Genomic DNA, 144,179 nt, shown 5'->3' on the forward strand with positions numbered 1-144,179 from the left:
AATGGGTCCAACTAAAATTCAAAACTGACCCACAGGCAACTGATGTAGCCAATAGCATTATGATGTATCATAATGACTTCACGGTTTTGTCAGTAAAACCGACATGGATTGTGCAATAGCGTCAATAAATGTCACTTACCTAGTTATACCTTACATTTTTTTGCCACTTTTAGGGGCCCCCTTCCTTGCGGGGCCCCTTCCGGTTGGAGGGTACGGAGGGCGCTCGCTACGCCTCTGCTCCAGGCAGTCTTAAAATTAGAAAGAGTGTTCCCTTGCCCAGCATTTAACCTCCATATATTTGGCTGTAGAAGACTTTCTTTGGCAGAAACATAAAAGCTATTCAAATAATGTGTCCAGTGTGATGCAGTTGAATTTCCTGAAGCAGCACCAGTATCTGGTAGTTTTATTTGATAATGAACTTGAACAAAGGAATATTAAGGATTTATTTGACCCTGGAATTAGCCAACTATATCGGGAACTGCACCTGCTAGTGCCAGGACTGATTTTGGCCTATAATCTCACCAGACTTCAGTCCATAGATTTACCTGAATGTTCCTGAGAATTTTTATAGAGAATCAAGGACATAATGCAATAAATAAATGTGCCTGCTATACATGAATGACAGGCCACATCCCTTGTGATTAAGAATGAGACAAAAGCAACATGTATTTAATTCAAAAGGGTAAAACCAAAGAGTTCAGATCCAGATACAAACTCCAGATTCCCCAGAGTTTGTGTGTTTTGCTGTTTCTCGAAGTTTGCTCAGTTTTACTAAATTTTGATCCATAATACAGTATTGGAATAAATCCCTTAGATTGCTTTATTTGTTGTACATTTTGTAGTTTCTAGTGAAAAAAATATGAATAAATATGATATAAATGTGATGCAATTAAAAAGGATCTTTCTTTTTTAGATATTCTGTTCCCCATTACAACCAATAATATAACAAGGAAATATCCAATCCAGAGCAGAAGTGACTTAGGACCAACTTTCTGTCAAACTTCAGCATGCATTTTACTGGCCAAATATGTCTTACTTTTGTAGGCACAAACTATGTAGTACATACCATGGAAATATCACTCTACTGTTTACAGTCTTTCTAACTTGAATGGCTAATAAGTTTAGCACATTCATGTTGCAGGACAAATTAAGCCTGTCAGAGTGACTCTCACTTCTATATAATGGAAGTTCTAAACATTTAAGAGGAAATTTAGCTGTCAAAGTCAATTAGCTTGTTGAGGTGAGAGGAATCCCATGTTTCTTTGAAACCTTTCAGAGACTGCTATACCTGGTAGATGTAGACCTGTGTACTGTGAACGTTGCTTGGAAATGTATATACAAAAATACAAATTAGCCACTACAAATCAACATAAAGCGTAAAAGGAGACACACTTCTTTGCTCATAGCTAGCATTCATTCTCTCAGATGCTTGGCTGGCTTGCTCACATGTTCAGCTTCTAGCCAATGGACACAGGTGGGGTTGGGTAGAAATTTCCCCCCAGGTCAGATTGTCAGTGGTCTTCGGGGGTTTTGCCTTTCTCTGTAGCATGGAGTGTAGGTCACTTGCTGGGATTATCTGGATATGTCTCAATCAATTCCCTGCCATTCAGGGATCTTGGGCACTGGTGCATCTTGTTGTCTCTTAATCTGTGCCCGTGGCACGTCATACTTCAGTCTCCTGTAAGCTATAATATTTTGGTCTAATTTTGGTGGTTGTTCCCTTTAAGCAAACACTAGCTCTTTCTTATCAGCAGTTATGCATGTAACTGGTCTGGTGCATCCATAAAAGCAGGGGACCTTTCCTCATAGCACACAAACACAGAGCATTGTTTGGTTATATTTATCAGTGTCTTCAGAACCACTAACAATGAATCAGAGTTGCCTCCTTGGCTATCTCTTGCATACCCATTGTAAACATTTGATACATTAACAATGAAATGCTTTTACTGTTGGTTCCTAAATTATTTCACAATCATAACTCTCTAATATTTATTGCTGCATTCCCTCCTTGCCCCTTACACCAGCAAAACTGTTAAGTCAATGGGCATTTTACCTGAGTAAGTTCTTAGCAATAAATTAATAATAAAACAATACTTAGCACTTATGTAGCATCTTTTCTCCAAAGATATTAAAGTGCTTTGTGTATATGAGTAAATACACCTCTACCCCGATATAACGTTGTTCTTGAGAGCCAAAAAATCTTCCTGTGTTATAGGTGAAATCGCGTTATATCAAACTTGCTTTGATCTGCTGGAGTGCACAGCCCTGCCCCCCCCGGAGCGCTGCGTTACTGCGTTATATCCAAATTCGTGTTATATCAGGTCGCGTTATATCGGGGCAGAGGTGTATTATTTCTAGAGATAGTCAGAAAATAGTTTTGTTTTATTTACTGAGGAAAATTTTAAAAAAAATTGTATTGAAATCTGCCAAAAAAATAAACAATTTTAACTTTGTTTTCCTATCACAAAATATTGAAACTATTTGAGAAAAGCAGGCGCTGTCCATTAAAATGTTTGTTTCGTTGAAAACCCAATTTTCCATTGTAAAAAAGTATTGACTGAAATTTTTTCACCAGCCCTAATGAATTCCCTCCTTTACAGATGAGGAAACTAGAACTCAGATAGGTCAAGTGACTTACCTGAGATCACAGACCAAGCTAGAGGCAGAACGGGTATTAGAACCATGGGTCCAGCCTGCTTTTTATTTATTCTATCCATTAGACAGCACTGACTGTCGAGAACCACAGTATTTTAAATGGAGCACAGCTGGTAGTATTGTTTCTGCTTCTCATTGAAACTTTGATGAAAGCAGAAATTTCTCAATGCAAAATTTCCATCACTTTAAGATGAGAACATTTTCATTGCTTTAATGGCTAATGAGAATTTCTGTGGATAATGAGAATTTCCAGTTACATGATTATGGATTAAAGAAAAGGCTGGTGGGGATAAAAACCCTACAGTTTCAGGGCATAACTCAGCCTCCAATTTAGGAGGCCTTAGGAAGAAACTTACCCTTTGACTGGCTTATTCCATAATTACCCACTACAGAACTTTTTTAACTTTCCTCTGGAGAATCTTGAACTGGTCACTATCAGACACAGGCTACGGTACTAGATGGACCACTGGTTTGATTGCATATGTCTAATTCCCACAAGGGAATTTTCAATGAAAATATATATATTTACTGCCCATTCTTAGGGCTAGTTTCTTTACACTATCTTTTGCTTCTAACTGAGAATGCTAATGCAGTATCATGAAACATCACTCAAAGTGGCATCAATAATAGGGCCTGAATAAAGGGAGTTTGAAGTTACTCAGCTGGAACAGGGGATTTCCTACTGAATCCATCTCAGAGGAGGTGGGGAGGAGGGAGAAGCACTTCAGCAGAACTCTTTCATGCCAGGCCAGTTGCCATGCCAACAAATTGTTCTGATGTTGGAACATATCATTTCGGAAGTGTGGTTACTATAATAGCACAATGGCTATATCACTTTAGTCTCGGTGCTTAAAAATGACTATATATTTCTCTCCTCTGACAAGAATAATGACATCATGCATGGAGAAAGAATAACAATGCAAAGGAAACACCAATACTGTCTCCAAAACAGACAATAAAAACCTTGCATGAATGTCAAGATGCCTGCAATGAATTTGATATTGATGCAAATTGAGTGCCATACGCTTTGGCTATCGTGAGTCGGAAGGTATGGCAGGGCTGATGTGACATGACTAATATGCCTGCAATGTCATCCTGGATCTCTGCTTGCTATTTATGCACAGCTAGCTGCACAGATGTAGAATGTTTCCGAAAAGCAGAATCGCCACTGCTACTTAAACTGCTTCATTCCTGACGATATTAGATAGAGCTTTGTTTAAAATATGATGATTTTGCATTTTAACAGAAGTGACTGTCAATATGTAAGCTGGTCATAGTCAGAGATTTTCATCCTATAATGTTACTCTTTTTCAGCTTTTTATTCTTCACTGTTAGGTATGTAATTTTCTAAATTCCTTGTAACAACTTAGCTAGGAAGGAGGTGGATTTTCCATTGGTTAAAGCATTTAAATCAATACTCAGAGGGGTAGCCGTGTTAGTCTGGATCTGTAAAAGCAGCAAAGACATCTGTTAGTCTATAAGGTGCCACAGGATTCTTTGCTGCTTTTATAAAGCAATACTGGATATCTTTGTAAAATATATGCTCTAGCATAACCAGCCATTGTGAGCTTGAGGCAGGAATTACTGAGTGAAATTCTATGACCTGTCTTATGCAGAGGGTCAGGCAATATGACCATAATGGTCCCTTCTGGCCTTAAAAGTTATGAATCTCTATAAAAAATATTTATATTAAGATTCACTCTTGTCAACTGACCAAGTTCTGCATGCATGATTAGGCCAAAAGAAGCCAATTACCTGAAGTTCAAAGAGTCAATCTAAATTTCATACCTCAGGATAAAGTAATTTACAATGTGGAAGTGTTCATTATATTTATTTATTCCATGGAATAAGACATAGGTTTCAACAGCTACCACAACATCAAAAACAATGTGGAAGATTCTGATTTCACTTTCATCAATGTACATAGAAAGTAATTCTAGTGCTGGCAATGAAGCTATCTGGGATTTACATGTGTGTAAATGAGATGAGGATCTAGCCCAATATAATGCACAAAGTAGTATTCATAATACCTAATAGGCCTCATAGTGTTCTAACATAAAGGTGGAAAATATTTCAACCTAATGCAGGAATTACTGGAGGCAATCCTATGACTGGGGTCATGCAGGAGATCAGACTAGATGATCATAGCCGTCCCTTATGGCTCTAAAATCTATGCATCTATTAAGTTAAGACAAATGTTACAACTAATCAACTACTCAACTACTTTTACTCTACTGTAACCCAAAGCATTATTTTTGAAAAACTGGACTTGCAAGACATGTTTCTTTATGTTTTTTTATTATTGTAGTTCAGCATGACTGTGCTCTGGAATAATGACACACCAGCATCAGTCACTCAGCTTAATTTAGTATTGATTGTTATACGTCTGCCAAATCCTGAAATCCTTACTGACATTTTTATCAGACCTAACTCAGGTAAAACTCCAAATGAGTTAGGCCTGCGTAAGCAGCAAATAAAGACTTCAGGACTTGACCCAGTATAAGTGTGGTGATCATTAGGGTATGTGGTCTGTTTAGGTATGAGGTATGTGGGAACTAAAATATGTGGGTGGAAGTGGTATAGTGGTGTGAAACCTAAGGACTCTGTGAGGGCTATTGGGTTGCCAAGAGCCATCCAGAGTGTTGGTTCAAAAGTCAGCTGCAGGAAGAGGCCCTCAGAGGAGGGAGTGTAGAGACTTGCCAGCTGGAAGTGTTTTGGTCTGGACTGGTTGAAATTGCCAAGATAGCTCACTCCAGACTCCAGAGACTGGTCCATCAGGGATGAGCGTTCCTGGCTCCTGTGAGATCAGACTGGGAGAACATCAGACTCTGGGACTCATGAAAAGGAAACCTGAATAGGGGTATGAAATAAGATTTCCAGGGATTGAAGAGGACAGTTGACATTCCCAGATGACCCATACTGGAGTTCATTCATAGGTTTAAATTGTAAATAACAAGCTACATGTTGGTTAATTCAATCCAGAGTGTAGCTGTGGTGAATGGGGATTTCTGCAGCAGCCTTCAAAGAACACCTACCATACCTATCAGGGGACCCCCTGCTCCTGGAGAGGGTTCTTGGAACAAGGAAGCAGAGGGACAGGTGCCTTGAGGTAAAAATTCCAAATGAGAAGTTTGGTCGTGGCCACAGATATCCAAGGAAGGAAACTCAGGGTTGTGGGAAACCCTGGGTCATCACAGTATGTAACCAGAAAGTCAAGTTATATCTATAGTGGAGAAACATATGGTATGCTTGTCACTTACAGCCTGCAATAGCAACAGAGTGAATAATAACGGCTGACATACAGTATCTGCGTGGATAGATTTGAAAGTCTTAAAATGGAAAAAATTGTGTAACTCTTTTGTAGAGTATGAAATTATTATAATTGTGCAAATGTAAACAGGATACATGTCATATGTTTTTATTTAGGTCTTGGGCACAGTATATTTGGCGGAGTGTAGCTGTGAACCATGTGCGATGTGTGTTTTAGGCACTGAGATGCATGTATTGAAGCGGAAGCCTACAAAATAGACATTTAGAACCTATGGTAAAAAGATAACACCTGCTAACAATCCCAGTTATTGCAAAGTCAAACATCATGGTAAAGCCACCTAAAAACATCTATATTAACAGTTATAGATGATGTAGTGGTTGAACTTTTTTCTTGAATGAATAATAACAATTGTTAAATCTATTTGAGGTATTGAGTAATTTATAAGTAGTTAAAAATACAAACAAAGTGGTAATTTTGAAATTTACACATTCTTTGGTTCCCCAATATGCTTTTCATTACTGCACAGTGCCTTGAAGAATGGAATCAATAATGCTAATGTTTAGTCATGTGTAGTATAGATTGTTTACTGTACTTGATACAATGATTTGGATAAAGATCTTTGCACTGAAAAAGATTAATCTGTTTAAATAAAGACAACTCAGATCCGATCTTCCAGATGAGGTGTTAAGAGGGAACACATTTCTTTTCCCCTCCCCCGCAGAGTTAGTTCATAGTCAGAAATGTACCAGCACATACCTTTTAAAGTAATCATGATGAAGTCCCACACTAGAAGCTGTTCTGAGAGAAACCTGAATACTGGCTAACAAAGCTGGCTGACTATTACAAAAAAAATTGTGCATATTTTCATGAAATACATAAGAATGGCAGTACTCGGTCAGACCAAAGGTCCATCTAGCCCAGTATCCTGTCTACCAACAGTGGCCAGTGCCAGGTGCCCCAGAGGGAGTGAACCCAACAGGCAATGATCAAGTGATATCTCTCCTGCCATCCATCTCCACCCTCTCACAAACAGAGGCTAGGAATACCATTCCTTACCCATTCTGGCTAATAGTCATTAACGGACTTAACCTCCATGAATTTATCCAGTTCTCTTTTAAATGCTGTTATAGTCCTAACCTTGACTACCTCCTCAGGCAAGGAGTTCCACAGGTTGACTGTGCGCTGCGGCCCATTAATTTCATTTGGTGGCCCCTAGTTCTTGTATTATGGGAACAAGTAAATAACTTTTCCTTATTTACTTTCTCTATATCACTCATGATTTTATGTATCTCTATCATATCCCCCCTTAGTCTCCTCTTATCCAAGCTGAAAAGTCCTAGCCTCTTTAATCTCTCCGCGTATGGGACCCGTTCCAAACCCCTAATCATTTTAGTTGCCTTTCTCTGAACCTTTTCTAATGCCGGTATATCCTTCTGAGATGAGGAGACCATACCTATCTGCAGTATTCAAGATGTGGGCGTACCATGGATTTATAAAAGGGCAATAAGATACTCTCCGTCTTATTTTCTATCCCCTTTTTAATGATTCATAACATCCTGTTTGCTTTTTTGACCGCTGCCGCATACTGCGTGGACGTCCTCAGGGAATTATCCGGGATAACTCCAAGATCTTTTTCCTGATTCATTGTAGCTAAATTAGCCCCCATCATACTGTATGTACAGTTGGGGTTATTTCTTCCAATGTGCATTACTTCACATTTATCCACATTAAATTTCATTTGCCATTTTGTTGCCCAATCACTTAGCTTTGTGAGACTTTTTTGAAGTTCTTCACAATCTGCTTTGGTCTTAACTGTCTTGAGCAGTTTAGTAACATCTGCAAACTTTCCCACCTCACTGTTTACCCCTTTCTCTAGATCATTTATGAATAAGTTGAATAGGATTGGTCCTAGGACTGACCCTTGGGGGACACCACTTGTTACCCCTCTCCATTCTGAGAATTTACCATTTATTCCTACTCTTTGCCCAGCACTGACATAGACTTACCAGTCTGTAATTGCTGGGATCACCTCTAGAGCCTTTTTTAAATATTGGCATTACATTAATTATCTTCCAGTCATTGGATACAGAAGCCAATTTAAAGGACAGGTACAAACCATAGTTAATAGTTCTGCAACTTCACATGTGAGTTCTGTCAGAACTCTTGGGTGAATGCCATCTGGTCCCAGTGACTTGTTACTATTAAGTTTATCAATCAATTCCAAAATCTCTTCTAGTGAAACCTCAGTCTGTGACCATTCCTCCAATTTGTCTCCTACAAAAGCCAGCTCAGGTTTGGGAATCTACCTAACATCCTCAGCTGTGAAGACTGAAGCAAAGAATCCATTTAGTTCCTCCGCAATGACTTTATCATCTTTAAGCCCTCCTTTTGTATCTTGATCATCGAGGGACCCCACTGATTGTTTAGCAGGCTTCCTCCTTCTGACTTACTTAAAAAACATTTTATTACCTGTTGAGTTTTTGGCTACCTGTTCTTCAAACTCCTCTTTGGCTTTTCTTATTACATTTTTACACTTAATTAAGCAGTGTTTATGTTCCTTTCTATTTACCTCACTAGGATTTGATTTCCACTTTTTTAAAGTAGCAAGGTTAGTTTATAGATGGGATTATGTTATTCTTTAGACATAGATGGCTGCTAAAGCCTTTAAGGAAACATTCTGTGCTGACTTTAGCATGCTATTTGCCTAACCAGCCAACAGCTTATCCAGTCTGGCTGTCGTGAGAAGTCACTATATTCCTTGGCCTCCTCATAGTATATAGTCATTGCCATCATCATTCCTATCTCATTGCCCATCACCCTATTCATTTGGTGACATTTTAAATCTTTCCCATACATGTCTCCATTGACAGTATGGATTACCAAGGGCAACCAACTAGAGTCCACCCAGAGAAGGGTCAAAATAATAAAGAGAATAAGATGCACTAAAATTACTGAGGGCGATCAGGATTAATGCTTGAGAAGAAATAAAACTGTGAGTGGATGCACACCAATAGATTGGGACTTCCCTGAGGGATGATGGAAACACTTTAGAATAATGGCCCAATTATTTAATTCTGAATTCAGTGAAAATCCTATAAAAGTACTTAAAACATCTCCATTAACACCAAATGAGCTCATTGTGATTAATGGTATTAAAACAATTGCCAAAGAGTTTAGTAATGATTAAGTCTTTTATCTCAAGTAATAAATTTATAACATCCTAGAAATATTTCTAATAAAGCAGAAAAATAAAATTTTGTTTTATTTTTACTCTTCCTAATTGCTTTTCATCCCTCTCCTTCTCCCCACCAAATCAGCCCAAGTAATGTGTATGTTTTTACACCCTAATCTTAAAGGACGCACAAGAAATTACACAACAAATGTAGGTCCCTAAATTTAAGGTACATAAAGCCATATTTAGCCATTTAAATAAAATTAAGGTGATAGATCCCAAAACCAAAACCCCTGATGTCATTTAAAGGCTTCCCATTGACTTCAATGGGCATTGGATCCGGCCATAAACCCAGATTTAAGTACCAAGTTTTAGGGCACCAGTATTTGAAAATGTTGGCAAAAAATCCAGTGCTGCCATAGTTTCTTCCTCTCATGGGTTTCAAAAAGAGCATGGGGTGGGACTTTGAGAATTGCCCAAGATATGGATCAGATTCTGGCTGACCATGTATGGGTGTGTAAATGGATGAAGACAGCCTAAGGAGTCTTTGCATCTCTACATAGGAACCAGTCACAGTGTGTCTGGGGAGCAGAGTAATTCCAGGCTAGCCATTGTCCCCATCCCCAAAATGGGGTAAAGAGGGAATTGGGTTAGGTTATGGGCAGGGCCAAGACCCCGCCCCTTCCTCCTCCCCAGTCAGTAGAGCTTATTACGGGGGACCTACTGCAGCCATAAGGTTCGCTGTGTTGCCACTGCAGCCTACACTCCAACAGACCACCAAGGGGAATTTGCGTTGTCAGCGTAATACCTCTATACATATATACTGTCTCTCTCTTTCCCCACCCAGCATATGGGTGTGCCTTAAAGGTACAATCTCACACTAAATGTGTACTAAAAGCAAGTACAGCACTGCAAATGTAGACCCAGAAGACAATTTACTTTCCTCAGAAGGGACTCACTTTTTCTTCTCCCCAGAACTTAAGGAGAAAAATGAATTTCAAGGGCTCAGCCTTTCCCCATTGCAGAACTCAAGTAAACTCCAAGCATATTGGCTTCCTCTGATCTATCTCTCTGGTATCTCTAAGGTGCTTAACACTATGGTATTCAAGTGCCTCTTCTGAAAAGAAAATGTGACTGATACTTTATGTAAGAGGAGATTTTATTTGCACGAGACCTTAAAAACCAACAGCTCATCTGCTGTGTAAGGACATTAAAAATATGGAATTTCCTACAAGAAGGGGTTTTTATTGTCCCAAATTCACCATTGTTGTGCTCTATGTAGGTTGGTTGTTGCCCTGGTTGCATTTCAGTGGTGCTATGCAAACTCTGGTTAAAAGTTTTATTTTCCTTTAGGTTTGATAGGTATTACGTACATGTAAAATTGCTCTGAGATAACACCTGCAGTTCTTACTCACGTTTACCATGCCCTATTACCTGTCATAGAAGTAACAGGGCAATTTGTCTGAATAAGGACTGAGTGAAAACAGTCAAGACTTCATGATTTGCCCCTTATTATCATTCTGTAGCTGCATGCGGTACCGATATTGGGGGTGATATGCTGTGCCTTGTGCACAATGCCATAATGATCATTGTACAAAGAAACAAAAAATGCCATGGTATAATGACTGTAGCCTGCTTTTAGTGCATCTTCAAGCTGAAGGTGTAATTTCCAGCCTGTGTAACATACACGCATTAGCATTGATCAAGCAGGATGGGTGAGCCACTCCAAATAAGTACCTAGGGTCCTGCGACAGTGGAGATGTAATTTCCAGCTCAAAATGTAGATTCAGCCTTCTTGTTTATTCTGTCTGCGCAAGGCCAAATTGGGGCTAGTTCTTATGCAGCTGCAGGAGGACAGGTGCAAGCAGCATCACCCTCAGGCAGGAAGCATCAAAGTTGCATTCCTTACCCTCACCTAAGTGCAGGGATCTATGAACCATAGTTGTTTGCAGTCTTGTTCTAGCTGTTTTGGCCTCAGGATATGAGAGACAAGGTAGGTGAGGTGATATTTTTTATTGGACCAATTTCTGTTGGCAGAAGGGATGAGCTTTTGAGATTCACAAAGTTCTTCTTCGGGTCTGAGCAAGGTAACCTGAATGTCTGAGCTAAGCACAAGTTGGGACAAACTGTTAAACATAAACCAAGAGGTTCACATATGCTGTAGGAGACCATTTAAAATGAATTGGGCAGTTGAGGGTTAGACCACGTAAGTGCCCTACAGCATACGTGAACCCCTTAACGCTTAACCGTCTTGGTATTGGCCACTATGGGAGACAAGATGCTGGGCTAGATGGACCGTTCATCTGACCTAGTACCCTTTTATGCTTAACAATTAATCCTCACTTGCCCACTTCATTTTACAGGAAGCGTGAACCCCTTATGCTTAACAATCTGTCCTAACTTGTGTTTAGCTCAGCCAGACATGAAGAAGAGCTCTGTGAAGTTTGAAAGCTTGTCTCTTCTGCCAACAGAAGTTGGGCCAATAAAAGATACTATCTGACCTACCTTGTCTCTTTTGGGATATGAGTCACCCAAAAGGGATGAGGAGGAGGCAGAGTCATTGCCTTGCGCACTCTGCAGCAGCCAGCAGAGCTGATCAGCTGGAAAGCAGAGCACACGCTGCACCCTCCGAAGTAGTGACGTAGTGAGGATGGTGCCTAGTGATAAGGAGCCTTCTAGGAGTTTTTGTGTCTCAAACACAATGTCTTCAGCTCTGCCATTGGGGTAACACAACTCCACACTGCACCTAGACCCTGATCTAAAGTCTGCTGTAGTCAGTGGGTGTCTTTGGATCAGGCCACCAAGACAGAGCAGCATATAGTGATGCTCACAGAGTTTTCACGTGACACGAAGCTTTGATGTTAGTGCTTGTTGATCTCAGCAGTTTGGGGTCAGAAGTGCATTTGCCATTAGTTGTGCTCCTTGACATAGCCACCTGGAGTGTACTGGAGCAGACAGGAAAGAAGAATGTATTTGATTTGGTTTTCAAATAGGTGCATACTTGGTTCTTGGTGCATTTATAGCAGCAACTAATTAAATGTAATTTAAGAAAAATCATCAAACAATTTCTTTCTTCGAATTGAGTATTTTTTTAAAAGTAACAACAGACTTTACGTAACCAGTGGCTTTCCACTTTCTGACATTTCTTGTAGAACATGAAAGATATCTTGAAATTGTGTTTGTAAATGTGAAATTTCTTCAAATTTCACAGATTTTCCTCCTCAACCCACATTTTGCAAAATGTAGCCATTATTTGATGGCAGTTTGCATTTTAGTCATTGCAGTAACTTTCAAAATATTTCCATTTCCAAACACCTTGAAATTTCAGTAGTGAAAGGTGATTATTCTCCCTTCCTCCCCCAAATTTGGACTCAGGAGCAATGCTAAGTGCTTCATTATGGTTTTGTTCAAGAGCAATCCAGGTGTATTGTATTTGACCTACTTCTATGCTACAAAAGAACATAATGGAAGCCTGGGCGGCAAGTTATATACCCACGTGGTGCTCGGGCACCAGCAATATTCAGAGCCCAAGGACCCAGCTCCACCAATGTTTGGGGCTGGGTCTCCCCGCCGGCCCCACCTGCCCCTCCCATGCCTCCTGAGTGTCCCCCGGCCACCCTTGCTGGCCCCGTGCACGTCCCTGGGCCCCAGAAGGAGCAGAGCATCCCTGCTTCTTCTGTGCAGCTCCATGCTGCCTCCCTGCAGCAACTGCTGCCGCAGGGTCCTAGTGCCCCCCCGATTCGACTGCCAGGGCAGACTGACTCTGAGCCTGCCCTTCTACCTCAGACCCTTCCCTTTTCCGGTGGGACCTCCACCAGCACAGCCCCCCCGCCCCCCACCCCAGCTCACAGTCACCACTCCTGCCCCAGGCTGGGCAAGGAGGCAGCCCCATCCACCACCCCCAGTGAGGCTACAGTCAGGGGCAACAGCAGGGGAGGAGGCGCACGCAGCACCCCCTGGCACCCACCACGGGCGAGGCAAGGGAGATTCCTGGACCTGAGAGGGACCCTTGGAACACATACAGTGACAGTGGTGGGGGTGAGTGTGCTTCTGGGGGGAGCGGAAAAGGGGGGCTCCTTCCCCAGAGCTCACTGCTGCCAGCAGGGAAAGGGCTGGGGTGAGTCCTCCTCTCTGGCCCCTGTCCTGGAGCAGCCTGCCTACACCCCAAACTCATCCCCAGCCCTGCCCCACCCCAGAGCCCACAACCCAGCCAGAGCTTTCACTCTCCCCCACACCCTCAACCCTAGCCCTGAGCCCATCCAGCACCCCAAACCCCTCATCTCCAGCCTCAGCCATAACCCACACCCCAACCCTCTGCCCCAGCCCTGAGCCCCCTCCTGCATCATGAACCCCTCATCCCCAGCCCCACCCCACAGCCCTCACCCCACACCTCTGCCATAGCCCTGAGCCCCCTCCCACACTTTAAACCCAGCCCCACCCCTGCACCCCCTCTTCCCCAAACTCCCTCCCAGAGCCTGCATCCCTTCCCTCCACGCCCCCTCCCATCTCCAAACTCCCTCCCAGCCCCTGCATTCTGCACCCCTCCTGCACCCCAGACCTCCTCCCCCACCCAAATCCCTCCCAAAGCCTTGGGTAGGTGGGGGGCAGAGTTTTGGGGGGCAGAGTTCAGGGGGGGCGGGTTCGGAGCACCACCAAAATTTCTACAAACCTGCCACCCATGAATGGAAGTGACTAGCTTTTTCCTCCCATTTTTTTTGAATTGCTCTCCCCAATATACGCTCTCTCTCTCTCTAAGCTAGGGCCAGCACGTTGACCCCTGGGTCTTCAGAGTCGTATGCACTGCCTGTATGCACCCGTGTGGGCCTGCCCATTCAGAGCTCATTGCAGGATTGGGCCTAAAATCCAACAGTACACGTTCATACCCCTCCCCCATATATACTGCCTTCTGACAAGAGGCAACTGATGTTCTATATGTCTGAGCAAAAATGTTCAGCATCTGACAGGTGACATTAATGCCTAGGAATTGAGCAGCCCAATACTGTAGCCCTTACACCAGCAAAATTCTCAGTGACCGAATACTGCAGGATTTGACTGTACCTGTTTCTTCCCAATGAAAAGTAATAGTTCTTTGTTCTGTGTATTAGGACAAAAAATGAGAACAGTTCCATTCATTTGCACAAACTTCATGAACATTTAGTAAGCTGCAAGGGGGGTGATTATAAACCAATTAATAGGAAATAGCAACTAAGCTGCAAAGATGACATCATAGTTTATTAGAATTCTTTAAACACCTTAAACATATATCCAAACTCAATGGAGAATTTTCAATACTAAGTGCCAGTGAAAATCAGCTTTTCAGTTAGTATAAAATCAAATAACCACTTGACTTAACATAGGACTGTTTTACTTGTCTTTATAGAGACAGGGTCTAAATAAAGCCTCTCTCATAATTAGCTATGCTGAAACAACCTTGGGTGTCACATGGTGATGCATATGCTTTAGTGGATATGCATCCGGAGAGAAAGCTAACCAGAACCACAGGATATTTCAGACCTCTGGGGGAGGAAAGTGAGCAACGCTGCTGTGGAAAGTAGCTGGAAACAATCCAGCTTCCTCAGGCCAGTCAGTCATGAATATCCTGCCTTGGCCACAGAGGGCCTGTGGAGGAAGCAGGCTCACAACAATTGGGAAAGGTTTGTAACCACAGGAGTCAAATGAATGAGGCCAAGAGTCTGCCAAGTGATGCAATTCATGGAAAAAAAAAATCTGCAGCTCCTACACAGGAGCATTCATCATTCACTGTGACCTTCCTGGAATGTGCTGACAGACACAAAGCGTTTTGTATGACATTCTGCCAGTGAACTGGAATGACTGCTGTCTGCAGTATTGTTTTCTAGCAGCAGGACACCATCTTCTGGAGAGTGCATAGAATGGCTCAGCAGTTTCTTGCATGGCTTTGGACAGTCTGATGGTGTTTTTGAGAATGATGGGCCATCCCTTTGAAAATGCTTTCGAGAAAGATTTTCAAGGCTCAAATTAAAAGCAGTTGCTGTTTCAATTCAACACAAATGCCAAGTATTTTGAGTGTCAGAAAGGGATGTTAAAATGGAAGGTGGCTGCAATGGAGCTGGAAGAGAAGCTATCGTAGAGAGGGTAATGCAGAGAGAGATACCATGGTGATAAGCATAGTATAATGTCATGGGCAGATGGATGGCAAGAGAGGAAACACATCATAAAATGAGCAAGGTACATTCTGGCATCATTTGTAGTTTACTACTTGAAGGGGTGTGCAGCTCAGATTTAGTGTGCAGCAAACTACTCTGGGTGATTTAAGCTGGATTTTCAAAGGAGCCTAAGGGAGCTGGACCCCCAACTTCCTTAGGCTCCTTTGAAAATAATCTCAGCTTTAGTCTCTGTTCACATCGCAATTAAACAAAATCTGCCACTTCTCCACCTCAACCCCCAAGCATCCTCTGTGCACAGCTGCAAACTCTACACACTCCAGAACATGGACAGTGCTCCGCATGATACAAGCCTCCTAAAAATGGGCAGGGCCCTAGTCTCTCCCCCTGCTGCAATGGCCACCAGACCTGTGGAGGGCACAGCCTGCTGCACTGCCTAAGGGCTACTGCAGTATGTTCTTTTCTACTGTTTGCCTTGGAGCTCCAGGAGAATTTGGGTCTGATTCTCCCTGACCTTGTGCAGTGATTTGCCAAGTCACTGATAGCACTTTCCACTGCACAAGGTGCAAAGCAGCAGAGAACCACGTCCAGAGTATCCCTGAAGTACATGTCTGCAGAGAGACCCTTCAGTGGCCTGGCTCTGTACTGTCCCTGACACAGGCCTAGGTTTTGTAGGCACAGTCTGGCCCATAAACAGTAGATAAAGATGATGTGCACTCTTTGCCTTGTAAAGGTCAGTCATGTAACTAAGGGTGTGTCTATGCTGCAATTAAAAATCCATGGCTGGCCCTTGCCAGCTGACTCAGTGCTAGTGGGGCTCAGGCTAAGGGGCTGTTTAATTGCAGGGCAGACAGTCAGGCTCAGGCTGTGGGCCCAACTCTAGGACCCTGTGCAGTGGGAAGGTTCCAAAACTTGGGCTTAAGCCCCAACCCCATGAGCCTCAGTCAACTGGCATAGGCCAACTGTGGGGGTCTAATTGCAGGTAGACATACCTTAGGTCAACACAAGGCTGACTTATGTAACATACAGTAGAGTTGGGTTTATTCTCCCCTCTGCAGCGCTGCTCTTCCAAACTCTGGGGTGTCCCTAAAAATAATAATCCTCATATAGCTTTTTACATATCACCCTTGTGAGGTTGTGGGATATGCATTGTTCTTCTGCTAACTGGAAAACAGGGGTTATGAGATTTATCCAGAGTTACACAACAAGTCATCACAGGATTAGAACCTAGGTTTCAAGACTGCAAGATCCATGAATAATTCACTAGGAGGAAATAACAGATTTGTCACCCTCTTCATAAAAGAAAGACAGAAACAGCAAGAGGTTAACTTAATGAACAACTCATCCTTATGCCCTCACTCCATAATGATAGTTCTTGACACCTGGAACAGATTTTTCAGGGCTATTTTATCAAAGCCATTTCATAATGGGCAGTTCAGAAAAAGTGTGTGGCTACAGCTTTAACGATAGAGCAGTGAACAGCACGGCGGCAATATTTGTAGCTTTGTGTTCACTGAACCAGGCTAAAGCTCAGTCCAATGGAAAATATTTCTGTGGAAAAGCGTTTGGGTTTTTCACTCTGACTTTTATAAAACCAAAGTCTGCTTCATTTCTCACAGTACAGCTGTAACCTTAGGTCTCCTGTCCCTGCCACTCATTGTGGTCACTGGATTTTTCCCATGCCCCTTACTGACAGCAGCCTGCTTATTGGCAGTACCTTCTGGGAATATTCACCCTGGAGCCCCAAATCTTAGAGAATGTGACCCCAACTCTGTCACTCACCAGAGTGTCTGGGAATGGGCCACAGGAACTGACCCAATAATCACCCATATCCAAAAGTAGCCTAAAGAGAGCAAGTCATGTTTATTGGAAAATGGCAAGATAATCCAAGCAAACCAGTGGGTAAGCACTGAAAGGCCATCTCTAGGCTAAGATATGGAGAAAAGCCTTGCTAGACAGAGGAAAATTTGCAGTTACAGTCATTTAAGCTAGAGAATAAAATCCTTCTTTCCTGATGGCTCTGCAGTAGCTAATTTTTCTGAGACAATCAGAACTCGTACTCCAGTTATCAAAGATAAGAATTAACCTCCTGGTACATATTTAATGAAATATTGGGCCAGATCTTCAGCTGGTGTAAAACAGCTTAACTCCATTGATGGCAATTTGTGCCAATTCATGTCAACTGAGGATCTCACTCAGTATGTGTTGTGTTAAGGTTAATGCAATTGAATGCCCGTCTATTAGAGTAATTATTAGCTGCAGCAGTAGTTCAGTGCCCTAGATGTGTATGAAATAAAAGCTATCTGGCATTTCTATAGTCTCTTTTGTTCTGATGTAGCCCAAAGTGCTTTGCACCTACTACAACTACAGCCAGAGTTGTTTTACCCACCACTGAAATACAGATAACTAGTTATAGGGCTACATCCTCAGCTGGTGTAAATTAGAATAATTTCAATTCAGTAGAGCTATAGTGATTTAGGCTGAGGATCTGGCCCAGAAACCTGCAATACACACCTCAAGGTCCAGGTTATGGATATTAACAAGATTTATCAGGAAAGCAGGAGTATCACACCATAGTAATTAAATACAAACACTATTGCTGCCTTAGAAATAAAATCAAAGCTATTTGTTTCCAATATAATTGGCAATTTTTTTTGTTCTGTTATTGAAGGGACATGGAAAAGAGGATGTAGAATAGCTTTTAAGAAAGAAATATATTTCTTAAATATGTTAATGTATCTTGATAACTAACAAATTTTCAAAAGTTTTGGGGAGCCAAACTTGAGGCCTGATTTCATGAGAGTAGGCACTCAGCATTTCTGCACATCAGGCCTTATAAGAACATAAAAATGGCCATACTGGGTCAGACTAAAGGTCCATCCAGCCCAGTATCCTGTCCACCGACAGTGGCCAATGCCAGGTACCCCAGAGGGAGTGAACCTAACAAGTAATGATCAAGTGATCTCTCTCCTGCCATTCATCTCCACTCTCTGACAAACAGAGGCTAGGAACACCATTCCTTACCCATCCTGGCTAATAGCCATTAATGGACTTAACCTCCATGAATTTATCTAGTTCTCTTTTAAACTCTGTTATAGTCTTAGCCTTCACAACCTCCTCAGGCAAGGCGTTCCACAGGTTGACTGTGCGCTGTGTGAAGAAGAACTTCCTTTTATTTGTTTTAAACCTGCTGCCCATTAATTTCATTTGGTGGCCCCTAGTTCTTATATAATGGGAACAAGTAAATAACTTTTCCTTATCCACTTTCTCCACACCACTCATGATTTTATATACGTCTATCATATCCCCGCCTTAGTTTCCTCTTTTCCAAGCTGAAAAGTCCTAGCCTCTTTAATCTCTCCTCATATGGGACCCGTTCCAAAACCCTAATCATTTTAGTTGCCCTTTTCTGAACTTTTTGTAATGCCAGTATATCTTATTTTGAGATGAGGAGACCACATCTGTACGCAGTATTCAAGATGTGGGCGTACCATGAATTTTTATAAGGGCAATAAGATATTCTCCGTCTTATTATCTATCCCTTTTTTAATGATTCCTAACATCCTGTTTGCTTTTTTGACTGCTGCTGCACACTACGTGGACGTCTTCAGAGAACTATCCACAATGACTTCAAGAACTCTTTCCTGATTACTTGTAGCTAAATTAGCCCCCATCATATTGTATGTATAGTTGGGATTATTTTTTCCAATGTGCATTACTTTACATTTATCCACATTAAATTTTACTTGCCATTTTGTTGCCCAATCACTTAGGCCTGGTCTACACTTGGAGGAGGGGAGTAGCGGGGTGTCAATCTAAGTTACGCAACTTCAGCTACATGAATAAGGTAGCTGAAGTCAACGTACTTAGATCGACTTACCGTGGTGTCTTCACTGCGGTGAGTCAACTGCAGCTGCTCCTCTGTTGACTCTGCCTGTGCCCCTTGCCGAGCTGGAGTACAGGAGTCGATGGGAGAGCGCTCAGGGATCGATCGCTGCCCGCTGATCCAGCCAGTAGTGAAGACATACCCTTAGTTTTATAAGATCTTTTTGAAGTTCTTCACAGTCTGCTTTGGTCTTAACTATCTTGAGCAGTTTAGTATCATCTGCAAACTTTACCACCTCACTATTTACCCCTTTCTCCAGATCATTTATGAATAAGTTGAATAGGATTGGTCCTAAGACTGGCCCTTGGGGAACACCACTAGTTACCCCTCTCCATTCTGAAAATTTACCATTTATTCCTACTCTTTGTTCCCTGTCTTTTAACCAGCAACAAAGAGTCCTGTGGCACCTCCTTGACTGAACTAACCTCGTTATCTCCAGACTGATTCTTGCCTGCATATTCATACCTGCCTCTGGAAATTTCCATTACATGCATCTGACAAAGTGGGTATTCACCCACAAAAGCTTATGCTCCAATACATCTGTTAATTTTTAAGGAGCCACAGGACTATTTGTTTTTTACAGATCCAGACTAACACGGCTACCCCTGATACTTCTCTTTTAACCAGTTCTCAATCCATGAAAGGACCTTCCCTCTTATCCCATGATAACTTAATTTACGTAGCAGCCTTTGGTGATGGACCTTGTCAAAGGCTTTCTGGAAATCTAAGTACACTACATCCACTGGATCCCCCTTGTCCATGTTTCCTGATGCCTTCAAAGAACTCTAATAGATTAGTAAGACACGATTTCCCTTTACAGAAACCATGTTGACTTTTGCCCAACAAATTATGCTCTTCCATGTGTCTGACAATTTTTTTCTTTACTATTGTTTCAACTAATTTGCTCGGTACTGACATTAGATTTACCGGTCTGTAATTGCCGGGATCACCTCTAGAGCCCTTTTTAAATATTGGAGTTACATTAGCTATCTTCCAGTCATTGGGTACAGAAGCCGATTTAAAACCACAGTTAATATTTCCACAATTTCACATTAGAGTTCTTTCAGAACTCTTGAGTGAATGCCATCTGGTCCCAGTGACTTGTTACTGTTAAGTTTATCAATTAATTCCAAAGTCTCTTCTAGTGACACCTCAATCTGTGACCATTCCTCCAATTTGCCACCTACAAAAGCCGGCTCAGGTTTGGGAATCTCCCTAACATCCTCAGCCATGAAGACTGAAGCAAAGAATTCATTTAGTTTCTCCACAATGACTATAGTCTTTAAGTGCTCCTTTTGTATCTCAATCATCCAGGGGCCCCACCGGTTGTTTAGCAGGCTTCTTGCTTCTGATGTACTTAAAAAACATTTTGTTATTGCCTTTGGAGTTTTTGGCTAGCTGGTCTTCAAACTCCTTTTTGGCATTTCTTATTACATTTTTACACTTAATTTGGCAGTGTTTATGCTCCTTTCTATTTACCTCTCTAGGATTTGACTTCCACTTTTTAAAGATGCCTTTTTATCTCTCAATGCTTCTTTTACATGGTTGATAAGTCATGGTGGCTCTTTTTTAGTTCTTTTTTAGTTCTTTTACTCTTCCAAGACATCTTAGGTTGGGCACCCAAAATCATGAGACACTTTTGAAAATCTTGGGTCACTTTTGAAAATCTTGGTATATATTAATACAGAAAACATCCAATGAGCTGACCACCTTTGTATATAATCTTGTAAAAGCACAACAAAATGTTATAAAGCCCATAAGTGTGTCAAATTACAAGCTGATTGTAATGAGTTGCATTCATGTTGGATAAATAGTAAATAAGAATACCTTGCTCTCATATAGCACTCTTCATCAGCAGATCTCAAGGGAGGTAAACAATGTGTTATAACCTTAAATGCAGCAATATTGAGACACTCATTAAACAGTTCAGTAAGTGTAGATAGATCATCACAACAAAAGAGTCCATTGGACTGGCTATTACATGATCCTACATGTATTTTGGTAATGTTACAAGCTGATTTGCTCTCCATAATATATATATACTCAGCATGAAGCGTGTGTATTCCCATTTCATTCCCTTACAGTTCTAGGAGTAGAGCATGGACATTTCAAAGGGGAAAGGAGATTATTTTAGGTTGAGTCAGTCAAGTGAAAGCAGCAAAGAGTCCTGTGGCACCTTATAGACTAACAGACGTATTGGAGCATGAGCTTTCATGGGTGAATACCCACTTCGTCAGATGCATCCAACGAAGTGGGTATTCACCCACAAACGCACATGCTCCAATACGTCTGTTAGCCTATAAGGTACCACAGGACTCTTTGCTGCTTTTACAGATCCAGACTAATACGGCTACCGCTCTGATATCAGTCAAGTGAGTAACCATGAAAAGAGTTAATTAATATTCCAGGCAGTAGCTTCTTCTTTTTTAAATCAAAAAAGACTTGAAAGATTGTTTTTGTTTTCCTGCTTGCTTTTTATATTAGAAATTCAAGACCTGTCTAGCATAAAAGATTCTAAGACTGTCTTCACTACTTTTTTTTTTTAAGTGTCTTTTTTATCTCAGGATAACTGGAATGCTGGCTAGATCACTATAAAATCCTAATGAAGACAAGGCACCATAATTTTACCAAAAGATCAACCATAGGCAAGAGTACAGTGCTGACCTGACCTACCTACCTCTCAGTAAAAAGACAGAGCCTTCTCTCCACTAAGAGTTCACAGTGGGATAGCTAATAGGCATTAGTAATCTACCTATAAATAAACACAAAAAAGCCCACCATTTGGCCAGTGGAAACGTAACCTATGATGGTTGGAGCACTAGTGCAATAGTGACATCACAACAACCAAGTGTGTGAAGCTCAGCTATTAAGAGGGGAAGGGATATTTCGACAGAGGGCATGTTTACACTACAAAATTAAGTCAACTTACATTAATTTGACGTACAGCCACTACAGTAATTAAAGTGGTGTTTCATGTCCACAATAAGTTCCTTCTGTTGACAGTGCATGTCCCCACCAGGAGCACTTCTACCAACTTAACTGTGGGGCACTGAAAGCTGTAGCCCCCACCCCTGCCCTGGGCTCACACCTTGCCCGTATGGGGCTTCAGCTGTGAGCTCCATGTGGAGTTGATAGCTCAGGCTGTCCATTCTGGGGGGGCTCCAGCTTTGAGCCCCACACAGGGTTGACAGCTAACAGGCTATGTAAGTAATGCAGTGTCTACACAGACACTGTCTCACCTTTATTACATCGACCTAAGCACTACACTTCTCTCAGAGGTGAGTTATTGTCATTGTAATGGGAAACTTATACAGTTATGTCAACGTAAGATGCCTCATGTCAACCTAACTCTGTTGTGTAGACTAGGCCAGATAGTGCTAAAAATGCTTTGGTTTTGTTTCTTGTTGTTAACACTTATTTAACACCAATGAGTAATATTTTGATGGAAGCTTTTGCTCAAGGTTTAACATCCTCATGCTTTGAATGAAGGAGTTAAAAGTGCACAATAAACATCTTTGAGACCTCCAAAGGTCCTGCAATGAAACAGGGAGGGGCAGATTTCACATTCCTGATATTTCTAAGGCCTGGTACATACCCTTTTTGTTGTACAAGTATAACTACCTCATGCAGGGGTGTGATTTTTTTTTAACTGATACAATGTTACTGGTACAACTCCTAGTATGGATGTCATTATATCAGTGTAACTCATTCCCTTTCCTATATACAAATATGCTACTCTGGGAATAAGCACACTTATGCTGGCATACCTGCGTGCACACTATCGGGGAGCATACACCTTTAACTATCCTGGGACAACTTTTGTGTGTAGACAAGCCCTAAGGTAAAAAAACAAGCCATGAGTACAAACAACCTTTCAGGCCTTCTTCCTCCATAACACAGAAGCCGAAAAAGCAGCTAGGCCAGTTTTTATAATAGCCATTGTTAATCAAATGTAAAGGTTGTAACCAACTTTCATTTCAAAGCCTTATTTTTTACCACCTTTATAACTTTGAATTGAAAAAATGTTGGGTCCTAAAAATGAGTAGATTTACCCTGAAGGCAAAGGAGACAGTTTCTGGAAAGTTCTGAGAAAATTGGTCAAACTTTCTGAGTTGCAAGTAATGAAACAATTTCATCTTTTGTCTGAAGTTCTCTCTCTCAGTCTTGCTCAAAAATGGCTTATTACTATCCCTTCCGACTATCTATTCCAACTATTTTACTGTCTATGTGTGGAGCTAACAGGTTGTGATTAAGTAATATTATTAATGATTCTGTTGATAGTTTGGGGCTTGAACCTCCTCTTATTGGAATCCTGATCTCAGCCATGTCAGTGGAGTGTTTTGCAGTTCAGTGGGGCAAGGTTTGGGTTCTTGTGAGGACATATTGTGAGAACATATTGCCCTCTACTGGCTGGCTGCATCTTAAAAAGAAGATGAGGATGCTTTGAAAACTGACCAGTAACAAAGACCTTCCATTAACTCTAGTAGTAGAGGCATGTGTTTTTGGAACTGTAGGATTAGCTGTCTACACCTAGGTCTATGGGTGTGCAGTTTATTGTGATGGTGATGACTTATATTGGTATTCAAAAAGAAAAGAAAATCAAACTCTTCATGCTTTCAGCTGTATAGGATTAAATCTTATTGACAAACAGCATACGTGCTGAACATTTTGAAACAACTAAGCTAGTACTTTTTGTATATAAACTCCCATGCTGGGCTTAAACCAATCTCTAACTATTATGGGTTAGGGGAGGAGACATCCCAGATTACCTGAAAATTGCCTATGGTAGGGTTCCTTACAGCTTCCTCTTGAGTACCTGGTAGTGGCCACTGTGGGAAACAGGATATTGGACGAGATAGACCTCAGGCCTGAACCAATCAGTCAAGTCATATGTTCATAAAAGATTTTAAAAATAGCTCATTTGTGAAATCCTTATGAAGGGCCTTAATTCTACAAGCATGCATAACTTTATTCACATGCACAGCCCCATTGACTATAATGGAATTAAAGGCATGAATAATGGCATGCAGATAGTTAAGCATTTGCAGGACCAAGACAGAGGGTCTAACATTTCTTTGTGTTTTGTGCCTGCCCAATAAAATCATATCACACTTCAAATTTGAAAGCTAGGTGGATTCAGACATTGGCGCTCGCAAGAAGCAGTTTTCAAGGACTGCAGTAATAAAATGTTAGAAAAATTGCCATGATTTGAAAACCAGACACAATTCTCCATCATTGAAGTTGACCAAAGAAAAGAAGAGAAAAAGCAGGCAGAAAATATACACAGCCACTAACAATTGAAGAACAGCCTGCGACACAGAGGAAGGCCAAAGCTCCAATACAGAAACAAGGTCAAGCAAGGCCTCAGGAAATTCAGCGTTTCCACTGACAACTGGGAGAACCCTGCCCACAATTGTCCGGTTGTGGAGAACTGGGTTAAGATTGGGGCAGCCACCATGGAGAGCCTTCAGAAAGCTCAGACTGAGGCTCAAGGTGAGCCAGGAAGCAGAGTATGCTTCAGCTTTCATCTGGCGAGTGGACCTGTAGCCAGGGCCGGCTCTAGGTTTTTTGCCGCCCCAAGCAAAAAAATTTTTGGCTGTCCCCCGTCCCAGCCTTGGGCTCCCCCCTGCTGCCCCAGCCCTGGGTTCTCCCTTCCCCACCCACACTCCCTACCACCCCAGCACTGGGCTCCTCCCTTTCCCCCCACGAGTGCCCCCCCACCCGCTCCCTCCTTCCGCCGCAGCCCTGGTTCACTGGTAACTCGCTCCCAGGGTGGATCATTCAGCAGGAATTTTGGATGTGCACAAAACACAGACAGGACTGGTTCCCATATGGTTACAGAGCTGCAGTAAAGTGGAACAATTTTCAGCTTGTGTGATTGGAGGATATCTGGATGCATATGATAAGACTGTGAACATTTATGGAGGAAAAGTTGAGGTGCCTTTATTATTCTTTTGTTCCACTCTTTCTTTCTATGGGGAATTTGCCAATGCAATATCACTGTCTTCCTTTTAAACAAACAAACAAAAAGGCAATGGCTGTTGAAAATAGCAATTCCAGTCCTAATAACCACTGGGAAGCATTTCTTGCTCAATTTTATCCTACTTTTTCTACAGCAAGTTACAGTGGATCAGTATATTTGATTTGGGAGAAATGAAGTAACAGCTGCCCAAACTGAGCTTGAGCACTCCTGAATTTTGAGGTGTTCAAATCTAGAAGGCAGGTGCTGGATGTGGGGCTGGGGGGCTGTGGGCTCCGCAGGGGAGCATGGCAGCTTGTATGCAGCAGCGTATCTGGCGCTGCGTGGAGCCAGACATGCTGGTCTGAGTGGCATGGTAAGGGGGCTGGGGGGTTGGAGAAGGGGTGAGGAGTTCCGGGGGGGGGGCAGTCAAGGGACAGGGAGCAGGGGGGGTTGGATGGGGTGGAGGTTCTGGGGGGCAGTCAGGGGCAGGGAGAAGGAGTTAGATGGGTCAGGGGTTCGGGGGGAGCAATCAGGGGACAGGCAGCGGTTGGATAGGCATGGGAGTCCCAGGGGTTTGTCAGGGGACAGGTAGGGGGTGGGGTTCTGGGGGGGAAGTTGGGGACAAGGAAAAGGGAGGCTTAGATAGGGGCTGGGGTCCCAAGGAGCAGTTAGGGGCAGGGGTCCCGGGAAGGGACAATCAGGACAAGGAGCAGCAGCGCTTAGCTAGGGAGTGGGGTCCTGGGGGGCAGTCAGGTGCAGCGGTGATCTGGGGACAGGGAGTAGGAGGAGGGGTTGGATGCGCTGGGGTTTCTGTTGAGGGCAGTCAGAGGGAGTGGATGGTGGCAGGGTGGGGCTTCCCTCCCCGTGGAGTGTCCTGTTTTTTGAATGTTGAAATATGGTCTCCCTACCGTTCACAGCACTCACAGCATGCTGCTGCATGAGCTCCCCTTCCTTCCTTTCCAGTTGGTAGTGGCCAAGGGAATGCTGGGAAATGTAGTTCTTTCCCTGCTCCAGAGCTGGCTCTATAGGCAGGCAGCTAATCAAGGAACTACAGCTCCCAGAGCCTCCTGTTGGTTCTCAGCTCCCATGCTAGATCCCTGCCACCCCTGCAAATGGGCTGCCCCAAGCAGGTGCTTACTTTGCTGGTGCCTAGAGGTGCTTCCGCTGTAGCCGCTATTGGAAGGTTTACTGCTCGCACATCAGGTTCTTTTGCCATACCATGCACCTTTGCCATACCATGCACCACTGACGGACCGACTTTGTCGCATCTCCTTTCATCTGTCAGGATGTTGGACGGCCACCACACCACCAACAACAAATCCTTCCAACACCTCAAAGCAAAGATACCAGGGAGTGTATTGTCTGTAGACAGGTTCTTTCCACCTCCATTTCCAACCTATTAAGAAAGCATGGATGTTTGCTTACAGCCATTTTTAGTTCGGCTAGCTCTATTAATTTCATTCAATAAACTGGCTGCCCCTCCATCCCATTTATATTCAGTTTGTAAAAATACATTTGCATAATGGAACATCTTAAAAAATAAAATAAAGTGCCTAAAACCTACACTTAGCAAATTTCCCAGTAAAATAAAAATTCATTAAAAATTATTATTTAAGGATTCCTAAGGCTATGTCTACACTATGCAGCTTTTAGCAACGCAGCTGTGATGTGACAGCTGTGCCACTAAAAGGAATGTAGTGTAGCCACTGTTTGTCGGCAGGAGAGAGCGTTCCTGTCAACAAAACCTTCCACTCACAACCAGCGGCATTAGCATTGTTGGCAGGAGAGCGCTCCTGCTGACAAAGTGCTGTTCAAACCACCTCTTGTCATGGACAAAACTTTTGTCTTTCGGGGGGAGGCGGGGGTTTAACACCTCTGAAGGACAAAAGTTTTGTCTTTCATTTGCCAGTGTAGACAAATCCTATGGCACAGTTCCTCAAATGTATTTAGGTGCCTTGATTTCAGTGGGAGGTAGCCACCTACATATCTTTGAGGACCTGGGGCTGAGTGACAACAATTTACTTCTCTCTCTCATCACTTAAAATGAATACTATGCTTTTCATCAGTAAGTCAAGATATAAAATATAAACACAAAAAATATTTCTGAAAAAGAAACAGAAAAATAATTGCCCTAATGCTGCAAACACATATGCACTTTATTTTGCACATATACTTAATCCCACTGGAGTAAAAAAAAATTTCTTCACTAGTGCAGAGTTATTCATAAATTGTTTGCACAATCAAATTTCTATGTATGTAATGATGTATTTCAACCAACTGCAAATACAAGTCCACATACAAGATAATTTCACCACTGAATCATCAACGATTTTTAAATGTTCCTATTAAATTGCATTTATGACATGATTCTCAAGAACCAGGAACAGTAAGTCCTTTACTTGATAAGGCTATTAACTAATGATATTTCCCACCGAACCGTATCCCTCAAAAGGAAATATTTGGGAATATATTAAAAATAATATCCAGGGGTCCAAATTAAGGCTGTGTTTTATGGTGAAGTAGGTTATATTCTTCATACTTGAGAAGACTAAGGGCCAAAATTTTCCAACTCAGGTGCCTAAAGTTGGGCATTTTATGTCATTCAGATACTTAAATAAAAAATGCCTGATCATCACCAGTACTGAGTACTCAAATCTCTCACTAGTCCGTGGGAGCTGGTAGCTGCTCAGCACCTCTGAAAATCAGCATCTTTTTATTTAGGTGCCAAAAATGGATGTAAGTACCCAACCTTAACAATCCAAGAATGAAAATGATCATCAGATTGTTTGTTTAATATATGGGCATTTTTAAAAAATGACAATGTCATTATATATTTATTTCCATGCTTCTAAATGCTAAGGATTGGTGAGTACACCAACGCCACTTAACGATCTTTGCTGGCTTTTGGTAAATGAAGATTTTTGTTTCAGGAATTCATATAAACTGCAAATCCCAAACCAAGCCAAACTCCTAGAAAGATAAAATACAAACAATTATGGTTTAAACTAAACCAAATCCCCAGCCATTTGGGCTATTTCTAACAGACAGAACAGAGTTTGAAAGAAATTCAATTAAGGTTTTCTTCTGGTTCCTTGAGGTTATGTTTGCCAATTTTTTTCCTCCTTATTTGTGTGGCCTGGTAAGTGCATTGTGTGCCCAGCGTTCTATCCACAGTGCATCCAAAATAGGCATCTATGGCCTAGGCTGTTCGTGGAGTTAAATTAAGGCCTGGTCTACACGCTCATTTTATACCAGTATAACTATTTCGGCTAGGGACGTGATGTTTTACTGATATACTTATACCAGTACAACACAAAATGTGGACACAGTTATACCAGTGTAGCTTATTCCCTTCTCATAGAGGAATAAGCTATATCAGTATGTAAGCACTAAGAGGTTAGACCATTTTAACTATACTCAAAGAGTTAGAGTCTTTAAATATCTCCCTGTTGCACTGACCATAGAAAATAAATATTAGGGCCCCCTAATCTTTGCCCCTACATGTTAAATAGTTGAAGGTTCATGGTGGTTCTCTAGTTCAATCTGTTAGTTGTTTTTCTTTTTAAAAGGCTTCCTATTGCAAAGTAAGTGCACCCAGCGGGATACATGCTTCCACCCACAGCCCCCGACATCTCAGACCTATAACTGAACACTAGGCTGGCAGGGCCAGTAGGTATTGAACAGTGAGCACAGGTGTGCCAGGCTTTACACATATTTCTTTTTCTCCCCACAAGACATCACTAAAAATGGAAATGACAAGCTCTGCTCTCTGCATCACACTGGAGGTCTGTGTCTTGCTTGCTGTTCTGCTCCTGTGTTGCAACACAGGAAATTTGCCTTTGCTAACACCTGGTGTTGTTTCAAACAGCCAGCTGGCCTTAACCTCAGTCTCCTATAATTGATGACCTGCTTGTGCAACCCTGTGACTACCTCTCTCTCTTTCGACGCTGTCTCTCTGTAAATACCATTCCACATAGAAACATCCTATCTGCCTGTTTTGCATATCAATCGAGTGATCCTTATAGAGGCCAGAGACAGCCTATGTAAACTGGTAGACAGAGGCTATAAGCAACAAGAGTTAAATCTACACATGCTTAAATGACATACTGCTTGCTCCATTGTAGTACTTGGAACCAGGTCACAAGATTAGCGAGGGATGTAACCAGTTAGCAAACAGCTTTTGTGCTTAATGGCTGGCTGACCGTGTATTAAATATTACACAATGGCTCAAGTTCAAATCTCCCAAACCACTTAAACTTATTCAGCAATGCAGAAACTTAGCCTATAGAAATAAGCCATCTTGCTGACCAAGATTGTTTCCTTGTGCTCCCCCAGCTGTCTGTCTGTCTAACCACCTGTATCTCTTGTCTATACTCACAGTGTAAGCTCTTTGCAACAGGAACCATCTTTTGGTCTCACTGTACAGCTCCTAGCACAATGGGGACCCGGTCTGCAGCTAGGGTTCCCAGGCGCTGCCGTAATACAAATAAAAAATAATAGATTATCTTTATGTTCTACCTTTTAAGCTTTAAGTCCTGTGAAGCTGACTTTTTGTTTGATATATTAGGACTTTGGGCCAGTCTACTCTAAAGCTGTAAGTTGACCTAAGTTACACTACTTCAGTTATGTAAGTTATGTAACTGATGTCCACTTAGGTTGACTTACAGTTGTGTCTACACCATGCTCTGTCGGTGGGAGTTGCTCACCCACTGACTTACCTTATGTTTCTCTGGGAGCTGAAGTACAGAAGTCAACAGGAGAGCATTCTGCCATCGACTTAGTGGGTCTTCACCCAACCCGCTAAATCGACACTGCTGCATTGATCTCAGAAGATTTAACTGTAAGTATAGACATTCCCTTTGTCCCTGTGCTCCTCATTCTGATGTATCTTTGTTCTGGGGTTAGGAAGGGCTGTCTATGCGCAAGGGCACTGTGCTGGGTCTCAGAAGACCTGGTTTAATTTACAGTTGCACCCAGGTTTCCTGCATGAACGTGGCAAGTCACTTAGTCTACCTTGTGCCTCAGTTCCTTATCCTTATTGTGGGAGCAATATAAATACCTGAGATAAATAGATAGGTACCTATATTGCTCTCCTCACTGTAGTGTCTGAACACTTCACCAACACTGAGGATATCCTCACAACGCCCCAGAAGGTGTTATTCTCCTGAGGTAATGATAAACACTACTAGCACTCCGTTTTGCAGATGGGGAACTGAGACACAAGGTAGATTGAGTGACTTGCCCAGACTTACAGGAAGTGTCTGGCAGAGCAGGGACTTGGATCCAGGCCTCCCCACTTTTAGGCTAGTACCCTGACCGCTGGAACATTATTCTCCTTTTACAGATGTTTCCTGATCTGGGATTTGTTTCCTCTCAGTCTGTTGCTGACCCAGTCTTGTGGTCCATGAAACAGAAACACATTTACTGAAAGTGTGGATCCTCTCAGAAGAGTCAATGTAAAATAGCATCCTCTGTTTGTTTCTTCTCAACAATTTCCAGATTCAGCTGACTCAGTTTCTGATTACAAAGATTTTTTTTCTAACTGATGGCCTGTCAAGGTATGAACCCCCACTCTGAACCTTAGCGCCCAAAAGATGGGGTACCTGCATGAATCCCCCTAAGCTTAATTACTAGTTTAGAAATGGTAGAGCTGCCACCACCCAAAAATATAGTGTTTTGGGGCACTTTCTGGCCCCCAAACCCTTCCCTGGGGACCCCAAGACCCAAAGCCCCTTGGGTCTCAAAACAAAGGGAAATAAATCATTCCCCTCTTCTCTTTCTCCCAGATCCTCCCTTCCCTGGGTTACACTAGGAGATCGCTGTGATTCAACTCCTTGAATCTTAAAACAAAGAGGAAATCCACCTTCCCCCCCTTCTTCACTCCCCCTCCCAGACTCTCCCTGAGAAAGAGACAATGATACTAATACAGAGAGAAATCAGGTTTTTCCTCCCCCCCTTCTCTCCTTTCTTCCACCAATTCCCTGGTAAGTGCAGACTCCCTCCCCTTGGGTCTCACACAAGAATAAAAAAACAATTAGGTTCTTAAAAAGGAAAACTTTTAATAAAAGAAAGAAAAAAAAGTAAAAATTGTCTCTGTAAAATCAAGATGGAAAATGTTACAGGGTCTTTCAGCTTGTAGACACTAGAGAGAATCCTCCCCCAGCACAAATACAAATTGCAGCAACAGAGATACAATCCTTCCAGCAAAATACACATTTGCAAAATAAGAAAACAATTAAAAGACTAAACCGCCTTTCTAACAGGTACTTACTAAATTGAACAGAAGAGGCTGTTTCAGAAACTTGGAGATATCTGCTTACATGTCTGGTCCCTCTCAGAACCCAGAGAGAACAAAGAAAAAACCCAGAAAGCACAAACAAAGGCTTCCCTCCACCGATATTTGAAAGTATCTTGTCTCCTGATTGGTCCTCTGGTCAGGTGTTCCAGGTTTACTGCTAGTTAACCCTTACAGGAAAAAGAGACATTAACCCTTAACCATCTGTTTATGACATGGCCCTGAAACCTCATCCTGGAATTTGAAAGTCAAGCTGGTGAGTGCAGTGATAATGATTCTGTGGGTCAGATTCTGCCCTCAGTTACAACTCTGCAACCCTATTGGCTTTATTTGCTCTTAAGTGCTGCTTTTTAAATGTTGTCATGCTCTCCATTCTCACTTCTTCATCTGTAACCACGTTGTCTGTAACCACGCTTAGACCTGTTAGACCTAGCTGACCTTTTATGGAACTGTTAAAATGATCCTACTTCCACATAGTATCTAAATACTGCCAGTTACTGGGAAAGACACCGTATCCCCCCAAGTGGGATGCCCTGTTAAAGGCTGGGAGGCATTAGCCATTGGAGCTTTGATCAGTCCAGCCGTTTGAAGTCTCTGAGTAGTTAATTGCCCCACGTTAGTGAGGAGCAGAGCTGAGCTGAGCTAAGCAGGAAAACTTTGTATAAAAAGTCACTTGCTAGGTGAACACGAAAGCTGTTAACAGAGGCAGATAACACTGGAGTTTCAGAGAGAGTTTGGAAATTCAGTGTGAGATGCTTTCCTTCCAGGTTCAGCCCTATGTGTGGCCAGCAATGGAACTGTGAGGGTGACCTGTAATGGATGTGCCATGTTCTCTTTCCTACTTGAACCCAGAAGGAACTTTATACGTAAGAAGTGCAAGTTGGTGGCTATGCTGGAGGAAAAGATTCTCGGATTGGAGGGCAAGTTGATATGCTACGGAGAATCAAGGGAAATGATGAGGTCCTAGAAAAACTCAAGTACTCCAGATTCAAGGAAAAATGGAACTGGCCACCAAAGAATCAGAGAGAGAGGAAGTCAGAGCAGAGGCCTGGCGGCTTGTAACCACCAGAGGCAAGAGGTAACAGTGCATGCTATATGGCTGGAGACAGATAAGGATGGGAAGGCTGTGGCCACCAGAGAAAATATGAGTAAGAGGAATTCCACATAGCTAGAAGTTCCAAACTGATACCAGGTCCTCAGTGTGGGAACTATGGAAGATGCCTCTGAAGATGCAGCAAATCCAAGGGAATGGAGAGATATATGGGATACACATGGAAGGCAACTTGGCCCAACCTATTAGAAAATCAAGCTTGCCTGCAAAGAGGTCTCCAACCATCCAAGGAAGAGAGATAATCTTTATTGGAGATTCAGTACTCAGAAGAATTGAAAGAACATTCTACAAGGGACAGGTGGATGACAGGATGCTGTGCTGCCTTCCCACAGCCAAGACATGAGATGTTACTCTAAGATTGGATAGGCTTCTGAAGTCTATGAGCAAGGATCCATTGGTGGTGGTTCATATTGGCACTAATGACATTACATTGCAGGATCTCACAGATAGTAGATGACTTCAGCGAACTCAGAAGTGTGCAGAAGAAGAATGTCTAAAGTGATCTTCTCCGAGATTCTTCCTGTCCCACGAGCAGATGAAGACAGAAAGCAGAAGATTCTGGAAGTGAATCACAGATAGGTAATTGGTGTAGGGTTTTGGTTTTGTAGAATATTGGTCTATCTTCTGTGGTGACAGGGGATTGTATAGTTTGGATGGCCTCTATCTCAGTAAAAGAATGGCCAGTTTCCTCCAGGACAGGCTGAGTAGTAGTCAGGAAGGGTTAAACTAATAGCAAAAAGGAAGCGTAAAAAGAAGGAAGATAAGAACACTCAGCACAAAAGCAAGATGTTAAGAACAACATTAATCAAGGAACCAAAGGACATGAAGGGAAGACATTCTTGAACTGCCTCTACACCAACGTTAGGAGACTGAGTAACAAAAAATAAGAATTGTATTTGCTGGACCATTAATATGGAGTCTTGCAGCACTGGGGAAGTTCCAGGAAATTGGAAGAAAGCTAGTGTACCAATTTTTTAAAAGGGTAAATGAGGATGTACCAAGTAATTATAGGCCTGTCAACCTGACATTGACCCTGGCCTAGCTAATGGAGCAGCTGATACAAGACTCAAGGAGGATAATGTAATTAATGGAACTCAACATTTAGAGAAAATAGGTCCTGTCAAACTGTCTCTTTTTTATGAGATAATGCATTTGGTTGACAAAGGTTATAATGTTTATGTAATATATTTAGACTTCTGTAAAGCATTTGACCATGCTATTGCGACTGAAAAACAAGAATGATCCAAAATTAAGATGGTACACATTAAACAGGTTAAAAAGTGGCTAACTGATAGGGCTCAAAATGTAACTTACACATGGGGAATTTATTGTCAATGGGGTTTGTTTCCACTGGGGTCCTGCAGGATTGGTTCTTCGCTCTCCGCTATTTAATATTTGTATTAATGATCTGGAAGAAAATATAAAATCAGCACAAAGTTTGCAGTGACACAAAAATTGCGGGAGGGGTAAATAAAGAAGAGGACAGGTCACTGATTCAGAGCAATTTGGATCATTTGATAAACTGGGCCTAGGTAAACAATATGTGTTTTAATACTGCTAAATGCATACATACTTTTAGGAATAAAGAATGTAGGACATATTTACAGGATTGGGGACAGTAGGGTGGGAAGCAGTGACTCAAAAAGATTTTGACGTTCATGGTTGATAATCAGCTGAACATGAGCTTGCAGTGTGATGCAGTGGTCAAAGCAGGATCCAATCCTTGGATGCATAAACAGGGGAATCGAGTAGAAGTAGAGAAGTTATTTTACCTCTGCATTTGGCATTGGTGCTGTTGGAATACTGTGTGAGATTCTGGTGCCCACAGTTCAAGAAAGATGTTGATAAATTGGAGAGGGTTCAGAGAAGAGCCATGAGAACGATTCAAGAACTAGAAAACATGCCTTATAGTGATAGTCTCAAGGAGCTCAATCTATTTAGTTTAACAAAAAGAAGGTTTAAGGGTGACTTGATTACAGTCTACAAGTACCTACACGGGGAACAAATATTTAATAATAGACTCTTCAATCTGGAAGAAAAATGTATAGCACAATTCAATGCCTGGAAGTTGAAGCTATATAAATTTAGACCGGAAATAAGGTACAACTTCTTAATGGTGAGAGTAAATCGCCATTGGAACAATTGACCCAGGGTCCTGGTGGATTTTCCATCACTGACAATTTTTAAGTCAAGATTGGATACTTTTCTAACAGATCTGCTCTAGAAACTATTTTTGGGAAGTTCTATGGCCTGTGTTATGCAGAAGATCAGACTGGATGATCACAGTGGTGCCTTCTGGGCTAGGAATCTATGAATCCCATGTTAATGGTACCAATTTTAATAGGATTCTCTCCCTTCTCTGCCATACCTCTTCCAAAAGAGAGAAACAAAAGCAGAAGTAATCCTCCCAGTTCCTCACCTGGTGCATTAAAATTCAAAAACTATCTAAGAAGATTAAAAATCATGCAATTACAGGATCAGTCGTGGAATTAAAGGCTCCCTTAGGATAGTTCAATAGTTAGGATGAAAATGTAATTGTCAGTTACAGTTGTGTGAAGCTGAGTGGTAACCTTGACTTAGCTGCTCTGCTGTAACTGACATCAAAGTAAGGTCGTTGGTGTTTATTTTTGGAATACTTATTAGTTATAAATCAAAAGAAAATAGATATTGAGACAAAAATCAATGAAACGGGTTTTTTTTGTGTTAAAAGTGATGTTCTAAAACAAACCTATTTGTTAAACAAATCAGTTTGAAAACATGACCTACTTTCAGTTTGCATGTTTCTTTTAACTGTCTGGAAAAAGGCTGTTTATATAATTGTGTAAAGAAATGTGAACTGTTCTATTCCATTTACATTTCTTTGTTCCAAAATGTATTCTCCTTGTTAAGATTCCAGTCGACAAGGAAAAGCAGACATCGCGGTTACTTTACAATTGTGAAACTTTAACCCACAAAACCCACTCAGAAAACACAAAAATGAGTCACAGGAAGGGGCCACTTGCTTGCAAAACTCATTAAAAGCAAAGCAAGGCAAAATGGATTTCCTGTATCAATAAATAGAGTGCTGGCGGTACACTGAACACCTGACATAGCTATAGGCTCGGAAACCATATGGAAGTGTAGCCATTAGAAAACTGAGAACTGTTAGCAACTCTCCAAGCCCCAGTTCAGCAAAGCATTTAGGCATGTTCTTAGGTTCTGAGGAAGTCCATGGGTCTTAAGTATATTGTTAAATTCTCTGCTGAATTAGAGACAATGCCCATCCAAGCCTTTTTTGAAAACAGTTTCATGTGGTATTATGGAGCTGTATACCCTACTTCAGAGTGGTGAGCTGCTACATGGTTTTCTAATTCTATGGACAAATTAGGAGGATATTGTACTTACTTAAGATTTAAACGTAACGGCACCTGTAACTTTCCTCAGCTAGTTGCAATACCCTCTTAGACACTCGAAAAACAGACTTGTCCTTGACCGGTTTTATCCTCTCCTACTTGGCAAACTAGACATAAAGGGCTTGTTCACCTCTCTCATGCAACGGTCTCAAAGCAAAGCCTGGCACGATTTCAGGCAAAATGCTTTAAGCCGAAGCCTGAGCCCAGTGCCTGCCTCGAGTAGCCGGGCTCAGGACTGAACCAATGTTCAGTGATGAGAAGGGAACATTCTACCTCTCAGGCCCCAGAGCAGTTATACACGCACTTAAATTGTAACACAATGTGCCTCTCCCAGCTCCTGCACTCACTGTTCTCATGCTAGATTGAATGGCTAAAGTAGCCTTTGCAGGCCTTTCTGCAGCCCCCTTTCAAGCAGGACAATAGGATCTTGTAGCATCATTCCCTATGTGATGCCACAGCGGCAGCCACAACAAAGCTGGGAGGATCAGAGGAAGGAAAGGGGCAATATCTGGGTGATCACCTACACTCAGCCCTTCCCTTGTACAGCTGAAATGCATTATGGCCAAGGAAAGACTGGCTTTTCCTCCAAAACACTAAGGGCTGTAGTCTGCTGTACTAGATGTCAGCATTACTCATGTGCATTTTCAAAGCCATATCTTTACTGTGGCTACACACAGAGAAGGCCTCTTAAAGTGGTACCCAGTGCTTATATTTGGTCCTGAATATTGAACAAAGTAGTTTCTTGTATTTGGTTTTACATCTTGCAAAAATCTCTCCCAAGGTATTTGGTGCCATTTACAAAGCACATTAAGCACTCCAAGTGTCTAGACCTATATATTTAAAGGGAGATGGTCCTTCTTCCATTTCCGCACCAGGAGGCTGTTTTAAGTGCATAGCTCCTCTGAAAGTTTGTTACCTCAAACTTTTTATGCATCCTTTGTTCACAGGATATTCCACGAGCAATAAATAGATCCTTACAAAGGAAAAGGTGTCATTTCTGTGATTATTTATTTTAAAAGCGCCCTTGTTTCAAATCCATCTCCAGAACTATAGGGTAAACTTTTACACAGGTCAGAGCTTCACAGACAATAGAGGGGCCTGGTGCTGCCGTGAGTGTGGCCTGCCCAAACATGGCTCTTTTCAGAATTTTGAACTGAACTTCAGCTGCTGTAAAATTTTCTTAACTCCAAACATTTTTATTTTTTAATCATCAACTAATGCCAGCCTGGCAGCATTGAGAACTGATTGTCATTATTTGCTCAGCAAATCCAGCAGAGGGAGCACAATGCATATTTTGTGTTCTCATAAATAGCAGCAATTATTTTTCTTTTCTATTTCTCAGCAATGGAATGGAAAACAAAACAAACCTTACTGTGCAGTTCTGGTCCCATCACAGCCAATGACAGCACTCCTATTGCCTTCACTGCGACATGACCAGACCCTTATGTATCCAGAGTCTCATTCAAACATGAAGAATGTGAGTTGAAAACCCAGATCCAGATTTTGAGGTCAGGCTGAGCTGTGCTCAGGCCCAGACTTGAGGAGAGGGAGGATGGATGGGGCCAGAGGAGCAAAAAGCTGGCATTAGCCCTTTGCAGCTCTCAAATTTTGGGTCAAGCTGTGTAGGCCTTTTTGGTCCCTGCAGTAAAGTTAGCATCAGGGTTGCTCTGCCTGGCTGCTCCCGGCACTAAACTGCTTTTTGACAGCCAGGAATAGTGGGAGAACAGAGGCACTCTGGCCAGGCCACCTTCAATGGCATCTTCCGTAAGCTTTGGCTCACAGGCTCTCTGTGATGCCACTGGGTGAATACTACAAATGCTGGACATAACACCGGGTAACCCTGACAATAGACAAGCCATTACTAATGGGCACAATTATCACACAACACAATATTCTTTCAAGCTGGCCAAAAGACACAAGGCCAAAGCTGACTATTTTTAAGATGTCGCAGAATTGAAATGGCAGAAAATTATTTTTCAGCTCTTTGCATTTATTACAATATATCTTTAACGTCTTTGCATTCAGCGCATCAAAATGAGGCGTTACAATGATTTCCATCAGTGCACTAGACAGAGCAAATCCTGTATATAAATAGAAATAGAAATGATGAGCCAAACCAAAAAATAAAATAAAAAATTCCCCCAATCCCAAAAGTTGCAATAAATTTTAGCTTCAGTATAACTGATGAGATGCATGTATTATCCTCCCCCTCCTACGACCACCCATGTTGAGTGGGATAATCATCAGATTCATGAAAATAAACAACAGTCACCACTGCATAGTCTAGTTTATAACATGTCTATTGTAGCAATAGAGCACATTGTGGTTTGGGTGTCTGTATTTGCACTATGTTAGCAAAAAATATTCTCTCTGTAACAGAAACCATTATTAAACTGAAAGCAGGCAACATTTTTCTTTCACAGAAAGAGTAAGAATTCCTTTAACCATTCCACTTTGTTCCTTATGAATGAATAATCCAATTTAAAGATGTATGCATACAACTGCCTGACCGTCTAAGCCAAATATAGTGTACTTAAAAAAATATTTTAAAATGAAGCAAAATCTTTTGTTGCTAACAGAACAAGCTTTTGATTTTCCAAACTGTTCTCCCCATGAGCCAATTTAATAAATATTAGCTAAGAGTGAAATACAACTGTGTGTGTTTATACAGCTACAGTCAAACTTGGACAGAGCACATAGTGTCCCATAGTGTAATAGGGTCTTCAAACTGAAATGGTTTAAATCAGCTACTCATCTACACTGCCATTTTGTTTCCAATACTAAAAGGTGATTAAAACTGGATTCACTGCTTATTGGCACATCAGCAACTAAACACTATGGACCTGCCTTTCAGATGTGTTTTGCTCTGGGTCAGATCAATGGGAGCTCCAGTTGCTTGGCTCTGAAAGTTCAGGCCCAAAGTACTGCAGGAGGGTAACTGAACTGAGTGCATCTTATCAAGTGGCTGGGAATTTTTTATATCATAATGCACTACAAGAGGCCATTAGCAACATAATACAGCCGCCAAGCTATGACTAATATGTTCATCCAGTAATTCAACAGTTAATGACAGGAAGTAATAAATAATATCTACAAAGAATATTTCATAGTTTCATACAGCTTAAGGCCAGCAGGGGTCATTAGGTCATCCAACCTGACTTCCTGTATATCACAGGCCATTAAATTTACACCCCTGTATTGAGCCTAATAACTTGTTCTTTGGCTAAAAACATATCTTTCAGAAAGGCATCCAGCCCTTGATTTCAAGATATCAAGAGATGGAGAATCCACTACCCCAACTGTTAAAAAATTGTGCCTATTTCCCATTGAATTTGTCGGCTTCAGTTTCCTGCTGTTAGTTCCTGTTTTCCTTTCTCTGCTAGATTAAAGACCTCTTTAATATCCAGCATTTTCTCCTCCTGATGGTACTCATATGCTTCAATTAAATCACCTCTCAATCTTCTTTTTGCTAAACTAAACAGACTAAGCTCTTTAAGTCTCTCACTCTCAGGCATTTTCTCCAGACCCTGATCATTTTTGTAACTCTTTCTGAACCCTCTCCAATTTTCAACAACATCTTTTTAAAATGTGGTCATTTTAAACCTGTATGAGATATTGTAGCATTGGTCTCACTGAGGCTTTATACAGAGATAAAATCACATCACTACTCCTAATCCCTGCCTTATACAGCCAAGAGTCACATAATATAAATTAAAGCCTGGTTGTACAGACGTGACTCTCTTAAATTGGCACCCTGAGGCCCACACTGACAGTGTCTCCGGGACTCAATACCAAATTTGTTCAGTTTACAATAAAAAATATATATATTTGTTTTTGTTTAAAACTGCCAGCCCTGCACACTTGACCTAAGAACTGGAAGTCAAAATGTGTTTTTCCTCCTTGTACTCTCTTTCTGACTTAACTACAGCATACATGCACCTGAAATATTCTTTTCCTGGGTCAGAGATCCAGTGATGCTGCACAAGAAGGAAAGACTTTGGGCACTTGTGTAAATGATTACTCAAGATGCAGGGCAATGTGAATTGGCCCCTTGACTTTAACATCCAAAATAAGTGCGTATGCAGGGCCAGCAGTTAGAAAATCCATATTCTGGGGCACCAATTTATTTCCCACTGCCAGTGGCAAAACTTCCATTGAGTTAAATCAGGAGCAGGGTCTAGCCTTTCCTTTTAAACTGAGCAAATTTGATATGGGAGAAACTGAAATACACTAAACACAGAATCCCATGATGCCATTTTCAGAAAACAATTCTGCTTGGACATATCTTTAAAATAAAAAAGATAATCAGTTACTATTTATCGCAAGCACAAATGTTTGAACATTTGGTATTGGCCAGTTGAAGTTAGCAATTTTAAAGCGAAGAACTGCAGTACATTACTTGAAAATGTTCTCAAATGATCTGCAATATTGACCCCCAATGCACACAGTTAAAATTTTAAGGCACTGAAAAGTAGTAATATAACAGAGCAGTACATACAACCAGTGTCTGTGCAAATGAGAAAGACATTTCAGGTATAGAACTGAAAGTGGAAAGAAAGATTTCATTGATGCCAAAGATGGCCAGATGTACTGCAAAGCACACACAACTGAAAAAATGCTGCAAGGTGAAATCATGAGATGCACCCTTAACCCAGCAGCAAGTTCACATGTTAGCCATAGAAAATGCTTCACAAAATACTTTTCAGTTCTGACAAATCCCTTGAAGCTGTCAGCTCCAGCAAAGTGCAACTCTGTGCAATCAATGGATAAAATCTTGACCTTACTGGTGACAACAGGAGTTTTGCCATTTACTTCAACAGGGCCAGGATTTCACCCAATGAGTTGAATTCTTCCACTTGTATACTTACACTGTACCTTAATCCAAATGGACTGCCTTTGGAGTAAGGTACTGCTCAAGGTGAGTAGGGATGACAGAATCAGATACAATATTTTTATTTCTCTTACTTTCAGTTTACAATGTGCATTATTTATTTCCCAGGAAAAAAAAAGCCAATTTAAACCAGCTAAAGTTTTGGCCCAATAACTCTTATACAATCCTATGCTTGTCTGGGAGGGGATTACTGTCTGTTCTTTTAAACAAGAGATTTTTAATTTGACAGAGGTCGTGTCAGGGTGTTGAAACCCTGCCCTTCCCATCCTGCTAAATGGAAGAGGGTTCTGGCTAGATGGTTCATGACAGACATGGTGAGGAAAAGGTTGAGAACCACTGGTGGGTTTTTTTTAACTAAACCTTATAGTATTTTTAAGTGAAAAGCAGTATCATTGCACTTGTAATTGATCTTTTTTAATAAGACTGTTGCACATTTTGAGCATGTTGGCTGAGAAGTTGGAAGCACCACTCTCATGCCTAGTCACTGGAAAGGTGACTTTAAGCATGGAAACACAGTTCCAAATTTGTTTTTAACAAATGAATACAATGCTCACAATAGCACAGATTCCAGCTGATCTATCCAAGGCAAAAACCAAGCTGTGTCTTTTAAATATACGATAACCAGTCCTTTGAACAAGAGGCTGTAGATGCATTTAAGATGAGGATGGATGAATATCCTGGTTTTCAAAAGGTGGTAGTGGTTCCCTCCAGTACGTGAACTGACTGTAGGTATCAGAACACGGGAAGTCTGAAGAATGGCTTCTTTTCAGCAAAGGAAACAGGTGATCAACCACCTCACAGAGTCTGACGTAACTGGGGGGAAAAATTACTGTTTAAATCATCTCAGATTTTTTATTTTGATTTAAAAATAAAGTTGCCCAGCCAAGGCTCTAGGCACCCTATTGCACGTTACCAACACAATTTAAAGCTCATCTGCATGAAATGATCAGTCCAACCAGCTGGCTTCCACCCCTTCATCGGTATTCCTTTTGAGCAGTGATGTTCAAAGGGTTATGTGTTGGAAAGCAGAGTTTACCACTGTTCCTTTTGGAAATGGTTAGGCGGGGAAGCCCACATAAAAAATTATTAAAAAAACAACCATTAAGGCCCAGATTTTCAAAAGTGACTAGTAATTTGGGATTTCTTCTTTTTTGAGTCCCCAGTTTGAGACATCCTAAAGAGGCTTCATTTTTTCAAAAGAGCTGAGTACTCACTCTCTGACAGTCTGGCTCCTTTCAGGTGTCTTAAGTGAAGAACCCAAGACTCCAGGCACTCAAAAATCATTCGTCACTGTTGAAAATTTGGACTAAAATGTTTATGAGGTTTCAGTATCTCAAACCATATTCTTTCCATCTGGCTGACTCACTGCAGCATCCTGACATTTATCGTTCCATCACGTTGTAACAATCCCTTTACTGTTCCAGGGCTGCTCACGTGCAGTGACTGTAGCATGATACCTATACACACTATTCCCCCTTCTACCTGTGACTCTATAAAATGATTTTTTAAAAAGGTCTTTGTTACCTGCTGCAAACCATTCTGTGTGCCTCTCAGATATTTAAGAGTACTAACCCTGACTCACACTAGTGAGCAGTTACTCACACAAATAGTGTTACTGAGTCAATGGGAATGATCTTGTGAATAACTGTGCACCAGTACGAATACAAAGTTCACATTCTGGCTCATATATACTAAGAGAATTAAAGGGACACACAAATTTAGATCTACATTTGTCTGATTTTTTTCTATCCATATTGTTACCAGTTTACCCGTAGGGTCCTATAACTGAAAGAGAAAAATATAGCTATTTATATTTTTTCAGGGCCTGATTGTAGAACCCTGCTCATGTGAGTAGTTCTGTTGACTGTAATGGGATGTCTAGCGCATGTACGTGCTTCCAAAATCAAGCTTTCAGTTTGTTTAAACTCTGGAAAATTCCCATTAACTGCAATTGGACAAGGATGTGTATAGCCACTTTTAGCAGTGCCTACTATACAGTTAGTTTCAGCTTTTGTTTGCCCAAATCTTTCACATAGAAACCCTGAAACTTTAAAGAAAGAATTATTTAAAGATCACAAAAAATGGCGGAGGGACTTGGGAAACTACATTTAACTTATTTTTGAAACTGACTGCATTAGAATTGGACAGCATCCCTGCAAGTGAATAAAATAAACCTTTTTTTTAATTGCTGGCTCAGTGAGTATCTTTCTTGTTAGTTCAAATAATGGCAAGTGGAGACTTGGTATCAAAGTAATCAAATGTTATATTAATCTATATATTTCATTTGAAACAGAGGAAACCTTTGCTAAAACAGAGCCAAATAAATCCTTGGTGTAACTCTCATCGTCAACCGGGTAATGAATTTGGCTCATAGAGTATTCAGGACAAATTACTACTTACGATGAGATGTTGGTTTTTGCATGCTCTTGTATAAGTTCTCCTTTGGGATTAACTGTGAATATTCTGTTTAAAGAGACCCCCACTTGCTTGTAGGAATAAACATCCTGGTAAAGAATGAAAAAAAACTTAAAAAAAAATAAACCGTACTTCTGCCTTTGCATAATACATTTTATTCTTTATAAAATGTATAGAATATAGATATAGAATATATAGCACAGACAAATATATAAAGAATACCGAAGTGCTAAGTATTGGCACTGAATATACATGTGTTATCCTGCATCTGAAGCTCTCATGGCACGTTACTAACATTAACAAAGCCTAACAAAATCCACAGGAACTAAGGGCTTGTCTACATGGTGCATTAGTGTGCACCAGAGAAGTGTAAAATTCTTGTCATCACCAGCATGTCACACATTTAGTGGCCCATGTGGACTCTGCTGGCATGTACTAGAAGTTCCCTAGCGCATATTAACATAGTGTAGTTTGTAACATGTGTTCCGTTAACGTTCACTAGGGAACTTTTAGTGTATGGCAGCAAGATCCAGATGGGCCAGTTAGCATGCCACACACTAGAATTTACTCCCCACTGGTGCGCACTCACGTACTGTGCAGACAAGCCCCAAGTTATCATACTATTAGAGGAGATTAGACACAGGGGCACAATTTTCAAAAGTGGCTAAGTAACTTTGGAGTCTAAATCCCACTGACTTTCACGTGCCAAATTTTACCTCTGTTTATACTACAGCCACTACGTGTTGCTCACTGTGGTTGTGTGTGAATGACAGAGGAATTTGGACACACATTTCTAACAACGCCAAAGAAAGGCACTGTTTTCAGTGTTTTCAAACAACTTTACAGATTTTAAATACAGTTAAGTGGTCAACCACCTGGGAATGTTGGAACTGCTAACTTATGCAAACACATCTTCACTGCTACCTTGCCCTCCACGTTTGTCTCTTTATTCACCTAATGAATATCATCTACATCCTAAACTGTGAAATCGATGAGGGAGAGACTGACTTTACATTATTTGTTTTTACAGGGCCTAACAAAATGTGGCCTTAATTCCTATTTAGGTCGTGAGGCATTACCACAAAAAAAAACACTGAACAACAACAGCACTTTTGCACTTCATAGTAAAAAATAATCACAGCTATTACTTACGGCAGGTCTGTTTCCAAAGGCAGCATAAAAGGGATCTGTGTTCGGATGAAACAAATGTTTGATGTCTGTCAGACACTGAACTTTAAATTTTTCTGGCTTCTTTTCTATCACTTCCCTAAAATAAAAAGGTGGTATTTCATAAGTACATCCGCTGTTTTATTTTTATTTTATATAATACATTTCATCTAGTCAGATTCTAGCACCGAAAACCTCCATGCAACTTCATTTAGAAGCCAGGGCTCCTATTAAATGTAAATGTTTGCACAGATAAAGTTCAAACTAAAAACAAGCCTCCTAAAGGGAGCTTTTATTAAAAACTGTGTGGTAAAGATTTAGCTACTAAACAAGGGTAATGAATTATAGACAGCAGTTTCTAAATAAAGATGTATGGTAAATGTAATGTAATGATATAAACTGCCTTACTGAAAACTGCAGAATGGGTCAATAGATTATAATGGCCTTCCCTTTGTATAGCTTCTCTATGCTCTCTCGGGATTTAAATTTCACCATGTACCAGATCCAAAGGATTACCTTCAAGTAAGCTGCTTCTACTGGTGAGGTCATCCATCAATGACAATTAGAGGTAAGAAAAGACAAAGGCATCTTCTAATTCTCTTTAGTGCTTCATTACAGAATAATAAATAGAGAAGCCAGTTCATCTCTGGGCTGCAGCCCTTTCACAAATAACTCTCTTGCCAAAATGGGACCAAACCGGTGACAGAGTTGTCCCCGAGGGAATTCCCATGACATAGAGAGAATCATGCACGGTGCACAGTTGGTGTAGCTGGCCCTGTACCGTTCCCCATAGCAGACTCCAGCCCAGGAGCATATATAGGGAATGCTGCCAGGGCAACAGAGGCAAGGCTGGAATGCTGTTGGACTCTGGCTATTTGCAGCTGTATGGGCAGAGCCACAGGCAGGCAAGTACAAGCTAGGCCAACCTTCAGCTAGCTCTAACCTGTATCAGGAGTTAGAATCATAGAATATCAGAATTGGAAGGGAACTCAGGAGGTCATCTAGTCCATATATCTAGTCATATAAAACACTGTCTGATAAATATTAAAAAGTCAGCATTCATGAAGGTATTGATAACAGGAAATATCCATGGTAACTGTAGTGAACAGGTGGCATCTGTTGGCAAATGCTGAATTTTTAATGGCTGCTACTGTAGAATGAGACCTCTCTTAAGTAACCATCTAAGATACTAGCAAACTTTGGTTACCTACTAGAGGTTGGTCTTCAATGAAAGGCTGCACCATCTCCTATTAGAAACTCTGAGAATAATTTAAAGTGGTCACATAAGAGGTGAATTTTGTATTAGGTACAAGCTACTACCTAATGATACCTGTGAAAGGCTGAGAACAAGCTGCTTGGACTTAATAACACAGGTCCTTGAGGTAGCACTGTTCCTCGTTCGTTGACCCAGTGCAAATATCCTCTGGTCATGTCTGCCATTCCTATAGCACGTGCCGAGCAATACAGAAATTTGTACCCGTTTCTATTACACACAAACAAACAAACCAGGAAGAAATTACTTTTATAATAAAGTGAACATTTTCACAATTGTGATATTTTATTTGCCTGGGACATAAGTCATCACTATTAGAAATTCAGATCTTTAACCTCTTTACCCCATAAGAACTCACAAATTATTACTAAGGAGTGAAAACATTACAAGCCAGACACCAAAAATCTACACAGCTCCAATGAATTCACTGATTTATACCAGTAAAGGAGAATCTATATCAGAGATTTGTATGGCCCCCATGTAAAATCTGGCTGTGTGTATTTGCATCACATCCCTCATCATTTACTGAAATGAGTCCTCTTAAGAAGAGATATTATGCATCCAGCAACAATGTTGCATCAACCTTACTTTAAATGTAACCCACCCGTGGGGCTTTATGATAGCAAAGGGTTGGTTTTATATGCCTGAACTTCTTCAAACATGTGTAAGTTTGGAGCTCAAGACCTAACAGGAGATAATTTCTGGCTTGGTCCTGAAATAGAGGTTTTATCAGAAGTCACAGGATATTCAAAGACTACTATTTTCCAGATATCATCTTAACAGGTTCTAGTAATCATAGGACCAGATTCTGATACCCTTAGTCTGGTTTAATAGCACGTTACTGCACAAGCCCAGTAATAGGACTGTCCATGAAGTAAAGTAAGTACTATTAAATATGAGTAAGGGGCATTAAATTTCACCCTTAGACATTTATATAGGACCAGTCTATGATATCTAGATGCTCTATAATTAATTTAGTAATTTAACAGGAAAACCCAAATTTATGGCCATTAAAGTTCTAATAGCTGCCTCCAGTGGTAGACTTAACAATGCTAATTTCTAAAATTAAAATAAAATTCTCTTCAAAAACAATTATTTTCAAATACAAGTAAGAATTTATTCATGGAACAAAACACCTTTTGCCATGTCAGCTTTCAGATTTTATTGATCTTGCTCTGTGTGGTTCAAAAGCTTCTCTCTCTCAAGAAGATTCTCCAATGAAAGGTATTGCCTCATCCACACTCTCTCTCTAAGTGACCTTGTATAGTCATTTATACCTATTTAAGGAATGAGTCAGGCCCAGTGTCTCTGTCATATTTTAGATTACATTATCCATAATTTAGAATGCATCACCCACGGAAAACAAAAGTGACAAAGTTGAACACAACCCCTGGCCACGGAACAAATCAAATCAATCAAATGGACAATTGTGCCTTGAATCCGAGGATATTCACACATTTAAGGGTAATCTGAACATGTATATAATAATAATGAAGAATGAAGAAACACAGCAATGAACATAACAAAAATGCCACCACTAGTAAATGGGGTACAATCACAAGTCACCCTTGTTTTTGTAAAAAATAAGTTTAAGTCAACGTGTGTGAATGTTAGTAGATGATAAAATATCTCCTTCCATCCAATCCCACATCAAAGCATCTTTCTTGCTGTCCAGCACAAATTTAAGCTCCATGTGACATTCCTAAAACTGAATTCCTAATCTTTCCCCACCAAGTCCTTATCCCAGTCCCTGTTTTCTTCATCATCATGAACAAAGCCCACTATCCTCTCAGTCCCTAAGGCTTGGTGTCATCTTTGATTCTCCCTTGATGCACAATTCCAGGCTGTCTAAATCTTGTCACTTCTTACACGAGAACATCGCAAAGCTCCAGCCTTCTGTCTATGCAGGCTGCCAAGCTCTTGTCAAGGCCCTTATCTTGCATTTTGACTACCATAATCTTCTCTCTGACACTGATGCCATCAACATTCCCTCCCTCTTCAGCTCTTTGCATCCCTCTACAGGTTCTCCCTTCATCATTGCATCAAGCACAAGCTTCTTGTCCTCACTGTTAAGGTCCTTCACCATTTATCCTGATCCTACTTATCCTGTCCAATTTCCTGTTGTGAGTTTCATATACCCATTTCTTATATTCACCATTCTTGTAAATAGTTGCTAGGACACCTGGAGCTGTGAACAGGCATTTGGTTTTGCATTTAAATTCAGAGAAATTAACACAAAGAGATTTGCTGAATACTTACTGGCTCACTTTATGGTACAACTTTGCAATCCCTTGGTGCGTCCAATCCTTGCCAAGAGTGGGCAAAATATGGCCTAAAGTATCCGACCTGAATGAAGGTGGGGAAAAAACAGAGCAAATGCACTGCAAGAAATAACTTCCAAAGAAGAGGCAGAAGCCATTTTAAATGTTTTTTTAAGGAAAGAGTGGTACTGATACATGCCCTCCTAAGCATTCATTTGGCTTGCAGAGTGGGCTGATAGTCTTTTAGCTAACGCACTGGCCTGAGATTCAAGAGATCAGGAGTTTAGTCCAAGTTATGGCACAGATCTTCTGTGTGACCTTGGCTAATAACTTAATCCCTCTGGCCCAGACTATCAAAGGCATCCAGCGCCCACTGATTTCACTGGGAGTTAGGCACCTACATTCCCTTGACGATCTGTGCCTCTGGGCCTAAGTTCACTATCTATAAAATGGGGGAAATAGCTCTACTGGTTCCAGTGACATTCCCCACTGTAAGTGTAATTAATTTAGTATCACTGTTTATGCTATGTAGCATACAGAGGCCCCAACCAAGACAGAGGGCTCCACTGTGAAAGGGATTTCACAGCCACAGTCAGATAGTCGCTGTCTTGACAAGCTCACAATCCAAAGAGAAAAGATGGAGTGTACCATGGCGGTGGGATGGGAAACATAGGCACAAAGTAGTGAAGTGACATAGTCAATACCCAATCAGCTCAGTGGCAGACATAAACCCCAGATCCCCTGACTCCTTTTCTGGTATCCTGTCCACTAAATCACACTGCCTTGTCCCACAGGATTAGCTCTGGAATGTATAATCTCTCTAAAACCAGAATGAACATCACTCCAGCGTGGGTGGAGACGCAACAATGAACTCATTAATGTGAGAGAGGTGCACAGATACTACTATGATAAGCACCACATGAAAGCCAGTTAAGTAACAATCAGATCAACAGCATGGCACATACCAGCCTTTAACAATTCAGTCAGTGTAACAGCAGCCCCCTACATTTTTTGCTTCACTGGAAAAGCAGGTTAAACTTGAAAATTCAAAGTCTGAACATGATGGTCCCTTGCCCCAATCCTACGTCAATATGATTATTTGAGCCTGGAGACCTTACCTGGTAGGTAAAATCTTGCCCCGTTTATCAGCTTACCTTGTGATAGTTCCATCGATGTCAGAAATAATAACCTTGTCATCCCAATTCCACAAGTAGATGGTGCCTTCACAGCGGCATGTGCCTTGATATTGTGTCGTAACACTAAAGATCACATCATTAGGGCCATTCTTGAGCTTTAGACTTTTCTGTGAAACATTATTCGCAAGATTAAACTGTGCAGGTGAAATGGGCAGAATAGTATAAATGCAAATGGGAGGATGATAATTGCTTTAGGCATGTGTTAATCCCCTTCCTGTCATGGGACTATCTACTGAATAATGGAAGCAGAGTTTGACTGCAAGGGCCATGCTGTACCCTTGATTCATAAGCTGAATTAAAAGCAATATGGAGTTCTGCTTTGCAATCAGTGGCATGGTATGGCCTGAAGTGTTCATGGCAGCAAAAAACAGATTTGGCTTCAAGCCCCTGCAAAACTACTGCATCTGAAAAATAAGTCCCGCTGGGTTTGTATACCCCTGCTCTCAGTTTGTTACACAATACGACCAATAAACCATATCTGTTTCTTAAGGCAAATTCTAGACCTCTTGCCAACTACAGAGAACATTCTCTCATTTAGCCACCTGCGAGTGGCGAGCTGCCTAATATTGTATTCAACAAGTGTGTTTACTTCTGAAAATTAATTAGCTGCATGTGTGGATGTGAGAAAATGCATTTTCCTAAATAGCCAAATTCTCCAAAATCAAATATTAATGCCCTGGGCTTGGACAGCAACAGCTTTGTTTATCAGCATTAGTCACAACACCTCTGTGCAGAGGAACTAAAATTAATATGGTCCTGGTCACACTAAATTCATAAACAGCTCTTTTAGAAGCTGCTATCTTGTGTGTATGTGCGCATGTGTGAGGGGGAAAAAGAGAGAGAGAGAAGAGAAATACACACACACACACGTCTGTATGTATGTACACACACACACACACAGAGCGCCTGGCCCCTTTAAGCCAGGTAAAAGAGCTGGAGCAGCATAAAGGGGCCTTAAACACCTTCTTTCCGGCTGGTGTAGGACTCTTCTTGTGCATGACAGCCATAAAGCTGTCCACTGAGGACTCCCTTAAAAACTTGGCATAGGGGGTATGCTGGGGACAGGAGTGGAGTCAGATGGATGTATCAGGGAAAGGATCATAGCACCCATCACTGTGGTGATTCCTGGCAGCACTGCAGGCCATCAAGCAGTTCAGGGAGGCTGCCCTAACTTAGACAGTCCTCCAGCACTGTCTAAATTATTCCCAGGGCCTCTCCAGTCCCAAAGGCAGCCCAGATAAGGCCTAGTAGTCAGCACAAATACTGAGTTCATTAACCCTGTGCTAGCCAGAATAACTTCATTGTGCTAGAAATGACATTTCAGAAGGAGTACGTAAAAATAACTCACAAGCTGGTCAGAAGTGAGTCGAAGGGTCTTTTTGTAACTGATTCCTGACAATAAAGAGAGATGACTTGAGTTTGTTTGTAATGACCCAATGTTTGGTTTTGCAGCTCTCGGGTCTTCATCACTTGAAGAAGATTCATCCTTTAGTCTGGAATATCACACACAGAGAAAATGATGCTATCATCTCTCAGTAAATGCATTTGGGTATCCATTAAAAATACATTAGCACTGACTCACTGAATAAGTCAACTGATTCTCTGCTTCTAAGTACTGTCTCTTGGGAGGTTATTTACAACATGACTTTAGAAATATATCAATGAAGTGCTGAATTCTCATTCACGCATGTCTTCCATTATTCATATTTGGGTTCTTCAAGTCATTCACTCGTCTATATGCTAGTATTGTCACTTTAAGTTAACAGACTTAAATTACAGTCCATGTTGACTCATTAAAAACTCTAACAATGTATAAAATCTGCTAGCTAATGTGAGCAACTACAAAGAAGTTTCATTCTAAGGAGATAAAAGAGGAAAGAAAATAATTTATTTAATCTATAAAGAGTTCAGCAATTAGAGAATAAACCCAGAGCATGACTAATGCAACTTTCTAATGGAAGATAACCTGCACCACACATTCTTTGTGAAAGCAGCAATTTTTGTCAATGGAATTATATTTTTACTGACAACTTTGGCAGAATTGCCATACTCAAAATGTTAAAATGAAATGCCACCAGCTTTTTGTTCCTGTGCAGGATATTAGTTTAAGTATACATCATTATAAAACTATTTTTCCTACTACAATTGTTTTTAAAAATCTGTCAAGGAAAATTTTTCGCAGAAGATAAGAATTTTAATGGTAAACAGAACTGTCATATTAGGTGGTAGCTTCAAATATTCTTAACATACTGCCAATGTGATCTTTAATATATCACTCTTAACATTCTTTTTCATCACAGCTGGGTTCTGCATGTTGTTGGGAAGTCCTGACCCTGGTGTCATAAATACTGCACGTTGTGATTCGCAGCATTTAAAACTATAGCCCGCCTAACTCTGCGGTTGCTATATCTGGCCTAAAAACCGCTTGCAACTCAATATTCTATTTACCACAGAATGATTTTCAGCAACAAATCCTTCCTGATGGTTTCTGAAGTCAGTTAAAACTCAAACACAAAACAGTAATTAAGGAGTGAAGTCTGACTGAAATTCCAATACTGTTTTAAGGCTGGGTCTTTAAACAAACATGTAAGGGACAACAGAACCAAACATCACTGATGAGAAATGTGTCCTCTCAGATCCACTCGTGGATCTTGCAGATTTGGGATAATGTATATTACTGAGGCAGCAGTTTATGTGCCACATATTTAACCTGCCAGTATCTGCTCTCCAAAACAAAAGGTGGCTCCCAGTGCTTAATTTGTAATGAAAGAGGTGCTGGGGCTCAAGCAATTTTTTTTCCATTCATATTTGATGCAGGAAAGGTGCCGGGACTGTGAACTGCCAAGCCTACAATCATAGAGGTGCTGGGGCTCTGCCCTGGCAAGCCCTGGCACAAATTAAGCACTGGTGGCTTTGGTCTCCTGGATTGCAATGTCAGCCTCCAAAAAGCCTCAAGTTAATTTAGCATGTGTAAGCTATAGTCTGAATCTGGGTTAGTACTATAATCTCTCTCCGCTCTGGCAGATCTGAGTGAGGACAGCACAGAAGTAGGCACTGCTGGTTTCATAGTAAGCCACTCGGTTGCACCTCCATTGGGATTTGGGCTGTTCAAAAAGGAGACCAGGCAGGAGACAGCTACTCTCTGCTACTTCATCCCCATGGGACTTCAGCAGGTAACTTAATGCTGGCCCTGCAGAATCCTCCCTAAGTGGAGATTCTGGGGCCAACAAGGGATACTACAAGAGCTGCTTAAATTAGGAGGATCTGCTGACTTTGAAACCCCTTCTTCTGCTTCTCCCTGGAAGAAGTAATAGAAAGCTGCAGAGTCTCCTGTCCTCTTCATGGGAGAGATGGTATAAGAATCCTTCTGAAAGAAACATCTTATTCTCCTGAGCCTCCTCAGGTATATAGAAGCAAACAGGGAGATGTCAGACTGTGCAAGTTTTCATAAATCAGGGGATATTACAAGGATCTGGAACATTCTGACTTCAGTGAGGTGAAAAAGCTTCTAAACTTCCTACATCTGGCTAGGATTGAAAACCGAAGGGCTAACATATAAGGAGAGAGAGAATGTCATGGAGATGCCAAAACAAGAAAATCCAGTTCTACAGACTTAGTAAGCTTTGAAAAGGCTCATTAAAGTACTGCAGCACCATAACCTTGCCCTGGAGAGAATCCTCCCACACTTCATCTCCTTAGGCTTTATGGAGGTGAAGTGGATTTTACCATGGGTGAACTTCACCAATATTAAGGGATCAAATATAAAGATAGGACAGCATAATAGATTACAAATCTCAACCAGATTTCATTACTTTCCCTGCTCTGCCATTCAAAGACTTGAAGTATCCTGCTTTCATCTTTAAATGGTCCAGTTACATTGGCTACAGCCCTCTTCTTGCGCACCTGTCTGCAATGCTCATTTGTGATGACTCCTCTTCTGCAGTAAGCACATTCCCACTCAAATCTTGCGTTGGCTTGGTTTCCTAAAACACAGATACGAGAAGTTGTGAATTCCATAGTAGACAGAGAGGGGAAATATTTAAAGGAAATAATCTTGTTGGCCCAATCCTGCTTGCTTCACTCAAGCAGGTATTCCTATTGCTTTCACCAAGACTATAAATGTGAGAAAGGCAAGCAGGACTTTGTTCTGTGCATGTATATGATAAAAAAAATCAAGGGTTTACTGTAGGAAAATTTTTGCACAGAACACGAGAATACTCTCAAGTATAAACCACAGTAGAAACTGAAATTTGTTTTTCTTTGGCAGATACAGAGAGAGCCGATTTCAAATGACAAGAATTGGTGGGAATTGTGGGACCAATCTTGTAGACACTCACTGCACAGCAACTCCATTAACCATTAATAAAACCTACTAACCAAACCTACTTTGGGCAGACTTAGCTCTGACAATTTTATCTCAAATAATGAAAGTTACACAAGGCTATCATGAAACAAATGGACAGCATTAACTAAAGCTTCTTCAACCTAAGCTTCTTCACAGCTCACTTTACAAGGGAACACCTCTAAGAAGACAGTCATTCTTAGAATTCAATAAGTTGTGGAAAAATATGGCCAGAAAAATGAATCATATGAAGCCCATAATTAAAGTTCACAAGAATTACTATTTTATGTAAACTTAGAAAACTCAAGTATCAGATATTTCAACTTTTTAAAAATCGAATGAAGAGAGACATATTTAATCTCTAAAACTGCTAATAAAAATCTAACGGGCAAGAGAACAGTGGTTATTATAACACTTACACAGAGCTTCAATATTCATAAACAGCTCTGAAGATGTAATTAAAGCACCCAATCCAGAGATTATTGGAAAATGGACTGGCAGGAGGGTTAACAAAAAGTGAAGAACCATATTTCCTTCATCCAAATTTAGTATTTGTTATAATTTTCCAACCAGCTCTAGTAATAAATATCATTATCCTTCAAATGTGGAAGCAGAACTGTAGAAAGGGTGAGCAACTTGCCCAATGACACATATTAAGTTAGTCACACAGCCAGGATAAGAACTCAGCAGTTCTTGGTTCCCATGTCCCTGACTAATCTATTAGATTATGCTGCCAAAGGTAGATGTAATGAATACAAATGTGGAAGTGAAATAGATAAAATGTTTAGCTAAGGGCCTTATCCACTGAAGTCAACAGGAGTCTTTCCATTGACTTATAGACTTTGGATCAGGCCCTAAATGCCTTCCTTGTGTGTGTCCTAAATCAAACTGCATATTGTACTGTCTGTAGAAGCACAACTTCTGGCGGATGTAAGACACATGAAATTCAAACCTCAGCCAAAAATTAACTCCATCAGCTTTTTAAACTTACCTCTTTGATAGTGCTATTCCTCCCTCGCCATGAAAACCACCATCTTCCACCTTTCCTGGGCATCTTATCCCTCATAATAGATTCCACAGTGGCCTGTGATAAATGGATGGTAACATAAATAATGGAACAAAAGAAAGGGACAACCTGACACATGCAAACAAAGGAAAATGATGAACACAACTTCAACCAAGGATAAACAGAAGAAAAGGAAACATACTGTCTGTGGGCCATAAATTTTATAAAAGCAAAACCTAATGGCATCCAGAACTGCACTGAAGTAACTGAAGCATGAATACTTGAGGAATTTTTAAAGGAAAAAGAAAAGGAGATCAAACCAAAAAAGGAAAAGAAAGCATAAAATGGCATTAGTATAATGTCTAGCATGGGTAAATAATAGTCTGGTTTGAGGTTGTTTAGTGAAAATTGTAAGTTACAAAGAATATAAAAAAAACAGGTGACCAGCTTTTTGGAAGAGGTTTCAGGTACAAAGGCTACAAACTAAAGGGCAAGATGGTAGGTTACTCTCTCTAAAAGAAAACTAACATTTGTATTGATCATTAATTTGTGGGGAGAAGCGGTATTACTATTGTTTATATGAATTTAGTGATGACATGTGCTGTATTGATAAGGACTAGACCCTGAAGCTCTTTATCCAGAGATACAGGGTGGAGGGCAACAGCGCATACTTCCTTTCAATAACTCAACACCCAACGTGTCTGATCCATGACATGGAGTGATCATTTCCAAGGGTGAAAGGATTTAGTTTTCACACCCATGAGCCCTTGGCCTCTCAACTAAAACTACAAGGGTGTTAGCGGTGTTTTGCAACTTGCTTATAGGACTATTCAGGAAGAAGGACATTTTAATGGAAATATATGATGGCCTCTCTTCATGTAAGATTGCAACCAGCTTTCCACTGTAAGCCTGATTTTGCCTCTCCTCTCCAAAGATCGGTGTAAAATTGTGGAGGTGATAAGGGATCTTGTAAGACAAACCACATCAAATCTAAGTTCTATAGTTGTTAGAAAGACGAGAAGTGAAGTTCAGCTACAGTGTCCATCTCTCTAACTAGACTAGGTTTTCAAAGGCTCCCCTTTATTGTTGCATCTAAAATGCATAAGAACGGCCATACTGGGTCAGACCAAAGTTCCATCTAGCCCAGCATCCTGTCTTCCGACAGTGGCCAATGCCAGGTGCCCCAAAGAGAATGAACAGAACAGGTAATCATCAAGTGATCCATCCCCCTGTTGCTCATTCCCAGCTTCTGGCAAACAGAGGGTAGGGACACCATTCCTGCCCATCCTGGCTAATAGCCATTGATGGACCTATCCTCCATGAATTTATCTAGTTCTTTTTTTAACCCTGTTTAGTCTTGGCCTTCACAACATCCTCTGGCATGGAGTTCCACAGGTTGACTGTGTATTATATGAAAAAACCCTTCCTTTTGTTTGTTTTAAACCTGCTGCCTATTAATTTCATTTGATGACCCCTAGTTCTTGTGTTATGATAAGTAAATTTGACTTCCTTATTTACTTTCTCCACACCAGTCATGATTTTATAGACCTCAATCATATCCCCCTTAGTTGTCTCTTTTCCAGACTGAAATGTCCCAGTCTTCTTAATCACTCCTCATATGGAAGCCATTCCATATCCCTAATAAAATTTTTGTTGCCCTTTTCTGAAACTTTTCCAATTCTAATACATCTTTTTTGAGATAGGGCGACCACATCTGCATGCAGTATTCAAGATGTGGTCACCCAGAGAAAGATAATGAGGTAAATGGCAGAAAAGTAAAATTGAGCAAATAAGTTTTGGGGCTTCTTTTAAAGAAATGAAAAAAACCAGAGGAACAGCTTGAATCAAAATCTGAATTGTTGAGAGTAATGGCTCCAATTCAGCAAGATACTTACACACGCACCTAACTTGGAGCACTTGTCTGGTTCCATTGACTTCAACAGCACTACTCAGAAGCTTAAAGTTAGGCATGTGCTTAAGTACCTTGTTGAAGGGGGGCCAATATCAACGATTCCTTTGCAAAAACTTCAAGTTCACATTCACTTCATACAATCTCTTCTGACAAAATATAAAATCCTTTAACATTTCAATGACTTAGTTGTGTTGTTGGAACAAGTCAAAGCTCTATCAATATGCATGAAAATAAGTAAGAAGATCAGTTGGAAGATCAGGAATAGAAAGCAGGATGGTAATATTTTCAGAGTTATTGTTCACTCAAGTAAATCCTTCCAACCTAATGTATTGCTCAGTACCTGTTGCCTCATTTGATTAGCCTGGTTGATTCTAGAAAGTTTCCAACATTTGGAATGTAAATACTGGTTTTAAAAAAACAAATGTAGTGCTCATGAATTATAATTTTATTGATAACTCAGGAGAATAAGGGTGAAATTAACTTCAGTGGGGTCAGCGTTTCATTCAGAATCTTCTAATGTATCTCCAAAGACATATATCTTAGCAAAACGTTTTCAGTGAAAAAAAACACACTTCTGGTTTTGTGTTTCATTACAAACTCATACAGTTTACATGGAGTGTGGGCAGATGTACGGTATTACATTAAAACCAGGCATATTTGCAGATTCAGGTGATTCTCACAGAAAGGTGAGAGTAACGTAGCAGTACCCAGTAAGTGTCAGTTTGAGGCTTTGCATGAGTTTATATTCCAAACTCAAAGTGACATTAAGGGGATTTGAACTCACATGGGTCAAAACCAAAGACATCACTTGTGTGCAAAGCAAAATTTCAAATCTAAGTATAGATCTTTTTCCCAACAGTGTCCTCTCAATGAGCCCTAAACTGTGGCAAGCACTGTTAAAAGTTACAAATCTCCCTGCTTGAATGCATGCTACTTTTCTGACACTTTAAAGCAAGGACTACTACTTCCACAATAGTTGTCCATTAACCGCAAACCTCTAGTCACTATTTCTACTGAAACTGTACACTCCCTGAAGACATAATAGAAGGTACAGACACCAAATATTCAATTACAGCACACTGTTATCTGTAAATATAACCTCTGGTTACAAGCCAGTGAATATTAATCAAAGGAGAAAGGGGAGGATAAATCATCAAGAAGGGTCATCCTCTTTTGGACTTGATAATCCTCTAGATATTTTCTGAATTTTTATCAACTAGCAAATAAATACAGTGTAGACCAAATGTAGGGCTTATCTACACAAGGAAGTTAGAGCGTAGCAAGGCAGAGTGTGAATTTATAGCTCACTAGCCAGTCCGCACTAACTCCCTGTGTGGACACTCTTACTGCACATTAGAAGTGCCTTTATACACTTTAGCTTAATACATTAATTCCCCATGGGACTTAGTGCGAAGTAGCTAGGGTGCTGTACATTCACAGCCTAGTTTGCTGCGCACTAACTTCCCATGTAGATAAGGCCTTAATCCATCTTAATTTTGGGTTTAATTTGGCCCTGTGTTGTCAGCACAAGCTATGCGACTGGTTTTGTGTGAATGATTCCTACTGACGTGTAGACTCTTTAAAATACAGTCACTTTCTCTGCCTTCCTGAATTTCAGTTCATGAAATGAAAAATGCCACAGGTCATGCTTTCCCAACTGACTTCATGTTCAATCTCACCTTTGGCAAAGGTTTCTGGAATGCTTGCATTGCCAGTAGAAGTGGAGCAGCTGTTGTCCAGTTGTAGTACCTGAGAAATCAAAATAGTTTTGTGTTGTTACATTTTGTAATACCATCGATCCCAATTCACAGCCTAACAGTAATTGCACTGTCAGTTAAAGCAGTGCAGTTTATTTAAACTAAAGAATAAAGCCATGAAGTTCAGATTTGGATCTGCAAATCCATGTCCTACTTAGACTACTTTGGTTGTGTCTATTTATTAATGCAAAGTTCCAGTAAAACGTTGACACTTTAGTTATTCAGGATGAGGTTAATATTTAAAGAATCTGTTAAAGACTCTGGCTTGCTAGCTGGGGAACCTTTCTCCTCTGAATTGCTATAAAGGGTGACCAAATTCCCAAATACCTATCCTCGTCTTGGCACTTCCCTTGTGTAGGTACCTGGTGTAAAAGCTTTTCCAGTACAAGGACAGTCCATATTTACTATACTACAATTCCACAGGAGGAGAAGTCACATAGCAGATCACAAAAGAAAAGCTAAGCCCCAAACAGAAATTGTATTTCTCATCCATTCCTCATATCTGTACCATAGCTCAGGGACCTACATTTTCTACGAGCCACCTATATTGCTCTTTGCCCCTTCAAGGTGCTGTACAAATGTTCAGGTTTGGGTTCTGTGTCGTGCTGACTTTCTTCTGTGGTGTGCTGAGGGCCTGCAACTCCCATGGCAGTTAGGAAGCTAAATCCTCAGCGATGCCACCCAACTTCCCATGAGAGTGAGGTCCATACAGGACCACACTCGAGGTCTCCAGCACCTTACCTAATCAGACCTTCCCGAACTAGTCCTCTCCTCACTACACCCTTGTGAGGTAGGTAAGTGGTATTATCCCTGTTTTACAGATCAGGAAAGCAGGGCAAGAAATTAAGCAACTTGTCCAAAATCACACGAGTCAGCAGAGAGGCGAGGTAATAATATATTCAGTAGATGTAGGTTCTTTCTTTGCATATAGAATGGCCACAGGTCAATCATGATTTCCCATAAGTATTCATCATTCAATTGTACTGAATGAATGTCTTAGCAAGGTTTATAGTCTATTTTATTTTTACTCTAGGTATTGAGTGTGAACACTGTCTGCATTCAATACTAGCTCTTTGAAATCCAAATTAATTACTTAATTAGCGGTAACTGGCAGTGAATCTACAGTAGAAAAATGAGTACCCATTTGTTCAGCAATAGTGCAGCTGGTGTAAGCACTAGGATAGCACTAAAAACACGCAAGTGCTTTTCCCACATTGTCCAGACTTTTGCCTGCTGAAATGTACTTACTTATTTCCAATCTTAACCACAAGGTTGGGGTCGTCAATGATAGCAGGATTGTCCACAAACTGCAGATACGTTACTGCTTGTTCTAAGAACTGATCTGTTGGAAATATTTAAAACATACTCACATAAGTACAGTACCTGCAATGGGACAACCTACCTCCCTACCCCCCCCCCATAATTAGCATTAAAACGTTCTGAAGAGTTAAGTTTCAGGCTCAGGATCAGTCCTTCATGACACGGGGTAGCAGAGACTAGCAGTACTATGGAGACAGGGCTTAGAGCCCCAATCTTGCAAGGTGCTGGGTATTTCCTCTGAGCTGCCTGACTGCCTGAACTCCTCACAGGAGCTGCTCAATGAAAGCTACAGTGTCAGCACATTGCAGGATCAGGCTTTCACTCCTGGGTAAGGATGGCCTCTTCAGTGACTGACCTTCTCTGGCTAATTAGGGAACAGGTGTTTGATGGACTCGATGAAGAGCTACAGCCCCAGCCAGAAACCTGATCAATACTCGTAGGGCCTGGAAGAAAATGAAAATGCATCTCCTGGACAAAAAACCCCCTTCCCTTCCTCGCCTTCAAGAATCACAATTATTTGGGTCATTGACAAAATAATAAATAGAACTACTTTATCGTAAATTACCCTCTGTATGGAATATTTTAACTTCTAGTTTCCAAACAGTGCTCAGAGCAGAGTCAGTCTTAGATATTTCAAAGGCTCCCATGACTCATATCTGAGCACCTCAAGGTCTTTGATGTATTTATCCTCACAACACTCCTGCGAGGTAGGGAAGAGCTGTTATCTCCATTTTATAGACAGGGAACCAAAGAAAGACTAATGATTTATCCAAGATCACACAGGAAGTCTGTGCCGAAGCTGAAAATGGAACCTACGCCTTCTGAGTCCCAGACTTGCACCCTAACCATTGGACCATCCTACCTGTTCATGGTAGTGACAGCTGTGAATTTACCAATTATACACTGCAGTAAAAGGCATAATAAACGGCAAATGCACCCTTTTACTACTGTTGCATGAGGTGAACCTGTAAATACAGTAATTTCCAAACTATATTACAGTAAGTTAAAATCAGTAATAGTAGTTTAATAACCCTAGAACTTCTGACGTTTTATCCAAATGAGGAAGAGCTACATCGGGGTAGGCAACCTATGGCACAGGTGCCGAAAGCGGCACGCGAGCTGGTTTTCAGTGGCACTCGCATTGCCCAGGTCCTGGCCACCGGTCCGGGAGGCTCTGCATTTTAATTTAATTTTAAATGAAGCTTCTTAAACATTTTTAAAACCTTATTTACTTTACATACAACAATAGTTTAGTTAAAACAGCAAAGAATCCTGTGGCACCTTATAGACTAACAGACGTTTTGGAGCATGAGCTTTCATGGGTGAATATGCATCTGACGAAGTGGGTATTCACCCACGAAAGCTCATGCTCCAAAACGTTTGTTAGTCTATAAGGTGCCACAGGATTCTTTGCTGCTTTTATAGATCCAGACTAACACGGTTACCCCTCTAATAGTTTAGTTATACATTACAGACTTATAGAAAGAGACCTTCTAAAAATGTTAAAATGTATTACTGGCACGCAAAACCTTAAATTAGAGTGAATAAATGAAGACTTGGCACACCACTTCTGAAAGGTTGCCGACCCCCGAGCTACATACTCCCTCAGCCTTAAATTCCTACCTCTAGCCACAAGAGGGCACTGTTTCCCCTTAAACAGGAGTTGACTAACAACATGTAATCATAAGGCACAGGATCATTCTGTACCTTTTGTTATCTCTTTGTTCTCACTAAGACCTCCACAGAGTGAAATGGCAATTGAAGGCAAATCTCTTATTCCATCCGAGACGCCTTCAACACCACTGTCAACACCTGAACTTCCACCAGAGTGAGGGGACTGATTAGCTGACCGTGGTCCACTTTCATTTGCATTCTTTCCATGTGCAATATTATCACCGCTGTAGGGGGAAAAACAGTCTTTCAGTCCTCATTGTTTTCTAATCTGTATCATTCCCAAATTCTCTTCCTTCACAAGCCCAACCCACATTGTGCACACACTAGGGTGACCAGATGTCCTTATTTTATAGGGATAGTCCTAATATTTGGGGCTTTTTCTTATATTAGGTGCCAATTACCCCCCATCTCCGTCCTGATTTTTCACATTTGCTATCTGGTCACCCTAGCACACCCTAAGCCAAACAATTTGTTAAAATGTGTGATTCTCTGGCATAACAGGAAATTAATTCTCTATGGCAAGGAATTCAAATTAGTGGCCTCTCTCAGGCCTCATCTATACACAAAAGTTGTATTGCTTTAACCACATCAGTATAGAGAGGTACAACCCCACTACCATGGACACAGTTACACTGTTATAATATTGCTTCTACCAACATAGCTATGGGAAAGGGAATAAGCTATTCCAGTATAATGTATCTATATAACTGCATCCACACTACAGGCTGTACTAATATAACTGTTTTGGTAAAAAACAATCACCCTTAAATACTTGTATTGGATCAAAATCTGTGTGTAGATCGGTCATTATTTACTAGAACATACAGGGACAAAATTCTGTCTCTGTTACAATGACTTCCAGAGTTATAACAGGGCATTTGAGAGAAGAATTTGCAGTACAATCTCTCTCTTGTACCAATCTACCATTATTTTGTTTCAATGTTAATATTCCATCCTTAACGACAATGTTTAAGAAAGCTGAAAACGATACTATTCAAATTATTCTCACTTTAGTTGTTGCTGAATGGCTTTCTGTCATCAAAACCACTATAGTATGATCTGGGAAGAGGATCATACAAATATTAAAAGAAACTCTAATGGAAATTAAACCAAAATGGGGAGAAAACACATTTTCATAAATAAAGGCATCATAATTGTCATCCCAAAATAATTTTCTATCATTTGTATTTGTATTTCTAAGAGGTCAATCACTATGGTACAGCTAGAGTAAAATAATAATATTAATAATACTAAACTTTAAGTGATTTCAGGTAACAAACAAGGTGAAAAGCATATTGTGCATATATCTCTATATATCTTAGATCAATAGATCGATCCCTTAGGGTATCTTTTATGCTAAGAGCCATATACTGCCCTTGATCCACGAGTATAACTCCCAATAACGTTAATGGAAATTGCACAGTAGTCTGAGACTAGTATATAATGCTTAGCATTTTCTGTCACATTTCTTATGAATAAGTATAGATCTGTTACAAAGTTTCAAGAATTCCATCTTTTCTCTGCATAATTTTAGGTATCCTTCCCAACATCCTTTTTTGACCTAGACTATCATTTAGCTGAATGTTACTTACAGCCAATATTCCTATAATCTTGGCACAATGAGACCTGCTAAGAATTTGATGGGATAAGATGGAGATTTAACTAATATAGTCTAATCTAAATAAATAGTTATACTTTTTGGGGAAATAAAGAGCAGCAACTTCTGGATCCATGTCAGTGAGGTCATCTAAATAGACACCATCAGCACCAAGATGCCGGCTTCGTTTATCTGTCAAACACAGAGTAAATAAATAATTAATTGGTGTCTTCCAAATACACAACAAGGATTAAAAATAACTTATATCTTAAGGAGCTATAAAGCATGTGCACACAATTCGTAGTTAAAAGAAAAAACAATTATCTACAATGACACAAAACTGGAAGGCCAAAAGTTTCACAACTGGCCACTGATTTTCGATGCCCTGGTGAAACACCAAAAGGCTGATTTTCAGAGGTGCAGAGCACCCACAATTCCAACTGAAGTCAATGCCGGCTATGCATGATGTCTCATTTGGATACCTAACAAGTGAGGGACTAAAAAAAACTTTATAATGGTTTGGTTTTGCTGGGAGAGGAGTTATTTAAGTTAAGGCCAATGTTGACACAAGGACAAATGGATACAAACTGGACAGCAACAAGTTTAGGCTTGAAATTAGATGAAGGTTTCTAACCATCAGAGGAGTGAAGTTCTGGAGCAACTTCCAAGGGGGGAAGTGGGAGTAAAAAAAAAAAAAAATCTAACTGGCTTCAAGACTGAGCTTAATAAGTTTATAGAGGAGATGGAATGGTGAGGTTTCCTACAATGGCCTGTGTCTCATCTGCGATTGCTAGTAGCAAATATCACCAATGGCTGGAGATGGGACACTACATGAGGAGGGTTCTGAGTTACTACAGAGAATTTTTTCCCAGGTTTCTGGATGGTGGGTTTAGCCGACATGCTCAGGGTCTAACTGATCGCCATTTTAGGGGAGGGAAGGCATTTTCCCCCAGGTCAGATTGGCAGAGACCCTAGAGGACTCCTTGTACCTTCCTCTGCAGCATGGGACACAGGTCACTTATGGTTTAAACTAGTGTAAATGGTGGATTCTCTATAACTTGAAGTCTTTAAATCATGATTTGAGGACTTCAGTAACTCAGCCAGAGGTTATGAGTCTATTACAGGGGTGAGTTGGGTTCTGTGGTCAGCAACGTGTAGGAGGCTGGACTAGATGATCATGATGGTCCCTTCTGGTCTTAAATTCTATCAGCCTATCTTAGGTACTTTTATATCCGCCATCACCATGTTATCTGAGCACTTCACACTCTCTAATATATTTATCCTCACAACATCCCTGTCCATTTAGAAGTGCTATTGTCCCCATTTTTCAGATGGGAAACTGAGGCACAGAGATGTTAAGTGACTTGTCCCTGGTGACAAAGGTAGGGACTTGAACACGGGTCTTCCAAGTCCTAGCTCAGTGCCATGACCACTGGACCATCTTTGCTCTCGTAGCCACTTCTAGAAGAGTGACTGCATGGAGGGTGAAATCCTGAGAGACCTACCCAGAGCTGTGACCTCCAGTTTGCATCCTTTACTCAAAACACACAACTCACTCCTGAATTTCTGACAAGTAATCAAAGGAAGGCAAGTGAAGGTGCACAAATGATTGCATTCTAGATGGAACACCTCAATCACTCCTACCTTCACAGACGTGGAACCACTGGGGAACTGGCTGAGAAATGTGTCTGTAATAATGTCTGCTCAGGTAAAGCACCCTGGAGAATTTGGGGTCTACCAAAATACATATTGTGAATGCATAAACTTCATGTGGAGATTATATCCCTTACCAGAAAACAACCTAGCATCATCTTGAGAAATTAGAGAGGAATAAAATGGGCAGAGTTATATTCCAATTGAAGATTATACGTGTGCTGAACACAACAGAAATCGCTTGTGTGTGATTAGACCATTCTGCTTTGTGGCATGCTGATGTTTACGCAAAGGACACGTTACAACTTTGCTTTGAGGTTGAGGCATTCCACAAGCTAGCAGTGGTGTGGCACAGCTGTAGAGCAGACTATTTATTGGTACAGCTGACAGGGAACTCTGTAGCATGCTCAGATTACAAAATTCTGCAACCCCTGGGTTTGTGAAACAGGGAAGAATTTAGTACAAGTTTTGCAACCTTGCTTATCTGCACAGATCTGCTAAATACAGTAACCAAGGGAGAAAATTATTTCTCTCCCTGTCATTACAGCTCTCTTAAAAAACCCACTCCACACGCACTTGCTCAGCTGTTATTTATGTTAAAAGGCATATTGCTCTCCTTTTAGTCTCTCCAAAAATGCTCTGGAGTTATAGATTAGTTCACCTGGCTACAAAAAGTCTAATCACTGTGGCATCTAGGTGCAAAATCACATGCGTAGAATTGCAGGAGAAACTGCTTTACCTTTCTTTCTAGAAGGGGAATCTATTTTGTTTGCTTGCTGCACTAAGCAAGCTGCAGCTTGTTTGATTTCTTCATTTGCAGGCAGTGATGGTGCAGCTGCTCCTAGAGCCTCTATCTCTGGTTCATTTATCTCAGCTGGCGCTGGCTGGGGGTCATTTACATCAGAAGCCGCAACAGCTGCCTGTCCAATGGCAGGTAAAGCAGTCAAGCTGCTTATCTCCTCCACAGACTCACTCTGAATGACCTGAAAATGAGTGCTTTCTGAAGGGTTTACATTCACCACGCTGGATTCCTTTGCCTTGAGTAGAGAAGTGGACTAGGAGAAAAAACAAACAGATCAGGACAATGAAAGCCCCTGAGAAAAAGAGAGAAACAAAATAGTCAGAAGTTAGCCTGGTCTGTTCACACAAAGCTCTACTTTGCACTGTCCTGTTTGGTTTGGATTTCAATGAGAGGTAAAGGCACTGCGCATCTCCTAGGAAGCAGAATAGGGCCCGTAACACTTACCGTTGCCATGCTCACTGAAAGCTGATTCTCAAGAAAACCAGCTACCGCTGGAAACCTCAGTTAGCTGAATCACTGGTTCTTAACAGCCCAATTCAATAGATGCTCTGTCTGCAGAACTCTTGTTGATTTCAAAAGGGGAACTGCACTGTGAATGGCTACAACACTGGGATTTTAGTGAACAAACACTTCTAATAAAAGGGGTGGCTCCCAGTGAAAGGTATTCAAAGAGTGAGTCTCTGAGAAGCCATGCTAAGAACAACTCCTATTAGCCTGCCCAGAAGCTAAGCCCCCCTGTAGAGCTGCTCCTTAGCAGAGCAGCTGCCAACAGACCACCAGGATCTTACTTTGAGTCTTGATTATGAGAACGTTCAAGGCATACACACCGCAAAACTGTCATATCATAGAGTCAGCCTATTGGTTAGACTATGCAGCAGCTAGACACGCACCATACGCTGCCATACCCCGAGTGCGAAATGCTGCATTTACTTCAGCACTCACTCACTGTTATGCAGCTCTAATACTTGACATAAAATGAATAGTTGTGATCCATATGCTTACAAAGCCATAGTAAAGGTGCCTCTTATTTGGATATATGGGTAAAATTTTCAAAAAAACCTTAAGTGACTTTGGAACCTAAGTCTCATTGACTTGCAATGGAACATAGACTCCTAAGTCACTTAGGCACTTCTGAAAATTTAACTCTGCATCATCTGTCCATAGGGCAGTGGGACATAGTATTTCTGTACTTGGTTCTTTCAGTCACTGATATCTCTCACTATCTATAACCAAAGTTACAGGTGGGGCTAAGAATTTAAAAATCAACTGGGGACTTTGCTGCCCATCTGCAGACACCTTGAAAGGGCCTGACTGTCCAAAGTTGGGTGCCCAGAACTTTCTGAAAATCAGCTCCCGTTAGCATACTTTAAGATGGGAACCCAAAACAACTAGTCACTTCATGAAATCTTGGCCAGGAATGTTCTCTGTTTCAGTCAGTAACAAATATGAACAACACCAAGTATCTGTAATTCTGTAGGCAAAGTGTTTACATGCAAAGCCTTCCTCGTTTAGCAGAAATGTTTGCCTACATCAGTATTTCCTATCTAGGCCAAGTCCCTAACTTGCCATTTCTTACCCTGCAATACTTTAAAGATCCAACCCTTCTACTCTGTCCCAACAGCTAAACTCTTATCCAAGTTTTCACCATCTCCCATGTCAATCAGTGCAACCTCATCCTCTTGGACAGTCATTCCAAAAATCCACAATCCCTTTCCAGCCCATCCCAATTGCAGCCTCTAAAGCAATCTTCCTAGCCCATCCATCAAACCACATCACCATCCCCCTTTGAATTCCTTCATTGGCTTTCCCTTCTCTATCTCATTAGATATTAATTTCTTGTCCTCATCTTTCAAGACTCCACATAATTCAGTTCTTTATCCTGACTTTGATTTGCCTGCATGAAGTAAAAGCCTAAAATCAAACACGTATATCAGCTATGTGAAATATTGCACCCATATGTACACATGCCCTGTTAACAATACACAGTACATACTGGAAGGAATGAAACAGGAGTGATGTTTGATACCTTTGCAGCTTGAGGTAGTTCTCCCCAGGCCCAGTGAATTTGTGGGTTATTCTTCTGCATCCCCCTGTCCAAAGATTTACTGACTAATTCTGAATCGCTCTTAGGAGTGGGAGGGCGTGAACCTGAGGGACTGGAAAACAAAATGGTACTCATTAAAGAGCTAAGTAAAAGCAAAGCATAGGCCAAGCTGCATTATGCAGCATTCTTGCTGTCTATTATCTGTATTACAAGTGTCGCCACAATACACTAAGCACCTTCTAACAATCATGACCCAAAGAGTTCAGAAATCTAAGGAGCTCAGCAGCAAATCAAAGATATGGAAGCATGATAAACCATTTTCAAAATAACTAACTATCTCAGACTGGCTCTCTGTGCACCCATTAATAGCTGTCAGGTTTTGGTAGGCATCGAGGTCTTGAGGAGGAATTTGAAGGTGGCAGGAGTACAGACTAGTTCAGGGAGGGCATCCAGTGTATAAAAACACATGGAAGAAAGTGATAATCAGTAAATTACTAGTCTGTGGCATCACCAGTCATCTTTGATTAATGCAATAAAATCAGTAGTCAATAGTACAAATGGTCACTAATCAGTGATGGTTCATAGACTGTAAAGCCAGAAGGGATGACTCTGCTCATCTGACTTCCTGCATAGCACAAGCCCCTCAAATTTCATCCCAAATTCCTGCATCAAGCCTACAACTTCTGGCTGAACTAGAGCATATATTTTAAATACAAATCCAATCTTGATTTGAAGAATCTACTACATCCCTGGAAAAGCTGTTCCCACAGTTAATTACCCTCACTATTAAAAATGTGCTTTTTAATACTAATCTGAATTTGTCATGACTATGACGACATTTCTTAATTTTTTCTTAGATCAACTAAACAGATTGAGCTTCTTTAGTCTGACTGTTCTCAGATAACAATTACTTTGCACTAGCACAATGGCAGACCTTAAAACTTGACAATTTTCCCCTCTGATAAATAGACACGGTTACCTAATTATCTGCATTTTGCCTCTGTAGTTTCCTGTGCTTGCTATAGGAAATACCTTAAACATGGCAAATGCTAAGTTCCTCCAGCGACAAGTAATTAGTTATTTAAGAAAATCAGCACATTTGCAAGAGTCCTTGCTGTAAAAAAATTTTTCCTATTGATTTCCAAGCTCTTTACAATCATTAATCAATGCTCACCACAATCTCCTCATTTTACAGATGAGGAGATTAAGATTTTTAAAGATATTTACATGCCTAAAGATGCAAACAGGCATCTAGTGGGATTTTCATGGGAGTTATACATCTGTGCACTTTTGAAAATTCCACTGGGGCCCACATACACAACGGTATTTAGGCTCCTAGCTTCCATTGATCAAGACCCAGGTGTCTATCTGCATCTTTAGGCACCTAACTACCTTTAAAAATCTGTCCTTAAGTGACTTACCCAAGGGAACACAGTAAATCAGTAGGTGGGTTAGGACTCGAATTCAGCAATCCTACTAATCCATCCTTGTCCCCCCCCAAAAAACAAGAATGCATCTACTGGGCATTTCACACAAGCACAATGAAGTGCATATATATTCAGTATTTCATTTTGTAAATGTCTGGCTTTGCTTAAATGCAATATAGATATAATAAAACTTATAATTTCAGAAGGCAAAAGATGTCCACATTCCAAAATTCTTTTCCATAGCGCTTCCCTTGTAGATTGACACACAAACACTAATGTAACTTTAAGAAGTGCACAAGAATTATAATCAGAATGTTTGGAATGTCTGGGCCTCTTAAATTAAGTGCTGTAATATCAAAATCAGAAATATAAACATGCACCAGAAATATTGCATTATTTGCAACAACAACAACAAAAAAAGATGTTAAAACATTCCTGCTACTTAGATTAGTTGGAACATTATGCAAAGGTTAGTTTCCCATGCCATCGACAAATCGCAAGCTGGGGTTGGTGTGCTTAGCATTCTGAGGTGAGCTGTCACTCCCTTAGAGTGAAAGTCTCGGACCCTCTTCCTGCCCACAGAAGTCCCAAAACTACCATGATTCCATTGCACAAGGACACTGGGAAGCAAAAAGCTACATAGCACAGCTCTGCAACACCTCATGCCTTTAGAGCCATCACAAAAAAATTACTTTAGGAGACTCCAAGATGGAGAAAGAACGTAAGCATATAATGCAAATGCACTGTCGCTTTGCAGCATACTACCACTGTTCTGCTTGGAAAGGATTTCCTCTTCCATGGACATGCATAGTCTTTTTGGGCCATGAGGTTACTCAGCTGAAGAGAACTCCTCCCGCCATAGATAGGGATTGAGCCTGGCAGAATTATATGAAAAATCACCAGGAATTTAAATACCCTGAACTGTGATGTGGGAATTCCCCTACCTCAGCACTTCCCCTAGGCTTACAATGACAAACTCAAGGACTTTTTTCTTTACACACCATGTTCCCTTAATGATGTTAACCTGCTCCTACCACTGACCAGCACCTCTCTGAAGTGACCGCTAGTTTATTACTGAAGGCACTGACTATGTTTATGAGCTCGTGTGTATACTTCTGCCTTCACACCTCATGTTGTATATTTTTGCCATGCTGTGTCTGCTTAAGATAGTGTTCACTGCACATAGCTGCTGTCAAAATCAATTTTGATAAAAGACTAACAAAGCTCATGATCACATTGCATATTGTCTTCAAAGATTTTTGTTTTGCTTTTTACTGAATTGGAACAAATTAAGTGCCAGAGCAACGGCAGAGTTTTGCATGCTTCAATCAGGGATGAGCTGGACATATTCAAGATAAGGACCTTGTAAGATTGGTAATCTAGTGATTGTGTCCTGCCAGGTAGGAGACCTTCTAGGTTCATTTCCACTTCTAATTTCTTGCTCTCTGTCTTTGAAAGGGTTGGGAATATTCTTCAGGTAATGCACTAAACTCCTGAGGAAGGCATGTCTTGCATCGGTCAGTAACCTCAAGAATATTAATGGCTCCCAAAGGAATCCTGGCCATGTTTTAAAAAATGATGATTATGACATGAACATCAAGGCTAGGAGATATACATCAGAAGGGAAATAAATAAATGGAAAGGTGGGATCTCAGTGGGAGAGATGGGGAGATTAGAGAATGACGTTGAAGACTATGGGGGATAAATTATAATCCCACAAAACAGACTGAATTTAGCCAGAAAAAAACTGTTACAGAATCTACCCCTGAAAGAGCACAGTATTTTTTACAAAGGGAACTATATAGCATGATCTGAACTTCATTAAAGCAGTAAATATTTGGATAAGACTGAGAGTTGTCAAAATAGTCCACTTACCATCACAGCACAGTGATGTGCACCAACAAGTCAGGCAGAATAGCAAAAGTGGGGAATTCCTCTGGCATACAATAAACGCTAGTGAAATGATTATTAACTTTGACATTTGTTATGTGCACTGCAGTAATGCCGTGAAGGCAGGGCCCCATCATGATAGATGCTGTGCTAACAGGTATCATAATAGAGTCTCAGCCTGAAGTTCTTACAATCTAAGCTTTAGATAAGAGACAGGGGGATACGACAAACAGATACAGAGACCACAAGGGAACAGTGTGACAGCTGTGTACAGGGGAATAAGTTGCATTCACAGCACACTAGCTGCCTGATCAAATGCTAAAAGGAACTGATGTTCTCTTTATCTATCTGTTTCTCGCTGACACAGAAAAAATGCATTTGAGCACAGGAGGGAGGTGTTTTTGATTATTTAAAGTGGTGTTGTACTTGGAAAAATGACATGATAAAATGGCATTGAGAGCGTCCATCTTTATAACCACCAACCCGCATAGACTGCCTGAGATCTGAAATTCCAGACTAGCTCTTTCTTCTCTCAAATCAACATATGTAATAAAGGTTCCATAGGCTGAATTAAGCCCTGTTATCACTGTGCAACCCCGCTGTTTTTCGATTAAGCCCTTGGTGAGATTTGTGAAATTCCATTGTCTTCAATTAGTTATTACAGGCTAAACCATGACTGAACCATATCCAGCATTCTGTTGATGTTAAACAATAAGGAATGGAAACCTTACTTTAGTCACTGTCATGTCAGCATCCTTTCGTAAACGAGAGAGAGTGGGAATTGCTGTCTATGATGTAGATGGTTTGCAATGTCTCATGTGACTGAATCGTCCAATCCAAGATCTGCATGATCTTTGGCAGTTCTTGCAAATGTACTGGGAGCTGCTTGCTTCTTACAGGTCTCTTTTCTCTTCAAGCTGTAGAACCAGCTTCTGTCGTGGACTTTGATACCTGATGGAGATGATGGTGCCACTTGTTATGATCACTTGTCAAGATTTCCCATTGGTCAGATCAGTTCCAAATTCCTTTATAATCTCGCTTGCATGTGTCTTATAGTGAAGCTTGGGACATCCTGTTGTTCTTGTTCCCTCTGATAATTCCCCGTATAACATGCCCTTGGGTATGTGTCCATCTTCCGGCCTACTCAGATGACCCAGCCAGTGAAGTCGTCTTTGCTGTGCAAGGCTGTCACACTTGTACATTTGTCCTTTGAAGAACCTCTGTGTTGGTGACTTATCCTGCCATTGGTGTTGAGTATGTGGCATAAACAACATAGGTGGAAACTGTTTAACTTTTTCTCCTGATGAGCATAAGTTGTCCATGTTTCCCCACCATACGAGAGTGCTGAGGAATGCAGGCTTGAGGCACTAGCATTTGGTCTTGATGGTAAGCTTTGAGTTGTTCCATGCTCTTTTAGTTAGTCTGCTAAAGCTGATGGCAGTCTTTCCAATGCGAACATTTAGTTCTTCATCCAGTGAGAGGTTGGTGGTCACTATAGAACCTAAAAAGCTGGACTTTTGGACTACTTCTATCTGGTTTGCATTTAAGGCAATTGAAGGATCTTGTGGAGCTCCCTGTCCTAATACAACAGTTTTCTTAATGCTGATGGTGAGAGTAAATGCCTGACAAGCACTTGAAAGACGGTCCATGAGTTCCTGTAGTAGATCTTCACTATAAGCTATGTGGGCAGCAGCAACAGCGAAGGGAAGTTCCCCAATTAGCACCTTTTTGACTTTGGTCTTTGAGTTAAGTCATGATAGGCTGAAGAGTTTCCCATCCAATCTTCTGTGGAGATACACTCCATCTTTCATGTACTTAAACGCACAGTTCAAAAGTACCGAGAAGAAGATTCCAAAGAGTGTAGGGGCAAGAACACATCCTTGCTTCACTCTGCTTTTCATCTCAAAGCTGTCCGAAGTGGATCTATCAAACTGGACAGTTGCTGTCATGTTGTTGTGGAATGAACATATAAGACATAGCAGGGTTGGTGGGCATCCCATCTTTTCTAGTATTACAAACAGACCTGCTCTGCTGACTGTGTTGAATGCTTTGGTGAGGTCCACAAAGACAATATACAATGGTAAGTTTTGTTCTCTGAGCTTTTCTTGGAGTTGACTCAGAGAAAATACCATGTTTCTAGTTAATCTTCCAGCCCAGAATCTGCACTATGATTCAGGGTAGACACGATTCACCAGCTGTTGTAGGCCCAGTAAGATGACTTTTGTGAAGTCAGAGGTATACACACAAGAAAGAAACAATGAATCACTGGACCAAATACCAACTCTACAGGTCATGCCAGAGCTAGATGTGGAGCCCACTGTAGAAGAACTAAGCAAGGGCATTGATTTGCTATCAAGTGGCAAGACTCCTGGAAAAGATGGCATTTCAGCAGAAATCCTCAAGTGTGGAAAAGACAGCCTATTACCATATTTTCATCAGCTGTTATTTAAATGCTGATGGGGAATGGTGGTGCAGAGAGGCTAAGTGACTTGCCCATAGTTACATAAGAAGGATGTAGCACAGAAGGGACTTCAATCTAGATCTCCTAAGTCCTATGCTATTGCTTACACACTGGACCATCCTTCCTCTCTATAGATGCTCTCCCCTCCATTCCAAAGTACAGAAAAGCTTCCATCCCCCACCCAAAGAATGAAGATGGGAGGACAAGAGAAAAAGGCTCCCTTACTCATGCCGCCCCCTTTCTTGTCTGATTAAGCATCATCTTGAGAGGGGTTTTAGATTTTTCATTTTAAAATACTGTGTTACCATAGAAGGAAAGCAAACTCTGCAGGAAGACCCTGTTTTTTGTTAAATGGAAATGACTTTTTTTTAAAAATTAAACTACAGAAAGCCCAAAAGGAAATGTCTGTATTAACTTCAATAGAACTACAGCAATTAACACCAGCCAAGGAGCTGGATCATTTGTCCCTGGATGTTTTCTTGGTCTTTTTTCCCTTTTTCTAATCCTTTTTCTCATTATACTGATGTTATACTACCCATCATAGTGCAATGCAGGGCTTCTCTGTGCAATTTATCTACATTCAAAGCCCAGGTTGGAGGTAAGTAAAGGAAATTCTGCTATCTTGCATTTTCCTCCCAAGTGTCTAGGTTAGTAATAAACAGCTTTGTAAGTTAGGCAAAATTTGCATACTGTTAATGCATTAAAGGATTAATCCCACATCCCAAGAGAGAGAGAGAGAATAATTCCTCTACCTGTCTGTAGCAGGGAAGTGAGAGGATTGATGAGGACAAGAACTAGATAGGCCTCCATCTGCTGAAACAGTGAGATGAGAGGATGGCCCTGTGCAATCTATAGGGTTACTGGATAGCACGATACATTGAAAGAGAGAAAAACTGGGTGTCATTATTCAAAATAGGTGCTAACTAACACAAGCTCTTCAGGCACTCAAAGGCCATTTGAAAACAGGCCTGTACATCTCAAGTTTTCAAAATCTGAGCACTGTAATCAAGAAGCACATAGGTAGCATACAATTCAAACCAGCCACCAAGTCACCAAGAAATAGACTTCATTGGAACCTCACTGTGACATGCAGAAAGAGGACCTGTCTGATGTCAACTGAACAGCTTTGAGGCTGTTCCTCAGGAGGAAGAAATGCAATCCAAATTGACACACTTTGATTCTAATGTATGCACACCCACACTGTGTGTACACAAAGAGTATTAAACAAGAAATGCATATAGTATGCTGTATGTATATGTGTTTATTATCTATAATGAACATTCCATGTTATAGTCACCTTTGTAACTAAAGAAATAGTTTTTTGAAACAGACAAAGGAAGCTTATTTTCTTCAATCATTAAGAATCTTGGTTTTTTACATATTATAATAATTGAAGATATACCTTTCTCCTAGAACTGGAAGGGACCTCGAAAGGTCATCGAGTCCAGCCCCCTGCCATCACTAGCAGGACCAAGTACTGATTTTTGCCCCAGATCCCTAAGTGGCCCCCTCAAGGATTGAACTCACAACCCTGCATATTAGGGTGCAATCTTGCAAGTTCTTGGAAGGTAAAAAAAAAAAAAAAAATGTACAAAAAAATAGACTCATGACTAAATTCATTAAAGTCTTTCTGTGTAGCATGGATTCAAGTTCCATCAGTGTTACTACACATGTGAGTAATTGCTGCAGGATTAGATCATTGTTTCTGGACAAATGAATTTTTGGTTTAGGGCAGCATGATTCCCAACTTCAAAGATCAGCACTGGTAATGTGACCAGATTAAGGCAACTAATATTCTAGGATTCAAACACAGCATAGTCCACATTTGAAGTAAGAGCTGAGTTGCACTAAAGCTGTTACATACTGTCAGAATTCATATGTAGAGACAAGGTGGGTGAGGCAATATATTTTATTGGACCAACTTCTATTGGTGACAGAGACAAGCTTTCAAGGCCCACAGAGCTCTTCTTCAGGTGTGGGAAAGGTTCTCCCAGCGTCATAGCTAAATGCAAATGTAACATTGGGAGTAACTGTCCTAGACCTGAAAAGAGCTGTGTGTTGCTCAAAAACTTGTCTCTCTCACTAACAGAAGTTGGTTCAATAAAAAGATATTATCTGACCCACCTTGTCTCTCTAATATCCTGGGACTGACATGGTTACAACAATACTACATATTCAACTGTAGAAGGTATTCATCTAGTAGTTGATAGTGACAATGCTTGACTCAGCAAGACTTGAGAAGGCAGCAAGTAGGACTAAGTGAGGAAGGAGAGATTGTTTAAAGAAACGTATATATTATAATTCTATATACTGTACCTCTGAAGGGGTGACCACTCTCCATCTGAATGGGTGTATGGTGCAGACTGCGAAAGCTTACTGATTCCAGAAGCATTTATTTCAGACACTTCTTCACTAAACTCATCCGTAACAGATATCCTGAGCATAAAAAAAAAATGGAAGTTAAAATAATGCTTGAATATTAAATTTCCTCATATCTTAGTTAATAGACAAAATAATGCAGACATGTTCTAGTACAGGGATCGGCAACTTTTGACACGCGGCCTGCCAGGGTAAGCACACTGGAGGGCCAGGCCAGTTTGTTTACCTGCCACATCTGCAGGTTCGGCCGATCGTGGCTCCCACTGGCCGCGGTTCGCTGCTCCAGGCCAATGGGAGCTGGGGAAAGCGGCGCGAGCTGAGGGATGTGCTGGCCGATACTTCCCCCCACCCCCATTGGCCTGGAGCAGTGAATCGCGGCCAGTGAGAGACATGATCGGCCGAACCTGCAGACACAGAAGGTAAACAAACCAGCCCAGCCCGCCAGGGTGCTTACCCTGGCAGGCCACGTGCCAAAGGTTGCCGATCCCTGTTCTAGTAAAAAGACACCCAGATGTTGGTATAAATCAAATTGAGAGAGAAAGCCATAGTCTGACTCACACCCTATAGTTACACAGATATCATTCTCCTGGTCACTTTGCTGTCAATTTCCTAGATTAAAACTCATTCTCAGGGCCAGATGCTCCTCAGCCATATGTGCTGCTGGAGGGAAGCTGAAATCTGAAGAAGTGGATAGGGGCAACGGAAGGGGGAAGCACTGACTCTACTACATGCTACTCTCACCTTCTGAATCCTCAACATCGCTTTTGTACACAGACTGGGGAGATGGAGTTTTTCTGGTTCAGAGTAGATGTATTGCGGGTGGGAAGTACATATAGTAGGAGGTGATAAATCCGAAACAGTAATCACTGTAAGTCACAAGCTTCCCTCCTATTCTGCCAGATTTCAAAGCAGAAATGCACTCATGAGCTATTGTTGCTCTGAAACACAGGTAGGGAGAGGAAAACAAGGGAGAGTCAACTGCAGAGCTGAACAAAGGGGACCAAGAGAGGACCCACAGAGCAGTTGGCTCTCCATGCTTGTAACTTCAGGATCTATGGGGTTTGCACAATTATTGCTCAAGCAATTACTGGATCTGGATATTCTGGATTAATCATCAGAATGTTTTATCCACTGAATGAACACAAATTCTCTGCTGGTGTATATCAGGGTAGGTCCACTGAAATCAATGCAGGAATGCTAATTTACACTAGCTAAGGCTCTGATCATGGGTGTCTAATTAGATTCCTGTACCTATACATTACCAGGGAGTAAGAGCCAAACTAAAAAGGGGGCTTTCTCCATGTTGGTTTCAGACCAGAAGTCTCTCGGATTTCATAACTAGCTTTCAGGGTTTGGTTATTAATTCAGAAGGGCATTTTTACACACACATCCAGAAAAAACACCTGAGTCCCCTCTCTGTGCAATACATGCAAGAAACATTTAATCCTTTCAATCTGGCATTAGATCTACATTATAAATGATGATACCTCATATTGTCCACGGGCTCATTCTCTTCCTCTGAACTAATCTGTATAGAAAACATTTCTTCATCTTCTGATGTGTCTCCATTCTCTTCTCTTTTTAAACTGTCAAGTTTATGGGTAGATTTCCTCCTCCTCTTCCTTCTTTTCTTCACAGAGACACAAATCGAGGAGCTTTCTATAGCAGACTGGGAAGCAAGACCGGGGATTGATACCTGTGAGGATCCAGTGGAGTCCAGGTTCCTCACCCTGTCCATTAAGTTCCTCTTCAGCTGTGATTCCATCAGAGCAGCTCCCTCTGATAGAATGGGGGAGGTAACAAGGTGGTAAGGAATTACCTCCTGAAGATAAAAACCAAAACCAGGGGGTATATTATTCCCTCCCACAGTCAAAAATATAGGTCTAGCATCTGAGCAGAATGGTCTCTGCCCATTAACCCAACTGACTATCAAAACAACTCAGGCCCAGAGTGCCCCTTCCCCATGTGTACTCCCTAGGCTCCAAGCCATGGGGGAATGGTTTCAGGGTGGCAGCCCCTAGAGGTACTTGCACTACGGGGTTCTTCCGTATAGCTAATACTGGCCCGTGTCTCTAGCCAGTTGATGCTGGATATAGGCCAGAACCAGAAGAACCAAACATAGAATTTTGGGGTAAGTCTGATCCATCTTAATAGCTCAGCACTCTCTGTCTCTCTAATGGGCCTGAACCAGAATCCTAGATCCAAACCTCCACAGACTCTGCTCTGGATCCACACCCAAAGCTTGTGGCTCAGGCTCATCTCAATTGTTAACACATCAGAATGGAGACACTGGGCTAGACTGTGCCAGGCCCCAGCATGGATGCAAGGAGAGGCCTGAGAAGCTTCCACACACTGTCCCTACACTCCCTGAACACAGAGACTGCTTCTGCCGTGTGCCCCAACAAGCTGCGGTCTCCCTGTAGGGCCAAAGGAGGACAGGAAGGGAGGAGGCAGAGCCACACCCCACCCAACAAAAGGCTCACGGAACGACCCAGGTACACAGTGGAGCATATGCTGCACAAGGCACATTCACTTCCACATTCAGTTAGGGCTCTGCCTTGTAACACAATTGTTCCTTTCGCTTTTCACACAAGGCAACTCGAACATATAATAGATGATTGCTTAGGCTCCAGTTGAATGGGAGCTTTGCAGGCACTGTGCACAACCCAGGGCAGAATTCAATGCTGATTAAGTGATGGAACCACTATTTCTTAAGTGAAGATTCATAACTTATGCCCTGTTCATGCCACCATGATCTACGTGCAAATCACACCACTCTCAGGAAACAGTACCAACTGGGTTCCAGGGAGTGGGCAGGCGGAAGCCCACCCACTGCTAAAGGATCCCCCTCTCAGTCTAAGGGGAGGATCTACAGGACCTCAAAACCCAACTGATTTTGGGGGACAACTAATAAAAGAACAAGGACAGGAGTGCGGTCAGACTCAGGAAACAGTAGGGAACTAGTAACCTCTGCATCAGTGACAGGCATGACTTGTATCACACAATGTTAAGATTTCATGGAGACCAGAACTTTCCCAAAGATTCTGTTTATGTGGTTATATACACTAACTAATATACATATCCCATCTAAAATACACGTGGAAAGTTTCCTAGCAATCTTGTTTATCTGGAAACGATTGCTACCATCTAACATATTTAGATGTAAAGACATGGGGAGAAAGATTGTTCATGGATGCAACTCATAACTGAAGTTAATGGGACTAAACTAGTGCATCAGGGTTTAAAAAGTCATCTCATGCTGGAGAATCAAAACAATTGTCACATACTCCTAAAGCAAATACCCTTAAAAGGTTTACCCTTCTCTACCTTGTGGGAAGTGTCATCAACATCAGTGTGGCCCTCATTTAAAGTGCATAGCAGTTAATCACAGATTCTCACAACAGGAGTCCTAGTTTAAGTAGGTTTTGGTGTGAGTGTCATAAACAGATAGCTAAGGGTTAACGTCTCTTTTATCTGGAAAGAAGTAATCTGAACCACCTGACCAGAGGACCAATCAGGAAACAAGACTTTTTCAAATCTGGGTGGAGGGAACTTTGTGTGTGAGTCCTTTGTTCTTGGTCTTCTGCCTGTATGCTCTCTCGGCTATGAGAAGTGATTTCTGTTTCCTGCTTTCTAATCTTCTGTTTCCAAGTTGTGAGTACAAAAGATCAGATAGTGATTTATATGTTTTTTTGTATTTACATGTCTATAGTTGCTGGAGTGCTTTGAATTGTATTCTTTTTTAATAAGGCTGCTTATTCATATTTCTTTTAAGCAATTGACCCTGTATGTGTCACCTTAATACAGAGAGACCATTTTTATGTATTTTTCTTTCTTTTTATATAAAGCTTTCTTTTTAAGACCTGTTGGAGTTTTTCTTTAGTGGGGAACTCCAGGGAATTGAGTCTGTACTCACCAGGGAATTGGTGGGAGGAAGAAGTCAGGGGGAAATCTGTGTGTGTTAAATTTACTAGCCTGACTTTGCATTCCCTCTGGGTGAGGGGGGAAGAGAGATTAGCTCTTGGTAATTTTGTTCTCCAGGACTGGGAACGGGGAGGGTGGAGTCCCTCTGTTTAGATTCATGGAGCTTGCTTCTGTCTCTCTCTCCAGGCACACCTGGAGGGGGGAAGGGAAAAGGTTTATTTCCCTTTGTTGTGAGACTCAAGGGAGTTGGGTCTTGGGGTCCCCAGGGAAGGTTTGGGGGGACCAGAGTGCCCCAAAACATTCTAATTTTTTGGGTGGTGGCAGCTTTACCAGCTCCAAGCTGGTAACTAAGCTTGGAGGTTTTTCATGCTAAACCCCATATTTTGGACGCTAAGGTCCAAATCTGGGACTAGGTTTATGACAGTGAGTAATGGGTGCAGAATCATATCTTTAATGAGTAGCATGAACACTTTAAGACCAAGTGTTTAAAAGGACATACGCACTTTTGCATAAGCATAATGCTCAATGCACACACACACAAATCAGAGATTTGTGCAAACATAGGCCTAGGCAGTGTAAATCACTGATTACAAGTGTGCATTAGGCAATGTACTTGCAGATATTTGGAATGTGCTAAAGTGTTCATATTTTTGTGCCTGCGTGCGCATGCATGCGCACACACACACACACACACACACTTGGGCCTTACTTATTACTTTGACAATGGGCTTTGCCAAACTGTCAAACCTGAAATGCTAATTTAATCCAGTACCAAACTCCTCTGTGAGAAAAAATGAACAGCAACTGTCAGAATGACACAGTAAAACATATTCTAGATCGAGGTATACTTTTAAACAAAAGCCCTAAATTCAAAATCGCAGCCACAATGTATGCATCAGGATGTTGACAAATGAAAATTATCTTTAGACATTACCTGATCATTGTCCATTTCCTGTACAAAAAATGCCTCTCCATTGTCCCCTAGTTTCATGTGCAAATCTACAGGTTCACCATTAATTTCTATGTCAACCTTGGGGAAGAAAAAAACAAACAAAAATAAAGCAATCTTAGGAACAGAGGAACTGCCATATCAATTCCTTCTATTGCTCTATCCTATCCCTGACATTAGTCAGATGCTTCAGAAGAAGGTGAAAGAAACCTATAGTAGATAATTATGGAGAAAGCTGCCTACTGGGGCAGTATCTTGCAAATCTCTGCTAATCGACAAGTTTCAGAGTGGTAGCCGTGTTAGTCCGTATCAGCAAAAACAACAAGGAGTCCTCGTGGTGCCACAAGGACTCCTGGTTGTTTTGGTTAATTAATGTTGGCTTGCACCCTGAATCATGAAAGTTTTTATCCCACATAAAAAAATTCATTGTTTTATCTAATGTAACTGTAGATGTTTGTACTTATTGGGTGTCTGGGAAGTGGGCAGGCGAAGCCCGCCCACTGCTAAAGGATCCCCCCCCAGCCTAAGGGGAGGACCCACAGGACCTCAGAACCCCACTGATTTCGGGGGACAACTAATAAAAGAACAGGGACAGGAGTGCAGTCAAAGGGTCATAAGAAGGGAACCTGACGGGGACACCGAGCAGAGAACCCCAGACAGCGTCCACTGCTCCTCGAAGGTGTCAAGGGAGCCAGTGGACGCCGCCCAGAGGAACTCCGCCCGGATGCGTGATCGGACCATGGAGCGGAAGCAAGCCCCACAGTCACCGGAGTCTCCATCGGCCAACCTCCCCTCCCTGGTCGCGTGGATGGCCTTTTTTGCCAAGGCGAGGAGGAGGTTGACCAGGAGGTCCCGGGACTTCGTGGGGCCACGGACAGGGAGTGCGTACAGAAGGAGGTGAGGGGAAAAGTGTAACCAAAAACATAAGAGGATGGCTGTGAGGAGCCGGTGTAGGGGCTGCAACCTGGCGCACTCTAAATAAACATGCGCCAGGGTCTCCCTCACGCCGCAGAAGGGGCAGGTGTCCGGGACAGGGGTAAACCGCGCCAAGTACACGCCCGTGCTCATGGCCCCATGAAGGAGCCGAGTCGGGGCGGGGGGGGGGGAATGTACCTATTGGGTGTCTGGGAAGTGGGCGGGCAAAGCCCGCCCACTGCTAAAGGATCCTCCCCCAGCCTAAGGGGAGGAACCACAGGGCCACAGAACCCACTGAGTGCGGGAGACAACTAATAAAAGAACAGGGACAGGAGTGAGGTCAAAGGGTCAGAAGGAGGGAACCTAACGGGGACACCGAGCAGAGAACCCCGGACAGCGCCCACTGCTCCTCGAAGGCGTCAAGGGAGCCAGTGGACGCCACCCAGAGGAACTCCGCCCGGATGTGTGATCGGACCATGGAGCGGAAGCAAGCCCCACAGTCACCGGAGTCTCCGTCGGCCAACCTCCCCTCCCTGGTCGCGTGGATGGCCTTTTTCGCCAGGGCGAGGAGGAGGTTGACCAGGAGGTCCCGGGACTTCGTGGGGCCACGGATAGGGAGTGCATACAAAAGGAGGTGAGGGGAAAAGTGTAACCAAAAACGTAAGAGGATGGCTGTGAGGAGCCGGTGTAGGGGCTGCAACCTGGCACACTCTAAATACACGTGCGCCAGGGTCTCCCTCACGCCGCAGAAGGGGCAGGTGTCCGGGACAGGGGTAAACCGCGCCAAGTACACGCCCGTGCTCATGGCCCCATGAAGGAGCCGAGTCGGGGCGGGGGGGAAATGTAGCAGGGCAATTACCCTGCTTCTGTGAAAGGCTGGGCTGATTGGGGAAGCAGCCACAGCTGGGGCCATGCCCCAATTAGGGCACAGCAGGCCCTATAAAAGGGCTGTAAGCCAGGGACTGAGTCAGTTTCTTTCCAGCTTTGGAGGGAGAAGGACCTGGCTGCCTGGAAGCTCAAGGTACAGGGGAAAGGCAAGGGGAAGCTGGGGAGCTCCAGCCTGCGGCCACGTCCAGACTAGGTATTAAAATCGATTTTAGATATGCAACTTCAGCTACGGGAATAACGTAGCTGAAGTTGAATTTCTAAAATCGAGGTACTCACCCGTCTGGACGGCGCGGCATCGATGTCCGCGGCTCTCCGTGTCGATTCCGGAACTCCGTTCGGGTTGATGGAGTTCCGGAATCGATGTAAGCGCGCTCGGGGATCGATATATCGCGTCTACCGCGGGTTAGTCTGGACGTGGGCTGCCAAATAGCCAGGCTCGCAGCTTGCGGAAAGGCCAAAACAGGTACTGGGGGCTGCACAGGGGCAGCCCAAGAATAGGCAAAGGCAGCAGGTCCTACCCCTTGCCAATGATGAGTGGTGTTTACAGACTGCAGTTTGCCCCAGTGAGAGGGGGCTAGATGGTGACTCACAGTAGTCACTGAGGCAAGGTGGGTGCAGAGGCTTGGGGGTTCCCCTGGGAGGGGAGACCCAGAGCATGGGGGTACTGCTAGGGCAGAACCCTGAGGTAAAAGGTACCGGGGACTGGGAGGGACACAGGAGCCCTAAGGCAGGTGAGACACTGGCCTGCAGAGGGTGCTCTGGGATGGACAACAGCTAATTCCCAGGATGGCCAGCAGGCGGCGCCGGTGAGTCTTTGCTTTGCTACAAAGTTGCATTAGCCACATAAATTTCTAATCTATTTTCAATCCTACTAAGCTCTTGACTTCAGTGATACTTTTTGATCAAAAAGTATCACATTTTCACTCAATGTACAATTTGTCTATATTTCCTTTTACCAGTTGTAAATGTATTGCCTTTCAAGTTCATTAAATGCCCTATCTTGGCACTATGATAAATGAGACCTAGGAAAACCTGATTTGCCATCTCCACACCATTCATTGTTATTGTTTAATCACTGTCATAGCCCCAATCTTTTCAATCTCTCCTCCATGCCGGAAGTATCTCTATGCCTCTAATCATTTCAGTCACCCATTCTATTTGTTAAATCATTTTTGAGATTAAGGTGACCACAACTGAACACTATTTCAGGCCAGGGCATCCAACTGATGTGTATATATTGACATTATCCAGTATTTTCTACCCATTCTTTATACACACTTTTCCTTTTTGACTTAGAAGTAGTGAGCAACAGTTTTCACTCAGCTACCCACAATGATACTCAGATCTGTTTCCTCAGCGATTACGCACACTTTAGGTTCTAAATTAACTGTAAGTAGTACAAATTATCATGCATTTGTCACCAGTGGCTTTCATTTGACATGAGGTTGCCAGTTCTCCTAGCTTTGTTAAGGCTCTGAGGGACTTCAGAGAAACCTCTCTAGAATAACCTAAATAATTTTGCCATCTGCAAATTTTACCACCTCACCGTTCACACCTTTTTTCCAGGTCATTAGCAAACATGATGAACAACAAGGTCTTAGTGCAGAACCACGAGAATTTAATGTTAACCTAGGTCTGTACTGTCAACCTTTTGCCGTATTGAAAAGGAATTTTACAACAATTATGGGAAGTATTTCATCATGAGCATGTATAGATTATTTAACAGAAACCACAGCAAAACGTTTAAGTTTAGCTATAATGAGAGGAATCTTGAGGTGTACTTTAATTAAAATATTTGTCAATATGCCAACACAATCCTATAAATTATCAGGTTAAATAACATGAGCCATAGTTATAGCTTGTGAAATTCCAAGTAAAAGTCTAACTGTAGACATGGAAACTGTATCTTCAATCAATACATTTGCCTACCTGTAGTTTGGTTTGTAGTTATTATCAACTGTCTACACATTGTGCATTAAAATAATGACAGCATTATCAACCATTTTAACTGAACCTTGAAAATAAAATTTAGGCTCTTTATAAAGATCTTCTAATGAAAGCTTTGACTGCTACATTGTTAACATATTCAGTATCTACATGCAACGAGTTCACACACTGAGAAAACAAGAGAAGTAATAAGACTTCTTTTTTCTTACCACTTTTTCTCTAGAACGCAAAACCCCCATTTTCCCAAAGCGCACATGGAAAGGGGAACACTGAAGACTTCCATCTGGCTGACGTACAACAATTATATCAATACATCCAGATAGCGTGGCAGGATTTAATCCCTTGTAGAGCTCCTTCACAGTAAAAAATACTTGACCTGCTAACTGCCCAACGTAATTCATGGTTTGTGCCTGAAAAGAAGCATACAGAAGATACATGTAGTCAAAAAAATCTGATACTGTCAAGACTTCTGAACAATCCAGAAACATTTAGATTCCAGCAATGGATTATTTTCAGGTTAGAAAAGAAATGATTTCACACACAATGGGAATACCTAGTCTAATTTATTTACAGTGGCTGTACTTTTGAACAGACACTAGAAGGCAAAATAAAGTGCAGCTCATAACTCAAAGAGTGATAACTACCCCTCTACCTCAATATAACGCAACCCGATATAACACGAATTCGGATATAATGCAGCAAAGCAGTGCTCAGGGGGCGGGGCTGCGCACTCTGGTGGATCAAAGCAAGTTCGATATAACATGGTTTCACCTATAACACAGTAAGATTTTTTGGCTCCCAAGGATAGCATTATATCAAGGTAGAGGTGTACTTCCAAAACTCCAGAGAGCAGCTGTATTCTAAACCACAGTCAGACTTTCAGATGCTGCAACTCCCAAATATTGCTCCAACTGTATCTAAATTGACAAGCTTTGTTTCATATCCCTCCTCCACTACATTGCTTTCTTTTGTTTTCAATATTGAGTATGCCTGGCCTGTGTAGTTGGACTGGGCAAGTGGGTTGCCCCTCCACTGGTCCAATTCTCCCACCACCATTTAAATAAATTGCAAATCTCCTACTCCAGTACAAAAGGAAAGAGAGAAACTTTATAAGACTCTTCCTATCAAAAAAATACATGATCACTCACTAATTGGAAGTTTTTTCTAAAAGATCTGCTCTAGCAATTATTTTAGGGGACATTCTTTGCCCTGCATTATACAGGAGGTCAGACTAGATGATCAGACTTGACTTTGAAATCTGAATTAAATGTCATATCATAATGAAAGGGGGCCCCAGCCTGTTATGCACCCACTTTAAGGTATTTTCATTTAAACAGTATTTCCCTAGTTTGCTTATGAGAGCATCATGTGGGACTGTTTCAAAAGCCTTATGTTCCAGGTATCGAATTTAGGTGGACTGGTCTACAATTTCTGGGTCCTCCTCTTCTTTGAAGATAGTACTGTTCATGCTCTTCCCTAGTCCTCTGGGACCTCACTTGCTCTCCAACCATTCTTGAAGATAATCGCTAACGATTCAGGGATTGCTTCAGCAAGTTCCTAGAGTACTGTAGAGTGAATTTCATCTGGCCCTCCTGACTTAAATACATCTAACTTATCTAAACATTATTTAACCTGTTTTTCCCTATTCTGGCCCAAGAATCTTCCCCCTTGTTGTTAATATTAATTGTCTTAAGCATTTGGTCACAATTGACCTTTCTAGTGAAGACTGAAGCAAAAGAGGCATTTAACGTCTCAGCCTCCTCTGCATCATCTGTTACTTGCTCTCCTTCTCCATTAAATAATAGACCTGCACTTTCCTTCCTCTCACATCTGATATATTTATAGAACCTCTTTTTATTGTCCCCTTTTCTAGGTGAGACATATTTTGTGCCTTTGCCTTTCTAATTGTGTCCCTTCCTACTTGTGCTATTTTTTAATACTCGTTCTTAGCAATCTGGCCGTGTCTCCACTTTTTGTAGGATTCCTTTTTGATTTTCAGGTCATCAGAAAGCTCCTCACGCAGCATGCTGAGATTTTTCAAAGGATTATAACTTGATCAAATTTGGGTGGCTTTCATAGGGACAGCAAAAGGCAAATCCCTAACAAAAAGGACACCACGCTGCCAAATTTCAAGTCCCTATTCCAAAGAATGGAGGTACTACAGCTTTTCAAAGGAGAAGTTGTCAGCATTTTTTAAACATGGCCAAAACAGTGTATTTTTCACTAACTTCATTCTTGGAAATGGCTGAAGTGACTCATCTGAAATTTTCCATGAAATTTCAGCCTGAGGCTGATTTCCAGCACAGAAAAGCTTCTCTCAAATGGTTAAAGTCTGGCAAAGTTATAAGCAACTCAAAACAGGCTCTTACAATGGGAAGTTTTGGGAACTTGAGCATTACATTAGTGTAATTAATACAGCAGTATAATTAATGATATATGAATGTTTGTAATTAAGTAATGGATCCATGGTGTGAACGTTTTCAGAGAGGAGCACAAACCCACATGGTGTGCCAATGGATGCTGGAATGATCACTGGCGCTTTGAGATAGCTGAAAGAGGTATACAGTCATATGCAGGGAGCTCATTAATCTTTATGAATATGAAATGTCTCCTGTTTGTTATTTATTCTACTAAATTCAGGTAACATTGTATTTAGAAAATGTTCCTGATTATTTCTTGTTAAAATTAGTTATTCACTAACTGGCACATAGGAGCAAAACCTTCAACTATCAAGAAAGGGAGCCAACCACTTTCCCTCTATGGGCTCTTTGATTACACATGCATCTGGGTGAATGCACATTTAAGAGGCAGCAGCAGTATCCTAGTGCAGCTAGCGCTCTGGGCACAGACTGCTGCTTTGGAAATATTACCATGGTTTCTACTTGGTCTTTTTTTTCTTTTAAACTAAGATCTAGTAAGAAACAGATTTGTTTTCAGCTCAAACAAATTTAAAATAGGTTCCACTTGGGCCCAGCCCATCATGTCCCTGATTCACCCCAGTCTATGCCTGATACTGTCATAGGACCTGGCAGAGTCCTGCAACAACAGAATGTCTAGTAGGTGAGTGGTTGCAAAGAAGCCACAAACTCTCCTCACGTGAGAGGGAACTTGGGAGGCCAGCATAGTCCCAATGATGCCAGCCAGGGAAGAGGACGGGAGATGTGCTGATTCAGTGCATCCCCTCAGCAACTGTCATAAACAGATAGTTAAGGGTTAATGTCTCTTACCTGTAAAGGGTTAACAAGCTCAGTGAACCTAGCTGAAACCTGACCAAAGGACCAATTGGGGGACAAGATAATTTCAAATCTTGGTGAAGGGAAGTCTTTGTTTGTGCTTTTTGGGTTGTTCTTTGTTCCCTCTTGGAGTTAAGAGGGGCCAGACGTGCAACCAGATTTCTCCAATCTTTCTGAAACAGTCTCTCATGTTCAAAAAATAGTAAGTACTAGATAGAAGGTGGATTAGTCTTTGTTTTCTTTATTTGCTGGAAGGATATTTTATCTCTGTTTGCTGTAACTTGTATCTTAAGCTAGGGGGGAGGGACTCCCTCCAGTCTATGTAAAGCTGAAGACCCTATAAACATTTTCCATCTTGGTTTTACAGAGTTTTTTTTACTTTTTTTCTAATTAAAAGCTTTCTTTTTTTAAAAACCTGATTGATTTTTTTCCTTGTGTAAAACTCAAGGGGATCAGGTCTGAACTCACCAGGGAGTGGTGGGGGGAGAGAAGGGAGGGGGAAGGTTAATTCCTCTGTTTTAGGATCCAAACTCCTTGGATCCGTGTATCTCTCAGGGAAAGTCTGGGAGGGGGGAAAGGAGGGGAAATAGTTTATTTCCCTTTAAGACCCAAGGGGTTTGGGTCTTGGGTCCCCCAGGAAAGATTTTGGAGAGACAGGGAGTGTACCAGACACTGGAATTTCTGGTTGGTGGCAGCGCTATCAGATCTAAGCTAGGAATTAATCTTAGAAGGGTAATGCAGGTCCCCACTTTCTGGACGCTAGAGTTCAAAGTGGGAATAAGATCTTGACAGCAACTTACTCCAGTGGGGCTCCTGAGCAGCCATGAGAGGATTTTAAAGTTACCCTCACCCAGCAGAAAGCACAGCAATATTGCCTGTCCTCAGAATGAAGTAGGGTGACCAGATGTCCTGATTTTATAGATACAGTCCTGATTTTTCGGTCTTTTTCTTATATAGGCTCCTACTACCCCCCAACCCCCGTCCCAATTTTTCACACTTACTGTCTAGTCGCCCTAGAATGAAGCCCTCTGAGAGTGCAGAAAGTCAAGGTGCACTTTGCACCACTCTGCTCCAGCTCAGATGACTTTAGCCCCTCAATAATGCCCTTGCCTCTAGTGCTTTGTTCATTTGTTCAATGTCCAACATTGCCTGACCATAAAGAAATCCTATTCCATCTTTGTGTATTTTCATACATCCTCATTCATTTCCAAAATGAAGTCCAGGCAAACTGGATCAAGTACTTTTTAAACTGCTGGCCACCAGACAGAGCTGATGAAAACTTTTGGGATTGCTTCAAACTTCTGAAAAATGCTTTAGTGGTTGTAGTTTCAGGGCATGAAAGGGGCACAAGGCTATTTACAGCTTGAAGTAATTCAGAATTCTGACTGAGATTCCCAACCATGTTTAATTTTTAAAGAGCAACGCAACCAAAACTTAAATTGTTCAGCACCTACAGAGGTCTGAGAGTTTATATTCTGGGTCCAGGGTCAGTTCCAGAAAATGTCAGCATTCCAGGAAACATTCCTCAATTCCCAAGGAGGCTGCACATGGGCCTGGCAACGTGTTTTACTCTAGTTGCTCCAAGAAGTCTTTTACTCATTATCCAGGCAGCAGTTCCAAGAATAAACAACTTCAGCTCAGGGGATATAACCTTTAGTGTTCCCTACATGAAATAGTGGCCCTCTGACCTCCACGAGAACACAATGTAGAAAGATATAATCTTTGTATGGTAACAGAGGCCATACTATATGAAAATATTGTTGCTACTGGGAAAATGTAAAGCCATTCCGCTCCTAGCTCATTAAAAAAATCAAAGAGAAATTACGCCAACTATCTTCACTGCTCCTGTTAGAACTTCCCAGTTGATATTGTTTTGTTCTTTGTACTGAACTGGAACATACAGGCAGATCCATACCTTGGGACAACAACATGTAGCTACAATGAAAATAAAAGCACTTAGCCAACTTTGCCCACTACCTGATATCATTTTCAGCCTGAAGACACGTGAGCCTAATTCTGAGAGCTGCTGAGCATCCTCATCTCACTTTGACTGTAAGACACATTCAGCATTTTGCATTGCAAAACTGGGCTCCCAATGAAGATGCTTTTTCTGGTAGATGAATAGGTCAAAAACAAATGGTTAGATGTCATATTAAATATTTTACTAATGTACACAAGGCTGATCTACGTAAGCCACCACCTCTTTGTTTAAATCTCTTCTAAAAGTTCACACTCCCACGTGCCCACAATAACTAAGTTTACTGTCTTACATCTTTATTCTCCATTTTATATATAAATATACCTACAAAATCAAAACCTTTAAAACGCACCACAATAACGTCCACATACTTTTAACTGAGTTACCTTATAATCATGGTCCTTTACCCTTCCTGTCATCTCAATTCCCCACCTTACTGTTCTTCACCCTCACTCATTAGGTCACATCAAAATTTAGATTGTAAAGTCTTTTGAGCAGGACTTCTGTTCTTTTTGTAAGGGGGCCCAGCACACCTTTGGGTGCTATCAAATAATGGATGAGATTTTCAAAAGCACATAAATCACTTAGGAATATAAGTCCCATTATCTTTCAATAGGACTTGCACTCTTAAGTCAATTGGTGCCTTCTGAAAATCCCATGCAATAACTTTGGTAACATTGTGCCACTCCCCAGGGGTACCCAGGGTTCCGAGGTTCTTACCACCACCTGCACTTAGCGCAAAGTAGTTTTGTCTATGCTGGCTGTGGATCAGCTCCCTGAAACCAATAACCTCTGGCAGCACAAGCACTACCTTCCAGGCCTCCACAGAGCTCACTCTCTCTGTACAGGTAGTGATAGGCACACACCAAGACCTTTGGGCATTCCCTGTAGTGTACAGCACCTTACCAACTGAACACTCATAGAATTACCAGTCCTGCTTGCAAGAGTCAACTCAGAACCCGTAATTTGCTTAATACCACAGCACTTAGCTATATTTATAGTGAACACAAGGATAAGCTTATTATCAAAAAACAGAGATTCAAGTGATGGTGAATAAGAATATTGGGAACAAATGGTTACATATAAAAATAAAATCATAATATGCTTTCTAGAGACTCAACTTTGCTAACAGGTTAACCTCCTCTCTAAAGAAGCTTATCTCACTCAAAGGTCTTTTCACTGTTTTCAGCTAACTCTAGTTGAGACCACTTTTTCACAAAGCAAGTCTGCTGTCCATTTACTTCCTACTTAAGGGATGCCCAGGCATCTCCCTTGTACCCCCAAATATACTGAAGCAAACCTTTTATATGCACCTCAAGATAAGGTTCTCTTCCCCTGCTGTGTTCCTCTTCCTGTTGGTTTATTTCCGAGATTCCTTTTTACAATTCTTCATTTGCATTCAGTTCAGACTGATGATAAGGGACTGATTGTGAATGAGACAACAGTCAATTTACACGTAAACAGATAGATGGCTAAACATCTCTTGTCTGACAGAAAACCTGTTTTCTGGCGACTAATACCTTGAAACAGACTTCAATAACATTTTCAGTATATATACACATAACTCCTTAGATAGTATCTGTACATATATTTTACAATAATATTGATGCACCAGAACATACAAAGCAGAATCAGGAGATTCCTGTAACCCCTCTGCACTTCCAGCTGCCGTTAACAAGTTCTTGGGTCAGAAATATGTTGCACTTAGAGCTGTCTGGCAGGCTGCTAGATGATGATCTGCAGCACGGTAAAATGCAAGGCAAACCAAAAGCTCAATAAAAATCACATCTATAGAGATGTCTTTTTGGTATATCTGTACAGCACCTAGAACAGTGGAACCCTCACCCATGAATGGGGTCCCTAGACACTATAACAAACAAACAACAAACAACAGTTAATAACAATGTATACTATCCCTTTAATAAGCAGGAACTTTTCACTAAACCAGTGCAATACTGGAAGTGGCCAAAACCTGAGGACAGATCCTCAGCTGATTTAAATCATCTTAGTTCCATTAAAATCACTGGAACTGTGACAATTCCAGCTAAGGATCTGCCCACTGGTCTCAGTTGCAAGGATGTAAAACCAGGAAGAGTAACTGTTACATCCTAAAACCACATTTTGGTCCCTCCACACTCCACGAGTTAGTCGTTATTCATACTAGTGTAACTGGATGGAGAGTTTTGCCCACAATGTATCATTTTAAAACTTGTAAAATGAGTTCTAATTGCCAGTATCCTACTATTATTGATTTTTTTTTCCTGGGGTCTAAGAGTTCAATGCTGTTTGCATTATTAAACACTAGCTCCTTTTACAGTACTTTATGGCATTCTTCTAAGGCTTATTCTTTGCCAAGAAAAAAGACTTATAAGATTGTACATTTTGGAAAGCCTTATGCTAAAAGCATGCTGAAGGGAAGAATATACTTCAGATGAAAATTCTTTGAATGGCTATTTGCAAAATTAAGATTAATGCTACATGTCTGAACATCAACCACAACGACGACTGATTTATTAGATTGAAGTATCTCATGAAAAGTCATTGCTGTCATTTTCAAAAATTGGATGTACCACTCTTTGTCATTGAAACACAAAACCTAAAACCTATTTTTGGGTGCTCAACACATGGCACTTTGAAAAAGCCAACACTTTCTAACTATCAGGCTGTCTTTCAAGCATCAAGTAGAGGATCCAAAAAGGAAGGCACCCAAAATCACAAGTCATTTTGAAAATCTTGTCCTTTATATTTGTTGAGCACCAGAGATGGGTGCAACCCAAGTACCCAGTGGTGAACACGTACTGCTGAGCTGTAGAGCAGATTCAGCTCTGAACTGGGACCTCAGAGCTTAGTTTAGCTCTAAGATAAAACCAAACCAGAAGCCTAGATCCAAGCTTTCCTGAAGAAAGAAAGGATGGTCCTATAGTTGTGGCACCAGCCTAAGACTTGGGAGTTATAGATTTAAGACCCTGCTCTGCCACAGGCTTTCTACATGACTGTTGTCAAGTCATTTAGTCTCTCTGTGCCTCAGTTTCCCGTCTGGGTGATAGCACTTCCTCTTTCATGGGGGTTTTATGAGAATAAATACAGTGCACTGAAGATTGTGAAAATGTTCACATTACGGTGATAGGACCATAACTGTTAAGCATACAATCTTAGAAATGCCACAAAGTTCTTTCATAAGGAAAGAGAGGGATGAGAGCTCGACAATGAAGTGGATGGTCACATGTATTTGAAGCTCCTCCCAAGTGTGTTAATTTTTAAACTCTTGATCATCAGGAGGCATATTGTTCCCTCTGCCCATTGTGGTGGAGGGGATAGAAAGGTGGTGTGGATCTGGATAAGGGCTGTCCAATGTGCTGGGTCACCTTCTCACCCTCATTCCCCCTTTCTCTGACACAGGGTCTCTGTGGTGGCTCCACAGGAGTCAGGGTCCACAGTGCACAGCGAGATACAGATCTGCTCTCCACAGCATTGTTCCCACATACCCACCCCCAATAAACTGGGTCTATATCAGATCAATCATGTTGACAATGACAGTATTAACTGACCTTCTTTCACCCTCTGTGATGTGAAAAACTCTTAGAGGCCTATTCCAGGGTGAGGAGGGCAGCAAACGACAGAGGAACCAGTGGCAAAAAAAACTGTGGAAAGTTGGGGTAGGTTGAATATCAGTGCAGATACACAGGTTCCCCCAGGCAAACAGCTTTGGCCTCCATAGATGACAAGTGATATGCTCATTTGGGGGCAGGACTGGAGTAAACTTCCTGGTATCACCACAAGGAAGAAGAGAAAAAATCCTGCCGCCACCCATCCAAGTAAAGAATAAGGAGGAAACTCCACCTGTTTGAAGTCAAAGATCACTCACTCACCTAGTCAGAAATAGCCTTATGTAGGCCATGATGATATGACCTGATAAGCTCCAAGTATGGTATGCCTGGCATTTAAAAATTTATCTCATTGCCAGCATGACAGATAAAAGAAGTTTGCTTTAGACTATTCTGTAAATAAGATTAAGCAAGAAAAGCAACAAGAAAAGGCTGTGCTATTAAAAATATGGCTTAATTATATCATATTTTAATCACATACCTATTAGCCAAAGCCAGTACCAAAGGTCTCCCCAGCATGGACCAGTGGCAGTAGCCTAGAAGAAAAATCAGGCCCACCAGCTTCCTAGCTGCTGAAACATGCCCATACCACACCCACGCACTTCTGTTGTGTTTGTCTACTAGATGCCAAGTAACCTGCCTGCTCTTAATGTATTAGGCCCTACCATTATTTTTAAAATATCAGAAATATTCTGCAGTTCAATCCTAGTAAATAAAGGTCCCTGTTCACTTCTGCATTTCCATGTTTGAAATGCAAGCGTAACTCACACACCTTCTGAGTGTGGTGTTCTGTCCCATCTAGTGGCACTGAGACCATTTTGCGAGAGACGAAGAGATTAATGAGTCTGCTCTACAGCCTTTGTTAACAGCCAGCTGGCCTTTAGCTCATGCAGTAGAGGCTCATACACTAAGTTTCCCAGGTTCAAGCCTGCCTGCCAACAACCAGGGTCTGTTGGTGTTACACAAGCACATACCAAACAAGAATGCTTTTGTTCAAATACTTGTATTTCTTTATCTTACACAAACTGTGGGTCAAGATTCAAAAGTGGACTGCAGCCCCATTTTAATGCGGTTGCCAATGCTGGTGTTGGCCAAGGGCTCCAGCAAGTCTGAAGCCTAAGCACAAGCCCCACCGCCCTGGGGAGAAGCCCTTGGGCTTCAGCTTTGGCCCTGGCGCCTCAGTGAACTCGGTCTCTGGTCCCTCCTCCTGGGATCATGCATTAATTTTTGTTGTCAGAAAGGGGTCACGATGCAATGAAATTTGAGAACCGATGCAATAGGACACTGTAAAAATGCCCTTTAGCTTGTATGGAGTTGCCATCAATTTCAACATCTGTCATTCTAAAAGCGCAGGAAGTCTTTCAGTTTGAAAATGTTGATGTTATATAAAAAATGCAGTACTGTGTTTAGATGTTTATAAAAGTACTTCAACCCAAACAAACAAGCTCAATCAGATTGGAGAGCGGTAGTTTGCTAGTGATGAATCCTCATGTGCAAAGGCAGGAAGGATGGTCAGTGGTTAGCATGTTAACCGGGGAGTAGAGCGACCCAGGTTCAACTGCCTCCTTTACCACAGTGGCCTTAGGCACTTAGGAAACTGAGGCACAGAGAGACTACCTGTAAAATGAGGATCAGTGTGGATATTTCCCTTTCTCACAGAGCTATTGCAAGGAGAAATACAGTAAAGATTCTGTGCTCACATGCTTTACCAATAGGGTCAAAATAAATGCAACCGATAGACACCAAAGTACAAATTGGCACATGAGATTTAGAAACTTTTAAAATAACTGGAGAAAACACAGCTGGCTATATTCTGGTGCTGCCGCAGACTATTTCACTGAAGTCAAGGAGTTTTAGGTAGGTAAGTCAAGGCAGAATGTGGTCCAGTGATCAGGAGCGGCGCTAGGGTTTTTAGCACCCGAGGTGGAGGTCCTTCCACGCTCCCGGTCGGCAGCGGCAATTCTGTGGCGGGGGGGTCCTTCCGCGCTCCCGGTCTTCGGAGCACTTCAGCGGCGGGTCCTGGAGTGAGTGAAGGACCCACTGCAGAATTGCCGCCGAAGACCCGGAGTGCAGAAGAACCCCCGCCACCGAATTGCCGTCAAGAGCAGCAAAATGCCACCCCTCCAAATCCTGGCGCCCTAGGCGACCACCTAGGTCGCCTAAATGGAAGCGCTGGCCCTGCCGGTGATTCAAGAATAGTGGCATTCAACTCTGATATGGGCCCTCTCTGTGACCTAGTGTCCCTTTCTTTCAATTAAGTTGTATGCTTTATAATAATACAAAGCGAGATTTGTCTCTTAGCCTTTGATTGTATATTTTCTGGATTTCAAGAGTTTCAAATCAAACCCTTATTATATTTTGAGCTGTTCTGATCATTTTGTGTGCGTGCATATACACACACATACCTACACGGCACAAACATATGATGTATGAAAAAGAGCCTAGGATCAAATCCTGTTCATCTTCCTGACAACCCAATATCACACTGAAGTGAATGGGGTACTCACATGAGTCAAGAAAGCAGATATTGGCACGTAGTCCACATCCTTGGCTAATAACATGAAGATTTTAGTTTAAAACAAAGCTGTTAGAGAACTAGGAGCATCAGAAATCCATTAGTGTTCCATTGCTCTTATTTTTCGCAGCTTTACCCTTGAGATTGTCAAATAGTTTTTTTTTACTTGATTTTTAAATTCACTCCAGGAATTTATGCCAGTTTTAAAGCAAGCAGAAATTTCCATCTGACTTTATAATTGAAATGCTGACAATGACAAATCCTTATCTACAGCTACTTAAAAGTTGCTGATATATATTTTCTGCCATGGTAGTGAAAACAAACAAACAACAACAAAAAACCGAACAAACTGGAGGTTAAGGGGTTTGTTGGTAGGCCAATGAGTTTACATAGGAAAGACAAAATCGACTCCATAGCATAGTAGTTAAGATGTATCACACACCAGTGGTGAAAACATCATCTTAGTTATCTAAGTATTATTAGACAGGCTACTACATAGTAGTGAAGCATACTCTTGTCTTATAATATAATTTGCACAAAATGTAGCATTTCTTCAACACAAATTCTTGTCACTGAAGCACAGTCTAAATATGAGGATGAATATAATGGTGTTCGTATAAAACCTTATATTCAAGTACATAATGAAAGTTTAAATCCCTCTTCTTAAAAGACAAGAGGGTTTATCACTCAAAACAACTGCTGGTTGTTACAGAAAGAAAAAAAATACAAAACAAAAACTAAAGTTCAGTTTTACACATAAAATTCCACTACCCTCTACCCAGCTTTCACTGTAACCTTAAATCTCTGCCTGGTCTGGTTATCCCTCTTTCCTGTTCCCCTCTCAGATAAAGCTGGGGTGTAGTCTAGTGATATTAATGTAGTATGTTTCTTCAGAAGATCTCAAAGGCAGGTAAATACATATGGGAAAAGTGAAACACAGAAGGGTGAAGTGACTTGCCCAAGGTCACACAGTTAGTCAGCAGCAGAGTTGGGAACAGACTCCACATCTCCTAACTCCTAGCTTCCTGCTCAGTTCACAGCTACCTTTAGGGGCGTAGGGTACACTTTTCCGAGAATAAACAACTGAAGAGAGAAACCCAGCTCTCTCCTTTCCTCTCATTTTTTACGGAGACAGGCAGGGAAAGACAATTTCTCATCCCAGCCTTTTGGGGATCTGGTGGGGCACTTTCTAAAGCCTAGCACTGATGGTTCCAGCAAGCCAATTTAAAATTAAATACCTAGATGAACCTGAAAATAGAATTTAGCTGGAGGAAAGTAAGCTATATCATTTATTCTCCAAAATTATTTTCACTTAAATTGTTACTAAAACCAGACTCGGAATTAAAAGAAAAAGCTGGTGCTCCAAGCAGTTCAGACCTTCCAAAGCATGGATCTGAATCCAAGCAGGTGAGAGAAGGGGCCCCCCAAGGTCATGGCACCGATGCCAGAGGAGAATGAAAAGCCTGCCTGGTGATGCCGGCTTGAAGCTCAGGACCTCAATGGGTACCTGTCACATACCCCAAAGCAGTTAAAAACCCAGCTCTTTCTTTCACATTGGCCCCCCTCCAAATCCTCCGTTTATTTTATAAACTCCCCAATTCCTCCTTTTATCATCAATTCTCTGCCTCTTCCCCCCAAAACAGAAAGCATCAACAGTTCCCAGGACCACAGGAAGGCAAAAACGCATCACACATACAACACCACCACCACGCCACACACACACCTCATTCTCCTCTAGGGCAAAGAATGAGGTAGGGAAGAATATCAAGCAGAAGCACTGTGTAAGCACCAAAGCTTGTCTCTTTCACCAACAGAAGTTAATCCAATAACTGATATTATCCACCTCACCGTATCTCTCTAAGAGGAAGCTCAGTTACTTACTGCCTTGTCCTGGGACTGGCCTTTGTGTGCAAACAGCTTGCTGCAGAGATGTCAGTTGACCTCACCAGCTGTCTGGTGCCCGCCCTAGAGGAGGGACCCACAGAATACAGACATGGGAAGGTGGGGGGACGAAAGGGGAATCGGGAGCGCCTCAGAACAGCAGCCTGCAGCATACACAGCAGCAGATCTATCAAGTGTCAGTCGCCTGAGGTTCTGAATGTCCCCAACACCCACTGCTGTATGCAGTGCAGATGTAGTCCTGTGGGTCCCAGGCTATTAAAGAGACAAGAGACTGAGCTCTGTGTGCTTGTCTCTCTGACTGACAGAAGTTGCTCCAACAAAAGATTCCCTCACTCACCTGGTCTCCCAAACACCCACTGACAGCAGCAGGAATTAAAGCAGCCCAGCATCTCATAGGAGGGACGCAGCATCACAGCGGATAAAGCATTTGGGGGCTGATCCAAAGCTCCCCGAAGTCAGTGACTCTTCTCATTGACTTAATGGGTTTTGGATCCGGCACTAGGTAAGGAAACTCTGCCTCCTTGAGGTTTTAATGTTCACTCGTTTTTGTAAATCTCATAATTCAGCGCAGACAGATCTTGGTGTGTGGGGTGCATTTCAAAGCTGCCTCCCCTGCTGGAAAAGTACTACAAAATTGAATGGATGGAGTCAATAGGGTTCATTAGAAATTTAACAGATGTCTACAGGCATTACTCTGAAATCCCATCCGTGGGATAATATCAGGGATGTCTTTGGCCAAGTATTTTATAATAAAAGTTACATTCTATGCCAACACTGGGCAGGGGGAGCAAATGCGGGACCTAATGTTATACATTGGCCAGACATAAAAGAGCTCAGGAGAGAAAAAGCCCAAATTACAATTCACCCTCAACTGACAGTCCTGGGGGAAAAAACAGCCAGCAAGCAAACAGACCAGGACATTACTTAAACGGGGCGTGGCTCAAGCTCTGTATCAGAAACCTGGGGGCACTTTACAGGGGTTTCTGAAAGGAGAGGCGTTCGCCTTTTGCAAATGCAGTTGCTCATCATATGGCGTCCCTGCCAACGTGACAGGATTAAGGGCCCAATCCTGCTGGTTTTACACCCACAGGACTAGCCTGGGGAATCACAAGAGAGAGAGTGGGAGAGAACATCTCTGGACCAACTTCTGTTCCCGAAAGAGGCATGATCTGGAGTGACACCTCGCTCTTCTGCGAATCAGGCACTTCTGTGCATGGAGCGGGATGCTGGGTGCTTCCTCCACCGAGAACTCCAGGGAGCTTCCTTTTGGGGGAAGCACCGTCACATGGCACGTCACTCGCGCTTGTCTCACACACCCATGGCTCGCCGAGGCCGCCGTCTGGAGTCCCCCTGGCGGGGCCCTCACCTCCCAGACTTGCCTCCGCCTCTTGTATTGTGACTCAGCACCAGGAGGCGGAGAGCTGAGGTGATCCCGCCGGCCAATCAGGAGGCTGCCTGGGCTCAGCCCAACACAGCTGGGTGGGAGGTGAGAAATCAGCCTGAAGTCGCCAGCGCCTGGAGCAGGGGGTTGGCTTGGAGTGTTGCTTGCGTGAGTTTTTGGTGCGGCGGGGATGTGTCATGTAAACGGTCTGTTCCCGAGCGGATATGAGAACGTCGGGGGGGCGGGGTATATAACCACTGGGGGCAGAGCTCAAACCCGAAATTGCAGCAAGTGGCGTGATTTAGAGTAAAAGAATTTTGCACAATTTCCGACTGCTTCAGCGAGGTAGTGTGGGGGGGAGGGGGTGTCCTTTGGCGATTCATGCTCTGTGATACATTGATCTCACCCGAGTAGCACTCACTAATAAAACCATGGCCAGGTCCTTTCCCCGTTTCCCAGGATGATCTCAGCTAGACACGTGCATCTATCCTAGCTATTATGGCACTTTTTGCCTCTGAGTCTCCACCTCCCTTCAGCGCGAGAGCTGCTCACAACCCCCCGGTGTGCTCCTTATCACCTCTGCTAAGTGCATCTCCATAGCTCTGTGATACGAAGGTGGAAGGAGTGGGCCACTGCTCAGAGGGAGGCACAGCAGAAACACAAGCTGCTAGGGAACAGGAGGAGCCAAACAGGCATGTTTGGGCAGAGAGGGAGTGAAGGGTCACTAAGGAGATTGCATATATAAGAGCAGAGGAAAGGAAAAGGGAGATGGAGACAGAGGAAAAGGAACTAGGAAATAGCAGTCAGCAGAGGAATACAGGATAGAATTTGCAGCATTCTTCTCTGTGTACCAAATACAGACTGTTTGCGTCATTAGGGACTTCAGGAATGTAACTTCCAAAGAGATCTTTTGAGGGGAAGAAGCTTGTGGGTAAAGCACAGGAGAGAGTGTCAGCAACCTGTGTTCTATTCCTGCAACTGCCACAAACTTCTCTGTGACTTTCAACAAGGCACTTACACTTCTTTGTGTCTCCATTTTCCCATCTGTGGAATGGGGACAGTGGCGGCTCCAGACCCCAGCACGCCAAGCGCCTGCTTGGGGCGGCAAGCCATGGGGGGCGCTCTGCCGGCACCGCGAGGGCGGCAGGCAGGCCACCTTCCATGGTTTGCCAGCGGAGGGTCCGCTGGCTTCGGTGGACCTCCCGAAGCTGGTGAACCAGCGCACCCTCCCCAGGCAAACTGCCGGAGTCAGCCTGCCTGCTGTGCTTGGGGCAGCAAAATCCCTAGAGCCACTCCTGAATGGGGATATTACTAATAGTTGCTGCAGAGAAGCCTGGTGAGGCTTAATTCATTAGTGTTTACAAAGTGCTCAAAGATCCTTGGAGAGAAAGCAAGATCACTTCAGGGTGTTATTTACAAGCTTACCGTAATGGGACTGAAGCGGGAAAGAATTCTGAACAGGAAGAACTCAGAAGTCTTCGAAGGCCTCTAGGAATGAGGTTCTCAAACTTCTACAAAGTGTAGATGACCTCATGGATCTCCTATTTATGATCATCCAAGAGACTTTCTTTCCCATTCATGATCAAACAACAGCTATGTGGCAATGACAACAGTTGCTTACATGGAGAAGTAATATCAGGGAAAAGATTAATGTATTGTAGGCTTTTTGTAATGCAGTTTATCAGCTGGTAATGAGGAAGAGAATCAGTACCACCTCCTGACCTGCCAACTCTATGTGGGTCACCACAAAGACCTTAGACCATCAGTGGACTACATCATTGATGTTCTAGGTGGAAAAGTATGGAATCTTAATGTGCATAAATCTTCCTGTGACACCACCAGGAGGGAATAGGTTCCAAGAGTACAGACCAGCTGAGCTAGTCATCCTTGAACGTAATCATTAGTATTCACATTGTCTGAGCAGTTGTGGGAGTATATACAAAAACAGTCCAAGTATCAAATCAGGTTATTTTTCATCATTTCCCCCCATATAAGATCTATTGTTCTTTTTGCTTAGGCCATAGTTTTCAGAGCTAGGAATAGTAATAAATAATAATAATATAATATCTAGTTCTTATATAGGGCTTTTCAACAATGGATTCCAAAGCACTTTACAAAGGATGTCAGTATTCTTATGCCCATTTTATAGACAGAGAAAACAGGTTCAGAGAGGTGAAGTGACTTGCCCAAAGTCATTTATCAGGCTACTGGCAGAACTGAGAAGAGAACCCAGTCTTGAGTTCCAGTCCAGTGTTCCATCCACTGGGCAACACTCCTTTCAGTTCCACCCCACCCAGACCAGATTTATCATCTTTATTTGTAAGAGATTATAAAGTAGAAGGTTTTAGCCTAATAGTGATTCACTCTCATTAACCCACTATTGTAACATATAACAGAGAGAAAGTGTAAGAGCACTGTACACTGAATTACTTATACATTCAAAGTAGGGGGTTGCTAACCATGGTAAACACATTTAAAGGAGGTTTTAGGGAGAATCCCAGATACTTAAGGTCTGTTACGGTAAGCTGGCTGTGATAGTATGCAAAGGAGAAATTAAAGGGGAAATGGAGCAATGAGGAAGAGAGTGTCCAGAGAGTAAGGAGAAGATAGACTATAACCATCCATACAGAGGCAATGACCAGAGTAAACAATGGTACATAGCAAAAGATAGCAGAGAAGAAGAAGAAAAGAAGGAGAAAAACAGTGTTGGAGAAGACATTAAACTGAAGAGAGAGGTTAGAGGCATTGTAGCACATGATACACGGATGGACATTTTGTAAAGGAGAGACAACTTTAGGTTTGAGGATGAAGAGGGCCACAATACCTTTGGTATTCTAGGGCCAGATTTCAAAGCTACTATGTAAGATATGCAGCTCCCTCTGCCAGAACAAAATACAGGCATGTGCAAAATTCACCTTCAAATAACTACTCAATATTGTTTCAATTTTTTCTTAGTTTTTCGGTTATTTTGGGAACACACCTGCCTGCTCTCTTCCCTAGGCCCTCCTCCAAAAAAAGGTTTCAAATTCTAATCCTTCCATCAGACTCATCATCTCTGGCAGCATGTCTTTCTCTTTCCTCTAATCCCTTCCCCCCTTTGTTAACCCTGAGGGAGTTGTGATGCTAGTGCTCATACAGCTCACCACCAAAGGTTAAATTGCTGGAGGTCACTGGACGCTGTGCAGCCTTCCAGACTCCCCTCAAACTCTTGTTTATTTCCTGCTCCTGCACTTCCCAAATTAAAACTATGGCACTGGTTATATCTTTGTTAAAAAACAAAATGAATCACAGTTCACACAAAGGAACAGCTAACAAGCTTATTCATTCAAGGGAAAAGCCCTAACAGTATCCTACTGCTCTCTAAAGTTAACTCTTAGTCCTTTTGGTTTTGTTTCCCACTCTTATCCAATGCTTTACCAATAGACAGTAGACATCCCAGGCCTTGAGATATACCAGTACATAATTCCAGCACTGTCATAGATGTGATTAGATTTTGGTCTGCACTCTGCTGTATCAGCATCTAGAATCTAATCCGGGAATCTCAAACTCAATTTACCTTAGGGCCAGTGCCAGTACTCAAATCCTCCCAGCAGGCCAATGTCACTCACACCTCCTAGAACCCGCCCCCCAAAAAACTCCATCCCTCACCTGCCTAAGGCTGTGGGACAGAGTTTGGGTGAGGGAGGAGGTCTTGTGTAGGGGATTGGGGTGCAGGCTCTGGGAAGGAGTTTGGGGGCAAGAGGTGGTGTGTGGGGAGGGCATGCAGGCTCTGGGAGGGGATTAGGGGTGCAGCGCTTACCTGGGGCTCCAAGGTGGGGCGGGCTGGGGGGGGGTCGTGTGATTCTGCCACCAGGCACTGCCCCCGTAGCGTCCCATTGGCCGAGGGGGCACCCAGGGCGGGGGCAGCACATGGAGGCACAGCCCTGCCGTGCTCCTGGGCCGCAGGGAGGGGCCGGCAGCCACTGGAGCGAGCAGGCAGATGCCGCTCATATCCACTGTGCTGCCGGGACCCCTGAGGGGGGAGCACCTGGAGTGGCAGGTGGGGCCAAGGGAAGAGACCCAGCCCCAAAACTGCTGGAGTCCCACGTGCCACGTTGGGAGGCTCAAGGGCCGCAAATGGCTCACGGGCCAGGAGTGTGAGACCCTTGATCTAATCCATTATTGGCCTGTCTTTGAGTGGATGGACATCGTGCAGCTCCTCTATGCCTTGGGGTCTGTGATTGCTGCTAGTCTTCCAATCCTGTAGCTCCCACGGGGATGGAGTGCAGCAAAACTTCTGCCCTTCCATGATTTCAATTCACTGCTCCTTTTTGCTACACACCATTGTTTACTCTCTTCATCGTCTCTGTATGACCTCTTATCCTCCATGTCTTCCTTACTCTCTGTGCTCTCTCTCTTCCTTGTTGCTCTATTTCTCTTTAATTTCCAGAATTCTAGCTTTGGGAATTATGGAGTTATGTGCTCAAATATTTAACATGTCTAGCCATATGCTGCTTGGCCTGGGATAACCTAACTGTGATTTCACTTTTTTAAACATGGGCCAACCATTATACCATCATGATGATGTGCTCTGTATTATTTGCACTTCCTACTCTTTAGAGAAAATAAAGTCTTGATTCAAATATAATACTGTAGATACAGCCAAGTGCTGCAAAGCAGCTCTAAATTTACATTAACAGCACAACAGCATCCTGGTTCTTCATCCTACTGTTTTCTGTTCTTTTTGACAGTCCCTTGTCCTAGTTGTTCTGGACTTTTCAGGCTACCCCCATGGGACAAATTCTCCAGTAACTTAGGGTCAGATTCTGATGCCCTTACTCGTGTTGCATAATACCTTATTGTACAAGTAGTCCCACTTGTTTCAGTAAGATTGCATGAGATTTGCTACCTGTTTGAGTGAGAGTATACGAATCTGGCCCTTGGACCACAGACAACCCATTGCTCGACAGTAAATCAGCACATAGTTGGAACTGTAATACTGCTGTTTCCCAAGAGTTATGGTTGAAGAGAATAAGAGTGGTAGTGACATTGGTTTGTGTCCCAGGATTTTAATCTGAATTCCCCTCACCACAACATTAAAAGAGGGTTCACATTAAAGATACTGATGTTGGCCCATCTCTTGTTCCGACAGTAAAGCTGTTACAATTTTTATGGGCACAAGCAAGGTTAGGAACACTCAGTCACAGATTCCTACATGGCAATAACCATATTCATTTACAGGGAGATGTCAAAAGTTTGGATCCAAACCTGGGTCACTAGACTTTCCTGGAAGGCGAGCAAAATCCCAACTCAAATTAGAAGACTCTAATTTATAAATCAATAATTCCTAGCATTCCTCCCCCCGAAGCCAGAGCTTGTCTTTCAGTACAAGAGTCTCTAGCTATGCATGTATTTCCACGTTACTTTTAATATGCATACTGTACATGCATTATTTCCATTCACTACACAGGGATGCGTGGCACTTCAGCGAATTTAAAATGAATTCATAGCCAAAGATGGAACTAGAATCTGGGACTAACCTCCTCTATCACTTAGACCAGAATATAAATCCAAAATAGATAAGCTGATGTCAGTGTATATGGTTGCTCTAGTTTTACATTGATCTAAGCATGCAAGAAGAATTAGGCCATGGACTGCAGATTTTCTAGACAAATGCTCCGTCAATTGGGGGTGGGGGGAAAAAGAGAACAGTTCGTCTAACTCAGACAGGTTCAAGAGCAATTATCTAATATCAGATTCTGTCCCTCATTTGACTTAGTTCACAGCAGCACCTGTCGCTGCAGTATGTGCATCTTGTCATTTAATTTGCTTCTCAAATGTCTTATTTATTCACAGACTCTGTAGAAACATGTTTCAGTACAAGCTATTTAATTTTGCTGGCTTCTAAAATGTTTTTCCATCCTTTCTTTAGTGCCTTGTTATCAATTTTAGTCCCCTATCCTTACAAAACTATTGCTTTGTGGATCTAGTCCTATTACCATTGATTCCAATTTCAGCTGGCTGGAGCCCTGAATAGTAAACAGCTTGCTTAAAGAAAAAATAAATAAAAAAAATTAGCCCTACCCTATCTTAATACAGTATTATCTTTTTACCTTATTCCCTAGGAAACTATCTAGTCTTCTGTGTTGTGTCTAAATTGTCAAATACTAAAGCAGCTGATACCAGCCTAAACCAACACTCAGATCTGGTTTGTCTTTGAGATCCAGGCACTCCGTGAATTTTAGCTTTCTGACATTGTTTTCCATATAGAAACAAATCTTACATTGTGCATTACAGTCTCATAGCCTGCTTCATCGGAGATGCATTAGACCAGGCTCTTCTGTCATCCTCGCTTCTCTGGTCCCCCATATTGTCCCTATGTCCTATGAAGAGCTCACTGTTGAGAGGTGTGATTGTGACATCACCCTCAGGGGGACCATATCATCATCAGAAATATTGTAAGTCAGGGTGATAGGTGGGGAGAAGAAGAGTCAAGATAAAAAGGGAAGAGAAGCACAGTTGATCAAATTAAAAATTGTAGTTACTTTCCCAGGAGCTGTTAAAATTGGAGTTAGCTACAGGACCAGAGCTAGATAATGTGTACTGTGATAAACTCAAGACAGACAGCTGCAAGGGAGGGGTAGGAATCAGTCCCAGAGGGGTAAAAGGCCCTCCTCCTTATCAACTGAGAGGCAACCACAGGTCAATCACGTTCAGCTGTGAAAGGGTTACCAAGTAGCAAATTAGAATCAGCTGAGGGAGAGCTACCTGTGGTTAATTAGGATCAGCTGATTCCAACTTGGGGCTGCCTGAGACCTTTTTAAACCCTTCCCTGGGAAGAAGGAAGGGGGGGAAGAGTGGAGAGAGAGGGAGCCCTGCTCCCAGAGCAGCAAAACAGCGAGACTCACCAGGAGGGGAGGCAGTACTCTCTCCCACAAGGGAGTAAGAATACGCTAAACAGGACTGGTGGAGATATGGGGAGCAGACTTCCCCTGTGTCCCAAGGGGGACCGCATTACCCAAGCCTGTCTCACCAGGGCTAAAAGCAGCAGAGGCTGAGGAGACTGAGAAGGTGCCTTGCCACAGTACACAACAGAATACTCCACTACAATGATACTAAACTTATCTCATTTTACTCCCTTGTGGCTCATATTTCAGAACAATATGCAGCAGACAGCACAGAGATTGTAGCCCATATATAGAGGATGGGGGACACTATCCTGGGAAGCAGTGACTCTGAAAAAGATTTGGGAGTCGTGGTGGATAATCAGCTGAACATGAACTCCCAGTGTGATGCTGTGACCAAAAGGACTAATGCAAACCATGGATGCATAAAGTGGGGAATCTCGAGTAGAGAATATTTGTATTTGGCACTAGTGCCACTGGCATATTATGTCCAGTTCTGATGTCCACAATTCAAGAAATGTTGAAAAATTGGAGATGCTTGGGAGAAGAGTCAAAGAGTGGTAAAGAATTAGAAAACATGCGTTATATTGATAGACTCAAGGAGTTTGATCTATGTGACTTAACAGAGAATGTTAAGGGATGAGTTGATCACAGTTTAAAATTACCTATATAGAAAAATATTTGATAATGGGTTTTCCAATCTAGCAGATAAAAGTGTAACAAGATCCAGTGAAAGCAAGTTGAAGCTAAACAAATTCAGATTGGAAATAAGATATCAATTTTAACAGTGCAGATAATTAATCGTTGGAATAGTTTAGCCAAAGTTGTGGTGGATTCTATATCATTAGTAATTTTTTAATTAAGACTAGATGTATTTCTAAAAGATATGCTGTAGTTCAAAAAGGAATTATTTCAGGGAAGTTCTGTGGCTTGTGTTACACAGGAGGTCAGGCTAGACAATCACTGTGGTCCCTTCTGGCATTAGAATTTAGGATAACCAAATTTGATTTTGCACTGTATGATGAGGGATTTTCCCTCCTTTTCTTGCCCTTGCAAAATCGTTCCACAAAAATTACATACAAGGAGGCTAATGGGCCACTTGAGAAGTTACCTGCTCAGAAAGTTACATGACTTGAATCTACAGGTTCTCAGAGGAAAGATTCTGAATCTCTTCACCCATGTCCCTCAGCTTAGACTGTCATGCAAATCTCATTGGATCATTTATCCCTAGCATCCTGAAAGAGGTTTCACTCCAAGACATTTCTTTAAAAGCACTGTGCTCCAGCATATTTGATTGCTGGAACAGGAAAACAGTTAAATTTTTACTTCTTTGGTCCACAGATTACCAAAGGGAATGTTTAAATTAGAAATGAAAGGCTATAAATCAACACTGATGTAATTCCACTTGCATCAGTGGAGCTGCACCATGGATGAACTGGGTCTCAGCACTGTAAGTAATAATGCCCAAGTTACACAAGTGGAAGCTGAACGCTTACAAACGCTTTCTGAGTCTTGATAAAAGTCAATGTATTGCATTGCTCTGCATTGTTCTCTTCAACCATAGCCCAAATATTCCTGAGCTCATAAGTCCAGTGGCATGTCTGCTCAGACAAAATACCTATTGACAGCTACAGAGGTTTTCAGGAATGCAAGATCAGATCCATTGGGTACATATCTAGCAATGTCATCTCAGTCCTCTTTTAGGAAACAATGTGGCATCTTCCACAAATGCTGTCCTGGCCAAACAAAATAAAGGAAGATTCTCTCACAGGTGTTAACCCCACACATGAGAAGTGAAGCATATGCCCGAGTATAGTACATTTTGAAAGCACAGCATAGCAAATCAAAAATAAAACAAAATTAATACTGTTCATTAAACCAGCTACAAGGAAATGGTACAAACCTTTCTTTGGGGGCCTTCGGGGTTAGACAAAGAGCCACTATACTCCGAGGAGCATAGTATTTGCTTTACTCTTCCCATGTCTCCTCCTGACTCTTGAATAATGGGTTTAATCCTGGAGGGCAAGTAATATTTGAGAACGGATTCCCCTGAGAACATTGCTTCTTTTATCTCTCTCATGCCCTCAATTTCACTGGGCAGTTCTGCTGCTGACACTGAATTAACCTACCCAGTAGCTTCTAATATTTTGTTTAGCTGACTGACAAATAGTTTCTGGCACCTGTGCATGGTTTGTTCACTGTTTTAAATCATCATTATGTAAAACAATACCCCTTTTCAACACTTTTTAGTAGTAGGCAAGAGTTTAACAGCAGTAGCCAATTTAAGATAATACGTAGGGCTTTTGTATATTCAATCTTTTCTTCTATTGTAATTGGCTGTGTATTGTTAAGGATTTAGCAGTGCTCCCACTGAAGTCAATGGTAAAACTCCAATGGGACTTTCAAATGACTTCCCTGAGTTTTACAATCTAAGACTCCCAGTCTTGTGTGCCTTTCGCTCTAACACTAGCATTCCTTAGCTTCTTAATGCAGTCGAGTATACAGTATACATGCTAAGTGTAGTGGTATCTAAGGCTTCATCTACACTACGCGTTTAAACCGATTTTAGGAGCGTTAAACTGATTTAACGCTATACCCGTCCACACTACGAGGCCCTTTATATCGATATACAGGGCTCTTTAAACCGATTTCTGTACCCCTCCCCGGCGAGAGGAGTAGCGCTAAAATCAGTATTACCATATCGGATTAGGGTTAGTGTGGCAGCAAATCAACGGTATTGGCCTCTGGGTGGTATCCCACAGTGCACCACTGTGACCACTCTGGACAGCAATCTGACCTCAGATGCAGTGGCCAGGTAAACAGGAAAAGCCCCGCGAAATTTTGATTTTCATTTCCTGTTTGCCCAGCGTGGAGCTCTGATCAGCACGGGTGGCAATGCAGTCCCAAATCCAAAAAGAGCTCCAGCATGGACCGTACGGGAGATACTGGATCTGATCGCTGTATGGGGAAACAAATCTGTTCTATCAAAGCTCCGATACAAAAGACAAAATGCCAAAGCGTTTGAAAAAAAAATCTACAGGCTACACAGTGTGGTGTGACAAGCGTAAAGGGAAGCCAGAAACTCAAATGGATGCTCATGGAGGGAGGAAGGGGGTACCGAGGACTCCAGCTATCCCACAGTCCCCAGCAGTCTCCGAAAAGTATTTGCATTCTTGGCTGAGCTCCCAAAGCGTGTAGGTTCAAACACATTGTCCGGCATGGTTCAGGGAATAGATCGTCAATTTACTCCCCCCCCTCAGGTGAAAGAAAAGGGAAAGAAATTGTTTCTTGACTTCTTTCAGTGTCACCCTATGTCTACTGAATGCTGTCGGTAGAAACTATGCTGCAGCAGTGAAGAGCAGTATCCATTCCTTTCCCCTGCCCGGTGGCAGGTGGTGCAGTAGGACTAGTAACCGTCCTTATTATCAACCCATGAGTGCTCCTGGCTGGCTTCAGGTGAGGCTGGCCGGGGGCACCTGGGTGAAAATAGGAATGATTCTCGGTCATTCCCAGTAGATGGTACAGAACGGCTGGTAACCGTCCTCATCATAACTGGGGGCTGAGCTCCATCAGCCCCCTCCCTTTCCCGTGTAAAGAAAAGATTCTGTCCTGCCTGGACTATCATAGCAGCAGCATGCTAGGCTCCTGTCCCCCGCACAGCTTAGTGTCCTGCCTGGACTATCATAGCACCGGGAGGCTGCCTCCCCCTCATTTTATCTCACTAACAAGTCATTGTTTCTTATTCCTTCATTCTTTATAACTTCATGACACAAATGGGGGGGACGCTGCCACGGTAGCCCAGGAAGGTTGGGGGAGGAGGGAAGCAACTGGTAGGGTTGTTGCAGGGGCACCCCCATGAATGGCATGTAGCTCATCATTTCTGCGGGATCTGACACGGAGCAGCTGTGCTCTCTGATACACTGGTTCTCTAGTACACTTGCCTCATATTCTAGGCAGGACTGACTCTATTTTTAGAAACCATGAAGGATTGACTTGGGGAGTCATTCCCAGTTTTGCCTTTGCGCCCCCGGCCGATCTCAGCCAGGGGCACCCATGATAGCAGCAGACAGCACAGAAGGACAGATAACTGTCATCTCATTGCCAATTTACACCAGCAGCAGACAGTACAGAACGACTGATAACCATCTCTGCTATCATGCAAAAGAAAATGAATGCTGCTGTGTAGCGCTGGAGTAACGCGTCTGTCAGCGGCATCCAGTACACATACAGTGACTGTAAAAAAAAAAAAGCTGAACGGGCTCCATGGTTGCCGTGCTATGGCGTCTGCCAGGGCAAACCAGGGAAAAAGGGCAAGAAACGATTGTCTGCCGTTGTTTTCCCGAAGGAAGGAATGACTGACAACATTTACCCAGAACCACCCACGACAATGATTTTTGCCCCATCAGCCACTGGGCTCTCAACCCAGAATTCTAAGGGGCGGGGGAAACTGCGGGAACTATAGGATAGCTACGGAATAGCTACCCACAGTGCAATGCTCCGGAAATCGACACTAGCCTCGGACCATGGACGCACACCGCCGAATTAATGTGCTTGGTGTGGCAGCATGCACTCGACTTTATACAATCTGTTTTATAAAACCGGTTTATGTAAAATCGGAATAATCCCATAGTGTAGACGTACCCTAAGAGAGTGACTTGGCTCTGTCCATTGCTTGCCCATGTCTGGGCAAAGCAAGCTCTTTTCTTCTACAACAGACATCTAATTAGCTTGACACAGGTGCTTTTATTATCCTGCCATCTAAGGGGCTAGGAAAGGGCAGCAGGATTATTGAGCCTCTTGAAGATTCCTACGGTTTGTGAAGAGACCTGATGGAGAAGGGAAGACAAACCCTTGTCCAGGGAAGAATTCTGAGATGTGACTTTCATGCAGTTTTCCTCATTCTCAGCCCTCTTTTATGACTTTTATTGTGAGAGCGGGTGGCAGTCTGGCCCTCTGTCATTTGTGCGTGGTTTCACATTTCCCTCACTCAAAAACATCTGAGGAAATTTTGCTCAATCGAAAATAAATAAGTAAATATCCATGCACATCCCTCAGGGCATGAGACTAAACATGAGAGATTTTAACTCCAAAGAAAAGTCTGCTTCATTCCCTGCCCCAGCACAGGGGAAAAGATTAGGTAGCTTGAAGCTTCCCTCTTCAGTGGATGTAGGGGTCAATGCACTCATTGGTGTAGACTAGGGAAATTCTGACTCTTGTTTCAATGGGGGTTTGCGGAAGCACAGAATATCCAGGTTGCAGATCTGCTCTGGCCACAGCCTCTCCTAGCCCAAATCTGCCCACTCCCTCCTATAGTCTGGCATCATTCCCATACTCATCCCCTAAACGCAGGGATAAGGAGGTGGTACAGAGCTGTCATAACTGGCTTCTGCAGCTGGGTATAGATTAGAAGTTGATCTAGTCCAATATCTTGTCATTGACAGTGTCAGAACCAGATGTTTCAGATGCTGTTGCAAGAAACCCTGCATTAGGGATACCGTAGAACCCCTATGTTACAAACTAATTGGAGTTTGAGGAGTTCATAAAAATCAAAAATTTTATAATGCTGAACATCTCAAAAGGACAGCAGGTCTGGTGCATAAGTTGCCGGATGGTGAACATCATTGCTTTCTTTGTCCTTCAAATCTTTGCCAAGCGATTTCCAATGCATTGAAGGTTTCAGAATGTGTAGGTATGTTGACTTCTTTATCAATATCACTTTCATTTTGTGATCTTCCCCCCCCCCGCCCCAATTGGGAAAAGTTGTTCATATAACTGGTCATTCGTAAGACTTGCGTCCATAAAAATCAAGATTCCACTCGTTCAGGGAAAGCCGCTGATGGGCCAGGCTGGTTTGTTTACTGGCCATGTCCACAGGTTTGGCTCATCACAGCTCCCACTGGCTGTTCCAGGCCAATGGGGGATGCGGGAAGCGGTACAGGCCAAGGGACGTGCTTACCAGCGCTTCCCACAGCAGCGATTGGCCTGGAGCAGTGAACCGCGGCCAGTGGGAGCCGCAATTGGCCAAACCTGCGGACGTGGCAGGTTGGTAAACTGGCCCGGCCTGCCAGGGGCTTTTCCTGAACAAGTGGCAGACCAGCTTTGAGAACCACTGTTCTACAGGCTATTTATCCATTGTGTGACAAAGTATTAGCATGAAAAATGAGCCTAGGCCTAAATATCTGGTCTTCTCTTTTTGGTCCTGCCTGAGATCAAAGCCTACTTCATCTTACTGTTCCTTAGGTCATTTAATAATCTAAGCTTTTCTAACAGCTAAGATAATTATCAGAATTATGCTGAACTCCTAGAAACAAGTCTACACATGGTTCAGACACAGAATTAGGTCATCCAAATCTCAGACATAGAACAATAGGTGGAGTCAACAGCACTTCACCAATTCTGAGGAATCAACTAAAATAAGAACACAACTAAAGACCTTTTTCTAATTTGTTCTCGTCCAGACATGTTCCATCTCCTGGTTTAGCAGCTGGAGAAAAGGTGGTTGGATAGAATGTAATACTGGGACACTGTCTATCAACTCTATCTAGTCTAAAAAGCATAGGTGGGGCAAGCCAGACATGGCTTTCTTCTTGCCGAAACCCCATTGTCATGTTTTGACTGTGGAAATCCAGCTGTTGATGCTAGACCACGGCTTGTAGGAATAGAGAATTTTACCCTTTTCTAGTTTGTGTTGCTCACGTGTGACTAGACTTGAGCAAAAAAAAATCTGAATTTTCACCACACTGGAAATTCCAGTATTTCAGCATTTGAATTGGGACAAAGTTTTTTTCACAGAACAAAACTTTCATAAAAATTTTAACATGGAAATATTTGATGCACTATGCCTCTTGGTCAGTTAGGGAGACTGTGTTGCACCATGGGAAATGTAATCTGGCCAGGGAGCCTGGCCCACAGGAAAGAAAGGGCCATCATATATTCAACAACTCCTATGAGGCAATGTGCCACCATAGAGAAATGCATTTTAATGTGGAATGGATTCTAAATGAAATGTTTGGGTCAGTTCACCAAACTGCAATATTTCAATTTAGGTCAAACTGACCCAAAACAAAATATCCTATATCAGTTTTCCCAGGTGAAATACAAAAAATCTGCAACATACAATTTTTTGCATGGAAAATTTCAATTTTGCAGAAACTGCATCTTCCATCAAAAATAATTGATGGAAAATTCCCAACCAGTTCTATTTGTGATAATACTGATACAATACCTCCTCATTATAATACTTGCCCAACTCTTAGAAACATGATTAAAAATAAGATTAAAAACACATAAGCCCTATAATTCACCCTCTGACTATACCTGTGAGAGCAAACAGCCAACCACACTCACCACAGACAAAGACATAACTGCTCCCAGAACCCTAAGATCAATATTGCAAACACAGGAGCGGCGCCAGGGTTTTTGGCACCCTAAGCGGGGGTCCTTCCGTGCTCCCGGTCGGCAGCAGCAATTCTGCGGCGGGGGGGTCCTTCTGCGCTCCCGGTCTTCGGGGCACTTCAGCGGCGGGTCCCGGAGTGAATGAAGGACCCGCTCCAGAATTGCCGAAGACCCAGAGCGCGGAAGGACCCCCTGCCGCCGAATTGCCGCCAAGAGCGGCAAAATGCCGTCCCCCCAAATCCTGGTGCCCTAGGCAACTGCCTAGGTCAGCTAAATGGAAGCGCCGACCCTGTGCAAACAACTCAACAGCTAGCAGTAAATCAGCAGCAGCATTCTAAACATGTACACAGGCAGAGTGACTGGAGAAGCTCAGTTGCTTTGATATGGATAAGCTTTAGACAGACAGTTACCCCACTAGGCCCTGCAGCCCTGCATCCACACAAAATCCCCTTTATCTCCATCCTGCTCCACAACAGATCCTCCTCCTCTCCTCAGCAAGCTCCTCTCCCCTCTAGTTCATTGGCATACAGAAAAGCTGCTCCTTCATCTAGAAACTTTTAGGGACATATCATTTCTTGCCAAGAGGGCCTCTTGATCTTTTTTCTGTCTCACAGCATATAATTTCCCACCCAGCCAGCTACCTGTCAGGCTCCCCAACTTCTTAGAGCCCTATCTAGAGTCTCCAAGGTCAGCATGGGAGAAGAGAAACCTTTTAGAGGACCATCTCCTCAGGTGAGAGGAGAAGAAGAGAGGCCTTCAGAGCTAGGGACACATCCTGAGGGAGACAGGAAGAAAGAAAAGAGTTCCCAGCTCAGAGACCTAGTCTCCTGGTTATGATGGGAGAAGAGAGTGGGAGAGGACTCAGGCTTTCAATCCCACAATGTATTAATTTAGAAGACCTATAGATGGCAGCTCATTGGTCTTTAAACCCCCTCATCACCCAGCATCTTCTGGAGAAGATAGTCCATAGTAAAGGGGCAATGTGCAGTCACTCTGTTCCAGGGAGAGAACTACAAAGGGCTATCCCCATTTTAGTCTCCAGGAACCCCTAGGAATTTTGGGACAGAGCAGTTGCTAGCGTCCAAGAACTGCAATTCTGCTTGCTGTACAATAAGGAAAAATGCTGTGCAATGAGGAAAAAGCTCTTTGTACCTTCCCCACAAGGATCAGGCATAATTGGCTGTGGATCTATTTATTTCAGTGCATAATTAAAAAGTAATTGCAAGCACTTGCATGTAAACACAAAAATAAAGAATATGTATGTCAACATTCGTAGTGAGGAAGTGATTACATGCAGGAAATAACAGAAAAAACAATCAACCACTGATGCCAATGAGTTTGAGGGTGTTTATTCTGATGTGCAAGCATTTTTCTCAGAAAGTACACTGGAATATTTACTTCAGTGGAACTATGCCAGGGAAGACTTCGGCTCTCTGTATGCCACAAACCTTCTGTTTAATCCTCACAAGTACATTTTATGTGATTCATTTACACTATGAACTAATTGAAGCTTATTAGAGACTTGTTTCCATTCCTCCTGCTCTTCCCTTGGTTCACAGGTAAATCTACCAGCCAGGAACAACTCTTTTCTCTTAAGCACCTTGATTTTAGAGATAGGTGCAAGATAAGCTTGTTTTAATATTACTTGCTTAGCACTGCCAGTGGGATCAGCACTGTACATCACATATAATTAAGAGTCTCTATCCTGAAAAGCTAACAATCTAAAAATGTTTGAGCCAGATTTTTAGTTCATTCAAATCAGCACAGTTCCATTGACATCAGTGGAGTTCTGCTGATTTACATCAGCTTAGGATCTGGCCCATTGTTTTGAATATTTTGTACAGGTTACTTAAAAAATGCATGTGTTTCTCTATTTAACACCACAGAGAAAACAATAAAAACAAGAAACAGATGCAGAAGTATCTAGCTCTGGAGCAGAACACCACAAAGGCCTTCTCAGAAAACAAAGAAAGAAAATACATTTAAAAGAACAAACAAACAAAACCCTACCCACAGGTAGCTCAGAGTCACGTAAGCATACATGACCACCTCTGAGCTACACTTTTGGTCACCCAGGTTTCCCCCCATCACACTCACATTCTGCAATACAGACATAAGAAAACAAAGCTTCCAAGGTACTCAGCATGGCGATAGCAGATGCCAGTCCCCTACAACCATACATGACAGCCCAGCTCCTTCCCAAAGTTTTCACTGAAATATTCTCCTGTGTAGATGGAATCATGTAATCAAATGTCCGCACAGGGACCTGGGCCAAATTACAATTTGACTAATTTAATTCTGTTTACCTTAACTCCCCTTGTGGATCCAATTGTATATTGTGTTCTTCCCTTCCTGTTCCAAGACATTGGGTAGGGCTGTGGTGTGCTTAAGCAGATGACAGGTCTCATTCCAGAAGCAGGTGCACTTTAGCGTACAAAGTGATTTTTGTGTCAAATATTTTGAGATCCTTTGTTTCCTAGAGCAGAGTGGGGTTTCCTAACCTCCTATGATTTCATTTTAATACAGCATTTAGAAGGCAGCTATTCTTAAAAGACCACTTCTCCCCTTCTGTTCCATTTTTCTATATGCAACATTCCAGTAGTACACAGGACAAAAGGTGGGGATCTACCTATACAGAACAGCAATGATACCAAAGAAAGAGGAAATCAAAATCTAACCCAGACAAACCATACATTCAAAATGTATTCCAATACTACAGAATCATAGAAATGGGCTGGAATGGACCTCGAGAAGTCATCAAGTCAAGCCCCCTGTGCTGAGGCAGGACCAAGTAAACTGTGACCATTCCTGACAGATGTTTGTCCAGCCTGTTCTTTAAAACCTCCAATGAGGATTCCAGTCTGTCTCCCTTGGAAGTCTATTCCAGAGCTTAACTACATTTATAGTTAGGAAGTTTTTCCAAACATCTAACCAAATCTCCCTTGCTGCAGATTAAGCCCATTACTTCCTGTTTTACCTACAACGGACATGGAGAACAATTAATCACTGTCCTTTTTATAACAGCCCTTTGCATATTTGAAGACTGTTATCAGGTATGTCTGCCCACGGTCTTCTTTTCTCAAAACTAAACATGCTTAGTTTTTTTTTAACCTTGCATCATTTTTGTTGCTCTCCTCTGGACTCACTCCAATTTGTCCAGATTGTAAGTGTGGTGCCCAGAACTGAACATGGTAGTCCAGGTGAGGCCTCACTAGTAGAGCCAGACAATTCCCTCCTGTGTCTTACCTACAACACTCTGTTAATACACTCCAGAATGATATTAGCCTTTTTTGCAACAGCATCATCTTGTTGACTCATCTTCAATTTGTCATCCACTATAACCCCCAGATCCTTTTCTGCGGTTCTACAACCTAGCCAGTTATTCCCCATTTTGTACTTGCATTTGATTTTTCCTTCCTAAGCAAAGAACTTCGCATTTGTCTTTATTGAATTCATCTTGTTGAATTTAGACCAATTCTCCAATTTATCAGGGTCATTTTTAATTCTAATCCTGTCCTGCAAAGTGCTTGCACCCCTCCCAGCTTCATGTCATCGGCAAATTAGGGGGAGAGATAGTTCAGTAGTTTGAGCATTGGCCTGCTAAACTTAGGGTTGTGAGTTTAATTTTAGGAGGCCACTTAGAGATCTGGGGCAAAATCAGTACTTGGTCCTGCTAGTGAAGGCAGGGGGCTGGACTCAATGACCTTTCAGGGTTCCTTCCAGTTCTATGAGATAGGTATATCTCCATTTATTAAATTTATTCTCCGCACTCCATTATCCAAGTCAATAATGAAAATATTGACTAGTACTAGACCTAGGACTGACCCCTGTGGGACCTCATTAGATATTCTCTCCCAGTTTGACAGCAAACCATAACTACACTTAGAGTACAGTGTTTCAGTGTACATAATAGCAGGAATACATTTTCCACACTTCTAGAACAAACAAATATGAGTGCATATCACAAGTGCAGGTGAGATTGTGTTGGAAAGTTCAGAATCTCATCAGGATGCAGATCCAAATTTTTCCAGAAACTTCACTTTTGGGGTGAAGAGGTTAGATCTGGAGCATTGTGATTCAAACTTTCTTTAGTTACAAGTAAACTGATTTCCAGAAGCTACAGTATCATCTGAGCTCTTTCCCTGACTGTTGTTCCGCAGGAGTTTTGGATTTCCAGGCCATAGCATTGTTTACCTAGCTCATCCACTGAGATGAAGGTCCAAATCTAACCCATTCCAGCTGTGGTCCACTTTTAGCTCTGTCTATTCCAGTCATCCACCTGTCCACAGCATCTTCATTCCATTATTAATCCCAGATTAAACATGTAGAGCTAAACTGTCAACTGCTGTGAATTGGCATCACCCCATTGAAATCCTGACCCCAATCTTTCCTGTCTAAACAAAAAGGCTGCTGGGCTATACAAGCCATCTGGCCTGCACAGAAGGTGCATCATGAGACAAAGATGAGTCAGCCACAACAACTGAGAGAGAGTTGTTCCCTAGTAGGTCTGTGTCATGGATTTCCCATATCAGATTTCAGACCATCCTCCCTCTAAGCTTCCTTCCCCTCCACCACAGTGAGACTATTTCCCAGAAGCATTTTATTTTTCTTAAGAAATATTCTAAAGACACTGACAGAATTCTTCTGTTGTTGCCTTGATCTTCCTCTTTTAATGCATCGCTCCTTGTAATGGCAATGCAATGGCGGCCCTAACCACGCCTGGGAAGTGGAACTCTCCCCACATCATCCCTGTTCAATGTTGATTCTATTCTCCTCTCTCAGGGCAAGTTCTTCAAAGCAGTTTCCTTGCTGCTGCCATTGTCCCCTTCTCTGGTAGTGACAACCACATTAGGAGATCACCCATTTCTTCACAGCCTCACCAATGGGCAGGGAGGTGTTGGTATTTCATGCAGACAGGTATGTTGGGATATGGGGAGTTGGGATAATGAAACCTGGGGCAAGGGCTGAATGTAGCCCTTTGCGTCTTACAGAGTCAGCCCTACTTGTAGGTACTACAATTAAAATAAATAGCGGTAAAAACTGAAATCACACTCACATTCAGGTTACAAGTCCAGACGTTTCGGATCCAGCCAGGATCCCTCATCAGTGGAACCTAAAAGCAAATAAACAAAGAAATGGTGAGAAATAAAACTTAGCAATTAAGATGGGTTGGCACATTCGTGCATCAACGAATTCCCTTTGGAGTCTCTCTGCTGTAAGACATGTCTCCTCCTGCTTCTTTCATGTGGTGTAAGACACCTATCTTGGCATCATGTCCATTATAACCTTTTAGCTAAATTGAAAATAAGTTTCAAGAACTTCTGCTTTTTTCCCCTCCTTGCTCTAGAAGTCCATTTTCGCAACCAGTGTGCAAAGGCACTGTGCCATCCAAATCAGGAGCCCAGGAGCACTGAACCTCTGGCTTGATCAGACTCTCTACTCTTCTGTAGAGTGCACTGGCCAGTGCAAAAGGTAGAGACTGGGGTGTGAACCCACATGCTTTGCTTCTCCATCCTGTTTGAGGACAATAGGGGACAGAGTCCTTCCTCCAAACCAGCCCATATTCACAGCCCTGGTGGAATATAGGGGCCACTAATGCACCCCAAGGGGCCAAGAAAGAATTCCCCCAAAGCAGGCACAACATAGGACCGCTATAGGTATTTCAGTCCCCTTGGAGCAGTCCAGAAACCAGAGGGTGCAAAGGTGATATAAAGACATCTCTGCCCCTCATCCCCCAGGGTTGCGCCTTCTGTTCCGCTCCTCCAGGAGGCACAGCACAGAATCAAACCCTAGGACCGTGTCTAGCTCCAGCACAGGAATACAAGAGGGTGGGAAAGGTTCCTGGCACCCTAGCTCCCCCCCCATCATCATGTAGGCATCCATCCATGGCATTTAGCTCTACATGTCCTAAAGATCAAATGCAAAAATGTTGTTAATGTTTATTCAGTTGCTGTGTTGGATTGCTGCTTAAGCCACAGTTCACAGCTTTCTCCCTGTCTTGCTCCACTGTTCATTGTCTCGGTAGGTTGGCACATGCAATAAAAAAATAAAAAACAAGGAAAGAACTCACATTTAGTCCTTTAGGCTCTGATCATTGTAAAAATGAGTGTGGTTCAATAAACTTAGCCTCTTATCCTACAAGGATTGATGTGCTCACTTAACTTAATGGACTGTGGGTAAAATCCTGACCCCATTGATGGCAGTGGCAAAACTATGATGGCACTTCTCACACTGCGTAAAGTTAAGCAGATATGTTAGCATTTGCAGACTCAGAGTCCTAGGGTTGCAAACAGCATCTGTAGCTTGGTCTCCTTCTGCAGGAATAATATTTTTATATTAGTGTAGAAAATAATTTCATGTATAAAGCACACTACAGCAGTAAAACGTGATACAAATAAACTAATACATAGTCAAAATATTTAAAAGCCTCCCACTTTGAAGGAAATTAATAGAGATGAGGGAATCCACTAAAAAAAGAAGGGAAAAGGGAATGGAAGGAAAGGCACTAATCATATAGGATCCATAAATATGGTGTTAACTAAAGCTGAGAAAATCCTATAAAAGATTTTCCATCAATATTAATTCAAAAATCAAATATAGCCGAGTTTTCAACCATTGTGTGTTCTGCAAACATTCAAATTCCCAAGTTTCTGAGGCATGAATGCTTAGAAAAAATTACTGTTACCCTTGAATTAATATTATTTCATTATACAACACCCAAAAGTGTGTTAGGAACCTTCCAGAGCCAATAAAAAGCCATGATGTGATTCCTGTCCAAAAGAACCTAATTTAGACATGCCTAAGCAAGTAAAAATGAACAATAGGGGGAAATCAGAGACAGAAGAACAAGAGTCACAGTAAAAGTTCACCCAGTTCTGGGTAGGTGCCATTCTTAAAGATTCCATTAAACATGTATGTGTATTACAAACATAGATACATATATTTTTGGATAACAGCCTGTGGCTAACAGGCAGGAGGGAGGGTGAAGGAGAAGCTGTTGGAAGGGAGCTAGCCCATTTGCAGCTTCTGGGGACAGTGAGCCACAGGGGAAGGGTTTGGGCTGTGGATAAGACCCCAGCCAGGAGAGTAGGAGCCTGACAACTTTTCCCTCCCCCACTCCCTGCTGTGGGAGGTAGAGGCTGTAACAGTGCCCCAAACTGAAGGGGAGATAGGAAGTGGCCCAGGGACAGCTGGTCAAGTGCACCAGAAAGAGGCATCTGACACACTACATGCCTCTCCCCCCTGGGCCCTGAGCTGGGACTTGGTGGAGTGGTAGAGTCTGAGTTCCTCTACCGTCCCCTCCCCTTCTGTTTGGGAAACAATGGACTGCAGTTTGACTGCATCAGGCAAGCCCATCCCAGGACTTTGGGGGTAGGGAAAGACTGTTCAGCCATGGCCTGCCCACTAGACCTGCTGACCTCCAGCTGAACCCTGCGCCACATAGAAAGTGAGTTTTAGGAGGGATCTGAGTGATGAGAAGGTGTTGGCTTGGCAAGTAGCTCTTTGGTGTGTATAATAATACCTTGCACTTCCAGAGGAACTGTCTATTTAAGGATTACAGCATGATGTTCACACATCAATGTACTAAACCGCAGAACACCCATGTGAGGTCAGTAAGTATTAACCTTGTTTTCCAGGTGAGGGAACTGAAGCACAGAGAGATTAAATAATTTACCCAAGGCTACATAGAAAGTCTGTGTCAGAACTAGAAGCAGATCACTCAACAACCAGTCCCTGCACCTTAACTATAAAGTCTGCCTTCTCCTCCTGGTGCTGTGAAAAAATACAAGATTAAAGCTGATGCTGTGAAAACACTATACAAGATGATATGAAGAAGAGGGTTTTTTTTAAAACAGCACATAAAGATTAAAAGACCCAGCACAGCATCTAATACAAAAGTCAGTGAATTAAAAAAAATGCATCATAGACAATAGAAGACGAAGCTATAAATCCCATTCTTGATTTGGCTGATGATGCTTTTGAATGAATGGAGAATACTAATGTAAGTAGCTTTAGTAAACTTCATAATTGCACCCTGTGAGAGGGGGAGTTCAGTCTTGGTCTAGTAGAGCATTGTCCCTCTTTGAGAGGCACTGGCAGAGAGGCCATTCCCTGTGTCCTTCTACTGCCTTTTCTGGACAAAGTTTCTGCCATCTCTCTTGATTTTCTTTTCCTCCCCTTTGCTACAGTTCTTTTTGCCTTCTCAAGCTTTTTCTTCTCTGGGTTTTTTTAAGTGATCTCAGGGTGTTACTCTCTTTTTCCTCTGATTTCGTAGCTCTCCCTTCTCTATTTCCCCACTCTCCAGAAGGTTACATGCTGTGCAAGGTGGTGGATCAATTTGTGCCTCTATAGGGCTAGACTGCATAGGCTCATGCCACTGAATTGAGTTCTGCAAAAGCTGAGAAGTTTTGGGGTGGCAGATTGCCACCTACACATGCAGCCCAGTCCAGAGAAGTTGCTTGCATGACTGAGTGCATTAGGGGCTCAGGTGGGACCAGGGAGGGAAGGCAGGTGGCTTGCACAGGGCTACCTGCTTCTTGACCCAGAACCCCAGGAACATGTATACAAGGGGTGAATTCTGAGTCATGCATAGGTGGCAAGTTGCCAGCACTATTATGATGGGTCCCACACTTTCTCCTCTTGGGGGCGTTCAGGGCACCATTTCTCACTCCTGAACTGCAGTATCAACTGTCCCCCTAGTGTCCCAGAAAAGGGGAGTGGAGAGGGAGAGACCCAGGCCCACCTTCTACTCCAGGTCCCAGCCCAGAGGCCCTAGGGATAGCAGTGAACTTCTTGAACTGGTGATTCCTTCCCCCAGGCTACTTCCCTCACCAGCCCTTCAGCTTGTGGAGCTTCCTGCTCTCTCTCCACTTGGGCTAAGTTTCTCTCAACCCCTTGTGTCTGTAGAGTCCCTCTGCTCTGCACAAGCCAGGTTTCTCTTTACCTAGGGTCATGGTCTTCTGACCCACCACAGCACTTTTCCAAACTGCTCTCTGCTCCAACACCAACCCTCTCTGCTTCAACTCCTCCAATTGTCTGATTGAAAGGGGGGGGGAGAGGGGATTATCAGGTGACTGGCTTCACGTGCTCTGATTGGCTTAATTGGTTTCAGGTGCTCTAATTAATCTGTAGCAGCCTCTCTTCCCTCTGCAGGGAATAAGGCTGTCATCATCCTGGGGCTTACATATCTCCCATCCATCACTCGCCTGCTTCCCTCTGGCTGTGTTATATCACACATATTTATCCACCCCTACTGTCCTCTTTCTCTGCCCTGAACCTATTGGACTAGTCTGGGGCCTAAATAGCTTAAAAACACTGTTCAGTTGAGTACAATTATTTTTAAAATAAGAAATGTGTGTACTTATTAATGGGTTAGCTCTTTTTACCAGCAGTAATGGAGAAAAAAAATTCTAAATAAGTTAGACAAGGCATGAAGTAAACACATTTCAGAACCCCTGTAGCAGGAACTGTCACTTGGCAAACATTATTGTTCATTAGTAGAAGCCAACAGTATGTTGCAATCAAGTGAGTTAATCATACAATAGTACCAACTGCCTTGCAATTCAAATCCTATGAAAAACATGAAGCAGGCACAGTCCTGAAAACATTCTGTGTATACAGATGTATCAACCACGTGGCAGTCTAGGATCCCTGCCTATAGTTTAAGGGCATAGTTCAATAGCAGATGACACTCCTTTTAAAAGTCCATGCAAATAATGTAACTTTCAGATATGAAAATCATGTATCTTAATGTTATGGTTGAATATTATCTGATATCTAAGACCAAAGATTGAATCAAACAGAAAATGCTTGGCTAATATCCCAACCAGCCTACATTTCAAAAGCAACTAATATTAAAGCAAAGATTTTATTATTATTATTATTATTATTATTATTTTATTATTCAGCACTGCCACTAGTGGGGAAATTTTGCTTCTTACAAGTGGCATCTTGTTGGCAAACCTTCTTTGTCAAGATATAGACCCACCCCCTAGCTTTAATAGGCTGAGAAAACTAAATAGATAGAAGTAAGAATGATTTTAAAGAAGATATGTTGCATCAGATTCTATCTTCAGCTACACCAGAATAAATCCATGGTAATTCTTTTGATTTCAGACAAGGAAGAGTGATCTTGTGCTTAAGGCAGCAAAATGGGACACGAGATCAGGGTTCTGTTTCCAGCTCCTCCTCTGAATTCCTCTGTGATCTGGGGCTTGTCATGATCTCTCTGTCTTTCAGTTTCTGACCTGTGAAATGGCAATAACTCTCCCCTATCAACTGGTATGTTATGAGGATAAATTGATTAATGGACATGAGAGAAATCTATAAATAAATTATGTGGAGTACTAGAGGTGTGACAAAGCAGAATTTGTCCTGGTGGCCTCATCCTGCCATCCACTACAATGGTGCAAGTGAATGGCTTTAACACCTAGCCCTATGTAAAGAATATTGCAGTAATCCAATCTCAAGGTGACACAGACAAGGATAACTGTACCAAAGTCCTCATTCTACAGGAAAGGCGGCAGACAGGCAGATTTGGCGGTGTGGGGCAGGAACCCTTGACCACTCTTCTTCCATGGGGATCCAACAACATTCCCTCTAGTCATTGTTTTCAAAGCAGATTTACATCAGAAGAGTGTTATAGGAGGGGGAAAATAGTGTAGGAAGAATGCCATATGTAACATAGGTGCTGTTCAGCTAATGCCATATAGCGTGCAGGAAACTACCAATATTTAATACATCCCTACATATTTTTATAGTAATAAAAGCAGATACCTAGTTCTTTGAAATGTGTCCATCTACTAGTAGATCCCTGCCCTTAGGCCAGATTTTAATTCATTTTTTCAACCTTCCTCCTCTTTCATAACCCTGCATTAGTCACTCACATAGAAAATTATCAAATGGCTCGCTAAAACGTCTGTGAATGACACATCTACTGGTGTGTGATAGTCAGCATTTCCTCATCTTCCCAAAATCATTTTGGTTATACGATGATTTGGAAGATGCACCTAAATTGGCAGGCTTAACACCTTCGCTACTACATCCATCTGCTTGTTTCTTGGCTGCCATTTTAAACAGTGGTGTCAATAGAATGCTACTATATACCAGGTATACAGGGCAGCGCAGGAAATGAGTGAGCTGCCCGGATGTACTGTACAAGCACCAGGTATTACACCATTTAAAATCTTTATAAACCTTTTGCCCAGCACTCACCGGCCTGTCAATAACTTTAAAAACAATGTTACAACTTTCCAGGCCTCGGGGATCCTTTGCCCTCTCCCCCTGCCCCAAACATGTACACACTCATACGCCTCCATTCACACACACACGCATGCACGTGTGCACACACACAAAATGCAGCTATCCCTTCCTGGAAACTTTGGGGAGTACAGAGAAGAAAGAGCTGCAGAGCCATTGGCAAGAGTGAGGATTAGCCAGTGGAGGGCAGGAAGAACTCCCACAGTGGAGCTGTTCTGGGGAAGGGAGAGAAAGCGACCTCGCTGAGGTGGAGTAGTGTGAAAACGACAAATAACTACATGAAACAGATCATCTCAGAAACGGTTATTTTCTTCAAGTCAGCTGGTGCAAATAAGTGAACAAGGCTGTTGCTAAACATAGTAATCTTCATATCCTTTATATACAGGTTCTGGACTAGACCTTCCACAGGCGTAAGTTGGTGTAACACTGTTGAAGTCAACAGAACCACACCAGTTTACACCAGCGGAGGATCTGGCCTTATGTAGCCAATCTGGAGAGGACATTTATTTTCCCTGTGCTATTTTATAAACAGAGTGTGGACCAAATTCATCCCTGCTGTAATTCCCTTGGCATCAGTGCAGTTACACCAAGAGGTGAATTTGAGCCTGTGCCTTTACGACACTGTAGAAGGAAAAACAAGACATATTGAGAAGTGTCAGGTGACTTAGGCACATACATTCTGGTCAAACAGGCCAAACAATTGACCTAAACCTTGATCAGTGTTCATGTTTACAGGCTTGAGAGGTTTGTGACATCCCCAGACACCATAGCACACTGATGTAACAAAAGAATTCATCACTATAATGCCGATAGTTAGTTGTACTGTTCCTGAAATAACACAGTGCACTGTTTGTTTATATATTCAGTCTCTAGTACATTTTATCATAGGCAAACCACAAATCCCATGTGGAAGCTTGCTGGGGCATGTAGAAAAGGGGCATTTCTCTACATCCATCTGTTTTTCATGTAAATCTGGGCACGGGTTTTAGCGCTTGCTGAGTCTGTGCATGGGGTCAGGAGCAGAACAGCAGGAGGCTTTGTTTCACACAAGAGAAACCTGAACAAGCCTTTCATTTTGTGAATGGAGCCCTTTGTCATTTTGTCCATTGCACCTGTTTCCATAGTGCTGAATAAACACTCTGGAGGCACGTATGAGGTAATGGGCCAGATCTGAGCGAGGAATAATGGGAGTGGGACAAGCTGCTGGAACACTTTGTCTGTTTGCTGGTAGAATTTTAAGACAACAGTTTTCCTATTTGTTTCCTATTCATTTTGGTCTGTTAGTGATGTTCCTTTTGGCCTGTCAGTAGAGCACCTGTTCATATGGTATTTTAGTAACCACAGTTTCCTATGCGTCCCTATCTCCCAACCAGGGAATGGATCTCATAGATCTTAGGTTGTAGACATTCCAGCCATGCCCCTTCCCTCCTGGCCCATCTATAGACCCTTCTCAATGTCCCCATGTATCCCACAACCTCTTCTTGTTTCTCCCAAGACTACAACAAATCCCTACTTTGTGTCCTATTGCAGTTTATCATCTTCATGTTGCCAACAAGCCATTATACAGTATGTATTTCTCCACCAATCATAGTTTGTTCCATCCAGTAGAGCAGTGGTCTCCAAACCTTTTTGATTGCGCACCCAATCAGTAAAAAAATTTTGAGCACACACCCCCTGCTTCCGGCCGAACTGTCAAAGCAAAAACAAAAAAAAGCCGCTCGGACTCCCGGCCGAACTGCCGAAGGGAAAAAAAAAAAGCTGCGCTGCTCTGGCAGTGCTCCTCTTGCCTCGCACCATGAAAGATCCTCTTGCGCACCCACTGGGTTGCACACACCCCACTTTGGAGACCACTGCAGTAGAGGACAGTGGATCACATAAGCTATCCAGCCACACTGCAATCATCGATCCACACAAAACTGCATGAGGTATTTTAAGACCACAAAATGTAGTTACCCAAATTAGAACAGTTTCAGAGTGGTAGCTGTGTTAGTTTGTATCAGCAAAAAGAACAAGGAGTACTTGTGGCACCTCAGAGACTAACAAATTTATTTGGGCATACGTTTTCGTGGGCTAAAACCCATTTCATTGGATGCATGCAGTGGAAAATACAGTAGGAAGATATATATACACAGAGATCATGAAAAAATGGGTGTTGCCATACCAGCTCTAACAAGACTAATAAATTAAGGTGGGCTATTATCAGCAGGAGAAAAAAAACTTTCGTAGTGATAATCAGGATGGCCCATTTCAAACAGTTGACAAGAAGGTGTAAGTAACAGTAGGGGAAAAATTAGCACGGGGAAATAGTTTTTACTTTGTGTTATGACCCATCCACTCCCAGTCTTTATTCAAGCCTAATTTAATGTTGTCCAGTTTGCAAATTAATTCCAGTTTTGCAGTTTCTCACTGGAGTCTGTTTTTGACTTTTTTTTGTTGAAGAATTGCGACTTTTAGGTCTGTAATTGAGTGACCTGGGAGGCTGAAGTGTTCTCCGACTGGTTTTTGAATGTTGTAATTCTTGACGTCTGATTTGTGTCCATTTATTCTTTTGCATAGAGACTGTCTAGTTTGGCCAATGAACATGGCAGAGGGGCATTGCTGGCACATGATGGCGAATATCACATTGGAAGATGTGCAGGTGAACGAGCCTCTGATGGTGTGACTGATGTGATTTGGTCCTATGATGGTGTCCCTTGAATAGATATGTGGACAAAGTTGGCAACGGGCTTTGTTGCAAGGATAGGTTTCTGGGTTAGAGTTTTTGGTGTGTGGAGTGTGGTTGCTGGCCAGGCAAGAAGCTACAAGCTATTAGTAGTTCCCTGCCTTTAGTGCAGATTTTAATTCATTTTGCCAACCTCTTGTCATGAAGAACTTTCTCAAGCATCTATTGAGTGATGCAGGGTTCAAACCACAAGGCTAAATTTTGGTTAATATCTTTTGTCATTTTGAATTAGCCTGTTTGTTTCATTAGCTTTTGATTTCTGAGCTATTTAACTGTATGGAAAGTTGGAAGTTTTACAATCAGGCTTTTTTAAATCAGAGAAATTTAAAATAGCCACTTTGAACAATTTAAGAGTCATATTTAAGCAACTGTGGCTAAAAATTGTTTGATCAGCCGTCTTCAAACTTTCCAATGGCCACCCTGCCCCCCAGAAATGTCTAGTATACCTTGACAGTAATCCCCAAAATACCTATTCCATGCATAGTTATCAAGGTAATGAATATAGGGCTTTTATTGGAAATCTGGGAGCAAACTGAACTATCGAGTTGTTACTGAGTGGTCCATATTCAGGGTAATTTTTATTGCTCTATAACTCAAAATCAGCTTGAACAATTTTCTTCAGATGTTGCTGAAAAAAATCATAGTTGAGGTGCCATTCTGAGATAAATCCATTGCTACAAAACAGGCAGAATAACTGAATAAACCAAACAAGCATGCAAATTTGGACTTAGAATCTTCCTCCCATAGTTTCAAAAACATAATGTAACACTAAGAAAAAACATCTGTCACAGTGGTGAAGTTTAGGATTCTGATGTTCTCACTACGCTGTAACTAGACACCAGAAGGCAAACTGCTTGTAAGTAGACTTTAACTGCCATAAATAGATACAATAATTGTTAATTACTTTGCTTAATTATATCCTATTTTCTTCCAATATAGTGTGTGCAGAAGTGTTTAGAACTTGACTGTGCGGAAAGTTTGGAAGGGTAGTAGCAAGCCATTTTTTGGAGCTAGAGGGAAACAAAAAAAATTTAGACAAATGAAAATATCAAATCAGAGTAATTTTTTAGCAATCTGTTAACTCCAGTACACCTTGACCAATTTTCTTTAAGCTACAGAAAATGTCTCCTTAGCACTCAAAGTAACCCTGCAAATTTTCAAAGCAATCTGCTAACCACCATTATATGGAAAGTAAAAATAGGGCTTTTCAAGGAACACAGTTATATCCCTAATGATGGAGAAAAGAGATCTTTCTCTCACTGCAATAAGGGCTAGGAATGGAAGATCCTGAGGTTGAAGTACAGGACTGGAAGTCAGGTGACAGAGTTCTGTTCTGGAACTATCACAGACTTTCTGTGCTATTTTGAGCAAGTTAATTAATCTCTCTGTGCTTCAGTTTCATCATCTGTAAAATGAGGATAATAATAATCTACCCTACTGTGATAGCATGAAATTGAGTTTATTAATGTTTGCAAGGTGCTTTGAGTTCGTTGGATGGAAGGTATTATAGAGATGTAAGTGTTGTTCATAAAGGTTTAAATACCCTATAAATAATACTAGATTTTTAAAACCAAATTTCAACATTTTGAAAAAGGAGAGTACAAAAATTATAAAAAAAATATTGGGTGAGAACCTGGGAACATTTAAAAGCTTGAAAATAAACCCAGCCAAAGTCAAGAAGCAAGCAGGAGGAGGAAGCCCACAGTGTAATGAGAGCTCCAGCCCATGTGATGCATTTCTCTCACTACAATTGTGCACTGTGCAATGCTATGTCTGAGAAAATGGAGGTGATGGATATGAACCAATCAAAATACACTACAGCTCTACTGACTATTAAAACATACGTACACAACAACAGGAAGACCTCTGCCCTCATTTGCTAAAGTTCTCAGACAACAGTATTTCAGCTCATTGAAGAGTGGTGACACAAATTTAGTATCTGCATATATCAGGGGTAGGCAACCTATGGCACAGGTGCCGAAGGTGGCACACAAGCTTATTTTCAGTGGCGCTTACGCTGCCCGGATCCTGGCCATTTGTACAGAGGACTCTGCATTTTAATTTAATTTTAAATGAAGCTTCTTAAACATTTACATACAACAATAGTTTATAGATATTATAGACTTATAGAAAGAGACCTTCTGAAAATGTTAAAATGTATTCCTGGCATGCAAAACCTTAAATTAGAGAGAATAAATGAAGACTCAGCACAGCACTTCTGAAAGGTTGCCGATCCCTGACATATATGAATATGTTTTGGAAATCTTTTAAAACATGTTAAGAAAATGACTATTTGGGGAAGAATATAAGTGAAACAAAAGAAAAACAGGTGCAAATTCTGTGGTCTTTACTTGCTTTGTGTGTGTGTGTGTGTACAAAAAAATCTAATGTTAAATTAGGCCAAAACAAAAAAAAATAATAACAACAGGCTACGTCTACACTGCACTGCAGGACAGAGTATAGGGGTATGAATAGCAGTGTGCACCAAAATGCTTGTTTGTAACTCCCAGGTGTGGACACTGCAGACATGAACTAAAAGATTCCTAGTTCCTGTCAGTATAGTTCTATTTGAAAAGGACATAGGTGCTTCAAACTAAGGGTATGTCTACACTATGGGATTATTCCGATTTTACATAAACCAGTTTTGTAAAACAGATTGTATAAAGTCGAGTGCACGCGGCCACACTAAGCACATTAATTCGGCGGTGTGCGTCCATGTACCGAGGCTAGCGTCAATTTCCGGAGCGTTGCGCTGTGGGTAGCTATCCCATAGTTCCTGCAGTCTCCCCTGCCCATTGGAATTCTGGGTTGAGATCCCAGTGCATGATGGTGCAAAAACAGTGTCGCAGGTGATTCTGGGTAAATGTCGTCACTCATTCCTTCCTCCGTGAAAGCCACGGCAGACAATCATTTCGCGCCCTTTTTCCCAGGATTGTCCTGGCAGACACCATAGCATGGCAACCATGGAGCCCGTTTTGCCTTTTGAAAATAAGCTCACGTGCCACCTTTGACAGAGGCGGTACTGCAGCGCTACACAGCAGCATTCATTTGCCATGCAAGGTAGCAGAGATGGTTACCAGTCGTTCTGTACCGTCTGCTGTGCCATTGTAAATTGGCGATGAGATGACGGTTATCAGTCGTTCTGTACCATCTGCTGCTGTCATGGGTGCACCTGGCTGGCCTTAGCTGAGGTTGGCCGAGGGCGCAAAGACAAAAATGGGAATGACTCCCCGGCCAATCCCTCCTTTATGGTTTATCTAAAAATAGAGTCAGTCCTGCCTAGAATATGGGGCAAGTGTACTAGAGAACCAGTATATCAGAGAACCAGAGAGCACAGCCACTCCATGTCAGATCCCACAGAAATGATGAGCTGCATGCCATTCACAGGGGGTGCCCCTGCAACAACCCCACCTGTTGATTCCCTTCTCCCTCAACCTTTCTGGGCTACCGTGGCAGTGTCCCCCATTTGTGTGATGAAGTAATAAAGAATGACGGAATAAGAAACACTGAATTTTAAGTGAGATAAAATGAGGGGGAGGCAGCCTCCAGCTGCTATGATAGTCCAGGAATGACATTAAATGGTGGAGGGGAAAGGAGCCTAGGATCCCGCTGCTATGATAGTCCAGGCAGTACAGAATCTTTTCTTTAAACATGAAAGGGGCGGGGCTGATGGAACTCAGCCCCCAGTTGCTGTGATGAGGACGGTTACCAGCCGTTCTGTACCATCTACCGGGAATGACCAGGAATCATTCCTATTTTTACCCAGGCGCCTCCGGCCGACCTCACCTGAGGCCAGCCAGGAGCACTCACGGGCTGATGATGACAATGGATAGTAGTCATATTGTACCATCTGCCACCGGGGAGGGGAGGGGAGAGGATGCTGCTATTCATTGCCGCAGCACCGCATCTATCAGCAGCATGCAGTAGACATAGGGTGACATATAAAAAAGTCATGAAACGATTTTTTTCCCTTTTCGTTCATAGGGGGAGGGGTAAATTGATGACATATACCCTGAGACACCCCGGACAATGTGTTTGACCCTACAGGCATTGGAAGCTCAGCCAAGAATGCAAATGTTTTTCGGAGACTGCAGGGATTGTGGGATAGCTGGAGTCCTCAGTACCCCCTCCGTCCCTCCATGAGCATCCATTTGATTCTTTGGCTTTCCATTACGCTTGTCACACAGCACTGTGCTGTGGCCTCTGTCTATCATAGCCTGGAAATTTTTTCAAATGCTTTCTCATTTTGTCTTCTGTAAAAGAGCTGTGATAGAACAGATTTGTCTCTGCATACAGCGATCAGATCCAGTATCTCTCGTATGGCCCATGCTGGAGCTCTTTTTGGATTTGGGACTGCATCGCCACCCGTGCTGATCAGAGCTCCACGCTAGGCAAACAGGAAATGAAATTCAAAAGTTCGCGGGGCTTTTCCTGTTTACCTGGCCAGTGCATCCGAGGTCAGATTGTTGTCCAGAGCAGTCACAATGGAGCACTGTCGGATACCGCCCGGAGGCCAATACCGTCGATTTGCGGCCACACTAACCCTAATCCGATATGGTAATACCAATTTCAGTGCTACTCCTCTTGTTGGGGAGGAGTACAGAAACCGGTTTAAAGAGCCCTTTATATCGATCTAAAGGGCCTCATTGTATGGATGGGTGCAGCGTTAAATCGGTTTAACGCTGCTAAAATCAGTTTAAACGCGTAGTGTAGAGCAGGCCTAAGAAGCTTTTAATTGACTCCCTCATTGTCCACATGGGGGAGTTACAGAACAGCACTGCTATTTACACCTCCTGTAGTCTGAACTGTCAGGTAGTGTAGACAAGCCCATAGAGTTTTACTTGTTGTTCAAGTGTCTAGTCTAGTCTATGGTAAGTGATTGGCCTTCTATAATTTCTCTTGTCAGGCTATTCCACAATTTAATGAAATCACAATTTCAGAACACTTTCCACCCCAATATTTTCCTTCAGTAACCTGAGTCCCCTGCATCGTAGGTCATTGGTCGGTACACATCACTTACACTGCTATTCATCTTTGAGATCAATCAGCATCTAGTGGTGTATCCACACTTGTCTTTTGGGGAAATATCGCACCATTGCTTTATCAGGGGTACAGCTCCAATGGTGGTCACGACAGCGGGAGATTTTGAGAACAGCAGCATTGGTAAATTGGTATTTCTACCACCTTGTTACCTACAGCTGCTCAACGTGGGCTTAGTAGTAACAAAAAGCAAAACAAAACACAATGCTGAGTGGTACCTTGTCTATGCTAGTGCTCCTGCTGCTGACTGAGCAGCAACAAAAGTGGTGAAACAGGGCCAGATTTTAAATAGTTGGTGTAGTTAAGGCTAAATTGTGTCACATGAGATATCTGGCTTAGGAATGTCTTTGGGCCTTTCATTCCCTAGGCTTGGCTGTACCATGGAAATGAAAGGTCTGGACTCCTGAACTACAAGCGTATTGTAGCTACCAGTGAAGTGGCTTGATGACAAGACCAGAGACCTACCTTCTTTGCCAGAGGATACTGCCACAGCCTCCACTGTGGGTGGGGGAGCTTTGCATGCATAATGAAGTCACAAAGACCTTCTAGACTCCTGAATTGTTGAGGGATTTGCAATTTAAGGGAACACCCATTCTCAGAGGAATATAGGAGTAAATAGCTCAGTGAAAAAACAAATACCTCCTAATACGCTATGCAAATATGATCTATTTTAAAACTAGCTTGGAGGAACAAGAGGCTTAAAAAAGGAAGCCTGCTCAATGACAGCAAAAATACTTGCTTAACCCAGGCTGTAGCATATTTTTCTCATTTTACTCTTTCCTTATGTAATACCTGTAATAATCCTCTTATGTGAAGAAATCCCTGCAGAAGGCAAACACAGAGATGGAGTTGCTCATGCTTTATTTCCAGCAGACAAAAGAGGACCATACTTTTGCACCCCTTATTATGATGATGATGCCAAAGATTTCAAGATGTTGGCAAAAAGTGCTATCAATTCAATGGAAATGGACAAAATGTTTCAACTGTGCTGAAATTTATTATTGTTGAAACAAGTCTGACTTTTCACAATGTCACTAGTGCTCATAATACAAAATATCCAATGTATTCTTGTAAAGAATTTAACATAAAGAGCTTGATTCTCTGCTTCTACTAGTCTATAGCCCCAATTCAGCGAGGTGCCCAACTTTAACTACATTGATAGTCCTTTTAACTTCCACAGGGGTGTTCATGTGCTTAAAGTCAGACATATGTTTAAGCACCTTGCTGAAGCAGAGCTTTAAGCAGGAGTAACTCCATTACAGGCAATGGAATGACACTGCTGTAAAAATGATGTAAGTGAGCAGAGCATTAGGGCTGGAGATTGGCTTTAGTGCTTTGGCCAATGAAGGCACCACCAAAGACTATGCTGCACTAGAGATGTGTAGAAACACTGATTGTGGAATGCCTGACGAGGGCCTCTGCAGTGGTCTCCCAGGGTTCAAGAGGGCAGAATACTCAATCCTCACAACAGCCTCAGAGCACCATTGCCACTGTATCCACCCATCCAAGCCCTGTGGGGGCATGAGGTGTCAGCCTCAGTCTTTGATCAACCAACTCAGCTTTTCCGTCCCCCGGTTCTCCCTTCACAGTTGTGTTCAGGGTCCCTTAGCCCCTAAAGGTGGGGGTCCTTCCATGAAGGCTCCCTACATCCCTCACTCAGGTCAGGCTCTTCCAGGCCTGTGGAGGTGCGGCAGGATTAAATGAATCAGAATGGGGATTTACACACTATTACATGAATACTGGTGACACTCATAACACTGCCTGAGCAACCTGTGACAGACATACTTCTGGCCCAGTTTGTGAGGTTCCTTCTGTAATATCCAACTACTTCCTTTTCCTGAAGTTATGTCCTTTTGCATTTCCATGGCTTCTCCTTGCCCCTAGCCCAAAGCGCACTCCCAAGGTGTGGCAATGCTACCTATATGACACCGAGCCGGCCTACTCTGAATAACGCTACAGCATGGGGTGGCGTGAAGGTGACAAATGGAGCAAACAACATGAAAGCCAGTGCAGATAGTCAAAATGCAGTTGGTTTTATCCTTCTAATTATTAGAGTTCATCACCAGCATGCTGCTTGCAGAAGAAAAAAACAACCGGTGAGCTTATGTTGTATTTTATTATTTATTATTTGTATTACCATAGCTCCTATGAGCCCCAGTCAATGGCCAGGACACCAGCGGGGCAGGCACAGTGCAAGCACAGAACAAAAAGACTGTTCCGAGATCTCCCATCTGTGTAAGTGTGTAGTTCCCACTGTCCAGGGAAGCTGGACAGACACACTGAGAGATGTACAACTATTAGCACCCAAATGACTGCTGCTGGTCAAGCAATTCACTGGCCCCACACTGAGTCAGCAGTTTTACTAGCCAACTCCAGGGATCCCTGGTGAGATAAGAATCGAGCAGCCATTTAGGTACGCAGCCTGACCCCTGAGATACGTAGACCGCTGAAGTTGAAAAGTTCACTTGATCCCGTGTGTTCATTCCTGGAATGTACTGTCCCCTTGCAGTGAGTCACTGAAGCCGTCAGGTGACATGTGATCACTGGCACTGGGTGGATTCTGGTTACACTCATGCTGATTCAAATGAGAAAATCAGTCCACCTTCAAAAACAGAAAACAAACCACCCACGTTACTGAGTAAGTCGTGTCTGTGTTTCTCAATAGTTATAAACTGACATCATCAGTTCAAAGAGAGAAATGGCTCCACTGATGCATAAGAACATTGCAACAGGATTCCTAATGAGTTAACTTCATTTAGTGCCCGGGCAGGTGGCACCACTTTAATAGCACACGATGCTGCTTCAGAAGGTTAAAATAGACGCCGTGGTGTTGACAAAAATTGTGGGGATGGGGAAGGGGGTCATCATTAAACTGATTGGGCCAGAACAAGTGATGCCCTGGAATAGTGCAGCACATCTTTAGTGGGAAAAAAGATGTGGCTTTCCATCACCTTTCTGCCCCCCAGTTCCTACAACTATCAGGAGATGGTTCAGTCCAGGGCACATCTTAGAGCGTCCTCAGGAATCTTCTAAATTACACAGGCTTATAATGGTCCCTGAGGGGTCGTTATGTTGGCAGGGTTCACCAGAGCACAGCAAGTGTGCTCCAGCCACCTCCATCTGCCTGCTACACCTCCCTCAGGCCTGGGAGGTTTGGGCGGGTTTAGCAAAGAGTTAGCTAAGCCGGCTTTGTGTCACTCATGGATTCCTCCATGACAAGAGAAGCCCCAGCTGCTCATTTAGGACTGTCATGAAAGGATGCTCGGGCCAATGATCCGGCCCATTACTAAACCTGATAAACATTACAAAGGTTTTACAGGAAATCAGATATGCACAGTACAGCTGAATAGAGCATAGCAAAAGGGATGATAAAAAGCTATTTTGCAAGGTAAGGGATAGGTATGTGAGAACGAGAACTCCCTTCTGCTTCCTCAGCAAACGGGAGCAGAAAAGCAGTGAATCTAGGCACATGCTTCTGTCTTACGCCTTGTCTACACTACAAAGTTTTGTCGGCAAAAGCTACCTTTTGCAGACAAAACGGGAGGTGCACACACTAGGAAGCTACTTTTGGTACCAAAACTCTGCTGTTTTACCGACAAAATAAAGCCACCTCAACAAGAGGCATAAAGTTAAAGTGACAAAGCATCAGTTTAGAAACACTGCTGTTCGTTTTGTCAACAGAACTGGCTTCCGCCAGAATCCCACAATGTCTGCAGTGACGGCTCTGCTCACTGTTTTGATCTCTGCTGCCCTGCAAGCATGCACCCCTCCCCTTTCAAAGCCCGGGGAAGTATCTGACAGCTGGGCATCCTGTTCTGTTTGGAGAATAAAGAGCCAGCATGGAGAGCTCAGAGCTAGCTGCTCCAGGATGCCACTCCCTGCAGCTGAGGAGGCGGTGGGAGAACTTGGAGGGAATCACAGAACCATAGACAGGCAGAGTAGACTGCTGTGCCAAGCAGAGCTGGGGGCTGACATGGGGGGATGTCCCCCTTCCCTTGCCTCAGGATAGCAGCCTGCTGTCCCCCCTGCACCAGACACACCACTCTCCTCTCCCTCACACACTTGAGTTAAAAAAAAGCGGCTGACAATCTACTAGCATGCTCCTAGAATGATGGGATTGAGAAACCTACATCATGCAATCCTGTACTTGCCCCATGAGGCATTGCAAACCCTTCCCAAAGCACCCTGAAGCAAGTTGCATAGTGGGATAGCTACCACAGTGCACTGCTGTTTATGTCGATGCAAGAGCTGCTAGTGTGGATGCACTCTGCTGTCTCAAGAAGCTAGTGTGGACATACAACAGCGTTTTTTATTAAAGCACTTTAATTAAAGCAGCACAACTTTTGCCAACAAATTTTTGTAGTGCAGACAAGGCCTTACTCTAAATCCCACAGAAGCCACTGTAGTAACAAGTGCAATATCCAAATGACAGAGTAGACTAGATATTGAGTGTTGTGGGTAGGGAAGGGGTGCAAGGGATGGATGCATTGGCTTTTTCATCTTCTGCAACCCTGCAGGAATATATGGATAACTGATTTCAGCTAGAACTGGCTTCACCAGCTTAACTCATTCCAGTTCCCCAACTGCATCATGAAAAACCCATTTAGGGCCCTATCCAGTTCACACTGGTTTGAATAGGAGTTGGATCAGACCCTTACAGGGGATCACCGGAACTAACAACAGCAGGGGAGAATGGCTCTTTCCAGACCCAAGCTGCCATGTGAGCCAGCCGTCAGGGCCTCTCTCTGACCTTTGGCAGATCACTGATAAAGTTTGCAAATGACACAAAAATTGGGGGAGTGATAAATAGTGAAGAGGACAGGCCACTGACACAGAGCAATCTGGATCTCTTGGTAAACTGGATGCAAGCAAACGCTATGCATTTAAATATGGTGAACTGTAAATGTATACATCTGGGAACACAGCATGTAGGCCATACTTATAGGAGGGGAAAGCAATGATTCAGAAAAGAATTTGAGGGCCATGGAGGATAATCAGCTGAACATGAGTGCCCAGTGCAACACTGTGGCCAAAAAAGGTAATGCCATCCTGGGATGCATAAACAGGGGAAGCTTGACTAGGAGTAGAGAGGTTATTTATCTCTGTATTTGGCACTGGTACAACCACTATTGGAATACTGTGTCCAGTTCTGATGTTCACAGTTCAACGGTGATGCTGATAAATTGGAGGATTCAGAGAAGAGCCATGAGAAAGATTAAAGGGTAGAAAACCTGCCATATAGTGATAGACTCAAGGAGCTCAATCTATATAGTTTAACAGGGAGAAGATTAACAGGGGACTTGATTGCCATCTATAAGTACCTAAATGGGGAACATATATTTGATAATGGGCTCTTCAATTTAGCAGGGAAAGGTATAATGGGATCCAATGGCTGGAACTTGAAGCTAGACAAATCCAGACTGAGACTAAGGAATAATTTTTAACAGTGAGGGTAATTAACCATTGGAATAATTTCTCAAGGGTTACGATGAATTCTCCATCACTAAGAATTTTAAAAGATCTCTTCTAGAAATTTTGGTGGGTGGTGGGGGAGTCCTATGGCCTGTGTTACACAGGAGGTCAGATCAGATCACCACAATGGTCCCTACTAGCCTTGATATCTATGAACCTTGAGATCCACAGGTTTCCGGGTCACAGCAGTGTTCCACTTCTGACAAAAGCCAGGCTAAAGGAACATGTCACCTACAAACTCTTTTCCACTTTGTTTCAAGTTGTCCAGCCAACCTCAGCATGTCATAGCCAGCATGAAACATGATCCTTTGGCCAACGGAGGTGATGTGTAGGGGCAGTAAGAGACATTACTAACACAGTGTGCCCAGAGTCAAAAGTACTCCTGGGGGAATCCTACACCACTGCACACATGCAGAATTAGTGTCCCCTTTCTGAGGGGGGAGCAAAGGGAAGCTGCAAGAGCAGTCACACACCCCTCCCCAGCGGTGCAGGTATGTAGTTTTGGGCACCCGGAACAGCTGGCAGAGAGGTAAATCAATGGCGGGGGGCTGGGGATGCCCTCGCCGACACCAGGTCAGACCCACTTCTCCCATCTGCCCAACCCCTGTGCATCCCCCCCAAGCACACCTCTTTGTACCCAGATCCCCACACTGAAGCCACTGAAAATACATCCAAATTGGGAAACACATCAAAATTTGATTTACCAGATTCTTAATGGGCCAGTTTCATGCTACTGCAGGGCTTCATGACAGCCGAGATGCATGATATGGCGCATGGCTGGTGTACCACCACAGAACAGAAACAAATAATCGAATAGCAGGTTGTGACCTTTCCTAGCAAACTAAACATTCTAGCTCACAAATCTAATTGGAGGATGAAAAGAAACCCTCTTATGATCAGGTGGCCAATGTAGTGTATGACCAAACCCAGAAAATGTGCTAGATATATGACTGTTGCATAACAGTATGTGGGTAAATGACTTTGGCCCCAATCCAGCAAAGCAATTTAGCATGTGCTTAACTTTTAAGCATGTGAGCAGCCCCATTGATTTGAACAGGCCTACTCATGCTTAAAAGGTAAGCACATGCTTAAATGTTTGCTGAATGAACACTCAAGTCACTGAATCATGTACTATGTAAGGACTGCAGAATTTACTAGTTCTCTTCTGTATATTTGTAATCTGCTTTTTTCTCTCCCCTTTCTGAAAAACGAAAATATAAAAATACTCGTTGGCATTATTTGCCTCTCCATGCGCACAAGCAGCTCCAAACCTTTTCATTTGTAAATTTATCTCAGCCACCAGCACTGCTATGAAATTCTTTCCTGAATAGGCCGTGACCACATGTCCACCTTTCCCTGTCCATACCAGGCTATGCTTTCCATGGAAATGTACATATTCACCTCTCTGCAGAGGACTAGCACAAGGCCAATGCACCAGTTAGTGCTTCTCAATCATATTTTGAGGGCTTAATTGGGAGTAAAATCATGGATCTTATATGGGTCCTTAATGACATGTTCTCTGATCTGTCACGCCATCCCACCCACCCTCAAATCCATTCACTGGCTTCTTCTCCTTCTCTACCTCAGATTCAAGGTCCCCATCATCACTTTTTAAGCCTCTATTCTACACTGTCCCTGCCTGCATTTTCTCCTATAGTTTCTCTCAGACTCTACCCTCTGTCCGAAGCCTCCATCTTTAACGCTGCCTTTCTCCCAGAAACACAATTAGTCTCCTATTCAGCAACACATGAGCTCATCTTTAAACACGTGAGTTGTCCCATTGACTCCAGTGGGATTACCAACATTCTCAGAGTTAAACCCTTGCTTAAGTACTTTGCTAAACTGGGTACTCAGTCCACAAACCTTTCTAGGCTCAGTGTGCCTGTAAAAACGTTCCTTTCTCCTAAAGCTGCCCCCTTGCCTGAAACCCTGAGTATCTAAAATTGACTGTTTTGTTCCCCTTCTCTGTTAACCTATCACCCATTGGGCAAGTGGTGTCAGCCAGAAATTAGAAACCTGATCTAGTCTTGTTCCAGCAGTCATTAAATATTAGTACAGTATGTCTGCCAAACTTCTATTAATAAATCACCTCTCTCTCTCTCTGCCACTGGGCTATTCTATAATAAAAGGCCAGTCCTCCCACCCACCTTGCCTCTTCTTTGTACTTCACAGATTCTCAGGGACTTCTTTCAACACTCTGCTAGCTCCTAATCTTTTGAAATGTGTCAATCATACACACTCTCTAAATCAGCACACAGAGGAGGAGGACTGTTGAAATCAACAGTATTATTCACATGAGTAAGGGTTACAGGATCAAGCTCCTTTAAATGTACTGCTGTGGGCAGAATATGTACAAACAAGCAAAAAACATCATAAGATTTGATATCAACAGGAATTGACCTATGTACACAACAACAGAAAGAAGATGACTGTGTATATTACAGGAAAAATACATCAACAGTAAATTGTTAACCAAATAATTCCTAATCTAAGTCAGCTATTATAAGAAGACTTACCAACATCTCTCAGAAATGTAGAACTCTCTGGAAATTTCTTCTAGGTTTCTTTCAGACTCTATGTGTGAGAATGTTCAGTGCTCTCCTTTTAAATCTTCCAATATTCTCAAGGAGAGCCTTCAAAAACAGAGTAATCAAGTTGTCCCTTTTCACTTCTGTCACCATTTACCAAGTCTTAGCACCAATAACCTTCTCAGTGAGCCCCCATCTCCACACTGAACTTGAAAGGAGTTAGACTCGCAAATGAGTGAAGCATGCAGAACACACACACACAGCTATAGAAATGCTTTGTGGACATCTCTTCAGGTTCGGTTCTACCAGCTAGAGTGCTCCGACATAACAAATCTAACACAGCAGTGCTGGATGAAAGCACAGTGGGCAGTGAATTTGAAAATAAGATAATTTCTCTTTTACTCTTCCTGCTGCTTTACACCATCATAGGACCTAACGACATCAGCACCACCATCAAGGGCTCGTTCACCTGCACATCTACCAATGTGATATATGCCATCGTGTGCCAGACTGTCTATGCAAAAGAATAAATGAACACTATCCTTGATTTCAATGGGAAGTAGGTGCCAAAATACCTTTGTGAATCCCACCTATGGGTCTTTGAAAGTCTGGCCTTTAGTCTCCCTGTACAGCAGTTCCTCATCCGTAAAACGGGATAATAGCACTTCTCTACCTCACAAGTGTGTTGTGCAGATAAGCACATTAAAAATTGTGAGACACTCGGATGCAACAGTGATGGGAGCCACTTAAGTAGCTAAGATAGCTAGCTAGACAGTATTTGCTTCAGGTCGGGGGGCTGTCTGTAAACGAGGACTGGCCTGTCTCCCAGTGTCTGTGAGAGCGAAGGGCTGTCCTTCAGGATAGGTTGTAGATCACAAATCAGACATCAAGAATTGTAACATTCAAAAATCAATAGGAGAACACTTCACTCTCCCTGGACAGTCAATAACAGACTTAAAAGTGGCAATTCTTTAACCAAAAAAACCTTCAAAAACAGACTCCAATGAGAAACTGCAGAACAGGAATTAATTTGCAAGCTGGACTCCATCAAATTAGGCCTGAACGAAGTCTGGGAGTGGATGGGTCACTACAAAAAGTAATTTTCCCTCTGCTGATACTCACATCTCCTTGTCAACTGTTGGAAATGGGCCACCTTGATTGCATTGGCCTCGTTAGCACTACAGAAGTAATTTTTCCTCCCTTGGTATTCATCCCTTCTTGTCAACTGTTGAGAATAGGCCACTTCCACCGTAATTGAATTGGCTCATTAGCACTGACACCCCCCCCCCACACAAACACACATATACACACTTGGTAAGGCAACTCCCATCTTGTCATATAATATACATCATGGGTAGGCAACCTATGGCATGCGTGCCAAAGGCCACAGGTGAGCTGATTTTCAATGGCACTCACACTGCCCGGGTCCTGGCCACCAGTCCGGGGGGCTCTGCATTTTAATGTAATTTTAAATGAAGCTTCTTAAACATTTTAAAAACCTTATTTACTTTACATGCAACAATAGTTTAGTTATATATTATAGACTTATAGAAAGAGACCTTCTAAAAACGTTAAAATGTATTACTGGCACGCGGAACCTTAAATTAGAGTGAATAAATGAAACTCGGCACACCACTTCTGAAAGTTTGCCAACCCCTGATATACATTCTGCTTACTGTATTTTTCACTCCATGCATTTGATGAAGTGGGTTTTAGCCCACAAAAGCTTATGCCCAAATAAATGTGTTAGTCTCTAAGGTGCCACAAGGACTCCTCATTGTTTTTGCTGACATAGATTAACATGGCTACCACTCTGAAACCTGTCAGGGATAGTTTAGTTGCCCAGCCTGCTTAGATGATTTGAAAATTCCATCAGGCACCCAGCTACATATTTAATTTTCTAAGGACCTTTAAAAAATCTGTCTCTGACTGACTACCGCAGAGAAGTTTCCCAAATAATAAGACGATAGTAGTAATAAATAATAAGGTATTGATAAAATTAAATATACAGGAGAAGGCTGGAAAAGTGGTAACACTTCCATTTTATAATTTTATTACTATTTTGCCAAAAAAAATCACAATTGGAGCTTGAATTTGTGTGTACAAATTCACCTTTAGAAGCCTGCATCTGATTCCTGACAGATAACTTCTCAGAACTTATTACTGAACAGGGTATTTCACAACCTGCAGTAGCTTGCTACTTACATAGCTTCATCGGTGCAAGGTTTTACTACAGAGTTAGCAAACTAGGCCTCAAGCCTGCAAAGAGAACAGTGTAGATTAGAGAGAACCTGGCGTCTGTGCAGCGCCCCACTGATTTCAGTGTGGCTCTGTGTCAGGTCTAGGGTCTGCCCCCAAAATTCGCCTAACAGGGTCAGAGCTCAAGTGTGGAAGTTCTACATCTGTTATATAGAGAAACCGATATCATAAGATTGTTTTGTACCCTCAGTGTTTTTACCAGGAATGAAACACTCATATCCCAAAACATAACTGAGATTTCACTCTGCCTATCTTCCAACATAGTGCTTTTCAAAGTGTAGTCCCCCTAAGGGAACTGCAGACTTTGTCTAAGATTTCCAAAGGAGCCTGCACCTCTATTCAAATTTTGTAGGAGTCTGCAAATGATAAACGGTTGAAAACCACTGTACTAACCAAAAAAGAAGAGAAATTGACATCAGCCAGAAATAATACATGTAGCCACTGGAGGTCACTTTTGTTTCAGCTATCTCCAGCTTTAGAGCGCTTGGTTTATCAAAAGAGTATTAAAAAGTCAGAAGAGTGCATATGGAATTTTATCTGACAATGTTCATTTAATTCCAGGCCATTCTGTGACCCACAAATTTGGTTTCTTGTAAATCATTTTTATAAAAAGGCTATTTTCATCAAAACCACTCCAGATTTCAGAGGTTTACAACATACATTTATTTTTGCCCAAAAGCCATTTTGGAATTTTAAAAATTAATAAATCATATTTTAAATTCAAACATAAGAACAGTTTAGATCAATGGCTTTCAACCTTTTTTCATTTGTAGACACCCCCCTCCTCAAAATGTCAAATGGAGTTGTGGACTCCTTTGGAAGTCTGCAGACCCCTGGAGGGGTCCATGGACCACAGTTTCAAAGCCACTGTTCTATGGTAACAAAAACCTTTTGCAGATCCTTTACACATAGTCTTCGGACCCCAAGGGGTCTGCGGACCACAGATTGAAAACCACTGGTTTAGAATGAAAATGAATCTATGTGCTTTTCATGAAACTGGATCATCATTGAAAATCATTAACAAAATATTAGTATCTCATGCTTGGTTTGTGCATCAAACACTGTGCACACATCTACCATTCAATTCAAAGGCTACACGTGCCAGACTGGTGCTGCCAATGAGGAAGAGAGGAGAAAAAGTAAAACAGTGTGGAAGTAGAGAAAGAACTGACAGGGATTTGTAGGGGAACTTAATGCAAGACAATCTCTGTTAGCCAGAGTCAGGCTAGCTGTAACCCTAATAACGGGAGATTTGTAGAAGCGAGGATTGTGTGAGGCGAGCGGAAAAGAACTGTGTGAAAAGTTGTTTTTCGACCTTGTGTAGATAATCCAATATGTAGACTGGCGTCTCTTAAGTGAGAAAAACAAGGTATCAGGATGACCTATGTATAAACAAAATGCAGCTGTTGCTTATTATTGTCTGTAACAAAAGTATAAATGCTTGCTGTAATTGTTTACCTGTTGAGAGACCTGTCTAGGAAGGGGAGACCCTATGTCCTAGTGCACTGTCTCCCTGCTGTAGCTGCTAAACAGAATAAAGCATCTGACTCTGCTGCACCCAAACAAAAAGCGAGAACTGAGTTTTTCTCCGACAATTTGGGGGCTCATCTGGGATGGCAACGCCTACTGAGACATAGGCAGCTGCTACAGATCATTCCCCTTCGAACCCCATGGCACCACAAGAGAGGTATGAGACCTTTTGAAATCTCTATTGGGGTGTCGGAGAAGGACTGTCCATGGGGTCTTCTGTCCCTGTTGGGCTTACGCCATCTGAACTTATTGACTGTGCAGCAAGATCAGATGCACAGTGGTATTGGGGAACAGTTTTGCCACCCCTAACAAGATTAGGTTGAAGCAGTACTGGGGAACTGCTTGGTTGGGCAACAAGGTTAATGCATAGTGAAATGCATTAGGTATTGCATAGGTAAATGCATTAGGGATGCACTGATGCTGAGGGGTTTTTACCATCGCAAGAGGGGTTGTTATACCTCCTCATGGTATTGTGTCCAGACGTAAGGTACAGATGCAT

At 42.3% G+C, this 144,179-nt stretch overlaps 1 protein-coding gene across 15 annotated transcripts; it reads right to left on the reverse strand.

Annotated features, from left to right (window-relative positions):
- Nucleotides 1-39,407: 39,407 nt before the first annotated feature.
- On the reverse strand, nt 39,408-117,944 carry LPIN1 (lipin 1). 15 transcript variants are annotated; one of them, XM_030555408.1, is made up of 23 exons: nt 97,548-97,634; nt 90,502-90,611; nt 89,188-89,320; nt 84,187-84,387; nt 80,213-80,308; nt 76,842-77,176; nt 75,292-75,411; nt 73,728-73,835; nt 67,180-67,309; nt 65,091-65,406; nt 62,797-62,890; nt 61,135-61,325; nt 59,356-59,449; nt 58,030-58,099; nt 54,424-54,516; nt 52,994-53,073; nt 50,439-50,583; nt 49,049-49,197; nt 47,893-47,979; nt 45,691-45,843; nt 44,346-44,460; nt 43,179-43,282; nt 39,408-41,591 (listed from the first exon to the last, which is right to left on the reverse strand). In XM_030555408.1, exons 4-23 carry the CDS (start codon nt 84,376-84,378, stop codon nt 41,432-41,434), a joined length of 2,832 nt encoding a protein of 943 aa, XP_030411268.1. In that variant the 5' UTR covers nt 84,379-84,387; nt 89,188-89,320; nt 90,502-90,611; nt 97,548-97,634; the 3' UTR covers nt 39,408-41,431. The 15 variants fall into 15 exon arrangements, with proteins under 15 accessions (XP_030411268.1, XP_030411269.1, XP_030411267.1 ...); XM_030555409.1 differs by lacking the exon at nt 97,548-97,634 and adding an exon at nt 97,190-97,276; XM_030555407.1 differs by lacking the exon at nt 97,548-97,634 and adding an exon at nt 97,157-97,233.
- Nucleotides 117,945-144,179: the final 26,235 nt, after the last annotated feature.

This window comes from Gopherus evgoodei, chromosome 3, assembly GCF_007399415.2.
Source record: "Gopherus evgoodei ecotype Sinaloan lineage chromosome 3, rGopEvg1_v1.p, whole genome shotgun sequence".
In the NCBI taxonomy this organism is placed as follows: Eukaryota; Metazoa; Chordata; order Testudines; family Testudinidae; genus Gopherus; species Gopherus evgoodei.

Coding starts and splice junctions, on each gene's coding strand:
- LPIN1 (XM_030555404.1), bottom strand. CDS start 97,604: ATGAGATGCTGGGCTGCTTTAATTCCTGCTGCTGTCAGTGGGTGTTTG. Junction 47,980..49,048: donor ATCGATGGAACTATCACAAG/GTAAGCTGATAA, acceptor ACCTTCATTCAG/GTCGGATACTTTAGGCCATA. Junction 43,283..44,345: donor CCTTTGGAAACAGACCTGCC/GTAAGTAATAGC, acceptor ATTCTTTACCAG/GATGTTTATTCCTACAAGCA.